Source organism: Ciconia boyciana, chromosome 10 (assembly GCF_034638445.1).
Source record: "Ciconia boyciana chromosome 10, ASM3463844v1, whole genome shotgun sequence".
In the NCBI taxonomy this organism is placed as follows: domain Eukaryota; kingdom Metazoa; phylum Chordata; class Aves; order Ciconiiformes; family Ciconiidae; genus Ciconia; species Ciconia boyciana.
In genome coordinates, this window is record NC_132943.1 from 27739381 (window position 1) to 27883559 (window position 144179).

The 144179-nt window shown below is 41.7% G+C and overlaps 1 protein-coding gene and 1 long non-coding RNA gene across 2 annotated transcripts; one reads left to right on the forward strand and one right to left on the reverse strand.

The window, feature by feature from the left end:
- Nucleotides 1-12878: 12878 nt before the first annotated feature.
- LOC140657560 (uncharacterized) lies at nucleotides 12879-24461 on the reverse strand. Its single transcript, XR_012044388.1, has 5 exons — nucleotides 24118-24461; nucleotides 22761-22821; nucleotides 15407-15564; nucleotides 14027-14141; nucleotides 12879-13679 (listed from the first exon to the last, which is right to left on the reverse strand). It is a non-coding gene; the product is annotated as an uncharacterized lncRNA (long non-coding RNA).
- Nucleotides 24462-24731: 270 nt separating this feature from the next.
- On the forward strand, nucleotides 24732-84557 carry UBE2E3 (ubiquitin conjugating enzyme E2 E3). Its single transcript, XM_072874776.1, has 6 exons — nucleotides 24732-24977; nucleotides 26181-26383; nucleotides 28543-28593; nucleotides 78706-78838; nucleotides 80633-80780; nucleotides 83920-84557. Exons 2-6 carry the CDS (start codon nucleotides 26190-26192, stop codon nucleotides 84015-84017), a joined length of 624 nt encoding a protein of 207 aa, XP_072730877.1. The 5' UTR covers nucleotides 24732-24977; nucleotides 26181-26189; the 3' UTR covers nucleotides 84018-84557.
- Nucleotides 84558-144179: the final 59622 nt, after the last annotated feature.

The following is a 144179-nucleotide window of genomic DNA, read 5'->3' on the forward strand; positions in this document are numbered from 1 at the left end:
TAGCTGTGAGAAATTTCTTTCTGGCTATTCTGTTCATCTTTTCCACAGAAACATTTCTTCAGTGTGAATTGCTTCAGTATGAATTGGAGCAGTTTTGCTGCCATAAGTTTTCATTATTAGACCTAATATAAATAGTGCAAATGTTTTTCCAGAAATAGTCATTCACATTTTTAATGTTTACTAGTTCTGTTTGTGGGCCTGATGGATGGTCTTACCAGCAGTACTAGCATACTATTTCAGAAGGCAGGGAATATTGCCAAATACTGGTAGCAAGTTGTTGGGGTTTTTTTAATCTAAAAAAAATTAGATTTAAAAATCAGATTTTTTTTTTACTTTGTTGGGTAATGTTATCTGCACTAGAATGTTTGTTCTGTGAAACATGCTTATTCAGTCAGGGAAAGTGATTGTGCAAGGAAGTTTCAGCCTCATCAAAACTAACCAACAAAAGTTCACATCAAGCACTGGCAATCATAGGTCATATGGCTGCACCATTTGCAGAATTCAATGCAAAAAAATACTGCCAATAATGAACATACTGAAGACAATTAACAAAGCCTGACATGTTAAAGACGTAGCAAATGTTGTCATCCAGTAAAATTGTTCACTGAAATTCAGTATGACACCCCTGAGAAGGACAGCCTGGAGATCTGGGTTTGTCAGTCCAGTGTTTGTTGTGTAGTTGTATGTTGGATGTTGCAAAGAAGTGTATTTCCCTGCTGTTCTCAGGTTTGCACATCATCACATAACTATTGATGATTACTCTAAATGTTAAACTCATTTTAGATATTCCAAACTCCAGTGTAAATACCATCAGATCTGGGAAAATAACAGCTATGTGATACTGTAAGAATCCATAATAGAAAACCTATGAATTTGCTGCACAGATGAAAAAGTCCACATTCATTTATGAAAAAAGATACAGACAAATACTTTAAAGCTGTTATGAATTACGTGTTGCACATTGAATTAACTTAGATTACACAGGGAGTAGGAAAATTAAAACATAATAAACTACCAAGATAAAAATAGTTTTCTTACTTTAGACTTCTGATACTTAGACAGTAACGTCCCAGTGCAGTGTAAATATCTCATTCATATATAGCTACATGCTTATAAATTTTTATAATATGTTAGTTAGAAATTGGTTATTATTTTTTAAAAACTTGCCAAGAATAGCATTGCCTAATATTTGCTGTGTACTTGTGATCTAGTTGTTCCACCTGCCTCACACTGTTTGTCTGGATTGTCACCTGCTGCATTGCCCCAGACATGTAAATACATGAAAATAAGAAGAATGTGACCTATTAAGCTGCAACTTTGCTACTTTAACTTATCCAGTAATCATCTGGCAGATACGGAATGGTGAAGGTCGTCTGTTCTTCCTTAATCACTTCTAATATTGGAGGGAGCCTAGCCTCCAGGTCTTTCTTCACCTGTTGCCAGACCATTTTGGGGATCTTTGTCTTTTCTATGTGTGTTAAAAGATGGAGGGAGGGGAAGGAAGAAATGTTATTTGTTTGTCACATCTTAAATGGAGACCTATAGTCCTAAACTTCTTTTTGAAAGCCCAAATCACATAGCGAATTGAGTGTTGCTCTGGTCACCTGCCACACAAGGATAATAGTAATTAACTTTTAATTGCTAACCACTTTCTTCAGGTTAGTCAGTCAGAGCTGTGTTCCTACATAAGTACACAGCAGAACTTAATCTAATGGATCCACAGACCTAGTCTCAAACTCAGACCTATCAAACTCCATCTACGGACCAAAAGACACTTGCAGCTAGTGTCTGACTCCTAAAGGTGTGTTTCATTCTGTGGCCTCATCATTTGACTCACCAGCCAATTTTTCCAGCTGGGTAGGGATGAGTCCAGAAGAAGCCAAACAACTAAGTGTAAGGCTAGATTCAGGGACAGTCTAGTTAGATGAAGTTTAAAAGTCACCTAACTGAGCTAGCACCATGGGACACACATTTGGTCCCAAGGCTGGGCTCTAGACAGTGGTTCCAAGGGCACAGTCTCAGTGGACTAGGGTTAATGCACTTAAATATCCTGTCTTTCTATACTCAAATCACAAGATACAAACACATTTAGTAGAAGATGATTATTAGAGGTTAATTTGCTGTAATTTTTTCTGCCAAATTACCAATTAATGCAGCTGGAAAGAAATATTTTACAGATCTATAATCAAGCCCAGAAAGAAACTGGAGCTTCCATTGGAGCCTCTAACTATTAATGTATTAAATTATCCTGATATATCTTCAGCTGATTATATCAAGCACTCCTCCAGAATTTGAGAAAGTAGTAATAAATTAAATGATAAATGACTATTGATTATTTTTAACTTGTTATCATCCTCTAGATTTTGATATGGATATTGCCAACTGATGCTGAGACACGGTGAACACAGGCAGTGGTTTCAAACAAATACTTAACATCTGCATAATAATTGTGTATTAGGGTTGCATTTTTTTCTCTATGCTCTATTACTAGGTAATAAATGCTCTATTGCTAAGTAATGGTGCACTATGACTATTCTTTTTAGTCATATATGTATGCTTATGTACATAATAGCAAGTTCCCTTCAGATGCAGAAAGACTGATAACTGAAATGTTTTTGTTCTTCTGTTAAGGATGTTCAGTGGGAGGTACAGAGGAGAAGGAGTACAAACTCACAGCTTTTCATGTCTCATTGCCACACCATGCCCCTTTTGAGCACCAGACCCTATGCAGCTATTGCCAGAGGAACTCCTTTAATTTTTGAAGATAATTAATGCTTAAATTAAAATTTTCAAAAGGGACCGTTTTTCACCTTCTCTTCTCTCCTTTTTGCCTTCTGACACCCACAGAACAAGTGAGTTCTGTCTCACTTGTCATAAGAGTATGTTCTTTCCCTTAGGTGAGAAGCGCTTGCTTCAAAGCGTACGTAGTTTCTAGGTTTGCCTCTTTCATTTAAAAAAAAAATAAAATCACCCACATAGAATAAACATAGTGTTTGATCAACATACACGTCAAACAGAGCATGCCCGGGTACAGAGTCACATAAGCACCACAAAACAATTGCAAGGACTGTGTTTGTCAACGTTTAAAGATCTGGAAGTCAGAAATGCCATTGCCAACACTTTTTGTAAAGCGTGATTGCAAAAAAGTCCTGAAAATGCTACTATTGGCATACAAGTCATGGTGGTAACATTATCTACACAAAGATATATTGTTCTAATCAGCAATTTTCTAGGTGCCAAGTACTTTTGGTTTCAAAAGCATTTTGTTTATCTATGCAAAACTGCTATCGACAGTAGGTTTTCTTTAATGCAAAAAAAAATTACTAGGATAGATAATAGCTTCTATGATACCTAAAAAGTAATATTCATATTAGTACAGTAATTCTAATAAATATATCATTTCTTATTAATTTGTGGGATAATAAATTCAGTCATTTTATAGCATATAAGAGTGTTTTATTGGTCATTACAAAATTCCATTTCCTTCCAGATAGCTCCCTGCAGTTTTGTCTCCCAATTACAGAAATATCCTTGAATGCGTTTTTAGAGAGTCACAGGCCAAACTACATAAAAAGACAGCTGCAGAGAGCTACCTGATTCAGTTTTCCTTAGCAAATTTGGCCTGGAAATGCAATCACAAATTAAGGTCCCACAGGTTGGTGGAAAAATATCTTCACATCCTACTTGTCCCAGGCTGTCCAAATAATCAACTTTTAATCGGGAGGGAGAAGCAGATGCAGAACATTACCCTCCCTTGAGAGAGATCTGTGAGGGTCCAGGTGGCCACATGGCATCAGAACATTTTTGTGCTGCAGTGGAGAGCAACTACAGTTGTCACACCAACAGCAAACAGGTCCAGAGCCCTCCTACACAGACTTTACGCTATTCCGCTATCCTTGGCGCAGTCCAAGCACACAGTTTTGGCTGCATTAGGTCCTCGCATATGATCAGCTGGGGGACATGTGTGACAACTAGAAATGAAAATGCAGAGGATTCTGAAATAACAGTGAATGACTTAATTATATTAGATAGGAATTACATATACTATGAGTGAAGAACAGGTAGGATGCAGCTGGACAGAGCAGTCATTCAGTTAAAATGGAAACGGTTTATGAAGGTTGAGCTCTAAAATAAAATCCATTTTGCTGTCATTACAGGAAGCTGGAATGTTAAATGTGACAAAAAGGCTAAGCAACATCAACTGAAATTTGGTTTCATGTATATCGGGTCAAATTACATGTTGCAAATAAGATTTACTGTAAGTTTAGTGTTCATGAATCATTTGTGAACAGATTTTCTTTATTTGTAGGCATACACCAAATTTCTTCTATGTAAGCATGCCACAATCTTCTGCATTGTTTGCGAATCGCTCATATTGACTATTCATAGCATGTAACTGATCATGTAGCTCACAAGCCAAAATTTCCATACTTGAAGGACTTAGAATGTCCATATAAAATAGAGATGAAATAACAAAGTAAAATACACTTTTGATACATATGTCTGGATGAATACTTGTATCTTCTGAAATTCATGAAATTTTAGTAAATATTCAGAAACTGTGCAAATATGAAGACTGGACAAAAAAGTGAAAGTGAATACACTAGTGTTCATTGATTAAGTTAATATTTAAGGACTGTTTTTTAGCTCTAATTCTAAAATTTCACATAAAAATCATGTAGAAGTATTAAAATTTCCCCAAAGGAAGGAAAAAATAGCTTTGAATGTAATGAGTAGCCTTTAGACTAAAAAACCCTGAAATATTACTTAATTCCATGGAGAAAACAGCATAATAAAAAAGCTTCATGAAAAAAAAATGGAAATACACAAGGCAGCAGAATACAACTCTGAAAAACTTAGGCAAATCAAGAGAAAATTAACTTCACTGCAAGCTAAAATAATTTAGGCTCCATAGCCTAAATGACATACTTCATAGAAATGAATGTAACCAGCATCTTTCATGAAAAAGGCCAGCCTACTACAGAGAAACTACAGAAATTAGAGAAAGAGGTTGCAGAAAAACAATTGCACAATGATCTAAGAAAACATGAAAGCCATTCCCTGAGCACAAGGAATTTTATCTGAACCAGAATCTACTGATAATCCAGGAATGTTTAGTTTGGAGAAAGCTTTTAAGGCAAATCTAAAGAATAAGTGTCAAAAATTACCATAAAAGAAGTTTAGTTTTTGCCAGACAGAAATCCTTCCTTCTTCCCCCTGTCAGTCCTCAGTGACAAGGATACATCACCTTAATGATCTTAATCATCAATCAAGCTTAATCATCACTTATGATGATTATTTGGAATCTTAACTTGAAAGCCATGAAAATGAAAACAATTATTCTACATACCAGCACTGCTTTTTTTGTAATGTGTGATCATCACCTTCAGAAACCATTTGAAAATGTTCCGGCCAGAAGGGGAAAAATATTAAGCTAGATGACAAACTGTTAAACAAAAACACGGAGAAAAGCAGTGGAGTGATTTTACTACAAAATTAAAAGAATGGCAATGTTTAAGAAGTCTGATCAGTCAGAAGGACATTCCTGAAAAGGTGTCCTACTCTACAGAAGAGATTTAAATATCTTCTGGTTAATGTGTAAAATCTTGCGATACAAAATTAAAGACATTTACCTTATTCAGTACTTGTTAACTCTTTTAAAAATAAGTAGACTCAATGAGCCTATCATCAACACTATATTCTGACTGTTTTCAGTACAGAAAGAGAAAAATGTATTTCCCTTTACCAAAGAGCTTTATGAATTTAGGTAAATCAGTGAGTCATGACATCAACAGTTCTTGTCATTCTTTCCTATTTTTGCTTGTTTGCCTTACTCTCTTACAGGTGAAGCACTGTGTATGAAACAGTGGAAGTAATGAAAATCTTGAAGAAGTAGCCTGGCTCACAAAATATATTCTAATGTCCACAACAGCAAAAATCAAGATTGCAATAGCTCCTATTGCATCATCCTTGTGGATGATGGAGTTAACTCTTTCTAAGGGCTCAGGACAAACTGTTTTTCTGGTCACAGTGATCTTTTCCCTTCCTAAAGGACATGACCTCAAAGCAATGGTAGACATTCAAAAGTTTTTGTGAAGAACATGAAAAATGTATTAACTTCTCATGCAGTGTGACATCTTACCTGCTGTTATTCATTATTATATTCAGTAACAGGAATAGGAAATGCTACAGAAACAAAACCCTGAATAGGTCCTTCAGCCAAAGTTAGTGGAATACTGTTGTGTTCAATGGCTTGGTTCAATTCAATTCCAGGGGTTATATAGCCACTAACACACTGGGAGGGATAAGAATCAAAAGAAGAAAAAAACAGCACACGGCACAGACGTAACAACAGATCATTTTGCAGCTGACATTCTAACAGGGGGATGACATAGCCAGGCACCATTTAAAGCAACAAAACTATTTGGGGAACACCGTTCACAGAAGAGGATGTACAGAGCTGGGAATGTAGCTGGTGCTAAATAGGAACTGAAGATAGAACCAGCCTTTTCTGTTATCTACAAAACTTAGATAACCATTTTGCTTAGATAAAGCAAAACAGTTAGATAAGCCCAGGATGCTCCATCCTGGCTTACGGCAGCCCAAAACAAAGGGGCTAGTGCCTTCAGATTCTTAAGCATGTTACAAACAGTGACGTTAAAAAATTATTGCACAAATTTGCACAGATTTTTTAAGGCATATTTAGGTAGTTGTCTATTAATAAGGCACTATTATAACATTGCTATAGCAACTCTAGAGTTATGGTTGAAAAGACATTTTCTAAGCCTTTCTACCCAGGTGCTTCTAACTTTTAAAGCTTTTGAACATGCTTTAAAATGCTCACCAGTTCAGCTTAAATATTTCAGGTCTGTTGTTAATTTAATAGCAAACACTTTAGAAAAGTTTTTTTGAGGGGAAATGTCATGCTTAACGAATCAGCATGCATAAATATTATACTTCTTGAATTAAGAAGTATGTTTAGAAGATGAGACAGTATTCAATGAAAAGGAAATGAAAGGCAAAAGATGTTGATATGATGAGTATGGCTGTAAGTTTATACAAACCTATGTCAGTAAATTAAAAATTATTATATTCTCAACACCTGTAATGCTGCCCTGAGCAGAGATTAACATACTAAGCAGTGCACACATTAAATGATTAAAGTAAGCAGCATACACAGCAATACAAAGCACTATGTAAGCACAAGTTAAGGTTATTTTGGGAAACAATTTCTCCACTTGTATGTACAAAACCTTATGCTAACATAGGACCAGATTTACTCTTTGGCAGAAATGCAGCAAAGATGAGAAGAAAGCCCATAAGCCTGTCATTGGGAAGTTTTCCCTTCAACAGCTTGTTTCCAATCAAAAGTAACAAGTTTTCACCTACAGACCTATATGCAGGACTCTGGATCAGCTCTGTAGCTCTTCTTGGCCACCAAGTGAAGCAGGTCTGCTTTGGCTCTCTGCCATTCAAGACCTAGACTGCTCCTGGAGGAAGCTAGACGTGTGCGGAGATTTCTTCTATTCCTCCAACTATGAAAGGACCCCCTAGGCAAGATGGAGTACTCTAGGAAGCCCACTATTTTTCTTTTCTGTAAGGGTCACCTGAAGACTGTGGTACAAATCGGACATTCTCACAGCTGACATGTTTTCAGTTCTGGTTAAAAGAGAAAAATCAAATTTTCTCACAGAAGGAAAATGCTTCAGTATTTTCATTTTTTGAGCCAATGCTGAATCATGCTGTTCTGGTCATGATGGACAATCATGACTGGAATCACAGGAATATATCTCCCTACTCCAGAACAGGACTAGCCCATTTCTGATGGATATTTTCCTCTAACACCTTCTCAGAAATCCTCAGTGATTCCACAATCTCACAAGAAAACCTGCCCCATTGTTGTACCACACTTAGGGCTAGGAAGTTTTTCTTCATGTCTAACATAAATCTCTCTTCCTGCAATTATGTTGAATTTATCTCTTGAAGATAAAGTACTACGTTCAGCAGGAGATGATGTGTGAATGATGATGTGGTGACTTGTGAAGCTACATCATCACTCCTCAATGTGCTATTCTTACAGGACAGGTGGTTTATATTTTCACATTTAGTTGAAAAAGACACACTCACCTGGGGGAAACAAAAAAGTCCAAATTCTAATGAAATCTAATTTGTTACTACTAATTTTTTTCAGTTTTACACAGGATACAATATACAATATTTTATACAATACAATACAAATATACAATCTTGTGAAGGGTTTTTTCATGGAATGTTTTCTGTTTGCATATAATATAAATTAGATCTTGAAGGAAAAATTGCAACGGTTTTTATTTTGCATTTAAAAACTTTTTTCCATATGTGCTGAACAGCCTACAGAAAAAGTCCCTTATAAGTAGAAGATACATACTAATAGACATTAAAGACCAGAATATTTTCATACGTCTCTCTGAAAAATTCACATGGCACAGGTTCCTTGATTCCTGCAGAACACACCTAACAAAGACACTGCTTTCATAGCATTTGTTGACAGAAAATGATGATTTCCTATTTTAGGTAAGTTAGTTAGAGATTTTACATTTCCTAAGGTTAAAGGTTCCTAAACACAGCTGTTTCTGGCATAATCAGAGCAGAAATACATATGGAAAAGACACCGACCAAAAGATTATGTTTCTTCCCTGCTAAGTGAGTAGTTTATCAAAATATCTGACTTTTTTTTTCTTTAGGAAGAGATGACCACATTTAATTGGTCAAATGCTTTTTGTACGGCTCTCACTGGCTGTATTTTATATCTTTGACAAACAATGGATGCAAAATGTACAGAAGAATATACAGGCCAGCACTGCTCAGCTGTAGACCAGAAAATATTTCAAACTTAGGGGACAGAAGGGGACTCAGACTAAAGTAAGTTTTTACATCAGAAACAGTGAGTTCAATTTGCACATCAGTCCTCAAAGAAAAGATGTAGGATGAATGTAGGACGCAATGATCACAATCTCATTTTTAATAAGGGTATTGAAGTTGCTGTTGTTGAAGGTCTAAATTCATTCATTGTCTCAGCAGTCCAAAGGGATGATAACAGCATGCAACATTGTTAATATAGTTAAGAAAAATAAAGAAGCTGGAACATCCCAGAAACAGAGCTACATTTCTGCATCGAGGCAATTTAGCGACACCACAAGCTGACAAAGCAGGAGAGACAGCTGACACACACTGCTGCAGAGAACCCTCGTCAGTACAACAGCTCCTGGCAGGGAACCTGTATCCAGATCCAGACCTGCTGCAGTGTAATTGCAACTCCATGGAAATCAACCGTTTAAACTGTGTGTGAATTTAATCTTTTGGGTTTTATACCGGTTTCAAATGAGCCTTCTCATTTTTTCTCACGATAACAACAGTTGGTCTAAGTGCTATCAAGAGCGTGGAAAGATGACAGGTAGTAACAGCCACCTTGGGATTCTTAACAATTCTTCTGTGTTGCTCATGGAGGTGCTGAATTGGTGACAGCATCATCGTTACTTTTGTTTCCTGGATAAAATGAAAAGTGCTACAGATTCAGCTCTCACTGTAGTCTACCAGGAGCTCCATTAAACAGTAATATGCTGTGGGTTAATTTTCCACATGGAACAATTCACACAGCTCTTTCCATAGAAAAGGAATCCTCAAAGAAAAAGCAATCTATTGACTGAAGATGGGGACTGACAATGTGGTGGGTGTGTATAAACAAACTGATTATATTTGTAAACAACTATATTAACCACCTAGTTAACACTGAATCAGAATACATTGTTTTCTCCTCCTCTTAGGATCTAGTCAGGCCTTTTTCCCTGCAAACCTCTCCATGAAATTCTATGGTGTCCAAGAAGTTTTGAAAAGTCAGAGAATACTTAGCAATTAAATTTGATAACTAGTCACTTATTGTGAAGAAGGTTATATAGAAATATGTTTTCTGTCAAAAGTGCTCATTCATCACTTATATGACACCTAGGGGACATAAGTATGCTGAAGCATGAAAACATTGTGCTGGAGTTAAAACATTTTTGTTTCTTCCTTTTCTTCACACCTTCAAGTAAGATATATGACGTTGTTGTTGAAAACCTATTCATACTTGAAACCAACTCAGGTCTGAAACATGTTTAACATATTCTAGGTGGGGGAAAAGATAAGAAGTAAATAAGGAAAGCCATTTATTTACCAAAACCCTGCAGCTACTGTATTATTTATCCCAGTGCAAAATGTTAACAAATAAGAATTGTGACATTCCACACAGGTGTAAATGATTAATTACACACGGACACAGACTGTACAGCAGACTGCCCAGGATGCAAAATTTTTCCCATTTTTACTCATATTAATTTTTAACTGTCACTAAATCCACCTAAGTACAATTTACAATTTTTTCATACCTTTGGTTTTGGTTTCTTTTGTGTGTGTGTGTGAAACTATCTCTCTATACTCATTAGTCTTATATAATTCAGGATAAAATCGGGTGAGCTACATAGGTGCACCACGATTCCTCCAGGAATAATTGCATAAAATTATCTTTATAAAAAACAGATTTTTTAACATGTTTTCTGATGTCTGATTACGTATTTCTGGCCAGGAGGGATTCCCTGCCATTTTTGTAGGACCTGGGCTCACTCACTGCAAGATGTGTTTATTCTACTGTAGACCACAGTCACTTCTCATCGTTATACATTGCACAGCTACTTTACTGTAATTCATCTCTTTTCAAATTATTTAACTATTTTCTGCTTTGATTTCAACTGGGATGCTATTACTTATCTTTGCTCATTATTTCTTACAACATGTTTCACACTTGTAAGTTCTGTATTTCTGAGAAACGCCTGTATTAAGAATTCCATAGTACCAAGTTAAGACTGAAATATTCCAAGCATGTGTTAAGGAAGCTTCAACTTACTACTGTCAAAAAGCAGTGCAACTGAAAGCATGTGTTTTCTTTAATCTTCCTAAAACATACTTAATATATAGAAATTTTTTAAAACTATGGGAACCATTTTTCTAATTATAACCATTACTTACTCTTCCAATACAATATAGTGGTTAAAAAACCAGAGATGATCCTTATCCCAAATACTTACGATCTAAACAATACACAGACAATAGATCAAGAAACAAGTGTCACAAAATAGTAGTTCTGCAAATATCAGAATCCATGAGGTCTTCTTTCCATTGGAGTTGTACATTGTGATTGATTGGTTTTGTTACTGAATAATAATAACGATATACCATGATAATAATACAATAATAACTATATACCATGTCTTTGTTATTGGACAGCAAAGAATACACATAGGAAAGAAATAATTTGAAGGCTGCAACTGTGGGAAAAGCCAAAATCAGAGTTTGCATCTGGAGAGTCCGCAGAGAGAAACCCAGACTGAAGCTGTAACAATATAATCTCTAATAATGTAATACCTAATACAATGAGAGTCTCACAGTCCTCTGCGTGGATTTTCTATTGTCTAGTAAGAATGAGCTCAAACTGCATTCTTTCTTTTCAGAGGAACATGAAATAAACTCCTTTTCTTCTGTGTGGCCACCTTCTTTGATAAAACTTAAAGACACTTTAAATCCCTCTACTCCTCTTCCAAGTTTTGCCAAAGGCTTAATACTTTATTCACAGTAAAGGGTAAATATATGCATTTATATAGTATAATCACAGAAATTTTGTTTCCTCAAGAAACCAGGCCTAAAACCGGAGGAAGGAAGCACTAACAAGGAGCAGTTGTTTTATTATGGTGAGAGGTGACAAGGCTGGACAAGCAGGCATTCAAATGGGAAGAGCTGATCTAGAATGAAAGGTCAAGTGAGGCAGTGAGGTGGGTGGCCAACCTGCCAAATGAGAACTTAAGGGGATGAAAACAGACAAACGCAAGGAGAGACAAAGATGAGAGAGAAAAGGAGAGAGAAAGATGAGAGAGAAAATCAGAGAAGAGAGGGAGGAATAAATGGAGGAGAACAGGAGAATGGATGAGAAGATGGAGAGTAAAATCTGGCTTGTTGGGGAGAAAAGATTGACACTGCTTAACAACTAGTCCCTCTGGAGGACATAGTCTCAAATTATTTGCAAGCACAAATTCATTCATCTTCATGCAAATTATGCAGGGAAAAAGAGGAGGGCATCTCAGAGGAGATGTTATCCACTCAGTCCTTCCACTTCTCTGAGGAAACAGCATCTGCTCAGCCCTTCCAAGGCAAGGAAGTGAAAACTAGCTTTATGTAACAGCTGCAGATGTAGACTGCCAAGAAGTCAAAGTAGTTCATTGCTCCTTCAAGAGTCTAAAAATTCACAGCTCCTATGATCCACTGGAAGCTTGTTCAGGGCTGTAACAAACTGTTTGAAGGACTCTCCTGTGGAGAGTACCAATTGTGGGAGCACAGAGGAATGATGCAAGCAATGGAACCTGCAAAAGGAAAAAATCTATACATTTCAGGTGACATAAGAGATGGCAGTGATCAGAGGCTCTGGATGTCATTGATACTCCCCAAGATGGCACAGAGGGAGCAAAAAAAGAATGTTGCATACTGCAACTGCAAGACTGAGCAGCTGTTCAGCACAGATATTTGAATGATGTTTGAAAATAAACGTCAGTAAAAGAAGACTCATGCTCCAGGATTGCCTTGGGAAAAAGGTCATGGTGAGAGAAGTTACAGAGCTCTGTGACAGCTAATGAGTAACTACTAATGAGTAACTGTATGTAGCCACTGACACTATGACTGGTTTGGAAATGTTATAAAAATGAGAATAATTTTAAAGATTAAAATTAACCTGATCTGAGGATGAAAAGGTCTTTGGTTTTATTTACTAATTTATTGTGGGTTTAATGTTAATTTAAAACCTAGAAATGCAACTGGATTATTTTAATCCTTTCCTGACATTGGCTTAATGAGGGCCAGACCATCTCATCAGCTCTGGTACTCTCCTTGCTAATAGGAGCACTGATGTGGGTAGTGCTGAAGATGATGTAAAAGGCAATCCCCTCCATAACTGCCCATGCCCACCATGCTCTTCAGAACCATGACACTGGCACAAATCACATTCTGCATAACTGTGGAAAGGCAGACATCAAGAGAGGAGCACAAGGGCTACAGTTTTGTTTGCATCACCTACCCCTACAGAGGTGAGACATCTCCACTTCTCTGTTGCACCTTCTCCAGAAAAATAAATGCCATAGTTTGACAGCAGCTGCTGAACAGTCTTCTGTTTTGGTGGTAAGAAAAGTACATGGTATGGAGGGAAGAGGCAAGGTTGGCATCTTATTTTCAGCTCTTGTAAAGAAATTATCTCTTGCCTTCAAAAGAAAACGTCACTTTTTTTTCCAGAGAATGGTCCCAGCCCGAGCAGTCTCCGGGTCTTGGCTGTGCTTGATGAGAATGGGGAGGAGGGGACAAACACCACAGCAGACAGGAGAGCGCATTAGCAGCGCTCCTCTGCTTTAAAATTAGACGTGTTTCACAACAACCCTTCCTTCTTCCCATTTTTAAAGTTGATTATTTTCCAAGAAACTCTGAAATGACAGTACCTGTTTTTTAAATTAATTTGGCTAGAATATAAAGAGATGGAAAAGATAGCCCACAAGACACAGGTTATTCTGTATTTCCAAATGGTGGTCTCAACGAGCCTTAATAATAAGCACTGACGAATGCTTCCGAGGACCCTGAAATGTAAGAAAGAACAATTCTCATTTTACAGATGAGGAAACTCAGACACAGAACAGTTCTGTGACTGCTGGGGTCAGAGTGTAGCAATGCTATCTATCTCATCTGTCAATCTCTGCTGCCCTTTCCCACAGTATATGATCTTCTCTCAAGAATTAATAACCAATATTACAACAGGCCACAAGTCTAAATTCGCTCTTTCCTTTCCCCAGACAGGGTTTATCTAACTTATTTCCTCTTCTCACTCTCCATTCTGACCTTTTCTGCTTTCCTCTTTTCTTCATTGCTGCTTTAAGCTGTGTATGTGGTGGGGATAGCAGGGCTAAAATAACATGTTATACTTTACCCTGAAGGCTGTGAAAGCTGTGATCATTCTTATCTGTTTCAGCAAGGGGTTCGAAAGTCTTCTGTGTCTTCTACTGTCATGAGACTTACCCTTGAGGTTAGGAGAAATGCTGCTCCTAAAGTAAAGCAGATGGCAGGAGAGAACACTGTCTGAAAATAAGCTGCTCTAGGTAGTGACTTGGAAAACAAAGCTTTTAAATTTAATAATGATATTCTGAAACTGACCCAAATTCTGTGGAGGGCCAGCCTACAGAGGGAAGCAAACCTCTTAGATTCCAGGCAGCAGGGTAACTATTAGTGAAGAGGTACACCTGAAGACAGAATAGAAATCTCCCCTTTCTAGTAGTTGGTGGAAAAAGACTATTTCTTTCTTAGTTGGAAGTCCTGTTGTATGTGGAAATACCAGGAAAAGTGGTCGAACTTGAGCACAGTGCTGAACAAAATACAAGTTTGCTTCTTCAGATACGATCTTGACAACCTCGCAGCTCCTTTGCCAGGTGCTGAAGCATTCTGCAGCAAAGGTGGACAGGCATCACCCAAAATCACAAGTAGGCACATCGTACATTTCTAGGGAGTGCCTTTTCCCAGAAACCTGCCAACGTCTTTGTAGGATATTAAGTCCTGTGCCGTCTGCATGATTACTGCCTGCCAAAGAAGGTTGACCTGTTCTGGTAAGTATGCTCACATCTCCTTACAGTACAGTCCTTCCACAGTTCACTGTGTTCAACCCAGTACGAGAAATTAATCCATAGCCTCAAGATACTACAGAAAGCTGAATTTCAGACTGTGGAAACCTCAGTGACAGAGTTTATCTGCAAGTTTATCTGCAAGTATTACAGGACCTGTAAACTATGTCACAAATTGGATTTGCTTTAGTCCTGTTACATCTGACAACACTGTTAAGAAAATGGAGGAAGAGACGGGAAGAAAAGTGAAATATTTTTACAAGCGGTGTTTACCTGCAGGAAGCCCCACATTCTCAGAAAAAAAAAGATTATTTTTTCTTTAATGGATGCTTTAAAGTACCTGAGCTGAAGGATTTTCAGTTTGAGGGCAGACACACCAGGGTAGGTGAGCAACTTTATTTTTCAGGCCACACCTATGTTTGTAATTGAGTTTGTGATGTGACCAACATGTGCCAATGTGGTTACCTGAATGACAATCATGTGACTGATTGGAGAGACCATTTGGGAATGTCCGAGTACAATCTGTGTGAATACCAAAGCTCCTCAGGAAATGAGCTTCACCAGCACGTAAAACCTACAAGCACCAATCTTGGGAACCCTCTCTTGCGGGGAGATCTGAGAGCTGGCTTGTAGGTAGATATATTCAAATGATACTACTACCATTTTAGCATTTGTGGCTGGATAGTATAGCATACCTTCTCTCCCTGCTGCTTTGAACAGCCCAGTGGACTGACTTTGGCTAGCTGGCACCATCTGATCTGCTTTTGTTAATGAAGGTCAGGGCAGAGCTGTAGATCAGCTCTGAGGTCGAAATTCAACAGTTCTGGATCTTGCACTGAAGAGCATGAGTTTTCTGTAAATAAAGTACAAAAAGAAACAGACATAATCAATTCACCTATAATTATTCAAGAGAATGGTGCATTTATTCACCTCCGTAGGGGTTTTTTTTCTATCAGTGTGTAGTAAAGGACAATGCTAATGGAGATCTATATGTATGAATACTGTGCAATGGTAGACAGGTGCTTTCTCCCACTCCTTCCTCATTTTCCTTTTTCTTCTGGGAGCAGAACCACAGTTTATCACTTGTTAGCCCTGAGCCTCAGCACAAAAGCTCCTCCTATTCTGCTGGACATTACTTGTATGAACTAGGCTTTTTGATAGTTCAGAATGAGCCCATCAACTGCTAGGAAACATTGCAAAGAAAAGAAGTTGATTTGCACTTTTAAAACTCTTTTTTCGTGTACACGTCTAATTGTTGGGTAGGATTCTGTGAAAGATACATTTGGGAATGTAAAGGCTGACTTCGCTGCTTCCTTGGTACAAGAAACCAATGACAAATAATGTAATATTAAAAAGATTTTTGTTTGCTTCAAGATTTCACACATTCTGAGTCACTTATTCACGTCACCAAAGTTTAATAGCTATTAATTTGATAAAATGAATCTTAATGTCACTGTATTTCTTCATTGAAAGAGGTATCAAACAAGTGTTTCAGCCACAATTATATTAGCACCATACTATTTCAAAGTTAAGTTTGAGAAAGATAATTCAATAGGAAAAATGTACTCTGGAGGCTTACAATGCACACTGCAAAATGTCCATTATTAAATGGATACGCTTTAACCAATTCCATTTAACAGAACCATTTTGGTTCTACATCTCCTTTATCCTTGGTTTGGTGCTGAGACAGGAAAGTACCACACCAATATGTCAGACATCTATACTGGATATTAGAAGATATCATATGTAAAATATTGATGGGAGTTACTAGCTTTTTTTTAAACAATCTGGCCACCTGTTTATGTGCTGGCATTTAAACTCTTAACTTTAAATACCTGTGTCCCAGTCAACACTAAATTAGATTAATTTGATTCCACTGACCAAGACATTTCCTATCTTAAAATTTCCACTAGTAGGATTAATACAGTCTACTAGCAAGAACATTACTATTTAAAATCATGATCAGCCTGACAGCAAAGGCCAAAAGTTCATTCTCACACACAGTTGAAACAGGGACAAAAATAAGCAGACCTCAGGAATGATGATCTCCATTTAGCAAATTAATTAAAACAACGTAAGGTAACTTAGGAATAAGAATACCCCTGAGAAATTTTTGCATGGCTTTCAAGATCATGGATACAGTACAAAGTAAAGTAATCTTTTGATGTTAGATGAGTGGAAGCAGCTTCGCTGGCATATTTTTTTCTGCTGTTTTGAAGTTAGCACCATGTTCTTATTTGTTCTGGCATAGTACAGTCTCCTCTATTTTTATTTAACCAAAAAGCACTCTTAAAAACATAGTATGTTAATACACACATTAAATATTAGTGAGAACATAGTAAAGCAGTAGTAAAAGATATCTGTTAGAAATTCATGTATGAATAGGCAATGCTATAGTTAGACCAATCCAAGCAGAGCTGGCATGAATCAAGCTTGCATTTCCTAGTCTTCCTCACCAGTGTTGTACAGAACACAGGAGCATCATTTCAGCTTAACTCCAGTTGGAAACACTAAAACACTTTAAACTTGGGCTTTAACTGACGCTTTCATTGTGCTAATTACATTTCAAACTTCCACCTCAAGCTCCTGCCCCTCCACACTGTGCCATCCTCATGAATAGCATATTCAGTGATATACAAGTGCAGTCATACAACTCTCCTACCTGAAGAGATAGAGTAGCTTCATTTACATATTTATTAAACATTGTAAGTAGAAGCACGCACTGCAGTGCCACGTTGCACTATGAAGGAGGGCTTCAGTAGCAGCTGGGATTACTGCACTGGAAAACACACAACAGTCAGTCTGTTGACATACACGTGAATAAAGGTAGGGAAATGACACAATGGGTGTTAAGACAGAAGCAACTTGAGGGATAACTGCACTCGGCAGTGCAGCTGTGCTCTGCAGGGGCATGGAGAACATCCTTGATCTCTCATTCTCTGCTGGGAGTGCAGTAGAGTCAGCACACGTGGCTGGCCAGGAAGGACACTCATCCATCAGCTGCTACCCAGCCAGCCTAGCAGTAATGAGGGACTCCAGAGGGAGCCTGGTTCAGTTCTCACTTGGAAGGAAGATGTTGCTCAAAAGTGTAAAACGGAAATGCTCATTATAAAAAGAATCAACAGCTGAAACAAAAGTTTATTGTTGAAACCATGGGACAAGACTAAAATCAGACGGGTCTCACACCTGCTAATCATAACTTCTTTCCTGTGCAAAGCTTTCTGGATGGTGATACTAAAAGAGCTACTTGAAGATAGTCACATCTTGACATCACACAGATGGGGGTGATAAAAATGACTGTAACACTAAAAGCAGCTCATTTCTAAGTCTGCACCATGACACCACTCAAATACTTCAGAGAAACCTTTCAACATGCTCAATGACAAACATAAACCCTTCACCTACCCTGCAGGATTCAATCCATTCTTGCTCTCGAGTTTTTCCAGTGTATCTCCAGGGCCTGACCTTCCATCTCAGATGGCTTTAGCTACAATTATTTAAGACAGCACCAGCCAGGCTCTCCGCTTGGGTCTGACTGCTCCAGCAGGGGAGGCAACAGGGCAAATATATGGAAGCTCTTCAGCCAGGGCTGTCCTCTTCCCTCAGCCCTCACCACCACCACAGAGATCCACTCCTGACGCACATTTGCTCCTGCTGCGACTGTTATGGGAACAACTCCCACTGACCAGGGCACAAGAGAGACTGCTGGGAGTTGCAACACCTACTCCTATAGCAGAGACTGCCCAGCAAGCTCAGGAGTCCAGGCTGTGAAAGATCAGCCCTGCCCAGATATTTGCAGTGGTGATTTATCATGATCGGGCCCTGACCTGTCTTTCCTGTCCGTTTGTGGGAGGTTAGGGCTCCTACAGCAGGAATGGAGTGAACAAATGCAGACAGTAACGTTCCTAGTCAAAAAGCAAGATGCCACAAAGCTGCTCCACGGGAGTCTTTGGTAATCCTGATCTTTATACGCTAAAAAAGGTATTACTTCTTTATTGTAGAACAGGCGATCAGCCAAGCTGGCCTTTTATCCATTGCAGACATGATAATGGGAAATATGTATGGGCCTTGCCCTATAATTAGGGTGCATTCAGAAGTGTCACAGGCTTTCCAGGCAGGCAAATGTAAAGCACCGTGACTCATCACTAAAGGGTGTGACTGCTCTCAGGGATTTGTAAGATTTTCTTTAAATGCTGATCAGTTCCTTCCTCTTCGATGGGATGTCAGAAACCAGAATTTGGAGAGCCTGTTGGGGGCTGATGGGTCAAACTGCTGATAAGCCAGATAAAGCTGTTTGTACCCATTGTCACCAGCCCTAAAGGTGATGAAGGAAATCTTTTACCCTACTAACCCCAGGGAAATAGGTTAGCCAGACTGAAGCAGTCAGGAGCTGTCCAGGATCCTTTCTTTTTAATAACACCCTCAGGATGGACCAATTTAGTCATGTAAATTTTTAAAAAAAAAAAACATCAAAAAAACAGCTTATGAATAATGCCTGCCCCATGTGTATTTCTCTTTCTGACCTCAACTCAGCCAAGTGAGTTTGACTTTATAATTATCTTGCCTTCTTCTGGCTGGCATGAATGAGGATATTAGCTCTATTACTACCAGCCTATTAACTTTCTGCTTTCACTCAAACTTTGGTCTTTTGTCACCAAAGGTTTTATGGAGCCAAAGGTTTCCAATCTAAGCAGTCTGTAGATAGCACTAAGATATATGCTTGTGCATATACTAACAGATAATTTAATCTGAGATGGTTTAGGGGTGGAATATGTCTATTTGTAAATGAGAAGTTTACTAGGCCTTCAGCATTATTCACTACAACAGCTACTACTTTCACAGCAGAATATCACACGCCGAGAACGACAGCGTTATTTTACTACACCCCGTGTGCAGAAAAGGGGCAGATTCTCACACTGAAAGTTCTCCGAGAATACTGGTCTGCCAGGGCTGTATCTGTAGAGCCAAGTTCTCCCTAAGTTATGATTTACACACTACACTGTCAAATATGCACCACAAAATCGTTTTATGGAGTTTATGAAGTTGCTTATAGACCTATTGTTCTTACACTTTGCTACAGGTAAAAGTCTGCCAGTATTTGCATTTTACTCTACTATAGTCAAACATTCACGATACTGTACTAAAAATTACATCTGTGTTAAAGCAAGCTGAAACTACCCTTCTATATACTTCAAGGTTATTTTTTCAATTCAAATTTCAAGGAAAAAAAATTCTCTTCATGACATTGCTTGCAGATGAATACTCACTGAAATAATGCTTATTTATAGAGGAAAATACCCTTATGAAGTACAAATTACTGTTGTCCAGTAGACAGACCAATCCCACCTGAATTTTCCCTATTTAATTTTTCTCACTTTTCTTACAGCTTTCCAAATAAAATTATAGAGGTTAAAAGCTGGCTAATACAACCTGCTTTCAATGAAAAGTATGGATTTTTTTAAAGCATTGATACACATTTGACATGCACAGACACTGGATTCACATGAATGACTACAGCAACTCCAAAGGGGCCATTATGGTTTTTTCTTGCATCAATAATCCACACACAAGGAAAGAATTTACACAATAGAATACAAGGGCTCCATGGGAACACTGAAATAAAAACAATTCCACATGACTTTGTCCTTCAAAAACACGGATTTACCTGTTATGTTTTTTAAGTGCTTAACGCTAATCTGCCCATTAAAAACTAGTACCCAACTGACCATTTAGTCTTTTAGTGTGCAAAAAACAACTGTCAAATACAGTGTATACCATACAGTAGAACTTACTATCTACTTCATAGGATTACAATGAAGATTAATTAATACCTGTAGTGCTTTAACGTGTGTTAAGTATTTTTCTATGGATTTAGATACAGCAGTGTTCAACACTATAAAGAACCCTGGCTAACTAGCTAACTCCTGTGTTAAAATACAGTTGGTAAAATTCTCCTTTTGGCTTTATTCAAGCACATAAGGATCCAGAGAAAGTAAAGATATCCTGAAAACTCCCCTAAGCACCCCGAGTTCCAGGCCTCGTGACAGCCTGCATTAGAGCAGTCTCAGGACTATAGGTGAGCTATAACAGCCTCCAAAAAGTCATTCTTCAAACAAGAACAACTGAAGCTCAGCAGTGTTCTGGCTCTTGCCTTCACCTCTTCCCCCCACCCCCCTCGCCATCCTTCCTCCACCATATTCCTGTGCCAGGATTTGTAAGGTGGCAATACAAAACCAACAGATGGGCTAAACACCAGCTGACAAAGGGACCGGGAGGTGGTTTCCTAACGGTTGGTTCCTGCCCACTGCCACGCTTACTTTACTTCTTGGTTTGAGGACAAAAAAAAATCTCTGCTTTTCTTGTAAATTCTTGCGGATACAAATTAATTGAAACATAGCAGGAACATTGTTATTTAGGGGCTTATTTTTCATTCATAAACCCAAATGAACCTATAGCATCACAATGTAAAAATAATCCTATTTATGGTAGTGATTTTAAGTTTAAGGCACAACAGGATGAGCTGCAATTACTGACTCTGTAGCAGGCTTCCTGCACTCGCTTCTGTAAATCACTACATCTCTTCCTGGCCCAAGGTTTTTGCCTAATCTACTTTCCTAGCTCTCTCTGTTTAAAATTGTTAATTATCTTGGGAAAAGACACGCTGGATATTTGTACAGAATCTACCTTACAAGGAGCACTAGTTGCTACTAGTTGCTACTATTAATTACTAATAAAAACACAATATAAATTTTACGCCATCTACTTTTAAAAAAAATATTTTGTTAGTTTTGTGGTTCTGCAGTTTGTGCCCATCTAGCTGTGGCATTGTAGTGAGCTCCAGCAGGTGCTTTAACAACACAGCCTGGTATGGGAACACACATAGAACAGAAAGATGCATTGCTAGGTGGAGATATATTTACTGTCAGGAAACAATGATTTTGTGATAAAGAAGATGGAGTATACGACTGTAAACATTAAGTAGTATTTTCAGTTGAGCAGCTCTTAATCATGAAAAACGTATGCTGGCCTTATTTTACCATCTGTACACCCTTAAAATGGTAGGGGCAAGGAGATCAAGCAATGATTTTTCCATCCCTCATAGTTTTCTTGTGAGAAGCAGAAAATGCCTTTCACCCTAGTTCTGGTGCCAGGCATTGAGTTGTTTGCTATCATAGAATTTCATGTCAGATGAAGGATACTGAACTGTGAATTCCTAAACCTAGAAAAATATTTTCAGATGTCTGTGCAGCCCAAAGCAGCTGTTAAACCTCCACATGCTGACAGTAACTTCATACCTGTGCTCTGACAAGAACAGGGATGGAGACATACCCAAAAAGACATTGGGCTTCTGAAAAAACATCAACCGCGTTTGGGAGCGGAGCTTGTTAGAAAAAAAGAAAAAGAAACACAAACAACAAAGGCAACTGATTGGGAAAAAAAATGCAGGCCTCACCCACTCCTGAGTGCCCAGGACTGTTCAGACAAGTCTGAACGGTCCTTAGGAAGGCTCTGCACTTCACAGTAACAGTTGCACTTTCACAGTTCAAGTACCCAATAAACTGGCAGAGAAGAAGCATTCATGATGGGTACATCAGTTAAAATTACACTGATGTCAAATCACAAGGGATATGAAAAGCCAGAGAGCTCGTGATATGTAGCCTTGTAACAATGGCTATTAAAATCGGCATTTCTCCCTCTCCTTCAAACTGTACCGCACCTCTCAGTGCAGCACTTTTTCTGTGGTCGACAACATAACAAACATACCCAAGGAAAATACAGCCTCGTAAGAAGAAAGTGTCATCCTTTGAGACCTGATGTCAAATGAATGAATATTCATTCAAATAAACATCTGTTATAACCACACGTTGCTGTAGTAAATCTGTTTTAATAAGGTACAAAAGGCTGGGAAAAAACAAAATCTAGGCTGGCTTTTCAATTAGTCTCTGTTAAATGGGCTTTCTTTATTTTCACTTTGTATCCTGAAAGCCACAGAAGCCACACAACGCGTAGTGGCTGACGTGGTGTGCAACCCTTGACCAATCTACTTACTTTCATTCTGTAGATGCACGCACTTCTAGTACTTTTTTTTGATGCCTGTGTTAATTTTCACCTGAAATAAAATAAAAATTTAAACACTTAATCCTGACTTTCAAAGCTCCAGCAAGCCTCATCTTGAGCATCAACAGAATGGGGAAAAAAAAAAAACAAAACAAAAAGGCTCTCAGTGCTGACTGATAGATTTTTGATATTGCCATGCTTCCCTTTTACTAATTATGCCCAGATTGCTCATCATGCCAGATACTGTTTATGCTAGGAATTTTCTACAGCATACCTCAGGGGCAAATTGCCTGTAGTGGTGATGTGGGAATTCTCTACAGCCTACTTTAACAAACAAACCTCCAGTATTCCTCCACATCACATCATTCAACTCTCTCACCAGATCTTCAGCATACTTTTCAACTGAGCTAACTTCAGCTACCCAGAGAAGGGTATTCCCTGACACACGGAGTGTTTATTCCCTCTAGAGCACGATATACGCTCTCTGAACCCTCGATCCTGCACAAGCTAAGAGAACACAATAGTTTTAAGTCATTAGGCTGTTGATAATGAAAGCCCTTAAGGTAAAAGCCATCGAGGCGAAAGCCCTTGTGCTGGACAGCAACGTTAGCCTCAGATTTCATGTAAATTGCACAAACGTTTACAGTAATTGTTAATTCCTTCTCTGCTGAAGCCAGTTATGCACAACCTCATCTACTTTTCAGATAGAATAAATCTTCCTTCACAAGTGGATTTTATTGCCAGTATGATCAGGCTCCAAGTTTGGAATATTTACATTATTTCAACTGACGGATTGCTTTTACCACACAGCGTACTCCAGGCGTACGGCGTGAAAAGCTGTTCAAGTACACACCAGAACAGCACATTCACAACGGGCCAGAAAATAAACTAAATCTTCATCCTATACCATCTTCCTGTGACACCTACCACAACTGCTATCGATTATCCCCTTTCCTCTCCAGAATTTGGCACACTGGCTGCTCTCGCAACAACTCCTAGTTCTGTTTTTACTCCTGAATACCCCCACGAGGAGCGGCGAGGCTGCAGGGTGGCAGTCCTGCTGCAGCGGGGGTGCAGCACGGCCGTTACAAGGCAGGCTCCCCCCGCACGTTGGGTCTCCTCAGCCCCACGCAGCGCTTGGCTGGCGGGACAGCCAGGGCCGCCGCTCCGCTGCCTGGGCTCCCGCAGAGATGCTACGCCAGACAGCGGAGTTTCTCCAGTTGCCACGTGTGAAGACGTGCCAAGAGCGGAGATTTTTTGCAGGGGAATACGCGAGGGAGGTAACGGTGGGGTGAGAAACCGCCAACGGTCCCACATTCCTATGTTGGCAGCCAGCGTCTGTCCCTACCCTGACGCCAGGCGCAAGGCATGAGGCGAGGTGTGAGGTGTGAGGCGCGAGGCCGGGGCGGCTGAGGAGGCCGGGGCAGCTGAGGAGGCTGGGGCGGCTGAGGAGGCCTCGCGGCCCCCACCGGGCTGCAGACGTCGGTGGGCACCGGCCTGGCGAAGCCCGAGTGGTGCCCCGCCGGCTCCGGCGGGCTGGCAGGCGGGAGCCCGCCGGGAGCCCGGCTCAGCCGGCGGCTGCGGCGGAGGGAAGCCGCGGGCCGGGCCGGGCCGAGTCGAGTCGAGCCGGGCCGGGCCCAGCGGCCGTCGAGGGCCGCCCCCCCGCGCGCCGCCGCTTTGTCCTTGCCCGGCCCGGAGCACGCGCGCCCTCGGCCGCGGCGGGAGAGCGCCTGCGCGACCCCGGCCCGGAGGGGGGCGCGCTCCGGCGGCCGCCAGGCGGGAGCGAGCGCCCCCTCTCCCCTCCCCCCGCCGGCGGGGGCCCCCGCCGGCGGCGCCGCGGCGGCGGCGGCGGCGGGAGGGAGGGAGGGAGGCCGGGCGGGCGGGAGGCCGGAGGCGGCCGGCGCCCCCTCCCCCGCCCCCGCCGGCGCGCGCCCGCCGCCCCCGCCCCGGCCCCCGGCCCGCCGCGGGAGCCCGCGCCGCAGAGCGGGGCCCGCCAGCGCCACCCGCCGGCCGCGGGGCCGCACCGCGCCTCCCCCCGTCCCCCCCTGCTCCGGCTCTCAATGTTCCACACTGCCCGGCCACAGAGCCGCCGCCGCCGCCGTATAGCCCCCCGGCCGCCTCCGTCCCCTCCTCGGGCGCCGCGGGCCCGGCCCGGCCCCCCGCCATCCCGCCCCTCCGACCCAGCAGCGGGACAGGACGCCGGCGAAGGTAAGGGAGAGGCGGGCGAGGCGGCTGCCGCGGCGGCTGGGCGAGCGCGGTGGGGGGAGGCGGGGAGGAGGCGGGGGGGCTGGTAGAGGAGCTTTGTTCTTGTTTTCGGCGCTCGCTGCCTGGCGGCGGCCGGGGGCGCGGAGCCGGCCCGAGTTCACGCCTCACTTGGTGCACACGCACGGTGCGGTGCGGGGCCGGGCGAGCCGCCGCCGCCGCCGCCCGCCGCGCCGAGCCCAGCCGCGCCGAGCCGCGCCGCGCCGGGCTCTCCCCACAAAGCGCGGCCGGGCGGGCGGGCGGCCGCCTCCAGCCCTGCCGCAGCTCCCCGCCGCGCTCCTCCTCGGCCCCCCCCGGCCGCCGGGGCAGCCCCCTCCTCCCCCCGCCCCCCCCCGGGCGGCGGAAAAATGTCGGTCTGCCTGGTGGAGCTGCGCGGGGAGCGGCGGCGGGGAGAGCCGTGCAGAAGGTGCAGTTTGAATTATGCTTCTTCCCCCTCCGGCAGCTCTGTGCTGGCCAAATGCAGTGCTCGCTGCTGGCCATGTAAATAACCGGGGCTGCTGCTGCCCGAGTTGCTTTAAACGCATCTTGGGGTTTTTCCCTTTTAAAAAAAACAACGACAACAACAAAAAACCCTCGTCGTCCGTCGTCGTCCCCCCCCTCCCTCCCCGGCCCAGCCCTTTAAATGCACAGAGCAAGTGTACGTTTCCATCTGAAATCAACCCAAGTGTTATTGGCAATATATTTTCTTGGAGAGAGGGGGAGAGGGGGGATCTGGCGTTTGGACCCAATAAAATGCGCTGCTCCAGTGTAAATATTTACAGGGCATTAGTGACTTTTCAAAAAACATTTTCAGTGAGGTCTGTTATTTACAATGTGTCATAAGTTATTAATGTTCATTGCCTAAGTACCCTGCTAAATCTGTCTCATGCCTTAGAACCAAGTCGACAATTGGCATATTGTTTAAAGTATGAAAAAAATGCGAGTGGGTTTAAAAATTGGAAATATCTGTATTTTCAGAAGTGTAAATATTGCTTTGTAGCTGTCAAACTGCAGCCCTTGGGGACGAGACAAAGAAGTATATTTTGGTTAATTTCTCACTGAAACGGAGTCGTCACCGATTCAAGTGTTCTCTGGAACGTGGGGAATGGCAAGAGAGAGTCCTGCCTGTTGTATTAACTCTGCCTCTTTTCTTCTCCTTCCCCAAAAAAGTTCCTCACGATGTCCAGTGATAGGCAGAGGTCAGACGATGAAAGTCCAAGTACCAGCAGCGGTAGTTCAGATGCCGATCAGAGGGATCCACCTGCACCTGAACCCGAAGAGCAAGAAGAACGAAAACCCTCTGCCACCCAGCAGAAGAAGAACACCAAACTATCTAGCAAGACTACTGCTAAGCTATCTACTAGTGCTAAAAGGTAAAGGGGACAGTCAAACATTCTGTAGTATTTTTGCACGGTATTTTGAGTCGCAGTACTTGCGTTGCGCTTTTCAAGGCAGAGTGCTTCTTCTTGTAAAGCTATGTGGAAAAGAGTGAAGTACCAACTTTTGTGGTACAGGAGATCTTCTTTCATCCAGGTCTTATTGGGGTGATAATTACACAGACTTGTCATACATCTTTTGAAGGGTTGTTTGAGAACTTGGTAACTTACAGGTTGGCTGGGGGGGCACCTAAATACGTTTCGTATTTGCAAAAATGCACAAGAGAGTGTCAGCTTTGGCTGTCTTTTTCAGAGTTAGGTTTCCATGCCTGATTGGTATAGGGTGGAGTCCTCCTGGTGTGTTTTATTATGGTCTGTAGACTGACGACAAGCGATGCTCTTTAATTAAAGAAGTCACAAAACCCCAGTGGCTTCTGTGGTCCCTATGACTAGCTTTTCATGTCAATGCAGGGGAGAGCCTTAGACACCTTGAAGTAATCAGTTCATTCTGCAGTTCTTTTATGAGAAACTTGGGCGAGTTTTCTCCCTTAGGATCTGCAGATTCAGACCATGGGGTTCTACAGGTAGCCTCTACCTTTAAATACCAAAATCTTCAGAAACCTTGTTTAGTTATATCTGTTGCATTTTTATTTGCATATAAGGTTACTGGCAGTCCAGCTCTTAAGACATGCACTCTGATAATTTTCTGTAAGTTCAGCTGTGTGAAATAAGCAAACTTTAAATCCCTTGATTCCAGTGGTCTTTGGAGATGAAACGTAACTTTCCAGTCCTTTCCCTGGAGTTGCTTTTCTTTACAAACATTTACAAATATCCCGTAGCAAGAAAAGCTGTAGAGTAGCCGTAGTAGCTTCAAGTTTTGCTTATTCAGCATGAATACTGTAGTTCTAACTTTTAGGAACACTTTAGTAATTTTGTATTGGACTTAAATTCAGTAAATACTTTTTGAAATGTGTTAAAATTGCTGCAAGAGTATGACTAGGTGGCTTTGATGACTTTTGAGCTTGTTAAATAAACCCTTTGAAATAGGACTGGCTAAAGAAAGAAAAGTTCTGCAACTACTATGTAGGCTTTGTAACTTGCTATTACTTAACTTTTTTGAAAAGCCCGAGATGCAGGCTTCCAAGACTAAGCTTTCCCCTTTGCCTTTATTTCACTTAATTGTTGCAAGTCTAATTCCGTACACCTCAGGTAGTTGAGTAGTCTGACTGAACTTACTGGTACTAGTGCAAGAGCGTGCAGAACAGTTTCTGTTAGCTCATATTTTAACACTTGCTATTCACATGAAATTTCATGATCTTGCCTGTATGGCTCCTCTTCTGAAGAGAAGGCTTATTTGATATTTTTAGGAGGAATTTACTATGCGTCTTTTGAAATTACACCTCTTATGTACCTGAATAAACTATCAAATTGTCAAAAAGTTTTCGGTATTCCTCTTCTGGATCTGAACACCTTGGGAATGGTTGTAATAGAGTAACGCTAAGCACAGATTATTTCAAGTAATTTTATGACTTTTTATCATGTTAATACAGCTACTGTATAAGGTTGGGGGGGGAAAGGCAGCAGAAGGTGTGGAGAGAAGCAAAGTTGATCCAGAGAGATTACTCCAGTAACAGAGACAGCCTGGCAGACCTGCAAATCAACTTTTTAAACACACTGCAAAGTAGTAGGTAAAATATTGTGAAAAGAGTGTGTCTGCTGCCAGCGCGGTTCACTTCTTCAGCCTCAGTCACAGGTCTGCAGCGCTGGTTTAAAGTCATTGTCAAATCTGCCTGTGCAGCCCCCCCCCCCCCCCTTGCCTCATTTGCATATTAGCTTGAAAAGAAAATCTCTCTGGTAAAAAGTGCTTGGATGTGAAAAAGAGTTACTTTCCTGAATACTTGTGGGAAATTTCTACCCAACTCAGTTGTAAGTGTTCTGTTTACATACAGTGTGGAGCAGGAAAAAAGCTGCAAAGTTTCTCAGCTGTGGGATTTGGGTTATGCCTCTGAGAACAAAGAGGAAGCAGCCATGTTAGCATTACTGAAGGCAAAGCCAATCTTGCATTTAACTGCATGGTGGTAGAGGGCAGTGTAATTCCCTGATTTATTCTATAGACTATCTCAAATGCTTTGTGTCTGTTCTCATTTCACCAACAGAATCCAGAAGGAGCTAGCTGAAATAACCCTTGATCCTCCTCCTAACTGCAGGTATGTAACAGCTTCTTAAATTGTGGACGGTGGTAGGAGATTAATGTGCTCAGGCTAACAAATGGGAAACTTAGTGTTTACGACCGGTGACTGCTAGACAAAAATTGCATACAGCAGATTGAACAAGCACAGGGAACGTTCGATATTGAAGTTTGCTATTTTGTCTGCATGTTGGAGGCGTAGTCATTAGTGATTGTTGTACATAGTAACGTGTATTCAGTTTGTTTTTCGTAGCTGGTCACTGCCTTCGTGAAACATTAATTATGTGAACTTCAAAATATGCTGAAGCTTTTCAACTTAATGTAGTTTGAACTGGCTTTTTGAGTGCCAGGTTTATAGAGTTATCACTTCATTCCGAAGTAAAGGTAAAGAACCATATGTGATTTTTATGTGCTTTCTCTTAGTATGTTGCTTAACAGTTAGATAAGCTGAAGTATTGCCTTTAAATTTATGTGTCTGTTGGTCAAAGTTGTAGTCTCTTGATAGAGAATATTTTTAAGGAAGTTCCCAACTTGGGAGACACTTCTGTTAGGTTTTAGAAAATGAAATTGTAAGCTTGGAAGATTGAGTGTTTTAGTCTTAGATAAAGTGACGGTAACTGGAGCACTTGATCTGTAGGAACATTAAATAGTAGCATAGCTAGCTAATTTCTTTAAATCTTTTGCATGTTTTACTTTTGTTTAAAGGATGCATAAAAATTCTCATTAGCTGTGAGCATCCAGTGTTCAGATTTGCAGTAAAGCTACATTTAAATAATGTTGCTTGATGCATCTCAGTAAGATTTCCGACTGCAGGGTATCTTCAGATTGATAGCTCATGTGTAACAGCGAGCCTTGTACATGTTCAGAAAAACACTGGAAGTGTTTGCTGATTTTATGTTGGAATTGTTTGGCTTTTTGAATAGTTGGAAAGGTTTGGTGCAGGTCTTGCAAATTCAGTAAAATGTGAGTTGTTCTCCTATCTGACTAGTCTGTGAGAGCAGAGACTAACCAGAGCTGTGTTTTATTGAATTTGTGATAAAGGTATCTTACCCTGAGGGCTGTGCTGTAGATTGTGTATGTATCTGTCTGATGTATTTGCATGCAGGGTCAGTGGCTCTCCCTCTTCGATAGAGGCAAGCTCTGTTGAGAGAGCAAATGTCTGTTGGGTTCGGGGTTTGTTTGTTTTTTTTTTTTTTTGGGGGGGGGATGTTTTTGTTTTGTTTTTAAATAACTGTTTTAAATAACTTTTAATAAATTACGGGGATCTGGTTCTGTGTTGGTCATGCACTTTATACTTGGACCCTCAAAGGGGGCGTGGTAGGAGAGCAAGTATTTAAATGAAATAGAATACCAACACTTTGCCTTATAGTTGCCAAAAAGATAATTGTAGCAGTTTCGGGTACAGCAAGTTACAGCTTGGCTTTTAGAAAGAGAAGCCTCCCCCCTCACACTCTCCAATACCATCTGATATTTAGCTCCTTGGGAAAGCATGTTCCTCTCGTATTAGCAAAAGAGTATTGCAGAGAGTTTTTCTCGTGAGCTGGTACTACCAGATGCCCAGGAATGCTGTTGAGAATGATGAAACCCCCCCAGTGCATCTAAAATTATTCAAGTTTCTCTCCTACAGAGCGTAGGGGAAAAGATTATTTTTTTGCCAGTGAGGAAGTCAGTGCTTCTGTTCCCATAAGTATTTTTTAAAGAGGAATTTAACCCTTTTACTCAATAGCAACTGTATGATGAGCACACTTTTACCTTTTGCAAAATAAAAAATATTTACAAGAGATACCAGCTTCTGTAACAGAAAATCTGGGTTTTCAGGATGAATAGTTTGAACAGAGTTTCAGTGCCCGAAGGATTACTGTTCCATTGGAATTGACTTGTTGGAAGGAGCCTTTCTGGTATCAGGAGGTAAATGCAGCTGTATGTGCAGAGCAGGTGAAGCTTCTAACATGCTTTCATATAGGGTGCAGTAGCACAGATTAGGCAACAGGCTGACACAGCAGGCATATGACACCTCTTCATTGCTCGGCATGCACAAGCAGCAGAACGCTACTTATTACATTTCTTGTAAAAGAAAAGAAATTTGTAAAAAAAACATTTAAAAGCCTGTATAACTTGGGCATATTCACATGTGCTTCAAAAATAAAAACCCTTGTGTCATAAGTTCTCCCAAAGAGATTTCTTCATGCAAAGTTGTTTCTCCTCCAGTTCTAGAGCACACCCTTATCATTTGCAGTCCACATGTTGCAGGCTTCACAAGAATGCAACTGCCAACCGATGCTCTTGGATGTTGATAGTCCTTCTGGTTACTCAGTTACATAAGTGATACAAAATTAGCAATTTTAAAAATATGATAATGGCACATATAAAACATTATTACTTTAACAGGATACAGTACGAATACTGAAGAGTATGTTGAACTCTCCGTATCACATTAGACACTGATGGCTGCTGCCACTTCTCACCTGCCAGTGTACCTGCACGTGGAGTCGCTCCGTCGGAGTGATCTGAGGCTGATTTAGCTCCTTTAAAATGACACCGACTGGTTGCACTGTGATTCTCATACAAAAGAGGTGTGGGTTTCCTCAGCAGTTAACTTTCCCACAGTCACATCTCATTGCTATAACAGCTGTTTATAAAAATGCCCCAAGAGAGCCCTGTTCCTGGGTGTGCTGAGCAGGCCTGGGCTGTGCATTAACTTCTGTTTCAGGCACTGGGATAGCAGAATGACAGGCACAGTAAAAATGTCTAAATAGCAGGTTTTTGCTTGCTTGTCTCAACAGTAGAGATTGATTTCTGATTCTGTTAATTGGACAATGAACTGTTAGAAAAATTGTGTTGTCATGCATCACATCGTCATGTTAGTGAACAGTGAATACGAACTGCATCTTGGGGGTACCAAGCATAAAACTTAATATCTTTATGCTGATAGCTTTACTGTTTAACGTACAGTAATACTCTAAATTCCTGTGATTTCAGTGTGATTTCCAAGAAAGATAGAACATCAGAAACAATAAAATTAGATTTGGTCTTAAGCCACTAAAGGTGTTGGAGGGAAATTAAGTACTGCTTTCTCCTCATGTTTTCTCCTGTCCAACAGAAGAGCCTGAAACGAGGCAGTTACTGTCCAACATGCACCGTAGCACTGGGACAGATAGGTAAACTGAGGACACAGGTATCTTGATCCTGTTTTTTCTTGCTTTTGCTGGCTTAACTCAAAGCTGTGCTACTTGGTGCAGTCTGCTGTATTTAATTTCTTTTGTGCTTTTAATAGCATAAAGCAAAGCTAAAAAGGTCTTGGCCCTATTGCTCCTAGGCAGCTCAATTTCAAACCATGGCCAAGTGCTTATACGTACTTCAAGGTATGGAAGTGTGCCAAACCCCACCGTTATACATTCTCAGGAAAATGCTGCAAAGATTTTGCACATAATGTGTGGTAAATCTGGGCTGCAGAGATGCTCTTAAATAGGTTTGACATATCTGGAATAACTATTTTCAGTTCATGGCATACAACTGTTTAGATCAGAGGTCGTCACTCTGTAGTTAAGGTTATATCTGAGGCTGCTGTTCTGACCTGCCCAGCTTGGAGGCTGCAGCTCAGGTGGAGCAGGGCACAGCCGGCTCCGGGGCCGTTGTACTTCCTGCATTTTAGGGCTGGCACAAGTGAGGCCGTTCCCAGGGGTACCGTGATTTATAGCAGCTTCCTTTAGCTGTTCCTGGCTGCCCTCCTGATCCACAATAGCGAAAATATGTACTCCCTTGTCTTCTTTCCTCACTCCTCCTCGTTTCCATTCCAAAATTAATCGTTGTTCATCTTCATGGGAAAGTTTTTGCAGTTCAACCCAGTATTAAGTAAATTTAGTAACACCCATGCCAGCTTGGTTTATACATTAGTTTTACAACAAATCCAGTTTGGTATAAACTTTGTAGGAAATGAAAGCAAACACCAAAATCAGTGTATCCACGCAGAGCTTAATTCATGTGGCTTAAAAAGAGGTGAGTTAAGATAGTGCATCTTTCCCATGCAAGTGGGAGAATTTAAGCATTTTACAGTCTGTTCTGTCAGGTGGCTTTAATCTCTTCTCTTTGTTAAATTCAAGATCAGACATCTGTAAGCAAGTGGTTAATAACAAAAAAAACGAAGAAGGGCCAGACAAAACACGTGCCTTAGAGCACTGGTTAGAGAGACAACTTTCCTCCTTCGTAGCTGCTGGGAAATAGTAATTCTTACCAACGGAGAGCTGCTTGGATTGTCCCAAAGGCTCCCTGCTCTGTCTCATCCTCTAGCTAGTGAGTGCCTGACCCAATAGGTCTGTTGAAAAGATTTTCCTTAATAGGGATTACTATCTCAATTACTATTTATTTTCAGGCCTTGTATGCTAATATATACTAGTGTGATTTCTTGAGCAATACTACAAAAGGTAGCAGTTGATGATTTTGCTGTTTGTAGCCTCTCCTAGGCTTTTCAGTAGGTTGATAATTTATGAGTAGTTCATTTTAAAATAACTTATTTTAAAATAACACTCCAAAGTATGTGTACTGAGCACAATGGAAGCAAGACATGTAGGGGTTTTGTTTTAATACAGGATTCTTCTGCTTCCTGAGGACTGCATTTGTCCCTTTCATTACTGCCACATCTTGGGCTAAATCTACGCTGCAGTGTTGCCAATGCAACCCCATGGTCTGGAGTTTGACACAGAGAAAAATGCCTGCAAAACCCTGGCAGACGAATGCTATTACTGGTTTAGTTATGGACCCATGAATCCAGATGTTTGTAACTGTCTCACTGTGGTTATTACCCCATCAGTGGGGAAGCATTGCAGTATGTATTTAAAGCAATATTGTGAAGGTATTCTTCAGACCAGCAATTTAAGCTATTTCAATTGAGCTGTCTGAAACAATGAGGAGCAATGAACAATTGTGCTGGTGGTGCAGGCTCTTCCACGTGCAGAGGTAGCACTGGATTTGAGCTAACGCAGCCTTGTGTTAGCGAGGAAGGTGCTGCAGCTAAGCTGGTAGAAGCCTTCCTTTTGTTCACACACTCTATCTACAGTAAGGTTATAGACCAATATTTACTCTGCAAACAGTTGTGCCTGTTGAAGATGTTACTGCACAGCTGTGGTTTGCTCCAGTTCTGCCATGGAGGTGACTACTCCAGTCAGTAAGTGAAGCAGATTCATGTGATTACTCCATAGTGCTCCCTAGGGAGGGGGAAAAAAAAAAGAAAAAAAAAAAAAAGTCATCCAAGTTTGCTTAAACAGTTTAAATAGGTGATTCAAACTAACTGCTGGATTTTTCCTCCCTCCCTTCAGAGTAGGCATTGTTCACACAAAGCATTTTGTCAGACACACCAGGATATGAATAAGTCAATCCATTCCTTTGTCTCTCAAATGTAATAAGTTTCCATCTCTCCTTTGTCAAAGCCAGGCGTTAGTTCTGTTGCCTTTTTGAAATCAGTAGGAGGAAGAATATTCTGAATGCAGTCAAATACCAGGCCCCTGTACAGTAGCACAAACGTGTGCCCAAGTATTCACATGTGCTATTTTTTTTTTCCAGTCAAGCTGTTGACTTTTCAGATCAATGGCAGCCCCCCAGTTTTGTGTTTATTCTGTTAATTTCTTATTGGGCAAACGTCTTCATATTGCTAAATATTGAGTCTCACTGAGGGAAAAAGAGATGTCAGTTTTGCTTGTTTTCACCTCTGCAGTGAAAACCCCAACTGTGAATGCTAAATAGTTCCCTACATAAGGAGAAGTTGATTAAGGTATGTAAGAGACAGTAGCTTAGGAGTATGTGCAAAAATGCCTGTGCTGAAGCTGAATGAGCAAAATTTAAAAAACATCACCCAAACTCTACTTGGTAATGTATCTTCTGATAGTTACATTATACTTTTTATTGTCTCTCCCTGCCCAGCACTTTCTCACCACCGAGTGCAATAAATGCACGCTACAAGAAAAGAAAGCTGAAGTTTGCAGAATGGTTCTGAGAACACAAACCCACACGATTATTTCTAACACTTCCTTCCCTATACAGAAGTTTGCCAATGCAGTTACAAAAATACAATGAGGAGGCTCACAATTCCTGTAAGAACATGTTTGAAGTAGCTCTCAAGTGAATATTGAAATACTACTTTTTAGTGTTGTCTAGCTCTGAACATAGGCCTGTGGTTCCTTCTAAAGCAATTCCTTCATTGTTAGTTGCTGAACATAAATCCGTGGCTTGCAGTGATTTAAAGATACCTAGTGATAGCCTTGATTTATCTAGAATTATTTCTACTAAGTGTTTTCTTCCATTCTCTTTCTTCCCTCCCTCTTTCTTACCAGAAGAGTATAGTCTAGGTCAGAGCAGGAAGGAGTGGTATAATTTAGCACAACAATCAGAAGTCTGGCATTTTTGTATTTCTGTCCACTTGTAGTAGCAACCTGATTCTGCCATCTTTATCTGTGCAGAGTGGCTTTTACCTTATTTGCCAGTAGTCAGTGAAAGTGCCTAAGGAGTAGGGATGAAACAAATTTAGAAAGGCATTTCAGTAAAACATTTAAGTGTTAAGAAGAGCTAAAGTGCACTGTTATTTAACATGCTTTTATTAAAAAAATGCAACAGTGGAAGATTGTGTAACTCCTGAATGTTTTGAATTGTGAGAATATTTAAATGACTTGCTTTTCAGTTGAGAGTGGATGACATCCACTAACTCAAAATGCCTCAAGTTTTTTTTCCCTGTGCTAGTATCGACCTCTTTGCAAGCTATAAACCAAGGTTTTTTACCAACCCCCACACAGTGAATTTCTCATGCAAGTAATCTCAGTGGCATAATTAGGACAGGGTTATGCAACACAAATCAACATATCTACTCACAGCAGTAAGTTTTCATGCCTACAGATTTGCAGGTTAGGCACTAGTGTAAGCAGTGTCCACGGTGCTGTTGTACATGCTCTTAAATGTCTGAATGTTAGTCAAAAGGTCCTGTAAATCTTTCACCAGTTTTCATTAGCATTACTGTCAAAATGAAAAAAAAAAATTCATAGCTGTCTATCTACTCTAGAGTTGTAGAAATAGTTCAAACACTTTTCACTCAGCTACTGGTGTTAGAGAACTGACCCTCATTATGTGTAAATTTTATCTGGAAACAATAGAAGAGCCCGAGCCGGACCAGTTTTTTAAACAATTCTTTAAGCATTGTTGTGCAAAAATCTGTAAAAACCACAAAGTAATGTGTCCTTAGACTTAAGGACAAATCTGCTTTTCAGATATCCATTTGTATAACTGTACAAAGGCCCTTCAGGCTCTGTGATAAGACTGATTAAAATATGCCATGTATATATATATATATTTCTTTTTACATTCAAACTGTGCATTGCTTGCCACTGCCAGCCTGTCATATTTAGTTTGTGATAAATGGTATGTATGGCAAGGTCCTAGCACACTGAATGCTTCCCCATCAGACTGATTTGTCTGTGTGTTTCAGTTACTCTGATTTGATTTGATCTGTACTTTTATAGACGTGGGACACCTAATTTTAATTCAAATTAACAAAGTGCAAATATAAGAGAATCAGCTGAACTACATTAAACCCTTTATTTAAAATTAGTTGACTACTTCATATAAAAATGGTGTGTGGAGATTTCCTGAAGCTGGTGTAACTAGGACTTGCATGGATGTGGAACATTTCAAAACAGGTAATACAGACATCATGAAAAATACCTTGAGCATGTTTTCTGAGTTCAGGGCTAAGTAGGCAGGGGCAAGGGTATCCAGCTGCCATCTAGGACAGGAGCATGCATACCATTGAGCTAGCCAGGAACAATGCTGTAACTTTAAATTGATGCCTTACTTCGAGCCAGTAACTGCTAGTGATAAACGAGTCCTAGCCTGCTTGCATTAATTTGGATTAATTTTCCCTGTGCAGAGAGTGCACTATACTGTTATCTAGTTCAGAACTGTGGCTGCAGCAGTTGTTAATTTTAGAGCACTTACTGTAAAACAGACTGGCCAGATCTTTTAGGAACTCAGATACAGATTTAGTTGACAGTGTTGAAACTACTGTTGCAAGCATCACTTTCAGAAACAAATGAGGGGGGAGAGATTGCCTTGCTGAAACACCATGGTGACCTGTAGTTACCAGTGGGTCACTTTCAGCTTGGAAGAATTTGTAGAGAGGGTCTGTAGAGGACCATCCTGCACTCATTAGTAATTGATGTTTTCATTATTGACGTGGATACTGGACTAGAACATATAAATATCGCATTTGCAGGTAACAGCAGGGAGGAGGGGGTTGTAGGCACATTGGAGGACAGGACTAGAATGCAAAGTGACATGGGCAAATATAGGAAGTGACCTTAAAAATAGCATGCAATTTAATAATGAGAACTGCAAGGCACAGCACTTTGGTAAGCATAGTCAGCTGCAAAAATCCATGGGGAAAAAAAGACTGGATGAGGAGCAGTTCTTCAGAAAAGGTGTAGCCACTCTGAGGATCACGTGCTTTCCAGGAATCAACAATACGAGGCCACAGCAAGAGAAGTGAATAGAACAGCGGTCACAATAGGAGGGCGTTTTTAAAAAAAGGAAAAAAAGAAGTGTTGGAGACATGGCATGTAAAGCCATCCCATTCAGTTCAGCACTAGTAAAGGCCAGCTGGAGTACCTTATCCAGTTTTAAGCACAACACTGCAAAGTGACAGAAAGGAAAGAATACAAATTAGAGGAAAGAAAGAAAGAAAGAAAGAATAATCTTTGGATATAGAAGAAAGTTGCTGCAAAGGAAATAAGGCAATTGTTGTAGTCCTGTCTGGTGGTTATGGAGAGCAACTTAAATTGCCGTAACGAAGACCTAATTCAGACGTGAGGAGTACCTAGCTATAAAGACAGTATGCGTAAGGAGGTGGTGGATCTGCATCACCAGAGGTTAAGAACGAAGACAAATGACTGGCAGGAGCAGTTTAGATACAGTTGATTCTATCTTTAAGCAAGAAAGGGACTAAGTGACCTCTTGAGGACAAGTTTGACCAAGCTATCTGTGATACCAGATTTAAATGACAATGTTAAAGGCAAGCTCATCAGGAAGTGATTTTCCCCTCATTTAAAAACTGTATTTTAATCAGGGGTTTGTAGTATAATCATCCTGGAAAATATACAGGCTCTGTGATTTCAAGCCACAACAGTAACAGCAATTATTTAAAAAGTCACTGGAAGCACACAGGTTTTGTCCTGTTGTCAATTAAAAAAAGCAAATGTCTAGGGATTTTTCTGCTGATTTATGGGGTTTTTTCCCCCCATTTTGGCATTTGGGTCCAATCCTACTTTCCTTGCACAAAGTAGTCACGTTCTGCTAACTAGAAATAAGCTAGGCACATGTCATCAATTCTCCAGAGGTATATCGCCTTTGTGAGAAACTAATAGCACCAGTTGTGCAGTAGATCTTGATTTTTGATACTTCATGTGCTCTGTGCTTGGATTCTCTGCTTTTGTTCCACAGGCACGTAAGTACCTCTAACACTGAGATAAACAAAAGCAAGGGACATTTCTTCCCTGCTTCATAGAGGCAGTTTGCAGTAGATATGCAAGCCCTAATGCATCTGTGCACAATGCCCCAAATGGATCCGACCACATCAGAAAACAGTTGTATAGCATACTGCCTCTGACCATGGGTCCCGTCTCTAAGCTCCCTCTGGAGTCAGGGCTCAGAAGATTGTAGTGAAAATGTAAGCAGCCTGGCAGGTTTCCAGCTGATGAGTTAATGCTGCTATAAACTTCAGTAGTTCCTCTCTGAGGCATGCAGAAGGGTGCAGGCGCTGGGAAGGTAGCCAACAAAGGCAAAGAGCAGACAGCAAAGCTAAAGCCAGCCTCAAGGATTCACAACGCGATTGTCTTTGAGGTGGGTTCCTCCCTTGCCAGAAACCCTTCATGTAGCTTCAGTGGCAGGGCTGGAAATCAGTAAGCAAATTAAGGTATGCATTCAGTGTGAAGCCAGCCTGACTTGTGGATGCTTGATTAGTATAGCTTGAGCAAAGGTAGCTATGCCCAGCACTCAGGGCACCCCATGACTGGATTAGCAGTACAGGGTGCTGCAGAGAGACGGGGGTTCTCAGTCATGCCAGGTCAGTTCATTGAGCTTGAAGCTGCAGTGAGGCGGTTTAGGTTTGAACTCAGGTTATCACTTCACTCTGAAGCCTTGACATGGAAGTCACCAAAATACTGAAGACAGGGTAAATCAGTAGAGCATCAGCAGGTCAGATTCCATGGCACAAATGGAAAACAAACGGCAAAGAGAAACATTGGTGTTTTCCTTTCTGTAAGGGAAGGTTAGCAGCAGAAAGCTATTTTTGTTTGCAATTTATGTGAAGCATTTAGACTGTAAATGCTTTGAGCAGAGTGAGTTTGGGGGGAAAAAAAGCATTACAATAGATTAGTAGCTATGCAATAGGAGATATGTTCAGCTGATGGTGATTCTTGCCGTGAAGCCGCAGCTATTGTAGTAGACAATGGACAGCCCGAGTCTTCCCCGCACACGGGCACCTTTTCTAACAAAGGACTTGTCTACTGTGCAGTCACCGCCTGGGGTATGCTCATCCTTTAACTAGCTTTTGTCCTTCCCCCTGCTATCTCAACATCAGAGACCTCATCCAGGCTGGAGCATCCACGGGACAAATGAAGTGGTGCAGGGGTTGTTAGTTGACATTGAGCTCTGCGTTATCGTTGTACATCGGTGCTCGCCCTAACTTGTTCGTAGATACCTAGGGCATATCTGTATCTACTTCATTAATATCGATGGCAGAAGCTGTAGTGGGACATTGCAGCTGTAATGCGACGTTACAGATTTAGCGGCACTTCCCTCAACAGACACCTTAAGGGCCCAGTGAACCAAACCCATTATGTCAAAGCCCAGTTTTGCATTTAGAGTTTTGGACTTTAACATCTTGGGGAAAAAAAATGAGATTTGGTTTAATTTCTAGCCTATAAAGCAAAAGCAAAGGGAGGTCTTAAGAGACTAAAATCAACTTGTAATGAAAGCTGCAACAAACAGTATATTCCCATGGAAGCAAATTTAAGTGATCTAAGTTACACAGCACAACCTACTGCATATTAAGCATAGTCTGAGTGATTAAACAAACTTCTTATGCAAAAGGTAGAAATACTATACAACCTATAATTCTACAAGCGTGATTAAACAGTAATCAAATCTGAGAGGGTGATCTTCACATGATAAACTATTTGAAGCACAGTCTATGGCCACAAAAGTGTTTGCTTGTCTGGATTAGATATTTTGTATGATACCCATACAAATTTTATACAGCCAGGTAGTGCCTAGCTCCATGTTCCTCTTCCTCCACAGAGTGCTGGGATTGCTGGGGTAGTATGAAGAGTTGAAACAGCAACCTGGCTACCTCGTTTTTTGAGTTTGGTTTGCCTTTTTCTTTTTTTTTTTCCCCTTAAGTAACTGAAAGCCAGAATTACAGCTGGTGTACTTATTTATACCAGAGCAAACACACCATAACTCAGTTTTTTTAAAAAAGAAACAAGTTACTAAAGTAAAAGGGACATCACCAAAATGGAGTAGTAAGAGAGCAGTGATGTGTTTGATAATATATGGTACCAAACCTTAAATAGATCAATACATGGAGAAATCAATTACTTTCTAGATTCTCTGAGAACAAATACAGTGGAAGCATTTTTCTTTCAAGTATTTTGGTTGGCTATTTATTTTTCACAGTAATACTGCAGGCTAGCATTATTTTAAGTCTCTGTTTTTTGTTAAGCCTGCTTGGGTTTTTTGTCTTAGGAATAGAAGAAACAAAATAATTTCTTATCAGTTAGAAGGCAAGCTAAGAGTAGCAGTTGTTGATACTAAAACAACTATTGTAGGCTGAGCACTGTGTGGTTCTCCTAGATATAAAGGGCATTCTGGGCAAAGTTCCCATACAATGACAAGTGCGCCTTCCTAGAAATGAATGAAGGGGGGGTCAGGGATGGAGGAAATAGAGATGTGAGCTGTACTAATCAGATAAATGTTTTGTTATCACTTTATTTTCTTTCGTACAGAAAACAAGCTCTGTAAGAATATTCCTTCAGTTAGACTTCGATAATTCTGATCGGGGGAGAAGGAACTGGAAACTGTTACTTCCTGTGAATTGCGCTTGTCTGTTGTGTGATTTTTCTGTGCTTTACTTACAATGTCTAAATAAAGCTAGAAATAATTATTTGCTGAAGGTCTAATAAACTTAATTTGGCCTGGCATTGTGCAATGGTGATCCTTACTCTTCTCTGTAGTGTTTTAATGGAGATGAAAAGGAGGAGCTGGTTCTGCAAGTTGATGCCAAGGTATAGAAGCACTTTTGAGACATTTTGAGCTTTTTCTGTGGAACCATGAGTTTATAGCACTGAAGCTGTAGTTACCAAATATGTAAATCTGTTTTCAGGGGAAAAGGTGGTGATCCTTACTCTTCTCTGTAGTGTTTTAATGGAGATGAAAAGGAGGAGCTGGTTCTGCAAGTTGATGCCAAGGTATAGAAGCACTTTTGAGACATTTTGAGCTTTTTCTGTGGAACCATGAGTTTATAGCACTGAAGCTGTAGTTACCAAATATGTAAATCTGTTAGGGGAAAATTCCCCTAACAAAAATGTTGAGGGGAATAAAACCCAAAGTTTGTTTTTTTTTCCCTTTTTAACAGTTAAAAGGGTTGCTACTTAGGCACTTGCCATTAGGCCATTGTCTGGAAAGATGGAAAGGGTTTCTGCTGCTTTAGCTGACATTCTTCACCTTTAGCCTTCTATCCCTTCAGACACAACCAGTGAGAAATCACATTACTGTTGGCTTGTTAATACAGTTATCAGGTGTTTTCAGATTCTCCTTAAAGTTTCTTTCTGTCCCTTTTCGAAGGGGAGCTGGTGGTCACAACAAACTCTCTCTTTTTTGGGTTGTGGGGGTTTTCTGGCTCAGTGCTTTGTTTCAGGCAGTGGGTGCGGAGAGGCCCTGGGGAGCAGATGGGTGCTGTGCCCTGCAGCAGCCACGTCCCAGTCTCTGTGGCCAGGAGTGTCACTGTGCCCCAGCCTAATTCGAATGCTGGAGAAGCTGATGCAAAATTTCAAATTTTTTGTTAAATCTGCACAGTGGCACCTTCTGCTTTGCATGGAGCAAGGTTAATTTTGTACCTCGTATGCTTGTAACTGCATTGGTGCTCGATGAGGAAAGTTGAAGCATGTGAAAGATTGAGTTAGGCAGTGGGGTTGTGGAATGGGTCAAATGTGTTTTCTGGATGCTTCTGTTAGGTGATCACTAGTGAAACAGTTACATGCTGGCATTTTAACTCTCACTTAGATTTTACTAGAAAATTTCTAATTCCCCAGGTCCTTATCCCATTTAAGCATAGGGGGGGAGTTCTGTAGTCTGAGGCAGACAAAGCTTTGCTAGCCTAGAAATCATAAGCCAAAATTAATCTGTCCTCACAAATACGTAGGCTGTATGTGACACTGGAAAAATAAATCTTTGAACCTGGGACCCAGCTTTCTGGATTTCTTGCCTGCACGGTCGTGTGGCTGCAGGCACATCGCATCATTGAGCTCCCTGGTACGGCACTGCCGACTGAAATAGCCTGAGTCCCGGCAGGGTGGTAGGGCTGTGTGCTGGCAGGTCATTCCCCTCCAATGGGTTCCTGTACCTTCTGCAGCCTGCTTAAGTACAGGATCGTGCCATTCAGTGAATGAATGTGACTCCTCATCCTGCTGGATGCTATTTAGGCCATTTGCATCGCCTCTAACTTGCTCTGTGTGCTGCTCTGTGTTGTTAGCTGAGGAGTGGGCCGTGCTTGATATTTGTGCTGTAAATGACTACTGCCTACTTTTCACTCAGGCAGGACTGTAAGACTCAGCTGTGCTTGCGCTCTCTTTTTGTTTTTAAACATGGGAATAAGGAGACAGGCGTGACAGTGAGCGAACCTCTTCCTATACCTGAGATAAGCTGGGTACCTCCCCTCTAGAATCCTCCATCCAGGCTGGGCAGCTTTCCAGTAAAGATGACATATGCCCATCAATGTGATAGCAGCTGGTTTCAGGAGGTGGGGAGATATGAGTGTGAGTGAAAAATACTGCTGCACCAATAGAAATATCACTTTGGTTTTCTGCTTCTTGAAAGTGCGTGAAGAAAAACAGGTAGTTATGAGAGCCCATATTGCCCCAGGTTTTAGTCCAAATCCATTTATGCCCAGAAGCGTTCCAGGTTTGTTAACTTTGAAAGAGCCATTGACTTTTGAAGCCTGAAGGAAAAAAAAAGGCAACACTAAATCGTGCAGTGAGTGGTCCATGCAGTGCACTGAATTTCTGAGAGTAATTCTATTGGTCTTTTTCTGAAGTCAGCCGCTGATCACAAACCTGAGGGATCAGTTCTAGTCAGCTTTGCAGTAAATGTCATTAGCGATGCATGCTTGACAAGCAGCGTCTGTGAGATGCTGTGCTGCAACTGCTTGTGCTTTCCATATGCAACATCTCTGTTCGGTACAAAGTCAGCTGGCAGAGTGCAAAGCACCGTGAGTCACCCTGGCACTGCTGGAGTGTATAACTACAGTCTCTAAGCTAGGTGCAAGCCAGACCCTGGATTTTAGCCAGTCTGTATGCAGAGCAGGACAGAGAAACACACCTTTGTGCTCTTCTGTCCTAGGGCAGGTGTAAAAACTGCAGTATCTTGGGTGCTGTTTGAAATTGCACCAGCTGCATGTGGTCCCAAGAGGCTGAAACCTCCATTAGGAGCGAACGTGTGTCTGGGGTGCCCCTGCTCTGCTCCAGAGACAGCAGCGCGGCGCCAGCCAAGGGCACCTCTTTCCCCTGGGAAGGAACAGTGTTGGCCCGGTGTGCTAATGGTGTAGCCATGCTCTGCTCATAGCGTGACTCAAAATGACCGCTATCTGTATCGTGCCTCTCAATCTGTTGGTTAGTAGTTTCTCTGATTTTTTTTCTAGCCTCTAAAGTTTTAATGTTGGAGTCTGGATCGCCGCTGGAATAGGAGTTTGGGGAAAAAGATCTTCCTAAGTGAAGTTTGAAAGGCTTTGCTATAAAACCTTTGTGTTCTCATTTTTGGTGTCTGCAGTAAGTTGTTCCCGGTATTATTAATTCTTCTGGCAGGTGGAGTTAATTTATTTGTGTATTAGTCTTCATGCTGCTGGATGAATTATAGATTTAATTATGGTCCAGGTGCTCAGAGCTTTGCTGTTCTTCTAAATGTGAAATATAAAGAAAAAATAAGTCTGAGTAAATTTTTGGCTTGTTGAATGAATGTAAACATCGGGAAACTGTGCCAGAGTATAAATAAAGAGAGGATTTACTTTGCAGAGAATGTTATTATCTACTCCAGGGTATTCTACTTTGTGGGGAGGATTAGTGCTCTGCATTATACTGGGACACACCTTTTCACACCTACTACTCTATGCAGCAGAAGATTAAAAACTTTTACCTATAATTCCTTGTATTTTCAGACAAAGTTTCTTTTGCAATTACAACTGATTACTAGTGGCCAAAGGTTGAATGGAGTTAACATAGTCATAACAAGAAACACTCCCTGATTCCCTGGTAGGTGTAAATAAACTACCTACTACTTGTAGTATTCCTCTTCATCTGTGTTAGTCAGTCTTTCCTTTTCTGCCTGGCACAGTTTTATAAACAGTCCTCGAATGTTCTCATACTGCAAAGCTACTTATTTATGTTTGTTTGTTTCTTGTCCTAAAACAGTTTTCCATCATACTTTCCCTTAATCTGTATGAAAATTTACTTTTTGCATGATATTTAATTCCATGAGAGCTGTTTTCATAACTGGCTGTTCACAGTCAGGCTGGAATACAAAATCTATGAAAAAATCATTTTTTTTAAACCGAGATTTTGTAGGATATTTGGGCAAGGGGCAAGTGTATGAGCTATGTTAATTAACTGGGACTTACTTCTCTTCATTCCTCTTTTGTTTCTACCTTTTTAATTACTGCCTTTCTGCTTTATGGCCCTGAGTCAGAAAAAGCTCACCATACCTTTCTCACCTTTTTCATGAAAACTTGTGTGTGTGTGTGTGTGTGTTTAAATGCTTTTCTGAAGGGAGTATGAATTGGCCCTCTTTCAGCTGCCACTAAACATCACTTGGCAGAGCCTATGGAATAATATGCCTGTGTGTCTGCTGCAGTACTGGGGACAAAAAAAAAATAAAGACTATGCTTCTTTAATATATTTCACTATTATAATATGCCATTTATACATGCAATAGTATGACATTTTCAGATGAAGATCAACTAATTTATTCTTGCAATTGTTCCCTCATGTTCCTTTTAATTTGGGGGTCAGAAAAAATCGTATCATGATTTCATTTTTCTTTTTGGGGCTGCATAACAGCTACCCTCAGGAGTCTGCTGTTCCTCAGACAGAAATAATATATTTGATGCATCTCCTTAGGAAGCAGCCAAAAGTGCATGTTCTGACCTCATCTTTAAGCTTTTTCATTTCCTTTACTGATATTTAATGAAGTTACTATCACAGCCAGTAAAGATTATTTTGTAAAAGTAGATTATGTAATTATTACCGTTTCTTGTTGTACTGTTTTTAGTACAAAGTCAAGTATTGATGCTGATTCTTCATTTTGGCCTAGTATGGCGATGCCAGTTTGCTCTGGTTGTTAGATATGAAGTGTGTGTTGGGCGTTTGAGGTTGAGGTGCGTAAGGAATTTGTTTTGGGGAAATCTGCATGTTTTAGAGCACCTCGATATTTTTATTTGAGATAAGAAATTAGGTGAAATTGAAGGGACCCCTTCTGAATGTCTTTGTATTTTCCCCTTTTTCTTTGATGCTCAGTGGATCATTTCAGGGGATGGATGATGCTCAGGGATCATTTCCAAAAGTTTTGCCAGTATCACTGGACTCGGTTCTGATTCATTGGTGTTGACGTTATGAAGAGCTGTGCAACTGTCTTCTTGATATCACTGGTGCCAGTGGGCCTGAAAGTGGATTCTTACAATTTTTTTTTTTTAAGTTCTCTTGATATACTGCAGCTTTTGGTTAGGGAAGGTACACATGCAATTTCTTTATTTCAATACATCTTTAATGTGGTTAAGTTTAGAATAAGATTAGGAAGTCAACTCTTCATAGGGATTTTCCTATTACAGAGCCTAAATTTAGCTTCGCTTTCATATAAGCCTAATTTTAGATCATGAGGTACCTACACTTTGTGGGAGGTTTGTGAATGAATGGACTGGGGGCTGACAATGTATAGGCTTTCAAGTCCTTTACTCGAGAAAGAAATGCAATTGGAGTCCGCATGTTAATTTGATGGAGTGCATTTATGGGAGGCTTTATATAGGTGTTGGGTGTTAACTTAAACCCGTGTCTTCATTTGGTACATTTGTTTGTTTGTCGTGCCCTTAGGTTATTTAATAAAACATGCAGTGAAACACTAGAAAAGCTCCTGGACTTTGTCTTCCAAACAGCTATTGCTGTCAGTGTTAAGGTTCTTCATGTCTTAAACAAAGCAGTCGTTATTCTTTACAGCAAAAGTGTGATTCCGAAGAGTTATTTACTCTTCATGTATTACTATATTTTTTTATTTTAAAACTGAATTATACAAATTGAGGCTTTTCCTGGTGTTGGAAGTCAAATTGAGTGCACTGTAACTTCTGGAGATAACAATGCTACTGTGTAAAATCCTTATTAATATAAAAAATACATAGAGAAACAATTCAAGATGGTGCCACACACTCCTCAGATTCCTACCATTTCTAATACTGACAGCATTTGTGGGCTTCACACATGTATTTTTGCGTCTGGGTGTATATAACTGCTTACAGTGGTGCAGTGCATGAAACAAGGTTGGCTTTGCACCACTGAGTTGTAATCAGGCTGATCTCATTATTACTCCTAAATCTTGGTTCACTGTAAGCACACTATAGATGCTCCCTGTTCAGTGCTCAGGAACTCTTTCCTTGAAAATTGCGTGCCTTTTTAATGTGTCATGGCTCAATTATCACGTTCGGTTTTGGCTGCCAAAATAGCCATATATATTGTCTAGCAAGTGACAGCCTGGGCCTTTATCTCTTTCTGGCTGTTTGCCAGCTGTTTAATTGAAGCCCTGTGTTTGCTGTGTGTCACATCTTATGGTGGTCTATTATACCCAGCTAAAACAATATTTTGAAAATGTTTCAAATGTAAACTAATTCTGTGAGACTTTACGTCCTGTTATTTACATGATCTGCTGGCGATGTAATGTAGGTCATTTTTTCCCCTACAAATATGAACATTTGTACCTCCAATCATCTCATGAATTTCCAGGGCAGAGGGAAGATGAGATGGGGACACAAAAATGCTATCTCGTCCCCTTGAGAGATGTAATTAAAGCCGTACACTTTTCATGTAATTTTTCATTTGTAGTTTCCAAGGCATTTTTAAAGCCAAATACTCTCTTTGTTCTGCCCTTTAGAAAAGAGCGAGCATACAGAAACTGAGCTGAGCTCTCAACAGGAGTAGCAAAGCCTATGGGCCATATTTCTGCTCAGACAGATACTTCGGGTGAAGACGACATTGGGTTTTGAGTGAATGGTGTCTTAGAGAGGCAGAGAATGATGCAGGCACTGTACGCAGCACGTTCAGTTTGGCAGCCGCCTGCTTTCCCATCACGAAAGACTTAAGGCTTGTGTTACTCATGGCAGAGCTGAACTACTGATTTGTGTCCTACAGCCCCACAGCACCTGGGGGATGGAGCCACGCAGTGTGAAACCAGGATATTAGAGGGCTAAGCACTCCACAGCGCTTAAGTATGCGGGGAATCCTTGGACTAAGTATGAATCCAGTTCTCCCTGCTCCTTGTTGTACAGCTGTTAATCTCTTGCTCACTCTCTCTCTGAAGAGCATATGTCTTGGAGAGTTTCAGCTCCAGGGTGAGATTCCTATCTGGTGCAAACTGCTTTAGCCTTGAAAGCAATGAATGTACATTAGCTAACATTTTTGGCTATGTAGATTTTTTGGCAGAAACTTTGCTTTTCCACTACTTAAAGAGGAAATCAGGATTTGTTCTATTGCTTGTTTAATAAGAAGAATAACTGTTTAACAAGAAAGACATGATAGAAGTCTTGGGAAACAGCTTTGCAATTTTAGGTCAGAGGAACGCAGAGCAGAAGAGAGCTTAAAGATCCCATTTTTGTGCAAAACACTAGATTTGTAATTAAGTAAAGTGTTGGCTTTTAGAAAAGGAATTAAAAAGATAGCCTGTAGGCAGGATTAGATCTACAGGATTTTTTCTTCTTAATTGGAGGGGAAAAGATCCCATCTAGCTAAAGCCATCTAGCATGCTGGAAGAGGTTTGTTATTAAAATGGGCTTTTTTAAAAGGAAGTAAAATTGTTAGAGTGCTCTTAAACCTGCTTTCTGGAAAGTGTAATGTTGTGTGTGAGTAATATACTCAAGCATACGCACACATGTTTTTTCTGGTTAATATGCTAGAAAAGTTCTGGTAAATAACGCCACACGCACCTTTTTCAGCTGACCTGTTTAAGTAGGTTACAAAGTGAATATTAAAAGATATTTAGGAGAGAGTTGTGTATATATGGGGCAGCTGGAGAGTGAGTGGTTGTGGCAGTTCTGCTGTGCTGTCACTGCGTGTCTTTTCAGGAAATGCATCAAAACAGTTGCTAGCATCACTTTGTCGTAGCAGGATCTACATAATTCCAGTTGTTTACAATGTGACCAGTCTATCTAGTGTCAAAAAAGGCTACTTTGCCATGCTTGAGTTTCTGCTTGACTGAACTCTTTCCTGTTCCATTAAGCTTTCGTGTAAGTGCTGTATTTAGTATATTTTGCATGTGAGTTTCTTATATATCTCAAATCACGTTACTTTCTGGTGAGTCTGAAGACATCATCAACTAAGTTTTGTAGTATACAGATAAAGTGGGTGCTGAAAGGTAGCCTGACAGAAATCCTTACTGTGTACGTGCTGCCTGGTTTGATAAGGCAGGTGTGCATGTGTGCCGTTGACATGGAGACTTCAGGCAGCCCCCTGATGTAGATGTTTACATGATTTGTTAAGAAGTGGTTATTTCTGAAGAGTAGTTACAACACCCAGTTATAGATATCATCTCGTTGAAAACGATTGCTTACGTGTTAGACGCGTTCATTGCAAATTAATGGTGGCCTGGGGAAGTGAAGTGTTTCTTTACCATCTGAAGTCTTCGGGTAGCCCTGGGAGTTAGATACAAGGAAGTTAAATCCCAGCAAGACTTACACAAAGCCCAACGCTGGCAAAGCAGTGATGCCACTTACTCATCATGGCTGAACATTCAGTATCTGCTTGACAAAGTTTATATGAAGGAGGACAAGATCAGGGCAGGTCACAAGAACACGCAGCCCATACACCACTCCAGGCTGATGCAGCCCTGAACGTTGAAATAATGAAATATTGATCAAACGCAGAAAACTGAGGGAAAGCAGTGTGTGCAGCAGAGCAGGGTGAGAGCAGGTACCTGTGCCATGGTTGCTGTGGTACTGTTGAAAGGTGCAGCCAAAATGCGGAACTGTCGTGAGCCCATGGTGTTTGGGGTGAATTGTGAACCAGCTGCAGTACTGGTGCTTTAGAGTTTTGCCTGGCTTTCCACGCACCGGGCTCTGCTTCCTCTCGCAAGTCCTGTTTCACGTGCTGCCTTTATTCTCAGTTTCTGACTTTTTGCATCTTATCCCTCCCTCTCCCATTTTCAGAGCTGTGATGTGAAAATAATTGGGGCTGAACACTGGCTTTTTTCAGTGGAATATTTGTTGTATATTTGTAGTTACTTTCTCTGGGGATTCAAAAAAAAGAAAAAATGAGACATCCTCTCCAGCAACATGCAGTGTGTTCAAGGTTAAAGCAGGCCATGAAAAGGGACACTTCCCTTTCTTGTCAAATTGGCTTTGGTTTCTTAGATCCATCACGCTGGAATGCAGCCCTGAAACGCCAATTTTCTTGTAAGGAGGAAGCAGAGCCAATTGATTTAAACTTCTAGTTGCATCTGCTGGCAATTTCCACCAGAAGCTAATTACAGCTAGCAGCTATCGCCAGCGGATGACTGAGTGAGTGGTTCCACCTCTTAAAGAGAGTTTAAACCTGCAAAGGTTTCTTTTCCCTTGAGACTCTAAGGCAGGGGTAAAATTTTTCAAGCAGGTATTTTACACACACCAACAGAGATCTCCAAAAATTAGGTAAATTATTTTATCATACAAATACTATCTGTAGTTATTCCCAAAACTGGAAGGTAATTTATTGGGCTTTGCACTATATCCCTGTATCATTTCAGGACTACATGATGTGCATGTTTAAATTCTGATGTGATCAACCCAGCTCGCTTTCTGTGTTGTCAGTTCTGTAAATTACTTCAGGGTAAATAAAATGGTTCAGACCTTTTTGCTAAATTAATGCTGTAGGTTGAAAAATGCTCATAGGTACTGAAAATTTTGCACCTCTTGAAACTGTAGTTCCACTAACAAGAATTTTGCAAAAGTGAACCTTTTTAATAAAGGATGGAGCATGATTTTTTTCAACTAGCATCACTAGATGGCGTTGCCTAGTAGTCTAACAGTTGTTAGTTTGAAAATAGCTGAAATTAATGTAAATTGATAGAGTAATGTAATTTAAAAATATTTAAATCTTTCAGTGTGTATGTCTTAGGGGGTTTTTTTCTTTTTGAATCATGCTTCTAATTGTTCAAGAGAGGGCGTCTCATTTAAGTGTTACTTCTGCATGTATAGCTCTTAGGCAAGCAGTCTGCTGTAGTTTCTGCTGTGGTTCTACTCTCTTCCTTGGCTTGCTTGAAAACTTCTTGAAGTCACTTGCTATGGGACTGGGGCTCAGCCAGACCCCATGCTGCTGTTCCATGCAAGGTTCTCTCTATACACAATTAGCCTCTTTTAATTGTATGCTGAAATATTAGCGGAAGGAGGATGCTAGATCAGATACACAGCAACAAAAAGCCATGCCAGTATTACTTTACGGAAAGCTCCTGGGATGGCATATTTTTCTAAAGTATGATGTCCGCTGTTATTCCAGGCAATGTGAAAACAACAAAACTGTTGTTTGGGGTTTTTATTCTGTTTGTTTATTTTGTGTTTTAGACACCATGCATTTTTTTTTCTGGCTGGTTTCCTCTGTTTTGTTAGTGGTCAGTCATGCTCCTGGCTGCAGCACTGGCATGACACCACCATGCCTGTGCATGGGGCATGACCGTGCCTGCACACTGTTCTCTGGCGTGCTTTTTCCCAGGCAAGGCAAGAGGAAACCTGCCTTTCATGTCAGTAGCGTATTTAGCTGAAAGCAGAAAGACATCAGGTAGTAGGTGGGGTTTATTCAGGGATGATGGTAAGGAGAAATGATGAACCCAAGCAGCTTTTGTCCAGTGCTTTCAGTTCAACTCCATCATCTGCCTCTTCCAAAATGTAAGTGCGAATTTGGCATAACCTACTCCCTTTTCTTGGTTCACCAGCACTTTTAATTTAAAAGATGTCCTGCTTAAAATTACAGTTATTTTTAAATTCTTTCTTAACCCATTGCGGATGTCTTTATCAGTCTACTAAAAACTGAAGAATTGTTGTTGGCAGGAATTGGTATAACTTGCTTTTTTGGTTTCTTAGTTTAAATAATGGTTCTTGTTAACGTCAATCAATTTGCCTGAAATTCTACATTTAGATGTAGAGAGTGTGCACACCTCTGGTTGCTCTAACACTTGTATTTACAAAAGAGTATTTTTAAAGTTTTTATAGTAGAGTTTTAGTTGTAGGATAATGTTGCTGATTTACATTAACAGCTGGGACACCTATAAAGCAATATCAGATTTCACAAAAGAATGAGAAATAAAAAAGCCAATTTAAAGAAACCAACAAACAGTAAGCATGTACCAGAATGTATTTTGATGACAGCAGGTGACCAAAGCTACTGTTTACTTAAGAGATTAGCAACTAGGTACTAGACCTTATTTGAACAACTTTCTGAACACCACCGCCATGTATTTTTGTAGGTTAATGTAGTTTTTTGTGAAGCCTCACTTTAGAGAAATGGCAAATAAGAATTGGGGGGAGAGCGAAGTTGTTTGAGAACTGCAGCACGATGCTTAACAGCCTCCTCTTGTGTGCTGGGGGAATGGTATAAGAATACCATGACAGAAAACCCCTTAACTTTCTTTTACATGTCCATATGTTTTTAAGTCAGAATGAATGGAAGTAGCTATGAAGTAATCAAATCTAACTGGGGGCTAATTTTTCATCACTTATACAGGGTAATTGATAATAAAGGTACAAAATTTGGTACAAAAGAGCACTGGTGGGAGAGGTCTACATTCATTTAAACACCCCATTCAGTAAAGTACCGAAGCATGTGCTTATCACCCGTTGAAGCTGGTGGGTTTTAAGCACACGCAGAAATGCTTTCCTGAGCTTGGGTCCGAGGGAGGGGAGTCAGTTAAATGGGGCCAAACACAGAAGGAAGAGGGGAAAGCAGTGTGGCCATTGCGAGTTGGAAATAGCTATTGCATTCAGTATTTTACAGGAGAAAGCTCTACCTATAGCTGTGCAATGCACTACTAATATTTTTAACAGATCTCAAAGCCTCATCTTCAAAGATGTCTGTTCCGCTGGTGGCTCTGCATGGGGCTTAGCCCAGTGTCAGGTCAGTGCATTTGGAAAGCGTAGCCTTTGGTGCCCGAGCAGGGTGAAGAGACGGAAAGTGGAGGAAGTAGGACCTGCCTGCTGTCCCCTCGCCTTTGGCAACTTCCTTGTGGCCATTTCAGGAATATGCCATTCAAAGGAATAAAATTTCTGCTACACCTCCATCCCAGTATGCTGTCTACAAGCAGCAAGAGGCGGAAATGTGAGGCCAGTAGTTGTCAGGAGCTGCTCACTACATTGCTGTTAGGAAGGACTCTGTTTCATGAGTATAAAATCAAAGTACACATTCAGTGCCAGTTTTTTCACCTAATTTTTACATGAGGGCTGAATGCTCATCTAATCCTGTTTATTTGGGGGCATTCAGCACATAATACTAAATGTGCTTGATTTTTTTTTTTATTTGCAGGTCACCTTTTAATGGAGCTGTAAAAGTAAGTGTAAACTGCACCTTCTTTTGTCATCAGTAAGTGCTGAAGGGCGTAATTCTCAGGACAGGAGTGTCTCTGGGCTCACATGTGGGAGAAGGGTGGGCAACCCTTAGTGCTACCCAGTAAGTAAGAGGGTTGAAAGGTAACATGGGCTCTTGTTCATTTGCACTGTCTATTTGTACAGGCCTCCTCAACACTGCAAATACCTCCTTTTGTTTTTTTTCTTGGGATGCTTGCCAGGGGACCCTGTTGTGCTAATCCCAACACAAACACGTTCAGAAGGACAGTTTTTGCACTGAAGAGTTTACCCGTTATAGCGAATGGTTCTCCTGCTTGGTTGAAAAAGAGGGCTGGATGGCTTGTCTTTATGACCTCTAGGTCAGACATAATTAGGAAATAGAGCTCAGGCTGTTACCCTGCATAGGGAGGTAGCACTTACCCCTTTCAGAGTGTCTTACAGAGGATCGTGGTCCTTGGTAGAAGTCAATTAAGTGCATTTTCCACACAGTGCAGGCAATTCCTGTGGTCCCTATCTACAGTGAAGAAAGCGTGATCCAGATGCACTTTTCGCATGTGCCAGAAATGCAGATGTAAGCCAGATGAAGCAGTCATAGATCTCAGGCCCCCTTTTCCTCTGCCTGATTTGCAGCTGTTGCAATCGTCAGCAGTGCACAGAAATGGGCAGCGACCCCAGTGGGGGGGAGCAGTACCCTGCGAATGCTTTGGGCTGTAATCTGGGCGGGTGGTGGAATAAAAAGTCAGATCTGGAGTCAGAGTGTCTTTCTGAGCTGTCCTCTTCTGTCTCAAGAACAGCTTATAACCCCTAGCAACTGCTGCTGCAGATCCTCCTCGTTCAGTCCTTTCCTTGGCAGCTCCTGTTTGAATAGGCGATGTCTGCATATCCACGGTGACGGGAGGAGATGAGCCTTAGGGTGCTTCACCCCAGAAGATCGGTCCCTTTCAGGCAGCAGGCAGGAATGGGCAGTGTCCAGAGGTGGCTGCCCAGCTGCCAGTGCTCTGTGTGTCTGTCTGCCCGTCCCTGGCTGAGACGCCTGGCCTGGGTGCTGAGCAGCACTATTCTTCTAGCAGTTGCGTGACTGCTGACATTGGGATTAAGTTCTCATTTTCAAAGGAAACTTTGTGTGTTTATTTTAAGTCACAACTTTTGGGAAAAAAAGAAACAAAACAGTTTCACCATGGCGATTCCAGGAGGGTGGGAAAAATGCCGAATGGAAGCAAATGTAGTTTTTAGTGGTTGTGAGAAGCAGGTTTGAGGATCTGTGTTACAAATGGCTGCCATCGCCGCAGAAGTTGTCTTCCTCTGCGCAGAGCTGAGCTGCCCAGTGTAATGTCAGCATTGCAGGAGATCATCTAAAGCAGATCTGATGTCTTACCTCAGTTCCAGGCATGTGAATTTCTCTGTTTGCTTTGAATCAGTTGCAATAAAAAAAAAACTTCGGCTTGCCCTCAGCACCTGAAACACACCTCTATGAGAGTGCAGGTGATTTCATCCCACTTCTGTTGTTTCAGAGCAAAACAGCTTGGATGACATTTGTTGGGTCTGCTCTGTGAACATGGAGGAAAGTCACGTTAAGTGCTGGAGGCTGGGAGCTCAGAAAGGCTTCAGCTCTCGTGCCGGCAGGGCTGTGGTGAGGGGCACCGTGGTGTCAGTGAGCTCTTACGTGGAGTTGTGTGCGTATTTAAAAAGTGTAGGCCAGGCTTGCGGGCAGCTGCCAGAGGGTCTGTCTCGATTTGCTGTCTCCTCTGGGAGCTGCTCTCCGTGTGACCGGGGTGCTTGGCTGCCAGCAGCAGGAAACGCAGAGCGGGGCTGAGGCGGCGGCGAGCTCCCCTTCCCGTGCTGCTGGGAGGATGGTGAGGAGCGTGAAGCGCAGGTGAGCTGCCAGGCCTGACAATACGTGCTGTAGAGACTGCCAAAAGGCAGAGCTTCACAGAGCCATGAATACTGTAAGGGAAAACCAGCTGGCCTAACCTCGTCTCGAAGGCTGCCTGCTCAGTATGGAAACGTCACTGGATCCTGTGAGGAGCTGTATTCGCACACCGGAGACCAACACAACCGAGGCAAGACAGCCCGTGCCCCTGAGAGAGACCCCCTCCATGTCCTGCACTCGTGTGGAGAAGACAACAGGAGCGGCCTGGGGCGGGAAGACTGGCAGAGCATTTCTCAGGAGAAGCCCTTCCCTTGCCTTGTATCTTCTAGTGCTCCAGGAAAACGGCGATACTGAAGTAAAAAGAAAAACGCCTTTTTTTTTTTTTTTTTGCATAAAAACAAAGTGTTAGAAAAAGCAGAAGGTTGGACTGGAGCTTGCTGGGAGGAAACACTCATGATTCATGCAGGGACTGAGTGGTTGGTGTGGGATGTTTTGTGTGTAGGGCTGCGTAATGAGGCTTGTGTGAGAGGCTCTCCTTGCCTGTCCCCCAGCTCAGAGGCACTGTGGCATAGCTTTATTTTTTTTTAGACACTGCGTGAATCAACTCAGGAGCAGGAGGTTGAAGCAGCAAGACAGCTGTTATCCTCTCCTTGGAGACTGGGAAGTATCAGCATGCCACCAGACCTGCTTATATTACATGTACTAAATACACTCGGTTCCTTTCTTCTGCCTGTTTTTCATCAAAAGGTTAGAGTACAGGCTGAAAGAAGAGGGACTTGGAAGGGCAAGGCCTCCTGCCTAATTATGCATTAGGTACCTTATAATAAACAAATGAGCTGGAGGCTGTCTCCTAAGTGGTCTAATTCCTGTTGTACAAACCCACACAGGAGTAGTGGTGTTCAGTTCCTGCTTTCTCTTGATGTTCACAGGCGCTCTGCTCCCAAGCACCTTCTCTGCCTGGAAGCCTGCTCTCTGGCCAGGGAGACACTCTCACCCTGTTGGCTGTGAGACAAGGAGGGGGAGGATTGCTGTTTCCATGGAAAGTACATCTCCTTGGCAGTGAGCATGTACCTGGGACAGTCGGGAACAAGGTTGGGTGCCTGCCAGTCCATTCCAAAGCTGTGATTTGGCAAATGCAGGGCAGTAGGAGGGAGGGCACCCAGCAGGAGTGTGGAGAAGCACACCTAAAAGACCAGTTTGTCCAGCCGTGTCCCCTGGGAGTACCTTGGGCTAGCTGTGGCCCAAGTGCTTCTTTCTACCTGCTAACCATGCTACGAGAGCAGCAGTCTACTGCAGAAGGGAAGAGCAGATTTGCAGCCTTCTCCCTGTTTCGTCCCTGGCAAGATGTGTGCTTTCATGAGTAAGCTTGGAGAAACGCTTCCTTAGCAGTAGGCTTGACAGCTATTTCAACAGCTGATCAGGACCAAATGAGCATGCTTTCACTTCCAGCTTTGTATGGTGAAAGGCAGCCCACCTCTCCAATAGTCTCATCTTCTACATGTTCTTTCTGACATCTTCCACTGTGGTACCTCTTTGCCTTGAAACGCGTCTTGTGATCCTGCTCTTGGCCAGGCGGTGGTAAAAGCAGGCTAGTGCGGGCGGCATGGCTCTGCTCTGCGGTTAGCTGCTATTGCTGGCCTCATCCGAGAATGGCCCGTTCTTCAGCTCGTTTCCTGACCCATTCTCCAGACAGCTCGCTTTTCTGCATCATCCCAGGGTTTCTGGGGTCTCTCTTAGAACCCCTGGCTTTTAGCTGGAGGCTTCAGGATTATTTTTTCTTTTATAGATTTTCAAATTGTCTAGAGGTACTGCTGGCATTCTTGGCTGGCTTCCAGGTCAGGCATGAAGATGAGCTGAAACCTCCTCCTTTTGCTGCTGGACAGTCAGAGTGTTGCCTGCCTGAAACTCTCGCTTCCCCAGAGAGACCCAGGGGATGCAGGGAAAGGGCTGAGCAAGGACCTCTGTGTAAGTAGAACAGGAGTCAGAAGCGTCTACCCAGCTAATAACAGTGACAAATGTTGTGGGAGAAGCACTGTCTATGTTTGTTTTGAATTAGGAGGACAAGGAGGCGTTTACAGAGAGAGAAAGGAAAGCACAGGTTAAGCATATTTAATGTGTATTTGAGTTTAAAAGCATGTAAATGTTTATAACCAAATAGATAATTCAAATTTACTAAAGTATAGCTTCAACAAGGAAATGTTGCAAGCTAAGGGGTTTGTGATTGCTTTGTTGATGGAGGATGGACTTCGGTGAGGCTATTACAGTATTGACTTGAAGAGGATGGATTTGCTAACAGGGCAGGTGATCCTCTCTGGTCTCAGACAAGGCAAAAACAAAAAAAAAAAAGAGGGAAGTTAAGAAACTAGTGCCAGCTTGTGGCATTGGATGAGTAATCTCAAAGAGCCATACTGATCTTGTAGCTTTAAAGTTATATAAATATATGAGGGTGAAGGGGAAGATTTCATTCAGTAGACAAGATAGTGGCAGCCAAGAGAATTGGTTTACATTTTTATTAGGCATTCTCATTAAGGGAATGGGAGAACAGGATTTATACTCTTCCAGTCTCATAAGGCTTAGATGGGACGTTTCAGTACTGGGATGCTTAAGCATCTCAAACTAATGAAAAGATCATTTCAGGGCTCTTGAACTGCTTTATAGCTTGTGATAACGGAAAAGATGTGTTTATTTCAGGAATGATTGTTTAACTGGGAGAGAAATGCGTGCTTGAGCACTGCTAGAGCAATATGCCAGCGGTTGTCACATGCATATGTAACACAGTAGCTGCATCTGTGGATCTAATCTGTTTACCAAGAAACCCAAATAAGAAGATTGTGGTTTTTGCCTTTGCTGAAAAGAACGGTGAATTAACCTGAATAGATTTTATATCTTATGCTAAGAGATTGTATCTTATTCTAGGAGATTTTGTATCTTATTTGGAGAGATTGTAGAGGTTCTGCGAGAGACTTTTCTATAAAACAGATATTAAATCTGAAGAAATTATAAATCAGTTTTTATCTAAAGCACTGGAGATCCATTTCATTTTCAGTTTTATTGCCTCTTTTTACACTGTTTATTAATTCATTAGGTATACTAATTCATTAGCTATACATTATTAATGTTAATTATTGTTAATTATTAAATGTTAATTATTAATGTTAATTCATTAGCTATGCATGAAAGTATTCTTTATACTTTTACTATACATTTATAGATAAAAGCACAAGTTGCTGTCTTTTTATGAATTTTGAATTAAATAAATTAATTCTTACTAGCATTTCTTAGTGTCTAAAATATGATATTGTGTTGGTGTAAAGCACTCCATTAACTTGAGTGACATTAGTCAAGCCTCAGATGAGACTAATGGAGAACAGAGTTTGGTCAAAGGGACTGAGTACACTAGTTCATTTTAATAATACTCTGCATGGCTAATGCCGGCAAAGTATTTCCTGTACCGACTAAATACACTAACCAGTATATGTCCTGCATATGTCCTGTGAAAAGCTACGGATTAAAATAGCTATGCTGAAGTCTTTTCTACCTTCTCCATTAAATTTGGGGGGAGCATCTATCCAGAAAGCATTTAAATAGAAAAATGTCCTGAGTTTTGGGTCTTCATTGCCTCTCTCTCTCCTGCCCTGTTGCATGTTTCCTGGATTTGCAACTAAAAGCTATTAACAGCTCAAGAGCTAAATCTGCTCATCAGACTGACAAAGGCAGTGGCTAGTTGTGAGAAACCAACTCTTCCCACTAGATCCCCCCCCCCCCCGGTTCCCTGAGAGCTAGTCGAGGTCTCTGGTAAATCTTCAGGAAAAGGGAGAATAGAAAATCCTCCCATAATATGTTCTGCATGGGATGTTTCTAAAATTATTCCAGCCAACATAAACTCTATCTCTTTAGGAACAGAAGGTAATACTGTGTATTATGCTGATCTCATTTATCATTTTAAGGCTCCTTTTAGTTGACCCCTTGCTGCTGACATTTGTAACATTTCCCAGATAATAAAACTGAGCCGCTGTCTGACTCTCCGGAACCACTGGGAAAGTGGTCCTCTCCTCTCCACTCCTCTCCACCAGTTCCCACAGACCCACCGCTGGCAGTTCCTCAGCAGTCATGTGAATTCCCCTGCCGAGTTTGGACCTGAGCACACAGCTTTTGGTTCATTTTTGGACATGCTTTTGAATGCTGCTCTCCTAAGTAAGAATCAAGATTGCATCCAGCTGCTCCAGACTATTTAAATTTTTCTGAATGTGTGTTTGTTCTGGAACAGCCCCACTGAAACGAACAGAGGAGTGGGACGTGCCAAGTGTATCCTTGGCGGCTCTGAACAAATCCCTGCCTGATAACATGTTTCAGTTTGTTGTTCAACAGTGGAGTGAGTTTATTGAAATTTCAATGATCATAATTAGCCTTCAAAAGTTAACGTTGCATCAGCATGCAGAAAAGAAGTTGAATGTTGTCTTGAAGTCAAATTTCAGACTTGGTGTTGCTTGTTGCTGTGTGTGCGGTACTTCTGCCAGAACAGCCATCTGTAACCTCTCCTCCAACAGGTATTCCCATCTAAGACCAGTAACGGGTCTAGTATAGGGCACCTTGTCCGTCCTTTTGGTGCAGCACATATGGGGGCAGGCCCTCAGGGCTGAGGGAATAGTCCCGACCCCTTTCCGGCCAGATTTATCTTCTTTTAAAATCCCATGCGAGCACCTTCATTTGGTTACAATTCCGTGGGATGCAGTGAGTCTGCTGACATAGTCTGGTTTACTTCATTAAACAGGCAAATTACTCCCTACCTCGGCAGTTTATTTTTGGTGTTTCTGAGGAAAGTGTGATTAAAAAAGCCAACCACTTAGAGTTTGGGGGTTTAGTTTTGGGGGGTTGGGTCTTTCTGGTTTGTTGTTGTTGGTTTTTTGTTGTTGCAACACCCACGGGATCCGTTCACGTCTGGAGGTGGTGTTTGACTTTGAAAACTCCTCTCAGTTACGGAGTAGGGCACAGCCCGGGCACTATCCAGCTGGTAGAGACCTGAATCAATACGTGCCATATAGATAGCTTTAACTTCTCCTCAGCATTACCTGTCTTACGCCAGGCGGGGAAGTGGACTGATGCTGCACTTGGACGTGAGCTGGCTTGTTTCCAGACTTCATTCATGGAGTCACCATGGACGAGGCCAGCTCGTGCCTCCCTCAGCCTCTGGAGTGGCATATATTCCCAGAGCAGAGGAGTGTGGTGGCACTGAGGTGAGTTTTGGGAAAAGCAACTTTAATATTTGCCCGTATTATTTATGTGCACCATACACTGGTGCAGTTCTGCTGCTGCTCTTGCTTCTTACTAGTTGCTGGTTTCTACTGCTGGAGCCTGATCGTTCTTGAAGGATTCGGTCATGATTCAGTAGCTGTGCAGAATCCCTGAGAATGTTTTTGTAGGTTTTAACTGGGTTTTGGGTGCTTTTGCCCATGTGTCTTCTGTGGGTGTTTCTGTGCTGCGAGACTGTGATATCCAGCCTCAGGCTGATGAAATTTCTTTGTCCATCAGGTTTTAGGGTTAGACGTGCCACTGCTGGGATCATTTTTTGTCTTCTTCAGTAATACAGATATATCTTGAGTCTGGGTCCTCAGCTAAAGTAAAAATAAAGTGTTTGAGAAAACGAAATCCAAATAAAGTTTCTATTGTTTACGTGTTCCAAATTAAAAAAAGGACGACAGTTTTATTTATTGAGATAGAGGGAAGATGAGATGATTTCTTTACAGATGAAAGTCATTATCACTCTTGGGGGTCTGAGGAATAAATTACTCAATCCTATGTCTTTTTTTGTGGATATTTGAGTATTGACATTTATTGTCTCAAGCTCTGATTTAGCTACAAGTTGCAGAAAAGTAACAGCAGCATCATGTAGCTGAAAGAAGGGAGGAGGCAGGGAAAGTCTTGTGCATGACAAGTGTGTAAAATGTAATGGTCAGGGGACCGAGAGCAAGCAAGCAAGCAAACTCACAGAGTGTTTGGCTGAGAATTTACTGTGAAGAAGTCAGAGGGTTTTTTATGCCTTACCATTTTTTGGCTTTCTTACAAAAAAATGAGGATTCAAAATGCTAGGCTCAGAAGGCATCCAGCTGCTGCTGCTGCTTGGATAACTTTACAAATGCCCAAGTGTAAAACAATTGCAAATCTGAATGTTTATATGTATGCAATTTTTATGTTAAGCAGACTTCTTGCAGTATCTCTAAAATTGTATGTACAACTGTCCTACACTGTACGGTCCATTTAAATTACTGTTTGTTTTTCAAATTGATGGTGCTATTTGCCTATGTTTTCATACACACTTAATACATCCTCTAGTATTTTCTTTCTTGTATATTTGCATCATTCTTATGTTACAACACTGGCATTAGTTTGATGTCTTCTCTAGAAAAAAAACACTATTCTCCAAGACTTTTTCTTTCCCTGTCAAGGTTAATAATCGTATACCATGTAATTCACTTTAGCAGTGGAACTGTCGTCCTCGTAGTTGTTTCAGGGGATATGTTAGCGGTGAACTTGGCTCAGCGTATGAGCCATAGGTGTTCTCTGGTATTTTGGTATTTTTGACTGGCAGGAAGCTGGCTATAGCCAATTCGCTCTATAGGTTATAGATATTTCTCTTACAAAATATTTGTCTTACTAAAAGGTGGTGTCTCTAAAGTTGTGAAAAATTATTTAAGATAGAGTGTATAGTCAGGTAGTTAAAGGAAACTTCAGGAACTTGTGAGAGAGTTTAGAATTAAGGTCGCCATGTGTAACTTCACATTTAGCATTTCCTGGTTTATGAATATTTAGTTAATCTCCTCTAATATTTCCATGTCATTTTCCTTTTCTATTTCTGTTCTTCACTATTGAAATATTTCTAGATTAAAAAGAAAGATTTTAAAGGAGAAATAAATGTTGACAGTAGAAATATAAGCACTGTTAACAAATTGAAGTATTTCAGGTAACTACAGCAGACTTGCATCAATATGGTTGTTTGAGATTAACATGCAAACAGCTAGAGGCAGTGTATAATCCTCTTTAGACTTAGTTTATAGTAAAAACATGATAGATTATTTCTATATTACTATGCAACAGGCATAAACCAATTAAGAAGTATTTTACCATGCACAAAGAGGATCATTGCATTCATTTGACTAGAAATCCAGGAAGAAAAAATACTCTATTTTTCACTAGTTTCTGGTTGTTATGTGGTTATCTCAGGCATGCTCAGAAGAAAAGTTTTATAAACAAAACTTCTCCAGTTTGAATATGAGTCTAAGGTGAATAATTCAATCTGTGTTGGAATCAGCAATGGTGAAGGATACTTAGGTTTTGTTGTCTGTTTATCTGATGAATATTTTCAGTAGATATGAAGCAGATAACTATGCCATTTATAATCAATATTTCTTCCTTGAGTCTGTTAGATTGTCAAGCAAAAGGAATTTTGTCTCCATGAGATGAAGATTGTCTTCATTGTAAGAAGAGTAACAGTTTGAAGGAGTACTAGGGACATATTCAAGGGAAGAGGAAGAAGATCTCTTTGAGAGTGGATGGGAGGCGTTCGGCTGAGCCAGATGGAGGGAGAGAGGTAGAGCAAATGTAGGCACATTCTGGGAGAACCGTGGTCGGTCTCTGCTGGCTGAGATTTTAGCAGAAGACATATACTTTCCTTGCATTTCTGCAGGGAGGTTGAGAAGGACGTGAATGGAGTGGGAAGGTGTAGAGGAGCTTGAAAATTTGAACTATGAGAAGGCTGGAAATGTACAGTCTGCAGAAGTAGTACATTAGTTTTGTGGACCTAACTTGTCAAAATTAATCAAACGGCAAGTAGATAAAGGTTGGGGGAAAGTCTGTTTGAAATTTATTTTTCAACATTTATTTTTCTGTTGGATGCTTTCTGATGCCAAATAGACAGCTATGTTTAGTTTATTTGTGCTTGGCATATTGAGTGTACCATGTTGTTTTAAATGCGGCCCTTATCCATACCTGCCTCACCTTGTGCCTTGACTCTCTGTTACACTGCTTGGAGCTGTGCCTAGAGATTTCAGAAGCTGAAATCCAGCCTGTGCCTGTTTGTTAGGCAGCAATTTGTTGGGAGTGCCAACAAAATTGCCTCCTGGCTTTTAGATGGATTCAAGGTGGAGCTTGACCTTCAGAGCATTAGAGATTTTCAAGACCCAGGTATTTGAGAGATGGCTCCTCTCTGCTCCATACCTGCTGTCTGGGGAGGATGCTCGGGTTTCTGAGGTGCGTCCCAATGGCACCCGCTCCCCAGAGCCCAGTGAGTTCACCCTTTTCTGTGCTCCACAAAGTTCTCCCCCCATCGGACTGCAGGTCTGGTCAGGATCTGTAACTGCAATATAATTGAGCTGAGTGGATTAGTTTATGACTGTGTAGGCAGTTCATGTTTAAGTGACTAATGTAATTCTTGTTTGTAGGAAGGCTTGGCATAGCCACTTAGTTGATCTGAGAAGCACAGAAATGCCAATCTGCAGAGTATATATAAAGCTTTAAAAATGGAAAGAAGAAAGCTAAGAAGCATCGTCAAGAATATATCATCATGATATGCTCCACTTCATATTGCTAATCGCTGTCTTTATACCTTCAGTGGTTTAGTGCCTTGTGTTAAAGGTGGACTGCTGCTTCTTCCATGGCTCAGATGAGTCAGTGGTTAATGAGGTCCTGCCGGGTGCTGGAGATCTCTCCAGGGCAGATCTTTAAAGGGAGGTGCCTGCTCTGAAGTGTTTGAGGCGCGCGTGGAAGTGTTGTAGATTGACTGTTTCAGAGCATGTTAGGAGATTTATCTTTTCACAAAGCCACACTTGTAAAATTGCTGTAATAATGACTGAAATTTGTTAACATTTAAAGAAAAAAAGCATTCGTAAGTGTTTAAGGCATTCAGGATAGCATGGGGAGCCAAGTGCCCTGGAGGAAAACAGTGTAAATCTTTTTTTTGTGTTTAATACACAAAAACTTAGGGTGGGCTCCTTAGAGCTGACAAGAGTGACTGTTCCCATTGAACGCAAGAAAAGCATATGGTAAAAGTCAGATAGAAATTACTGGTGTCATCACTTCAGCATCAACTCTCAGCAGGAGAATAGTACCAGATTTTGCAGTATTTCCCTTCCTAGAATATGTTTTAAACAGCTTATTGCTTTTAGCCTGATTGAAAAAAAACACTGTTGCTGCCTTAGCATTACACTTTTGGCTCCCGTATGGCATACCCACATGGGCCTCAAGTTCATCACGGTCATGTAGTTCAGGAGCGGCGCTGTCTTTCAGGTACTGCAGTTGCACTTCTGTAAATGGGGGCAACTCTTCTACCCTGTTGTCCTGAATTCTTTTGAATGAATGAGACCTCTTGCTTCCTTTCTTCCGAAGGCACGAGGGATGTAACGTGGTAGAAGGGTCCAGGCCTCTCTCACTGAGTTTTGCTGCTTGGGAGCTGTGGCTGTACTGGTGATGGAGGGATCGTGTCATTCTGTGCCTGCCAAAATGGGAGCTTCATGTAACCATAATCCTCCTGGATAGTTGTCCACATGTGAACACAGTCACTAAGTCTATGTTTGCTACTTTTCTTTTTAGCAACAGAGGTTTTGTAGTTAATACTAGTGTTTGCTTGCAACAGCAGCTCAAATGAAAATTGTGATTTAAGTATCACTTGGTTTGGGGCATAGCTGCTCCTTCTATAGTGGCAGTTCCTATAAACTTGATGTTCCTGAATGCTTTTGTGAAAATAATCTGCTGAGAACAGTATTTTAGGTACTTAAGTTAGTATTTTGGAGAGGGGAAAGATCCAACTTGTAGCAGATGATCTTCAGCTACCAAAAAGTACAGTGTATTTTAGGCTTATTATCCAGAATGCATGCATCTAAATACATTTAATACTGAGTGTTAAAAAAGGTTATGTATTTTTACACCACGTAATCTGCAGCATCCACAGGGTAGAATTTACACAAAATAAAAGGAAAGGGACTTCTTCCAGTTTTAGTCATGACAGAGTCTTTCCAGAGGAGGTGGCATCCAGCAGCCTGGGTGTTTTGCCGGAGGTGAAAGTTCTTCCTTTTTTTCTTTTGGCCAAAGAGGTTTAAATAAAGCAACTTTGATGTTATACAGGAGATTCCCGCTATACAACTAGCAAAAAGCTATACGTCACCCCCTCCTCTTGGCCCTGGGCATAGGACATGTTTCCTAGATAGTTCAGTCATCTTTCCTTCCATAGCAGAGTCAGAGCACGGTCAGGCATTCACTTTGCAATCAGCTGCACCTATGGAGATCTTACCAGCCTTCTTCTGCGGTGGTTCAGACCCGTCCCAACTCTGCCAGCTGTAGGATTCATGTGAGTGGGGTTCTATATTCCTGTTTCATACTAAATCCATACGGTTACTTGGTTTGGATCCCACTGAAATAGGTTAGGGAGAACTGACAGCAGTACTGCAGGAGCAGAAATACTCAACCAACTAACTTTTCACTCTTCATCTGTTTCACTATATCTCCCAAGAGGAGGCAATTGAAGATCATTTCCATTCATGTAAATTGTAGACTTGAATGCTCAATGCTCTGCAGAATATCTCTGCATTGCCACTAGCAGTTATTTGAAGTTAAAATTTTGTGGACAGAACAGTTGCATCCAAGCAAACGTCTGACTTGGTCCAGTTCTCTTTTCAGGCTCCTTTAAGATTTTCATTTAAGTTGTCCTCAATAAGTGCAGCATTTGAGTGGCCATATGTTTGGCAGAACACATAAATAATTTACAACCATTGTTTGTATTCATTTTTGTAGTTCTAAAGTTATTTTAAAGCAACAGCCCAAAGCACTTTTTCCAGAATTAATAAATTGTCACATAAATCTGGAAATGCCTGTACTTCTGCTCAGATCTCCAGAAAAGTGCATTTAGTTCATTAGTTTCATGCTGAACTGTTAACATTTTAGGTTGTTTTATTAGGAGAGAACAAAGAACTCCTGGCTTGTTGAAAATTTGTTACACAAAAATAAGGATGAAAAGGTTCCAAAAGAGCTGATGTTAAGCATTGCAAACTGGATGAAGTTGTGCAGATTGGAAAGATTTACAAGACATCTGGTAATTAGCTTCCAGCTCCTATGGAGTCCTGCCCTGTGAAAGCTGCTGCTGCTTGCACTGGAGGGGGAGCAGGAGGGAGGTGAAGCGTAACCCTGAAAAGCTAGATCTTTGTGTTCACAAATTATCAGTGGGCTATTGAAGAGTCTCTGGGTACCTCTTTGGAAAACTACCTCCTACAGAAAAAACGCCCGGCATCTCTCCCTTTGCAGGACCGTCTCCTCTGCTGGCATTTGCTTGGTGCAGCGGGGGAGGGGGACAAGCTATCAAAGAGCTGTTTATGACTTTCCCTGCCTGAGCCAATCTGCCAGTCTACCCCACACCAGCTTGCTGCGCTCCCCCGGGACTGCGCGGCAGCTGGGAATTGCTGGAGTGCGACCGGCTGAAGTTACCTCCCTCTGCCCGGCCCAAAATGCCGGTGATGCTTGGGACTGCTGTTAGAGCTGGGCACCTGGTGAGTAACCTTCTCCAGGGAGGTACAGCAGCATGCTCGGGTGCAAGGGACCCAGAGCCAGGCCACGGAGTTTGATCCTTTCATTATTATTATTATCATTATTGTTGTTATTATTATGATTACTATTACTTCTGTTGCTGTTATTTTCCAGCACTGTTTTTAAAATTTCATTAAGGAAGGTTTAAACAAGAAAGAAGACTTTCCATTTGGATTCATTTTGTAAGTTGTCTCTTGGGAGCGCCTATCCACACCCTGGTTGTAGGACGAGGTGTGTTTGTGTGGTTTCTGAAGTCCAGGCCTATGAACCTTCAAGCATTGAACGGGAATCACTGAGACCTGGTGCTTTGGTTACTTGTCAGAGACTTGGGAGACTTTGCTTCTGTACCCCATTTTGTCCTTTACCTATACAGTCACTTTTAGCAAGTCTTTACCTATACAGTCACTTTTAGCAAGTACATTAACTTTTAGCAAGGTTAATGGTGTTCACTAAATTATAACTGACTGAGAATATGAAGGAAGTAGAGTTATGTATCAATGTATAATATTAGGACATGTTGGAAGAGATTATACTTAATTTGTATATAAACCGATGAATTTTGCAACGGTACTCATTAAACATATTCTTTCCACTGATAAATCATGCTTATAGCCTCAAATAAAAACCATACACAGTCTGAGCCTTTCCTTCTTGAGATTACAGCCATTCTGTGTCCGTGTTGCAGCAGTATCTAATTCCTGAATGCAGTGCAACTGGTACTGCAACCTGATCTATTGGGAAGAAGGATTTAGTGCCCAGGAGGAGGTCGGTGCTGCCCACGTGCTTTTGCTTCGCCCAAGGTCTGAGTTGCTGTATCCTACTGCAGGCAGTAAACTGCCACTTTCCTAACAGCTGCCTTGAATCTGGGCAGTGGGGGAAAACTACATTTCTTTTTAATCATGGTTCTGAACAGACAGATGTGTAAAAAGGTGGAATGAAGTTGCAGCGTATCTTAGTCCACTGGTACCAGTGGTCCAAGCTCTACAGCAAAGCTCTGTGTGGGTCACAAATTTCTTAGCTCATCCTTTAGCGGTGGCAGCTTTCTTAGAGGAGGGGTACAAAGCCTGCTCCCAAGGCTAACCCAAACAGCTTGTGCTCCGTACGCTACAGCTGTCTCCACAGAGAACGTTTGTTTGGAAGAGTTACTCATTAAATTAACATTGTTAGAGGGAGCAATAGTTGGGCTGGAGCTGGCTTTTCAATAAACAGATATTACTGAGTGAGACTTGTTTCACTTAGATGTTTATTGACTTTTTTCCCCTGGAATGATTATTATTTTCACATTTTTCTTTAGTGTAGTACACTTATGTGGAGTAAAATGAACTCATATCAGACATTGATTTCTGTGTATTTGTATACATGATGCTTTCTCCATTCCTTTGAATTGCTATGCTTTTGGAACTAAAGCTGGTATTCACAGGGGTTTTTAATGCTTTTAATACGCAAGCTACATTTATATCTACTCTCTACCAAGTGTTGCTTCAGCTGTCTCCAATTCTGCATTATACAAAACAAATTCCTATCCTGAACTGCTTTTGTTTTGAAACTCTCCAGATATAGGTATTCAGCTAGTGAAATGTACATTGTTGGGCTAATGTTTTAGCACCTGAATCAAGTCTGCCTGATGCTCGGTATAGGACAGTTACTGCTCATAGTGTTGGGTCACTCTACAGCTTATGTACTGAAAGGACAGAGTGGAATGGTGAAGAGACAGAGGGAGGATCCTGAGCCTCTACCTTGATAAATAGGACACTGCAGATCCAGAATTGCCTTCGCAGAGTATAATTCCAGGATGTTTTAAGCCAATTCAGGTTGAGCTGCTGCAGTTCCCCACTTCTGCCCTACTCACCGCTGCAGCTTCCCGCTCCCGTTCTTGCGTTGATGCTGGCATCCGTGCCAGTCTGCAGCCAGCTTCTGCTTCCAGGAGCTCAGGCAGCCTGACAGCAGTCCTTGGTTACTTCTCAACCCGCTCAGCACCACAGAGCAATTCAGTATGTGGTTTCACAAGCACCACTACAGGTGTCAAGGGAGGGGAAGGAGTAAGAGGAGGCACGGGGCTGGTTTTGCTGGGGTTAATTGGTTGTGGGACAGCACCAGTCACCTTGCACTCAGGTCTACTGGAATGTGTTATACCCTGGAGGTTTGATTTATATAGTCAGATTGGCAAAAGCTTATTTGCAGAATTGTTTTGTTAAAAGTACAATGGTAAAAAAATCTAATATCAAATAATAGATTAAATGTATAAAAATTGTTAACAATGATAAAGTTGTTTGCCCTGCACTGAATGTGAAGCTTGTCATTGTTTTGCTTTAAGCAGGGTTTAAAGCCTGGAGCCAGAGGTCTGATGATCATTTCAGACCATGAATCTTGCGAAAAAGTGAATATCTCATTTAATCAATCCTCAACGTAGGAAATTTTTTTAACCAGTGTGGGAACAGGACTAAAGACAGGCCTTCTGAACATGGGGCCGTTGTGTTGAACAGGGTTCTTGTTTTTTGGCTAACCAGATTCATGCCCCTTCAAAACAGCTAACTGCTTTCAGTTCAGATGAAGTAGCTAGTGACAAAAGCCACGTAGTGACGCCAGCCATGTTCGGAAAGGAGCCAGACTTGGGAAGTCATCCTTATTGTGCTGGAGGTGTGGAAGGTCTTTGTGTATGAACTGGGAAAGGTCAGTTTTATTTTTGAGAAATACAGCCTTTTACTAGTTGCAGAGGTTTCCATCAGACTTTTATGGCTTCAAGTTAGGCATCCGACACAGGGAGCTGTGGCATGGCATTTTCTGTTTTGTTAGGCTGAACAGTGTGATGTGGAAGTGGATGGAGGCAAGAGGGAGGAAGTATTTAAAAGTAATAAAATTACATTTGGAAGAAAGTCTATGCTGGAAGGTTGGGAAGACTGAACTGAGAACGGACTTAGATGATGACAATCCAGACTTCGAGGGAAGATATTCAGTGCTTGCTACAGGGCAACATGCAGGAATTTGGTATGAAACACTAAAAGTATGAAACTAATATGCATGTATTAAAGATCATTAAATCCCTAAGTAGGTGCTTCTTATTCAGAGTGTTAATGTGTTTTAATGGAAGCAGGCTATCCAACTGACTGGTTTTCTCTTTTTTCCATCTTTGTGTGGACAAGCAGTAACTTTGTTGCTGAAGTTGAAAGCTGATTTTTTAGAGGGGGCAGGGAAGGCACCTTCTAGCTAGCTTGCTGTGAAGTGGTGGAGAAGCCCAGTCCTGGACGTCCCGGAGGAGGAGGAGGAGGAAGTTCCACTGTGGTAGCACCAGGCACGTTGGGTGTTCATCTTCTTGACAGGTGGATACACCCGCATTTCAGTGAAGGTGACTTCCCAGCAATTCTCTTTCTTGGTCCTTGATGAAGTCCCTGAATAAATCATGTTCACTAAATTGCACTGTCTCCTTTTATAATATTAGAATAAAGTTTTTCCACAACATTAACACCATTCACAGGTTTAATTGTGGAGTCTGCTTTTAGGCTTGAATTATCAGACTGTGTTGATTCTCTAATTCACTAATGTGCTTTCTGTCTTGAAAAGCACTGTTCATAGGTGGAGTTCCTTTCAATGTTTGGCTGAAGATATGTTCCTTAAAAACCAAAACATAATCCACAGAGCAGTGGAAGACTTTTTAATACATCGGTCAGTATTTGAAATTGCCTAATGTTTAGGTATTTTGGGTAGATTGATAGCTGGGGACTTCATTTGAACAGCTCTGGTTGACTTGCAGGCTTAGTTTGTTGAAAATTGCCCAGTTATTGTTCCTAGGCATGAATCTTTGTAAGTTTACTATAGTTTTAAAGCCAGTTGTATTTTTAGATTAATCAGATCCTTTAGTGAAATCAATTGTTTTAACTGTTCTTTCTTCCTCCATTTGGAGTGTGTGCATAAAGGATGTTGGGAATAATAGATTTTCTTCGTTGACATTAAAAGTGTCATTGAAAATATTGCTAGGAAATCCTAAACTGGATTTCTGAGTGTCACTTGGCTTTTTGACATGAAGATTTGGCAGTGAATGATGGAGGTAACTGATGTCTAAAAAGGCGTGGATGCCACAGAACTGTTGAATGAGCTACTAATAGTGTAATCTCAGTCCAGTGGGTAAGGTGATGGCCTGGGATTTGGGAGATTTACATTGCAGTCATAACTCCACAGCACATGTTTCCTGGATGACATTAGGCAAATGATCCTGTGTCTGAGTGCCTCCATTTTGTGTATTTGTGGGCAGACGCCTTAAACTAAGGCTGCACAATTTCTCAGGTACCGTGTGATTCTTTCAGTATGGATTGCTGGCATCACTATGGAGGCTATAACATATTGAAAAATAAAATATACGTATATCCCAAATGAGTTTTGTTTGTGTTAGGGAGTTGAGCAGGATCCTCTCTCATGGAAGAAAAGCAAACTTTGCCATGTTTGCTAAATACAGGTTCATCAGTAATTTTGGGTGGAAGGAAAATGTGAACTGTATGCCTGGTAGAAAAATTTCTTTGACAAAGTGATTTGGCCTTAATACAAATTGGGCTTTATACCAACAGCAAGAAAATAGCACACATTTTGCCACTAGTACTACTAGTGTTCCAACACCGATGACAGGGAGCTTGGTCTTTTATTTTATGCTAAATTATGGCTTTGTTATTATGAACACATGGTGAAGTAGCAGGAAATGTTTCCCTTTACTGACTGTCCTGCTCTGTGTTTTAATAGGGAGTATGGATAATTTCTCTAGTGTGGGCATGTGAGAAGGAATTCTATGCAGATTTCACAATATTTAAAATAAACCACATGTTCAGCACGAGCTTTCTTCATGCCTGCGAGTCCTGTGATTTCTCTGTTTTCAAAAACAACTCATGTTTGGTAATTTTTTTATGTATTGCCTGGGTAGTATATATTTACAACTCCTCTGTCAAGAGCATAGACAGAAACAATCTGATATGTTTTGCTACCTGGTTTAAATTCAGTATTTCTGGTGCAATTTAGCGAACTATGTTCTGGGGTTAGTTATTTTTCAAAAGAAAAATTACAGGAATTCTGCCTCCGTAATTGGCTACGTTTGTTCTGGAAGATGGAGAGAACCTGGGCAGACTTCTAACAGCAGCAAGAAAGGTCCTAGGAACTAGCGGGAATACAAAGAGGAAAGAAAAGTTGAGCTATTGTAGCAGTGAACTAATTTAATGGGGCTTTTGGCAGTGGAAAAACTATCAGCTTTCCAAAATACATTACTTGCGTTATCAACATATTACAGCTTGATGGAATTATCAAATGATTTGTTACTCAGCTTCCTTTAGTAACAACAGTGTATATTCTTCTACTAATGGCAAGTTTAGCGCTGGAGGTTTTAATTGTCTAAAACGCTACAATCTGGCATCTTTCTCTCTAGGGTGATTAATAGCAGATCTGCACTCTGTTAGACTCCCCTGATGGTACAATTTGACGTGAACCAAATACGGCCACATGATTACATTTCTAAGCCGGACCGTGCAATCTAAAGTTTATGCCCTCTTTATGCTGGCTGCAGGAGGACAAATGATACCTGATTAAGCATAAAGCCTGGTGTTACGAAGCTAATCCACTGACGTTTTTGGAACGTATACGCTTTGGCCAAGTTAGTTTACGTTGGATCAGCACTTTGCTTTGAGTAGCCATGCTGCTTTTGATCTGGTAGGAGGAGCTCTCAAGTTGGATTTACTGTTGCATCGAACCATGGCCTCAGGCACAAGTCCTGCAGTGCTTTACAACTAGCTGAATTAGCAGGGGATCCATGAGTTAAAAATAGGCGCTTTTTTCCAGCAGTAATTTCTAGATTTCAGTTTTAAGGGCATGATGGACTTCAAGGACATGACAGAAGCAAAGGTTTGTACAGTGAACTAGACTCCATGTATCCTCAATTACACAGAGCCTCTGTGGATCTGCTAGAAGCAGTAAATAACCTTTTTCAGCAAACAGATGTAGCAGATAGTTCAGTGGTAGGTAAAATAAGAACAGTTGTAGCTATATAAAGAACATAATAGACTGAAACTTTTTCTTTGTAATAAATTGCACATAACCTGGAAACCTTAATAATAGTGAGTAGCTTATCAGAAAGCTTTTTCAACACGGATTTGATATATTCCTGTAGACAACCCACATGTGTCCAACCCTAGAAGAATGCTGTAATGCAAAAAATAAGGCTATACTTGAGGCTCTTGCCAGTGAAACCACTATGCTTTCTGTGTATAGAGGATGTACTATCCAAATTCTGTAAGTAGAGGTGCTTAGGCACTGGTGCTGATAATATGAATGCTGAGAATAAGTACTCCAGAAAGCCCTGTAAACAAGGCATTGAAAAATAAAGAAAATGGAAATTGCTGTCCATGCTTGTTAGTTTTTAAAGGTCACAGGACTCAAAGCCACAAACGTATGTCTTTTAATTAATGTTTGTTTCCTTTCTTGTGCTCTGTAACCAAAAATACAAGAGCACCTCCACCATTGGGAAAAGAGGATTGAGAAAAAGAGGTAATGGGTAAATTTTCTTCAAAATGTTGAAAATACCAAAGCAGGAAAATAATCTGGGCATCTTTCCATTCCCATGTTTAACATTAAAATACAGCTACTGGTAAGTGATTTGTGCTCTCTCCAGGCTTCACAGAGTAACACTGAACTAACTCTCAGACAGCTTGCACCAGACAGAGATCCTTTGGTTCTTTGTGAGATTTTTTTTTTTTTTCCTTGATTACCAGGAGCATGGCAGTGTGTATCTACATCTAGATAAAAAGCTAGTGTGCTACAAGGTAGCATGTGAATACAGAGCTAGACAACCCTTTCTCACTGCACGGAGGGCGAGGAGGATTTTCTAGAGTACTGAGCTTAGAGGCTTGAGTTAGGAGCCAAGCTCCCCATGCAGTCAGTGAAAAGTAAGTGTCACCAGAGGGAGATGGAGAACCTTGGTATTAGGGAGTATTTAGATGCTCCTTGTGCTGCAGAGAGTCACTGATCTCTCTACCCTGATTATCTGGGAAGTGAGGTGCAAACATCAGCATCCACACTAGATACCCTATGTGGTAGATATGAGTCCCCACCTCTGCGGTAACTTGAAGTTACCTGAGCCTGGGGCTTTCTCCTGCCACTGGAGATGAGTTCATCAAGCTCAGAAGCTTAGATGGTGAGGCAGGCAGACTCACCACAGATGGGGTTCTGTGTATTTGCCTGAACTGTATATGCTGGTAGATTCTGTTACAGCCCCGTTAGCCTCTAGTGGCACAGTGCTGAACTAGAACATCATCCAACAGCTTTAGCTGAGACATTGCTGTCCAAAACAAAGCCTTTCGTGCTCGTAACACGCCGAGTGCCTTTCTTACAGCAGGATTTGTAAAACTCAATTTCTGAAGCTGCGTTGTGGATTTTGCAGAACTCACTATGTAGCTTTATGAAATGGCTTTTTCAAGCATGAGGCTGTGGAACATACGTAAGGGCATTCATTCTTCCTTTCCTTAGTACCTTCAGCTGAATTAAGAAAAATCAAAAAAGGTATCTTACTCCTTTCTTAAAGCACTGTCTTCACTTACATGGCTGTAAAAATTATAACGATACCATTGTGACAGAGTCGCTGTGGTTGAGCAGTCTGTGAAGAGCCTCAGGAGTTTTACTGTTGCTCAATCTCATCTTGAGATAAAAGTTTGGGGAGGATGGAGGGGGCTCTTTCCTTACCTCACTGTCACTCCAGGTACCCCATTTGGTTTGCTGCCTTTGTGATACCTGCCTGGCTCTCAGACCTCAGGGTGGGGCCTTTGAAAGGAGAATGTAGGAAAATACTCCACCACTTAAATCTGTGCTATGTAGGCACCCCTGATGGGCATCTTGGGATATAGACCAGTACCTTTAGTTTTATGGTACCAATGACATTTCTCGTAAGACTGTTTTAGAGTCTGACAGACTTCACTGTTGGGAAGCTTCCTCAAAAACATTATTTTTTTTCCCCTTCAGTTGTGTCCTATTACCGACCCAAATTGTTTCTTATAATAAAGCATAACACAGACTTAACATCAAATCTAGGTAAATTACATTTTCCTTCACCCTTTTTCTTCTTAATTATCACAGTCTCAGTACTATGAAGTTGCATTCTGTCACCAAATTTAGAGCCCCGTGTTTCAGAGGAGCGCTGTTAACAGGAGAAGCGCATTTAGCAAGTGCAGAAAGCAGCATGCTACTAGCATCATGTAGATTGGAAATTTCTTGTCCTAGTTTCTCATCCTGCAGCTAGTTCCATATGGGCAGCTTTAATGCATTTTGATTTAGTGAATTGTAACAAATGCTGAATTCTGATTTCTGTAACCACTGCGTCAGGACTCTAACAGACTTCTTGCTGGTGTGAATGCTGCTGCATCCGTGTGAAGGCTCATAACACTGTGTTGGAAAAGCTCTTCTTCATCTTTGTGAAACTTGAGAGCCAGGGTTCAGCAGAGTTAGGTTTAAAGGACCTGGTGTGATCCCATGGGCCCCTAGAGTTTAACCTCACATCTTCTCAAATTCACCACCTGAAGTCACACTTGTAAATTAAATCTGTTCAGCAGACAAGCTTCAATAGAGCGTGGTTATAAATCCTTTGTTTTATCTGGATCAGGTATATATCCCTCAGTGAAGTGGCATAATGAATATTTACTTAGGAAGCAGATGTAGCCAGTTAACTTTATTCTGTCAATTTATCTAATTTATTAAAAAAAAAATATCAGTCCAGCTTTTATGTATGAAGTAAAAACACCTTAATTTTGCAAAGAATATTTTGGCATTTCAATTAATTTGCTTTGTTATTTTGTCTGAGATTTTTTAGCCCATATTTTAAAAAATTAATCAAGTGGTTCTTTTATTGAGAATATACTTGTGGTGCCTTTACTGACTTTCTGATGTTCTGTAAGCTAATTTAGGAGGGCAGCAGGCTGGTAGCAATGAACTGCACATGTACGCTGTGTAGCCAAAACACTGAAGTTGTCATCAGATCCGTTGCTCCATCAAGATTTTGTGTTTTAAAGGACAGAATAGAGGAGGATTTTGTGTCCATATGGATTCCATGGTGGAAGTCGGAAGGAGTCAGGTCTTTCAGTGATGAAAAAAGGAAAGGGAAGAAAACCATGGAAATTCTGCCTAGGGTATTCTGTCCAGTGTGGCAGACAGCGAGAGAGGTTCCTAGGCTGTCACTCACCACAGCTCTCAAGGTTTAAGGTGAGATGCTTGAAGCCTATGCTTGCGATAGGAGAGTGAGTCTCTTGAATAGCAGGAGAATTTCTGGGAATAAAGAACTCGAGTACAGCCTCTAGAAGCACCTCCTGTGTCAGCCTCTCTAGTGCCCAACAGAAGGAGGAGAGTATTTCTTCTGGGTGTATCAATGAAATAGAAAATTGCAGACAGAGTAAAGCTGCTTTATTCCCAGTTTCCAGCCCGGGGTTTTTGCTGTCCTCTGTGGGAAGGGAGAGGTTAGATTTGCACCAGGGAGTGGCAGTTCCCTCCTCGTGGCTTTCTGCAGCACTGGGGCAATGCTCTGCAGTGATGGCGAGTGGAAGGCAGTGACTCCAGCCAGGCTCCGGCACTCGCTTGCAGCTCGGTACGCGACCGAGGTGTTGCCTGAGGCAGGACTGCACTTTCTGCTCTTCTCTGCAGTCGTCCAAGTCGGTGTAACCCCACTGTTCTGGCCTTGTGGCAATCACTGCAGAGGCTGACTGCCGTGAATAGGTCTGGGATGTTCTGCTGAGCCTTAGAGAGTGTGGGTTTGCTTATTCCAAAAAGATTACCTTGGTATGTATACAAAAGACAAAGGAGGGTATGGGTGGCTGAGGATGATCCCCAGTGGTGGTAGAAGCCAAGTGTGGTGTCTTGTCTCTGCTCTTTAATCTTGCGTCTCCTCACACCAATAATGTAGTAATTGTGTGGATTTTCAGGTTGCTAATGAAGCAGGGGTATCTTTTACACCACTGGAAGTGAGACACCACGTCAGCTGTTAAATAGAAATTTCACAAACCTCAATCAGATGTAATGAAATTGTTCAATGTAACAATTTTCTCCTTTATCTGAGTGCAGTTCTTGTTACAGCTTTGTGTTACTTTTGACATTGCAGCAATCTTTTCTCAGCAGTAGGAGGGGTTTCGAACACAGCGTTTTCTTCCTCTTACAAGGTTAGGAGTTCCCCTTCTCACATTGTAGCCTGATCCTTTTATATATTGCTAGCGGTAGCATGGAAGAGGATAGCAGATAGTAATAGGCCGAGAGTTATTGCACTTAGCTTCTGGCTACTGGCTGATAGATGCCCTTGCTCTGACTTGGTGAGTGATTACCAGATAGTTTGGCACTGGACTGGTGCTGCTCTTAATTGTGACTGATTCATTGGGCTGAAATATGTCACTAATTTAATTCAGCTATTTCATTAGTCTGATTGAATTGCATCCAGCTGTTAGAGGTGTATGAAAGAAAGGCACCTGACACACGAGGCAAGAGCACTAACCTCTGCATTAAACTATAAAACAGTCATTAGGACATCTAATGCTGAAATTGAATTGCTCCATAGAAATTTGGTTTCCAAGCACAATACTAATTATCTGTAAGCTTGATGAATGTCAAGAATTAATTAAAACATTTCAGTGGCCTGTGTGGGTTTTAAATATTGTCATTATTGCCCCAATATTTTCAGTTCTTACACTAATTGCTTTTTAGAGAGTATGAATGGAATTATCTTCTGGAGTGACTGAGGGTACGAACGGTTCATTACGTCATCGAAAATGGACCTCCTTGTCTCTGGATTTCCCTTTTTTTCCCTAAAATTTATCTACTGTTTTTCTTCCACTTTTGTGCATGCATTGCAAATAGAAAGGTAAGATCAGTGATTTTAGACCCAAACTTTATTTTGACAGCAGTCTGAGTTTTTCTTTCTTAGCTGTACTCTGGAGGCCAGCACGCTGTTGCTACCTACTTTCATTTTGGCAACAGGAAAATAGCTACAGCTCCATCAACTCATTTTTTGTTTTTAATTAAATAGGATGTCAGCCAAAATCCATTATTATTTTGTCCTGTGAAAGGCCTGCAACAGTTTAAACATTTGGTACATGAAACATCTGCAAGATAAAAAACATGTTGGGAAATTATGAATTGAAAGGAAATTCATAATCAAAATCAGCTTTTGGTTGTTTCTCGAATATGATCTTAATGTAAAAATAGCTACATTTTTGGTGCAGGAATTGCAGATGCATAGTGCAGCTGCTCATATTCCTTGTCTCTGATGAGTGTCTCCATATGTTTGGCTACGTAGTGAGGATGAATGTCCAACATGCCATGTTATAGACTGCAGGCATATGTATGACAAATACATGAGGTGACATGACACAGGAAGAGCCTTAACACTTGGAGGGCTTGCAGGGAGGCTCCTCTGAGTGTCGAGCAATGACAGAAACCACAAATTCCCAGGCTACACCTTGGTGCAATGCCCTGTCGCTTGCTTCATGTGCAATCACATATGACAGTCCTCAGTGCCTGTTCCTTGGGACCACAGGGGGAGAAGGATGGAGACGCTTCACCGTGTGTCTGCGAGATGTAGGTGGTGCCTGGGAGGCTGCCGAGGTGGGGAGAATTGAAAGGATCTTTTACAGTGCCGCGTTATTGACTTGTCTGCGTAGATGGGATGAATCCACCCTGCCTGCATGAGCTCAGCGGTGGTGTTTTCCATAGTGGTCAGTTTGGATCTCAGCGGTTCAGATTCAGGAGCTTTTGTGGAAGGTGAGGTTAGTTTTTACCCTGAGACTTGCTTACAGAAATAAGTTTGTGCTTTGATTTTTTCTTGTGAGGAGATTAGATGGTTACTGTGTGATAATAGCATTAAGTATGATGTCTCAGAAGTCAAGAAAATGCTTGTTCATTATCCCTTCTTTCAAAGCTTTACTTTAATAATTAATTATGCAATAAACCTTCCCCTAGTGAGAAATGCATTCAGTATTGTACTTCTTAAAATAAACTATTTTTGGCTAGTAGTCTCAATGCTGATTGCCTGGAGACATGACACAAATATATCCTGAAGAAAACAGTTATTTGGATTAACAGTGCTGTAAGAAGCTCAGTTCCAGGTTACTTGATTCTGTCTCTCCTATCCCCAGTTTTCCTGCCCAAGGGTGTAATATTTCACTCTAGCCTGTGAAACAAGTGGCAATAAATGTGTATCAATATACGTGTAAGTCACATTTTTTATGAAGGTATGATCTGTTTAATGCCTGGAGAAGATGAACTTGGTCAAGATATACAACTTCTTTTGTGTATGGATAAGATGTCATTGGAAGGGCATGATGTAGAAGCTCAGAGCAACCACATACTCGAGAAAGCAGGTCTGGGGCTATGTTTCAGACAGTGACAGTCTACTAGTTCACGGTTAATCTGTTTCATTGCTGTATCTCCAAAGGGGCAGCGGAGTGCCCAGCTTTCGTGCCTGTTTAAAAACACTGAGCCTACTGAAATCAGTTGGAAATTAGGCAGATGTTAAATATAGGCAAGTGGTTTGTATTAAACAAAATGAATGCAGAAGGAAATCCATAAAATGCCTCTCTCAAAGGTACACCTGACTCTCTCTTTCTCTCCCCTCTTTTTTTACGCAGTGCCGGTCCTAAAGGGGATAACATTTATGAATGGAGATCTACTATACTTGGACCTCCAGGTTCTGTATATGAAGGAGGCGTTTTTTTCCTGGATATCACATTTTCATCTGACTATCCATTCAAGCCACCAAAGGTAAGGGTAAGGTTTTTATTGTGTTTATTATCATTTTTTCACATGTGAGAAGAATGTAACTTGTAGCGAGGGAGTGCTCATCACTTTCTGAATATCACATTTTTTTATGGTCTCTTGAAAACTACAAGGTCCAAAATCTTGGCTTGCAATTTCAGAAAAATCCTGTGTGTAATTTATTTCCTGATTACCACAGTCAATACTGATTTCCAAGCTTTACCAAGCGATAAATGAGAAGATAATTCTGATCAAGAGTTAAGATTCAAGGAATTTTAATTTTAATAGAAGACAACTCAAGACGTTCTTATGCTTCCATCTTCTCATTCCAGCTACTAAGACATATATAAAATAAACTTTTTTCTGTTATGAACCAGATTCTGTATTATATATTTTCACATAATTTTTAGGAAAATAACAGAAAGCTAAAATAAGTTTAGATAGACAAGTAGAGTGTTATATTGTGACTTCAAATTGGGTAAATCACTGTGATGATTTCTATTATCGTAAAATGTCAGTCTATTTACAACTAGCAAGATCAGCAACCTTGTTTGATAATATTTTTAAGCAAAAGCTCTTTTTATTAAATGAAACTAATCTTAACTTAAACTAAAATTTCATTTCCTTGCTCAGAAATAGAATGAACACTTAAGAAATCATAATTTACTGATGGATATCAAAGAAGTTAAAGGTTGTTCCTTTCTCCCCTCCCTTAATGCCAAATTACAGCTCTTGACTAAGTCACCAGAAAGGACGCTGCTGACGTTCGTAAAGACTAAATACATTCTACCACACAACGTTTCTACAACTTATGGCTCTTGTGGGTACAGCATTGTTATTGTAAATCAGATACCTTTTTTCATTCCCAGAAGGATTACAGCGTAAATAATAATATACCCTCTACGTATTTCACACTTCTCTGAAACCCACAAAATTTAATATTCTCTGAGTTAAGATTGTTGTAATGAAGTAATGCAGAGTTTTAGACAACTGCCTCATGAAAATCTTGTGGATGTTTTTTTAAGAGCATGATAATTTTTGAATTTTCAGTAGTTTCAGAAAATATCATGGATTTTCCCCCCCTGCATCGGTATGAAGAAGAAAATTTTCCTCATCTTCTTGTGCTTTATGTAATTAAAGCACTTAAATATTTCTAACTTCTTATTTGTGCAGAATAATGCTTACATGCTCTACCATTATTAGTCTGAAATAATTTAAAAACAAGGATGGTGTTAGTTAGTGTCACAGCATTGTTTTGGATGTATATTATGTCCTGCCTAATGAAGGGTAAGGCAAAGATTTAATTGCCAATTTGAACGATACGTTATTCCAATTTTAAATATTAATTTTCATGGTCTATATTTAGGCTTTTGAAAGAAAGGAAAAGATCAGCTAATACTGCACATGCAGCCAAATTCTGTCTACTTCTTCACCTTCAGAAACCACAGTAAAGTTATTGTGATTAGATCGTTCTTGACAGGCAATGTGTTCATTAAATGGCATACAGTACTGCAAAGTAGGTCCTAGTTCTTGTAGGTACCAGACAGAGGGCCTGTGTGAAAGCAGTTTGTGCACCAAAGATCTCCATGGTCAGTTTCTTAAAGGTAGCCATGACTATAGTAAATACGCACTCTTCTGTTAATTAATTGTGTTTTAGAAAACCAGCAGTGAGGAGCTGCCTCCACAGCAGCTCTGCAGAACTGGGAGTACCCCAGGCGCTGCTGCTGCTCAGAGACAAGGGGCAGCACCCCTGGGCACCACTGAATGACTCTCTTCCTGTCTCTTATGCTGTGATTCTAGGTTACTTTCCGTACCAGAATTTATCACTGCAACATCAACAGTCAGGGAGTCATCTGTCTGGATATCCTGAAAGACAACTGGAGCCCCGCTTTGACTATTTCAAAGGTTCTGCTGTCTATTTGTTCTCTTCTGACAGACTGCAACCCAGGTAAGGAGCTGATAGTTTACTGAGTGTCCACTCTTAGTAATTTGTTTGACTTATTTGCCATGGAATGTAATTTGCATATTTGATTGTATGCAGATTAAATACAAATTAGTATTTTTTAAATTGGGGATGAAACACTCCTGCTTGGATGCAGTCCCACATTTAATGGCACTTTTCACTCCTGTGGCACAACAGAAAGTAAATAGCATTAGGCCCTTTTTTCCCCAAGGTATGGTGAAGAAAATAAGCTAATGTAATTGAAGGTCTGTATTGCAGGAGCTACAGCAAGTGAGTGGTCAATCCAGGAAAGCAACAAAGTTCTCTTGAGTTATAAACTCATAAATCCTGAAGGTGGGAAGAGGCCACAGGAAGTCTCTTGTCTTAAGACAGCAACTGAAACGTTTAATCTTGCAAATGTGAGGGGGACGATGTTCAGAGAGGTTTTTCCCTTTTTCAAAGAGAGTTCCTTGTTCCTTTTGGGAGGGGAGGAACTCCACTGGAAGCAGTACAGTTTCTCAGCAACAACTGTGTGGCCAGTGTCATTAGACAATGAATGCTAATTGCCTGTAGTCAGGGTAGGAACTGAGCAGTAGTGCTAAGATACAGTTAATATTCAAGGATCACCTCCTCCAAGCTAAGGAGCAATGCATCCCAACAAAGACAAAGTCAGGCAAAAATGCCAGGAGGCCTCCATGGGTGAACAAGGAGCTCCTGGACAAACTCAAACACAAAAAGGAAGCCTACAGAGGGTGGAAGCAAGGACAGGTAGTCTGGGAGGAATACAGAGAAATTGTCCGAGCAGCCAGGGATCAGGTTAAGAAAGGTAAAGCCCTGGTAGAATTAAATCTGGCCAAGGACATCAAGGGCAACAAGAAAAGCTTCTATAGGTAAGTTGGTGATAAAACGAAGACTAGGGAAAATGTGGGCCCTCTCCAGAAGGAAACAGGAGACCTGGTTACCCAGGATATGGAGAAGGCTGAGGTGCTCAATTACTTTTTTGCCTCAGTCTTAACCAGCAAGTGCTCAAGTCGCAGAAGGCAAAGGCAGGGACTGGGAGAATGAAGAACCACCCACTGTAGAGAAGATCAGGTTCGAGACCATCTAAGGAACCTGAAGGTGCACAGGTCCATGGGACCTGATATGAGATGCATCTACAGGTCCTGAGGGAACTGGCAGATGAAGTTGCTAAGCCACTATCCATCATATTTGAGAAGTCATGGCAGTCCGGTGAAGTTCCCACTGACTGGAAAAGGGGAAGCATAACCCCCATTTTTAAAAAGGGAAAAAAGGAAGACCCAGGGAACTACAGGCCAGTCAATCTCACCTCTGTGCTTGGTAAGATGATGGAGCAGATACTCCTGGAAACTATGCTGAGGCACATGGAAAATAAGGAAGTGATTGGTGACAGCCAACACGGCTTCACTAACGGCAAATCGTGTCTGACAAATTTGATGGCCTTCTACGACGGGGTTACAGCATTGGTGGATAAGGGAAGAGTAACTGATGTCATCTACCTGGACTTGTGCAAAGCATTTGACACTGTCCCACGTGACATCCTTGTCTCTAAATTGGAGAGACATGGATTTGATGGATGGACCACTCGGTGGATAAGGAATTGGCTGGACTCAAAGAGTTGCAGTCAATGGCTCAACGTCCAAGTGGAGACTAGTGACGAGTGGCGTTTCTCAGGGGTCGGTATTGGGACTGCACTGTTTAACATCTTTGTTGGCAACATGGACAGTGGGATTGAGTGCACCCTCAGCAAGTTTGACACCAAGCTATGTGGTGCAGTCAACACGCTGGAGGGAAGGGATGCCATCCAGGGGGACCTTGACAGGATTGAGAGGTGGGCCTGTGCAAACCTCATGAAGTTCAACAAGGCCAAGTGCAAGGTCCTGCACATGGGTTGGGGCAATCCCAAGCACAAATACAGGCTGGGTGGAGAATGGATTGAGAGCAGCCCTGAGGAGAAAGGACTTGGGGGTGTTGGTTGATGAGAAGCTCAACATGACCCAGCAATGTGCGCTTGCAGCCCAGAAAGCCAACTATGTCCTGGGCTGCATCAAAGGAAGCGTGGCCAGCAGGTCGAGGGAGGTGATTCTCCCCCTCTACTCCGCTCTCATGAGATCCCACCTGGAGTACTGTGTTCAGCTCTGGGGCCCCCAACATAGGAAAGACATGGACCTGTTGGAGCAAGTCCAGAGGAGGGCCATGAAGATGGTCAGAGGGCTGGAGCACCTCTCCTATGAAGACAGGCTGAGAGAGTTGGGGTTGTTCAGCCTGGAGAAGAGAAGGCTCCAGGGAGACCTTACAGCAGCCTTCCAGTACTTAAAGGGGGCCTACAAAAAAGCTGGAGAGGGACTTTTTGCAAGGGCATGTAGGGATAGGACAAGGGGTAATGGCTTTAAACTGAAAGAGGGTAGATTTAGATTAGACGTAAGGAAGAAATTCTTCACTATGAGGGTGGGGAGGCACTGGAACAGGTTGCCCAGAGAAGCTGTGGATGCCCCATCCCTGGAAGTGTTCAAGGCCAGATTGGATGGGGCTTTGAGCAACCTGGTCTAGTGGAAGGTGTCCCTGACCATGGCAGGGGGATTGGAACCAGATGATCTTTAAGGTCCCTTCCAACCCAAACCATTCTGTGACTCTAAGATGACAGTTAATTTACAGAAGACTGGTAATGATCAGCGAGAAATGGATTAGCCTCTTCAATACAAAAGTTTGATGACTCCTGAAGCAAACTGGATCCCCTCAGTGTGTGTCCATAGTCCTGATACCCTAACGTACACTAGTCTTGTCCCAGCACTGTGACAGGAGTGCGCCAGGCTGCTCTCACTGAATGTCCCCTGCACCCATCAGCCCTTCCAAAGGGGTGAGAGCAGGGCACCTGGCTGGGGCAAGATTCATTAATATGCAGATAACCACAACAGATTTTTCTGTTTTCTTTTTCTGTTCATTGTGCCGTGTGTGTTTTCTCTTGGAAATGTCTTGTACGATAAGAGTCCCACTATATCTCACAGCATTTTCTGGCCTAACAAAGACTATATTTTGGAACAGATGCTGTATTTTACTTCATGTGTTGTGGGGGTTTTTTATCGTGGAATGGTTCCTAATGGTTTTCATCTTCTCCTGCCTTTTGCAGCTGACCCTCTGGTTGGAAGCATAGCCACTCAGTACCTGACCAACAGAGCAGAACATGACAGGATAGCCAGACAGTGGACCAAGAGATATGCAACATAAATGACAAACTACTTGTGCAGTGTGAAGGTGCAGAAGGCAACTTTGCAGTGTGCAACAAATCTTTATAGCCTTTACAATACGGACTTCTGTGTATATGTTATACTGATTCTACTCTGCTTTTATCCTTTTGAAGACTGGGATACTGCCCCCAAAAAAGGTAAATGCTATCAAGAGTAGAAATTTGTAGCTGTAGATTAGTTATGTTTAAAATGCCTACTTGCAAGTCTTGCTTCTTTGGGATATCAAAATGTATTTTGTGATGTACTAAGGATACTGTTCCTGAAGTCAACCAAATATTATAGTGCATTTTAGCCTAATTCATTATCTGTATGAAGTTATTAAAGGTAGCTGTAGATTACTAGGAATTATGTCATTTGTATTAAACCCAGATCTATTTCCAATATGTGGTACATGCTGTTGTGAAAACTGTTTTAACTTTTACCTTTGTCAGTTTGTAATGAAAGGATTTCCTTTTTCCCTTTGTAGCTCAGAGAGCACCCAGTGTATCATCTCAAACACAATAAACATGTTCCCCAAGGAGTAGTTTCTTTGTTTTCCTATTTTAAATTAATATTTGAATAAATTTAATTATAGTAACAAGGCAGGGCCAATGTATCACAGATCCCTGTGGATAATCTTTAAATTAATATACATAAGCAAAGGCTTGCTATTAAATGTTTAATGCACACCTGTGGATTGTTTAAGTTTTCCCTGTTTTGTTTTTTACAGAACAACTGTCATTTCTAGAATTTCCTTAAATTTAATACTGTTCAGCTCTTTCTCAAGTTGGAATGAGAGCATCGCGTGTGCTTACTCCAGAAGTTAATGTAGCTGGTTGCCTCAGGGCCAGCCCTGCTCTCATAACAGACTGCCTGAGTCTTGCTACAAATTTTTTTTGCAGGACGAGGGCCAAGTTAGAGATAGTCTGGTGTTTTTGTTTCTGAGTAAAGCAAGTCAGACTTGCTGATCTAGAGAACTACAGTTACCCATTGAAAATGGTCTTCCAAAGCATGATTGAACACTCTATCATCTGTCCAGAAAAGAAAGTAGTAGAATAAATTTAATCAGCTTTTTATGACATAAAAACAGTTGTGGGGGAAATGAACCTTTGTTAGAGAAAATGAAATCTGTAAAACTTTTAGACTGCGTTTCCCCCCTTTCACTTTCTGGCTTGGAAATTTTGTAACATCTGTAAGTAACAAAGATATACAGCTTTATAGTACATACAGTTTAAAAAGTAGAGTCACTAATAGTTTTATAATTTAAGCTTTTATAGGTTGCCAGTCACAATACTGATTATAAAAAAGAGACTTGATCCCTTTAAATGATTTTTAAAATTACACTTAATTTTAAACTTTACAGTCTCCCTTACTACCTGGTGTTTTTGGAGATAATGTAGCACTTCCATCAATAAGATGCTCTGCTCATTTAATATATGAAAACTGAATGTTAAGTTTAAATATTAAAGCAATAGAAAAAAATGTTAAAGATTTAGATCTAAAGTTAGCCATCACTATATAGGTCCCTGTTTTTTGTATCACATGACCTTTGACCATGAATTGTCCACCCTACTTTAAATATTTCTACAGATTCCTGAAGGTGGCTTGAAGAACTGTGTATCCCAAATATCTCAACCTAGAAGCCAGTCTCTCTTGGTAGCTACAAGATAGCTTTAGAGTTCAGGTTATAAAGTGCAAAAGGGAATGAGAAACAGGGGATCTGGCAGGTGAATATGCCTATTTCAGGTAACAGGCTAATGCCAGGAGATGAAGTGCTGGATATCACTGCTGAAGGTGACCAGAGTTTCTCATTATGTCATTGGACGTGTGAGAAATAGCACAGATTGGCAAAGAAACGAGGGGCTATCACATCCAGGCTGGACGTCTAAAGTCTGCTCACTGCTGACCGTTAGTGCACTCGTGGGTGACACGGTGCTCGTACACCACTCCAGAGACTTTCCAGTGAAGAGCAAACTATGTATTTCACACGTTAACTGTGTTGCCTACAGAATTTACAGATATTTATATCATAAAATATTATGGTATAAAAATACAGGTTTTAATCCTAATTTTAATGTATTTTGGTTTTGTATTGTACCTACAACTTCAGATACCTAGGTGTACAAGTGGGATGCCTTGTTAGTGTTGCCCCATCTTGCCTTCCTTGCAATTGGATCCTTTACACTGAATTCCCATCCTTTTTTTTTTTTTTTTGTTGGTTTGTCATGATTCTGTTCTTTTTAATGTAGGTTTTTTGTGTGTAAATTTTATATTTACTGAAGTAAAGGTTGTTTTTGTGTAAACATTTAAACTTTAAAAAAAGAAAAGAAGCTAATTTTGTTTCTCAAGTTCTCTCTGCTAAACCATGCAGTAGAAAGAAATTTGTATTGTTAAATAAATCAATTAGTTGTTAAATGAGAATGTGTGTCTGTTTTCATGGGGAGGGGAGAAATCTCTGCTGGAAATATATCCAGAATACCAGTTGCAAAGAGCATCTGGTGTTTTCAAACTGTTTCCTTCCTGGCTGTGCTGGGGTGAATGCCGGACACTACCAAAGCACAGCACTGATCCCGTTTTACAATTTTAATTTTCAGTTCCATCTTCTTATCATCAATCACTGGGCTCTGTATTTGGGAAAAAGTGAATTGAAATGACATTTTTGTGAAAAGACCAGCTAAAGTTACTGCACATCCCCTCTTCCTCTCCATTTTGGATGGGCTCTTCTTGTTCCGTTGTCTTTGGAATTTGAGTGCGGAACATATGCAGCTGGCTGGGAAGGTGCCTGAACTGGGCTCCATGATCTGCCGGCAGAAGGATTGCTCACGTGGGAACCGTCTGTCCCAGCCTTTGAGCTGTGACGCTCCTGAGGAACAGAGAGGGCCAAACCAAACGGGCAAACACGGTCACACCTCTCTGCTTTTCAGCTGAGGTGGTGGGAACATTCAGAGCAAATATTTCGTCGTATCAAATGAGAAGGGATGGGTGAATATAAACATATTAAATATAAATAAATACAATGGAAAGGCAAATATATATCAGCCTTGTTATTTCTGTACTAACATGTTCTTGGTGAGCTGCTTCATGTTCTGTGATGTCTTAGCAATGTGTGGGGTGCCCTGTGTGGAGATGGTCTCGCTTACTGATCAATGTTGACTAGTGATTGTTCAAAGTCCATAGCCAGAAAGGGAAGGGAAGTCATATGGGGCTAGAAAGCAAGACTGCAGGGGAGCCTGAGCCACGGGCCAGGCTTGCACAGCCTTGTAAGGAAAGCAGGAACCGAACCAGGTCTGGTTTGTGCTCTGCTCTCTCCTTGCCTCTCGGGGGGGGGGAAGGAAACTACCACCCTTTGCTGCACACCGGTTCCTGCTCTGTACCAACTTATTTGTGGCCATGGGTATTGCAGAAAGTGAGACCAAGCTTTTCCCTTTCTTCACCTTCATGTGTGGGAACCAGATTTGTGGCCTTGCAGCAATGACGGGAGAGCTGCAGGGCTTGGGCTGAGTGGCTTCGCGCCAGCTGGGTACAGCTCTCAGCTGCAGGGCAGCCCCTCTGCCGCTGCCGCCGTGGCTTCCCCACTGCCCTGCCCGGGTCACCACAGTGCTGTAGGGGAGGAAGCTGGAGACCGCAGCAGCTTCTACGTTGATCTCGTGGTCTTCTGCCCCTGGGGTTTTGTCTGCGTGGGTGCAGGCAGCCAAGGAAGGACTCCCGACTCCAGGCTGAAGCGTGATTTTCATCTTTCCTCCGTTTTCTTCAGCAAAACTCAGAACTGGATATTTATGTGAAAGAAGGAAGGCATGTGCAGGCATCCTGAACTAAAACAGCTTCAAAGGACAGTGACAGTAGCGTGACTAAAATGAGATTTGATTCAGCCATAAACCAGCATTGTATTTCTGCAGCCCGTGCTATAGCCAGGGAAACAGATGCATTCAAGAGCTCAATGCTGCTCTGTGTACAGTATCCCTTCAACCTCTGCATGGTGGCACCGCTTGCATTTGTGTTGCACGGTAACTTCGAGGCTGAACCGCCGCTCCCTTTCCCTCACTAACCAGCCCGACTGAAAGTGGCTGGAGAGGATCCGAAGACAACAGGAGAGATCGTATAATAGAGCACGTGTTTTAAAGGGAGAAGAAGTGAGACAACAGCGCAGCTGCTTGTACTGCTGACTGACCTTGCTGATATCGATGATAATTAGACACATTCAACTGTAGCTTAGGTGGAAGAGCAGATAATGCGCTTGGAAGATAATTGCTGGAATGTTTGCAGCACATAGGGGCTTTTGCTTTTTTATCCTTAAAGAGGGGAACCTCCTTCAGCTTGTCTTCCCCCACCTCTCTGCGTGCATGGCTCTCTGGAGTGCAGTTATGACTACCTCTGTTGCTGGGTAGAACAGAAAGCATCCAACATACTAGCAATAATTTGGAGGATCCTTAAAAATAAAACCTGCCAGGAATAGATAGAATAAGAGGCATAGCATGAAAGATATACATTATCTCATCCCCTCATGGTGACTACATCTGAGCACAGGCTCTGCATCTATAGGGATGTAAGATGTGGTGGGACCACGTGCATGGATAACAAATGCGTATAGTTGTCTCTCTTTCATTGTTGTTGCTACTGCTCTCCTGCAGGTAACCTGTGGACAGCCCTATCTGTTTATGTAGTGTTTCCAAGTATTGGGAAGCATTTTGTAACTTTGTTGTCCAAGATAAACATCTCTTTGAACCACCCTACATGTTACCATCCACAATCTCCTTTGACAGTGAATGCTACAGTTTAACTACAGACTGTGTGAAAAAATACTTTGTTTGTTTGTGATTATTTCATGTAACCTGCTATGTGAACAGGTCATTTTATGTCTCCTAGTTTTATACTGTGAGGAATAATGAATAATTGCATCTGTTCTCCTCCTTGATCCCATTTATGATTTTATGTACCATCATTATTATCAGCCCCTAGTAACCTCTTTTTCCAGGCTGGAAAGTCCTCATTTATTTAATCTTTCCCTGGATGGAAGACGCTCTGATTATCCTGGTCACCCTTGTCTGTACATTTTGTAATTCTGCTCCAGCTAATTTAAAGGAATGAGAGATGCACGCTGTATGCAAAAGGTGAACTCACAATTCATCTGGAATAATGTTTTCTGGTTTGGTCTGCTTGCCTAGTAATTCGTACTACTCTGCCTTTTCGACCATTGCTTATTGCTTAGCTAATGTCCTCGTTAAGCTGTGTTCAGAGATGCTGGAATCTCTTTTCTGGGCAATAGCTAATTTAACCTTTTATGTAGGTCTAACAAATTTGCCTTTCCCAATATCTGCCGCTTGGTATTTATCATCACCAAATTCATCTGTGATCTTATCTCCCAGTTCTCAGTATCATGAAATCCTTTATGACTCTTGGCAGTCAGTTTTAGTTTAGTCTGCCTTGAATATTGATTCTGTGTGTGCCGCATACGCCAGGGGTGGGAGGTAGCAGCAAAAGTAATAGCAAAGTGCACTGGACAGGTCTGTCTGCCAAGAAGTGATGGGTCCCCGAGGACAAATTATCATCTGGCTTCTGAATGGCACAAATGAAAGCAGCTGCCAACTGTTTTCATCAGTCTGGGCTTTGTCTCCCTCTACAGAACAAATGTCAGGTCATTATTTAAAGAGGAGCTCAGTGTGGGTAAATTTACCAGAGTGCTGAATGAGCTGTCATCCTGGAGATTAGTTTTCTGGGACATCATATAGGTAGACAGGGGTGGATCGCAAATCCTGTGGGAGACCATTCTTCTGCACGTAGCAATTGGATGTACCTCTGAAGGATACGGTTGTGTTAAAAATCTGCAGTCTCGTGTTCGTTCACGGAGCCAGGCAGCAACAGTGGGGCTGGAAATGAAGAGGCGATAAATGGAAGCGGAATGAAGCTGTTAAAGTACAGCGGTGCGTGATGGCATTTCTTACACCGAGGAAGGCAGCTTCTTGCAAGTGTAGAAGGCTATGGTTGTGTTTATGTATTCCAGCATTTTAAATCTGCGTACATTTGTGAAAATTTGAACCAAGCTGGGACTCTCTTAACTACGTGCTAAATAAAGAGGTTACCACTACTTACAGTTCCTAATTTATAGGCAGTGGAATTAAAGTGACAAATTATTTTAAACTTGTTGTCAGTTTCTGAGGGGAAATATTAATATGCTCTATGCTTTTCTGCCATTGCCTGGGCTTCCCCGTTAGCTGTGAAGCTAACGTGCTGTCTTTTCACTGCTGGAATGATTAGTTATTATGTACAAGCAGCGTTTTTCATTCTATTCACTTCTGAGTGTTGCTGTTTCCAGCCAATTTTTTTTTCATAAGTATGGATTTAATGAAGAATTAAAACCATTAAAGTATCATTTAAGCTTCATTCATTGATTTAGTTGATATTTTACTCTAAAAGACCTGAATTATCTTCCTTAAACTAAGAGAGTAAGAATTAAATTACACAGTAGTTCTTCTGGAAGATTATGCTGTTTATTAGCAGGTCTGTTACCTAGTTCAGTACATTATATAGGTAAATCACAGACTTTACTAGAGTTTTCCTTTGCCTACTGCATAATATTTGACCCAAGCATTTATAAACTAGCAGATGGAATAAATGAAAAAGAAGAAGTACTGTGGATTTTTGTTTTAGTGAGGGAGAAGGAAAATAGAAACTGTCATGTATATAAACAACATTAAATGTCTGAACTTTGCATCAAAGAAAAACTAAAGTTAGGACAAATCAGACCAAACGCTGGCCTTTCTGGCTCACCTAATTCCTGCATTTCCCCACAGAAATGCAGGAAATTAAATAAAATAAGTAGCCAAATAAATCCCAAGCCAAGGAAAGAGACAAATTATACATTCTGAGCAGTTTTCACTTGAGCGGGCTTTTTTAAACCCAGCTGTAGCTGCAGGTGCCTGCTAGCTATCCTCCATGCATCGCTATGCTCCATGCATCGCTATCCTCCATGCATTGTTGTCCTCCATGCATCGCTATCCTCCATGCATCGCTATGCTCCATGCATCGCTATCCTCCATGCATCGCTATCCTCCGTGCATCGCTATGCTCCATGCATCGCTATCCTCCATGCATCGTTATCCTCCGTGCATCGCTATGCTCCATGCATCGCTATCCTCCCTGCATCACTATGCTCCATGCATCACTATCCTCTGTGCATCGCTATCCTCCGTGCATCGCTATCCTCCGTGCATCGCTATGCCCCATGCATTGCTAACCTCCGTGCATCGCTATGCTCCATGCATCGCTATCGTACATGCATCGCTGTCCTGCATGCATCGCTATTCTCCGTGCATCGCTATCCTCCATGCATCGCTGTCCTCCATGCATCGCTATCCTCCGTGCATCGCTATGCTCCGTGCATCGCTATGCTCCCTGCATCGCTATGCTCCATGCATCGCTATCCTCCATGCATCGCTGTCCTCCGTGCATCACTATCCTCCGTGCATCACTATTCTCCGTGCATCAATATCCTCCATGCATCGCTATGCTCCATGCATCGCTATCCTCCATGCATCGCTGTCCTCCGAGCATCGCTATCCTCCGTGCATCACTATTCTCCGTGCATCGCTATCCTCCATGCATCAATATCCTCCAGGCATCGCCATCCTCCATGCATCACTATCCTCCATGCATCGCTATGCTCCATGCATCGCTATCCTCCATGCATCACTATCTTCCGTGCATCGCTATGCTCCATGCACCGCTATCCTCCATGCATCGCTATGTTCCGTGCATCGCTATCCTCCATGCATCGCTATCCTCCATGCATCACTATCCTCCATGCATCGCTATGCTCCATGCATCGCTATCCTCCGTGCATCGCTATGCTCCGTGCACCACTATCCTCCGTGCATCGCTATGCTCCGTGCATCGCTATCCTCCGTGCATCGCTATGTTCCATGCATCGCTATGCTCTGTGCATCGCTATCCTCCGTGCATCGCTGTCCTCCATGCACCACTATCCTCCGTGCATCACTATGCTCCGTGCATCGCTATCCTCTGTGCATCGCTATGCTCCATGCATCGCTATGCTCTGTGCATCGCTATGCTCCGTGCACCACTATCCTCCGTGCATCGCTATCCTCCGTGCATCGCTATCCTCCATGCATCGCTATCCTTCGTGCATCGCTATCCTCCGTGCATCGCTATGCTCCATGCATCGCTATCCTCCATGCACCGCTATCCTCCGCGCATCACTATCCTCCATGCATCGCTATCCTCCGTGCATCGCTGTCCTCCATGCATCACTGTCCTGCGTGCATCGCTATTCTCCATGCATCGCTATCCTCCGTGCATCGCTATCCTCCGTGCATCGCTATGTTCCGTGCATCGCTATGCTCCATGCATCGCTATCCTCCATGCATCACTATCCTCCATGCATCGCTCTCCTCCATGCATCGCTATCCTCCGTGCATCACTATCTTCCGTGCATCGCTATGCTCCATGCGCCGCTATCCTCCATGCATTGCTATCCTCCGTGCATCGCTATCCTCCGTGCATCGCTATGCTCCATGCACCACTATCCTCCGTGCATCACTATGCTCCGTGCATCGCTATCCTCCATGCACCACTATCCTCCATTCATCGCTATCCTCCATGCATCACTATCTTCCGTGCATCGCTATGCTCCATGCATCGCTATCCTCCGTGCATCGCTATGCTCCGTGCACCACTATCCTCCGTGCATCGCTATGCTCCGTGCATCGCTATCCTCCGTGCATCGCTATGTTCCATGCATCGCTATGCTCTGTGCATCGCTATCCTCCGTGCATCGCTGTCCTCCATGCACCACTATCCTCCGTGCATCACTATGCTCCGTGCATCGCTATCCTCCGTGCATCGCTATGCTCCATGCATCGCTATGCTCTGTGCATCGCTATGCTCCGTGCACCACTATCCTCCGTGCATCGCTATCCTCCGTGCATCGCTATCCTCCATGCATCGCTATCCTTCGTGCATCGCTATCCTCCGTGCATCGCTATCCTCCATGCATCGCTATCCTCCATGCATCGCTATCCTCCGTGCATCGCTGTCCTCCATGCATCACTGTCCTGCGTGCATCGCTATTCTCCATGCATCGCTATCCTCCGTGCATCGCTATCCTCCGTGCATCGCTATGTTCCGTGCATCGCTATGCTCCATGCATCGCTATCCTCCATGCATCACTATCCTCCATGCATCGCTCTCCTCCATGCATCGCTATCCTCCGTGCATCACTATCTTCCGTGCATCGCTATGCTCCATGCACCGCTATCCTCCATGCATTGCTATCCTCCGTGCATCGCTATCCTCCGTGCATCGCTATGCTCCATGCACCACTATCCTCCGTGCATCACTATGCTCCGTGCATCGCTATCCTCCATGCACCACTATCCTCCATGCATCGCTATCCTCCATGCATCACTATCTTCTGTGCACCACTATCCTCCATGCATTGCTATCCTCCATGCATCACTATCTTCTGTGCATCGCTATGCTCCATGCATCGCTATCCTCCGTGCATCGCTATCCTCCGTGCATCGCTATGCTCCCTGCATCGCTATGCTCCATGCATTGCTATCCTCCGTGCACCGCTCTTCTATGTGCACAGCTATCTGCAGGTGCCTGCTTTTCGGCAGAGCGCAGCACCTCAGGCCGAGCTGCTCTCCAGCTCCTCTAAAGCCTCCCTAGCAGAGCGGGTACGTGGGCCTGCTCCTCCAGCCAGGCGGAGGACCTCGCAGCCCGCTGCCAGCAGCTCTCCCGCGGTGGGGACCCCTGCTCCCGCCACCGTCAGGTCAAGAATGGCCCGGCCCGTTTCTCAGCGGTCGCCTCCGCTGAGCGGGTCCCGGCTTGCGCCGGCAAGCTGCCGGCGGACGCCAGCGGGACCGAGGACGAGCCAGGCCGCCGCGCTGCAGCAGCGCGGCGCCGGGCCCGGGCCGCCGGGCGGTGCCCCGGCCCCTCGGCTGCGGGGCGGGCCGCGCCCCGCTAGGTGTCGCTGCCGCACCGGGTACCGCCGCGGCCGGCCCCGGCGAGGGACGCGCCCGGGGCGGCGGGGGAGCGGACGCGGCGGGGCGGGCGGGCGAGCCGTCGGCTGGGAACGCCCACGGCCTGCGCCGGTCCTCCCGAGGCGGGCGGCTCCAGGCCTGCAAATGCGCCCCCCGGGTGGGGGCTCGGCAGCGCAGCCTGTGCGGGAGCGGGGCGCGGGTGTGCCGGCCCCGGCACCGTCCCCCCAGCCGGCAGAGCAAGGGGGCTGCGGCGAGCGGACGCCGGCCGCCGCGCGGACAGCAGGGCGCGACCCTGCGGCCCGGGGCTTCCCCTGCTCGCGGGGTGCCAGCAGGACGGCTTCCCGCCTCCTCCTACTCAGCAGCCGCTACGCTGCACTCTGGGCCAGACAACTCGCTGGAAAGCATATTTTTACCCCCACGCTGGTAAAAATAAGCAACCGTAACAGATCATCCGAAATTGCTGCTGCCAGCCCAGTACGCGATCTCTCCCAGGTTCGTTACGCTACCTTAAACTCCATAAAATTACATATCGCTTACAGAAGCCCAACAGCCCGAGAGGGACGTGAAGCCTTGGTGTACTGGGCAGTGCCGCTCAGCCTACGCGTTCATCCTCTCTGAGCATCTCTTGTTTTTCTCAGAAAGAGAGACCATATATTTAGAATAGTGGTGCTGCACTTAGATGCCACTGCTTCCAAAGAAGAGGCAGTTAAAGCAAATAAATATGCAAGTTAAGAAGAGAGACTTTTCAACTATCTTTCAAAGTTAAATCTTTGCAGATGGGTAGATTTAGTCCAGATGGACTGAAATATCATGTTCAGTTTCTAATTTCTTTATTAGATTAAATATTAGGCTCCTGGCATCAGAAAGCTCTTTTTCCTCTTCTTATAAGCCATATTCATTCCTAAGTCCCGCTCTGAACACTGGCCTCGCAGACAGCTGGCTGTCTTTCAGCAACAAAGGATTCTGACGGCGCTGCTTCGTTTTCTCCTTTGCCCAGTCTGTTCCGCTGTTCAGGTCTCGGCAGAGGTTATCCAAACCCGGGCAGTTGTGCGGGACCACCGCTCTGTAAGCCAGCAAGACTTCTCCTAGCCCTTGACTTGTATTTTGCCACTTGAAGGGTGACCTCAGCTAAACATTGTAAATCGGGTGAAGCTGACAGAGGTGACTTGTGACTTTCTCAGCCTTTCCGTTTCAGTGACACGCTTGCCTGCTCAGCCACAGTGCGCTAATGCTGCTCCTTTTACCCCTCCAGCAGCGGTTCCCCAGTGTAACAACTGGAGTTGTGCTGGTCTGGCACTGTCTGCTTAAATATGACGTATGGATAAATATTTTAAATTTACCAAATTGCTAATGATTTTCAAAGGCTTTAATTGAGTGATTAAAGCAGCCATTGATTTTTCAGGCCTCAACCTACACTGTAATTCAGACACTCTGCAAAGGAAGTCACACACAATTGGATTAGCCATCTTTCAAAGTGAGGCCTGTGCAATTATCATCGCAAACGTCAGGTATTGTGTTTGCCTTATTAACTAACATTAGGAACCTGTAGTGAAGCTGTGAAATAGCAGTCGTCTTAAGATGTTTCCTGTGGTAGGGTTTTTATTAAAGACATTTACACAGCCATAAACTGCAAAGGGGGACGGTTCATGCAAATTGCTGAGATTTATGCTTTGAATGTGTTGTAGATCTGCAAATGTGCTGGAAATCTACAAAGCTACTGCCAAGTCCCACAGACTGCATTGGGAGGAACCAATACTTCCTGGCTGTGGACTGTTTAAACAGTCAGCAGCGGTGCTTGGAAAACTGGTTGAAAATGACCAGGCTTTTTCCAATCAGGCCAGCATTCAGGTTGGGAGTTTGGCACAGGGCAGCATTGTGGGGAGCTCCTGTGGCACTAAGCCCCCACCCCAGGCACTTCATGACCCATCTACCCCATCCATCACAGGGATGCTCCCTATAGGCAGTTGCTACTTCATGAGCTACTTCATGCTACTTCATGTTCACTCCCTCGGGGTGGTGGACCTTCTAGCTGCTGTTCAGTCCAGTTGGCCTTTGGGAACCTTCAAACTTCCATTTAGAGGGGGAACTACAAAGACAGGAGGTACATTTCGTGACCCAACCCAACTTATTTGTATAACAGCAGTCATCCAGAGCTGAGGAACATTTGCCACACAGTAAAATAAAAACGCTCACAAAACAAGAATTGACCAAGAAGGTTATTTAAGAGCAATCTGAAAGTGTAGCAACAAGCTAGTCCTTGGTATTCAAGCCCCAGCTCCTCAGAAGAAGGGAGTGGATGAGGGCTTTGCAGGGCTCTGAGACTCAAGCACTTGGGAAACATGAAGCTCTGGAGAAGGGAAGGTTTAAAAGTCCCCACGGATACTACCTGCTCCAACCTGCTAGAGCTGACTTTTACTGTGAAGATCTGGCGGTCTCTTGGAATCTAAGGTTTAAGATTTTTTTGTTTTCATTGCAGATAACTGAGGGAGCTGACTTAGCTCTTTTCAGGTCTTGTCCCCATTTTATTTTTCTGCCTTAAGTTTATGGTAGTTCTTGCTTTCCTACTTTTGTTGCTGTACAACTGACCCTGCTGTTCCTGGCCATCATTTAGGGACACATTGGGAAAACAGCTTTGGGAGCTCCTTCTGCTGGTTTAAGAACAACCAAGTTACTGTAGCAAGTGCCAAGCAGGCTGCAAGCATCCGATGAGTATACCTTCCTCATGGTGTTTATACTGTGCACCAGTACAAAAGATTTTTCTCCCAAGACCATCCTTCCAAACCTTGCTACTGCTTTCTTTTCCTTCCACTTTAAGGGTTTTGAAAGAAGAGGTAATTTCCTTCAATTTGTTATTATGAAAAACTGACTAATGTGAATCTAGGGGTTCAGTCTTGAATTAATATAAGGTTAACACTCATGGCAGCTGAGTGATGGGGAAGCAGAAGCGTCTCTGGCTTACGCTGGCTTGCAGAAGGTCCCTGGAGGCCATCACACTGGCAAGAATTATTGCCTGAAGGGCAATTACATTGGCAAGCATCAGCTGGAGCACCGTGCACCCTACTTTCTCACCTCATCATGCCAATTCATGCCGCCAGCTTTGTTCTGACACCCATCCTCTATCACAGGAGCAGGTGGCAAGGAGCCAACTATGCTCAGCGTGCGGTCTCTGCTCCTCAGAGATCCAGTAACTGAGGGCCAGCTCAGCCTGCCACTGTGGCTGCAAAAATCCAACACAATGCAAAGGACAGAAATAAAGCCTGACTGAATAAAACCCACAAGCTTGGACCCATCTAAAGGACTTCTCTGGTAAACAAGAGATGCAAGACAGTGGGAGTGAAGAAAATAAAACTGACATGCTGGAGCTAGGCCTGACTGGTGGCAAATGAACAGATGGACGGCTCTACTCATCCTCCTAGGGAGAGGGATGGTAATTCGACTGTGAGACAAAAGACGTGGACAGGAAGGTGCAGATTTCCCCATCCTGGCTGCCATGCCTGTTGCCTTCTGAGACGGCTGTGATCCCACTGGGCCTTCATTGCTCTTATCCCGTTGGGGTTAGGGATGGGGTTAGGAGACAGACAAAGCCTGGCGCTGCGTTGGAGTGCTGCTGGATGGAGGCCACTGAGGGAGAGGCCATGCTGCCTAAAGACTGGTCCCCAGATGAGTTTATCTTCTGGGCTGTGGCTGGGAGTCCCAGGCTCAGCCTCAGCCCCAGACAAGGACTAGGGTTAGGGATGAAGCTGGTTCTGGAACTGTAGGACTATTGCACTTTCTGTTTAATAAACTAATAAATGATGGGAAGACTGGAAGCCCAAGATTGAGCAGCTACAGAAAGCACCCATAAATGAAAAAGAGAAGCACCGCAGCTCTACTCATTGCAGACAAAATGCTACTTTTGCAGAACTACCCTGTAACAGGGCCCAAAATATCCATACTTGAGCATCCATACTTGAGCTCCAGAAACCAAGACATATTTGGAAAAAGAAAATTAAAAAAGAACTACATGAAAATGTAGAAGCCTCTTAACAGTACACTAGGAGTACATTCAAAGGAGTAAAATCTTTATAAGCAGACTGGAAAGTATCTAAAGAAACCTGTTTCTGTTGAGAAAGCATATAGAGTCTCAGAGCAAAGCTCTTATCAGGAAAGATTTTCAAAAATATGGAAAAAGAAGCTAGCTACAGGATAAGGGAAGCTATTAAAAGCAAGCAAGTAATAGAGGGCTGAATACTAAGGGGACAAAGTTTGCTGCTGATTTATAGTTATTCAAAACGGTTAAGAGGAAAGCCATCTGTGAAGAACTATCAAAATAACTTACAGTGACCAGGATTTAATACAGCCAATAAAAGTCAATATAGTTAAATGTAAAGTGATAAGCAGGAGGAAAAGAGTCTGACTTTATGTACACAACAGGATCTGAGCTGCTGCTTGCCATCCAAGAGTGGTGCCTGGGACTGATTGCTCACTGTCTCTTCCAATGCCAGGATGAAGCAAGGACAGCCCAGTTGCAAAACAAACTAAAGACAATAAATATTCCTCAAGCACTGAGGAAGCACGTTAGGAAGCTCCTTTCCTCAAGAATGTTGTTGGGAATGCTGGAAGTCTACGGTGGATTAGAAAAGGTAAAAGAACTACAACAAATTATTCCCCGAGACCTATCTCTGGTTATGGCAGCTTTGAACCAGAGATGGGGGTTTTTTCAGCAAAAGTATTCATGTGAGCTATGACTACATACCTGACTTTTCCTTGTAATTAAGGCTGGGCAGCTGCCATCAACTGCTGCCATATGCCCCCCAGTTTAACTCAACACAAAACTTACAGGTAGAGCAGTGACAGATTGGACCCAAGACCTGAGATTCAGGTCACTTCGGCTTTTATTGCAAGTCTGGGAATTACAGTTCTTTGTTATTTCTCTGACTTCCTCAAAAGACGCAACAGAGAGAAGGATTTGTAACCCTACTAATTTTCTCCTACCTACTGAGGGTAAGGGTGGGCCTTAGTCTATATGTTAACATCAACAAGAGGGCCTTTGAAATCAAGTCATATGCTGATAATAGATTGACATCATAAACTTTTGGAATATAAATTTGGAAATTTTGGCTTAAATATTCTCCTTCGAATTCTTCCAAGAATCCTGTAGGTGGATTGGTGTTGTTAGGTTATCCTAACCTCAATGTGTACTTCAATCAGTCCCTTATTTTCATCTTCTACAAAGTCATAATTGCATTTAACCCACTTACAAATCTGTGCCAAGGGTCTGGGATACCTCAGGCTATATTGAAACCAGTGCTCCAAGGTACTGATCTGTATATGCTCCACTTCAGTATTTCTCAGCAGTTGCAGTAAAAAGACACTGTGAAGAACAAGAAAGAGATTACATGTTGGGCTGATTTAAAAGGCGGCTCAAGTGTTTCAGGACAGGAGCTGTTGCATAGGTGGGAACAACACTAACAAATAACTCAAGTTAATGGTGTTCCTCAACACCAGAGACTCTCACTGTCCACATAGAGAGCACTCTTGGCTCCCTACAAAATTAGGGACAGCAGTGGGTTACTTCTCCATCTTATGGTGAAACCCAGCTCCTGTCTTTTGCCTGAATTCAGTTACACACTCTTTCTGCTCCTTCTTTCCATGCTGGAGAGCACCCTGCACTGTGACTCAAGTTACACATTGCCATGTGTCAAAAACACGCAACGAAGGCACCCCATCCCTCCTAAGTTGCTAGGTAAGTCCTTGTGCTAATTTGAGCTGCTGGTGATGATTCCAGGAACTACTTACGTCAAGTACTACTTATCCTTTCCTGTTCTACTCTTCTGAGTGCAACAGCTGACAATGGCCACCATGAAAAGCAGAGAAAAGAGTACTTCCTGGGACAAGATCTGCCAGCAGAGAAAAAAGTCTCCTGAAACCTGCAGATTTCCAGAACATGCCTCAAGACTCTTTCTAGTAGCTGAAATTGGGGGGTTGCAATAACAATTAAAAATGAACAAACAACAAGACAATTAGCCAAAGCCATGGAGTCTCAAACCAGCAAAGAAATGCTCCATTTAATGAACACACAATGCATAGTTTCATAGTGAATCTGAAAACTGACAAATACGGCGATATCATTTGGTATTGAAGAGACATGTATTTCTGAAGTTGTATGTGGTACAGGCATAAATCAGAAACATCTGCCACCAGGCAAGAAAAGTAAAGACAATGGCCTCAATAAAGAGCATCTTCCCAAATACCAAGTCAGCATGATCAATGTAAAATCGTGATTCCTGACACCCAGCTCCAGGCAGGCCTGTTTTGCCCTGCCTCTGAAAAGGAAAATTAAAAAAAAAAGAAAAGATGTTTCAGTGGGGGAAGTTGCCAGCAGTTGCAGGCTGATGCAAAGAGTGACTCAGAGGCAGCAGTTGCAGCAAGCAGGCTCTGGTTCCCAAATAAACAAGTTCCCAAGAGACTGAGAGCTGGAAAGTACGTCACGGCTTCAACGGCCCTGTGGGAAACATGAAGAGCAGAGCAGCACGCCACTTAAACATTTCTCCTCTCTGCACAAGAGGGTGCAGACAGCCCCAACCTCACTGCGGCTGCCCCCAGGACCGGCTGGAGCTCACCAGCCCCAGTGCAGGCGCCACATGGCGAGGTGGGCTCGCTCAGAGACGGGTGGGGATGAACAAGCCCTGCCGAGGCACTGACTGCACAAAGCAGAGCTGCTCTGTGGCCCTGGACAGTTTCTCATTGTGCTCTGCAGTCTGGTGGTATCTTTGGCTCAGGTTTCTTTCTTCCTTCCTCCCTTCCTTCCTTCCTTCCTTCCTTCCTTCCTTCCTTCCTTTCTTTCAATTTAATGACCCTGTGTTTTTAAATAACAAAGATATGTGTTTTTCGAGTTTTCCATCCCATCTGTGTTCTCCCCATGGCTGTCATCAAATCATCCCATGCTTTATTTCCCTCTCATCGTCTCTTACTTCTGAACTGCACTTTATCCTTCCAGGCAGGAGTACTTTGCAGTGCCAGTATCAGGCTTCTGTCTGAGGAAAATAGTTATTACAGTACATGACAGGTGAGAAATGTGTCAGGAGACTAATTTTGCACTTTGCTTCTTGACAGAAGAGTGAATGCCACAATTTTAACCACATTTGAAATCCTTTATGTGGGCAAAACTTCTGTCAACATCAGGAGGAGCTCTGCTCAAGTCATACTCCCCAAATAAGGCTTTTTTTAAATGGTGATTTATCAATACCACAGTTTAGTCTGCGTCCCTAAAAGCTGACACACCACTTACTGGCAATTTGCTTACTCTCTACATCTTTTCTAAATGCCTTCAGCATTAAGAAACGAATGCTCTTTTTTTGGAGGAACTCCATCTTTGCTGGAATTCTAGAGGAAAGAAAAAGTGGCAAGAACAGAAAAAGAGAGGGTTTTGATTTTACACATATATAAAGTGAATAGCCCAGATGTCTTCCACGAATGATTCAAACATCACCAGCCTAATTTTTCTGTTGGCCCTACACCAGCTGCAGTGAAACCAAGAGATACTGTACTGGTGCAGATGTGGGGAATCAGACCCTCCACTAAAGAAAAAAACAATCATTCAAAATATGTCACTATGTCAGGAATAGCATTGTTAAATCACTGTAAGAAGCCCCGCCAGCCCCGCTCTGCCCCATACATCCGGATGGCTACTACCGCGTGCTGAGGACTGAGGACTGCACCTACCGGGAGCTGTAATTTCCAGCCCTCTAACAGCTGAGAAATGAACTACAGGCCAACCCAGCTCATTAAACCAGCAGACAAGGAATACAGGGGAAAAAAGATCTAGTTTTGTGCAGCTGCATTACGCTACATCAGCTCAGTTTGGGGCCAAAGAGGTGCCAGAGCTCATGCACAGGCATGGGTGCGACTGCAGAGCTCTGAGCAGGGGCAGAGATGCAGAGACAGGGAGGACGGGAAGACATCTGCCCTTCTCAGTGGCAGCAAAATGAGAGGCCCTCTCCCTGCAAAGTGCTTAGCTACTTGCTTAAATCGGTCCTAAACTGGGGCCTGGAAGCTCTTTGGGATGGAGACTCTATCTTCAGACTTGAAGGTGCTCTACGCTTAATAAATTGCAGGAGACTTCTTTCCCTTTTACATTGCTTTCTAGTGATAGTCAGTTGCATTCAATTACAAATAACCTTGGAAATCTGGCACAAGCAGATCTTCCTGACTAGTTATCAGGAATGTCATATTAAATATTACATTATCTCCACTCCCTTAACAGATAAGTCCATTATCTCCTGTCAGTTGCTGGTCAATTTTCCTCTCTATTGAACGCTTCCGTTTCATGACAGAGCAACAAACACCAGACCGGGCATTTCTAGGGCTTTATTTATTACCTGTCTGCAGTGCTTGAACACTCTCGTCATTTAGACTACGTGACTCATAAATGCACTCAAGATACATACTGAAATAAGCCATTTTTCTCTCCAAATACAAATCCTGTTATATTTCATTATTTCCATATTCATAATGTTTAGTGTTCATTCTTATTCAGACACAGAGTGATGCCAGCAGTGCTTACTACTGACTACAGAAATCGCGTGCATTTTTCTTTCCAGTCTTTAGTGGACTTACATGAAAATACAGCTACATTTTTTCTTTAGGCTGTGAACTGCATATTCTTTGACAGCATCAAACATTACCCTGTGTTATACCTATAGCCTAGAGAATGACTAGCAGCACTGTCTCCCATCTATTTTAACTTCATTTATGTCCAAAAGTGGATTTGAACATGTACCTGCAGTACGTGTACAGGCACGATTTCTCACTCTTGTTGACTTGTGGGTGGAAAGTATTTTCGGTGCCCATTCCCCTCATCTCTTCTAGGTATTGGGTAGCAAGTTCCAGTGGAAAGAGATCACTAGTACCCGCTACAGCTACCTTTGGTTCACTTTTTTTTTCCTGTTTGCCTGGGGACCACAGTGCCAGGCACTCCAGCCTCCAGTGCACACTGCCAGGTACTGTAGTGACATACACAGAGATGCTCAGCACCAGGATATGAGAGAGAAGGTTTCCTCTGAACACGTTATTACGATTTAGTTAGGCTTTTCCCAAAAATTTCACACTCAGGTCCTGTGTGTTCAATTTGGGAACGATAGTGCTGTAGGAGCTGAGGAGATGGGAATGGGAGCACACAGAAATTAGCAGCTGTCAAGGACTGCGCAAATAGACGTTGTTGTGGTTTCAGATTCTGGGAGGACTTGAAGACTTAAGTCACGTGGATAAGAAACGTCAAATAATAAAGTCCCATCTGGGCCCTTGCCTAGGATTTTGAGTACAGGCTTTCCCAAAGTTCACATTAACATGTATTTTTTTCTCAGTTCTGCATAATCTAGCTCCAAACGACCTATCTTATGTGAGGTCCTGCTCCAGCCTATTTTTTCAGGCCCATTCACACCAGCTAATTTGGGGAATAGCCTGGTCGGTTTGGGTTTTTGAAATTAAACCTCTGAAAATCCTCCTGAGCATGTCTTCTACCCCAGAGCCAACTCATTGCTAATTAGCACGAATCACAGGGACATAACCTTTGGAAAATACTGCTGATGCACAGTGCATTTCAAAACAGTATTCAGCATTACAATGTGATTTGTAGAGAACATTGTTATAAATATTCTTTTGCACAAGAGAAGCATGGCTAAGCAGAAAACCTTATTTAATCCTGTTTTATGCCACATGCCATATTAACTGTATCAACTGCTATCATACAGGATCCAGATGTAAACATGCTGTCAGCTTTAACCGTATACTAATTTGATATATAAACACTATGGCTGAAATGTCTTTTCAGTTTTCTCTTCCCCATGCTGGATTAACACATCAAAAGCTGTGAAAGAATGTTTTCAACCATGCCACAGAATCATATTATTAAAAAACTGTCCAGACATAATGTCCAACAGAAGAGAATTTTAAGCCTCGATTGCTCTCTGCCTCTGCTGCACCGATGTGAACAAACAACAGGCTTAACATTTCAGAATTTCCTTTCATCCTAAGACAGAATAAGGAGCTGAAATTTTGAAAGTCGTGGAATGGAAAAAACCATGCACTTTGGGAATACCAAAGGGAATTTATTCAGGCATTACACAGAGATAAGATCAGAGCACTTCATTTTGATGTTACCATTTGCATGTGTGCCTTCCAGAGCACCACTATCAGCATCCGAATGAGCAGCCAGAACAAAGTGGCTTCACCTGACCAAAAATACAGAGGGGATTTCTCAGTAAGTTCCATGAAAGATAATATTGATGAATATCATGTGTTCTTGCAAAATTTTTGATTACATCAAACCTATATTTCCTCAATGAGGAAACAACAATTAAGTTTTATTGAGAAAGATAAGACAGGGATCAGTGCATTGTGCAGGGATGGTTATAGGCAAAAGGTTTTGCAGATCTTGCAAACAATGCAAAACTAGACCCATTAACTCCACTGATTTTTTCAGTAAATATGTATATCACCCTGTAGGGCGTTTCCCTTCACCACTGTTTTGTTCTCACCCACACCTACGTGAAACTAGAGTCACTTCCCCCAAGCTGTTCTGCTTTAGATATTTTCCATTTTCTGTGCGTGAATTTCTGATTTCCTCTCTTTACATTTTGTCTTTATCTACTTCTTTAATCCCATTTATAGAGTACTCCTTTCAGTCCTGCTTCAGTTGCACTGGAGATTTTCACATCCTGCTATTTCAGTGAAAAAGAAAATGCCCTTCCCTTATTCTATTGCACTATTAATGTTGAATTTACAGCTACGCTTTGAAGTAAGATGCTTTTCATGGTTCTTTTTAGCCGAAAGGGAGAATATAGTTTCAAACAGTAAGCAGTGGCAGGCTCTGGTCTGCTGCTCATTTGAGAGCGCGCTAAACTTTTCTGAGGGAAAAAGACCCTTCCCATTTCTACCAAATCAAACATGCAAAAGAGTTTTCTTCTCTTTACAGGCTTTTTATGTCCAACCCACATCTTCACTCATCAGATGAAGGCTCGTGCTGCAGTGACCTGTCAGTCTGCTCTGCTGTTCCTTACTGGGTAGAGCACAGCCCCAGCAAACAGCTCCAGGCCATCTTCTGAGCTCTCCCTGGGGAGATCTGCCAGCACCCCTCACCCTTCAGCTGAGCATTTACCAACATGCTGCAGCCTACAAGGCACTAAGGAGCACATGTAGAGTTAATAGCTGTCTCTTATCTACTTTGTGCTCTTTTGTTGGATCCTCTTTTCATGGTGCAGCTCCAATTTTCCATATAAGCTCTTTCAGCTTTTGGGGACAGCTTTTTGGGAGAGGTGCATTTTTTTTAAACCGTATGTATGAATAAAATCTGACAGCTGCATTCTGGGCCCCGGAGAAGACAGATCCTACAATTATAAGACAATCTCCTCCCTCATCTTTGCTATCTTTGGCTGTCTGAACAAATGTGACTCTGAAACAGTGAAAATGCTGTCACATCTCCCTTCAGATTCAAGTTTTCAGTATCTCTACCTATCCCATTGATGGTGATTCTCAAAGTATCCTATTCCCACTGGATTCCACAGGAAACAGAGGTGCACAGCCCTTTGCAGGTAAGGCCTTGTGCCATTCAGTGACCTACTTCTTTAACTCCCCTCTTTCCATGATGGCAGCACTGTGGCTGTCACGGCTGCTTGTACCTATGCAAAAGTCCTGTCCTAATCTAGAGGAAAAAGGATGCAGCATGCAAAGGCAAACTATTGACAGCAACTTCTCTGAAAATAAAGCCGTTCTTGGCTCTGTGCATAGGTATATATATCACCATTCCTCTCCATTCTAGTAGGCAGATATATTTCTTACCTACTAAATATTTAGGGCTGAGGCACACCGGCACTTATGACAGTCATCAGCGTACCGTCAAGAGAGCCTATGTACCGTCTTAACCAGTGTGGATATATAGACTTTGGTAAACAAACATCCTAAAGTACATGAAGCAAGAGCAGCGCAGTTTGAAGAACAGACTCTAGTCAGAAATTGCCGTCTCTGAATTTGCTGTTTGGACCAGGCTGAAACAAAAAGCACAGAAATGCCCCTCCTGAAGACCTGCCTGGAGAGTTGCTTCCAGGCGACACGACCGGATTTCTCTGTAGCCCTCCAAGCCCTTTTCCCTTGTCACCCATAGGTTCACAACTAGTCCCCCCAAAGGAAAAAGGTAACTCCACTTAGCCACGTGTAGGGTCTCCTCCCTACCCCCACCTCACGCAGCTTCAGTATCACTAGGCCTTTTCAAAGCCAGAAAGAGGGAGAAGCCCCCTCTCCGCCTCTCCCAGCGGCGGCCCGGTGAGAGCCTGGCAGGAAGGCCGCCCCGGTGCCCCTCTCGCCCGTGCCTGCTGCCACCCCGTCCCGGGCAGGGACGCTGCCACGCTGCCACGTCCTGGGCAGCGAGCAGCGAGCTGCGGGCAGGGCCACGCAGCACCCAGGCGGGGGACGGCGCGGAAACGTCCGCTAACGGCTGCGGGCTTGCAGTAGCGCCGGCTGCTGCGGGCCCGCTGAGGCGCTGCGAGCAGGCGCAGGCCGAGCCGGGCGCCCCTGGGCGGGAAGCGGCTGCCGGGGCCCGGGCTGCCCCTCCGCCCGCGCAGCCGGGCCTCAGCCGCGGCGGAGGCAGCGCGCAGGCCTCCGCCAGCGCCGCCCCCGCCCGGCCGCTAGGTGGGGCTGCCGCCACGGCGGGGCGCGCTAGGCCGGGCGGCGGCTGCTCGTCAACGGCCGCGGCGCTGGGGAGGCGGCGGCCCGGGGCGAGGCGGCGGCCCGGCTGGCGGTGGGGGCACGGAGCCCTCGCTCTGGAAGCGGGCAGAGCGCTCGGCGTCCCTGCGGGGAGAGGCACGCGGCTGCAGGCATCCGCCGCCGCTGCGGGGCTCACCTGTGCGCTGGCAGGAATCTCCCCCCTGTCCGTGCTGGTGGGGCTGCTCGGTAGCCGTGTTTTAGTTAGAAATCAGAGAATCGAAAATAATCCTGCCGGTTCGTGTTTAGATATCGCTTGCCTGTATTTACATATTTTCCTGTGTGTTAAAAGTACATCCCCGTCATCAGATAGAGAGCGTGACTTTCTTTTTAAATTGATTTTGGCTTTCTTTTTAAATGGGTTTGTCGGTGGATGGTAACTTTTAGTAGATGGTAATTTGAATAGACTGATAGAAACCCAGAACGGCTGGGGCTGGAAGGGGCCTCCAGAGCTGGTCCGGTCCCAGCCCTGGCCCGAGCTGGGTCAGCTGGAGCCGGCTGCTCACCGCCCACCCGGCCGGCTTCGGGTGTCTCCAGGGATGGCGATGGGCAACCTGTGCCAGCGTCTGACCGCCCTCACAGGGTGAAGGCTGCCTCTCATGCTTAAAGGGAGTTTCTTGTGTTGTATTTCAGGTAACGTTCCTATGTTGTTGCTTTCAAACGTTAGAAGAGTGTCAGACAGAAGAGGACACTCACCCTGAAAAGCACAGTCGTGGTTCACTCGGTGATCCCGAGTGATATATAAAAGCTATACTACTGAGAGCTTTTAAAATTGGATGTGGTACATTCATTCAACAGTTCTTTATGTACCTGGGTCAAATGGAGGGCAGTTTCTTTACTGTGCTTTCTAGCCTTTATACAGTTCTCGATGCTTCCCAGCAGCTCAAAATGATCTTCAGGTGAGATGCTGTTTCTGGCGGTTATCAGGCCATTACTCTGTCATTCTGTCACTCTGGCTACTGAATAACTTCAAGATACCTGGTACAGCGCTGTAAGTACGAAGATAATGTTTCATAACATCAGTGCCAAATCCTGTAAGCTCACGGCTTGCATGACGTTCTGTTTCTTTTTTCCACTAAAGATTTCATAAAATTTTGAGAAAGATAATACATTATTTCCCTCAACCAAACTGGCAGAAGCTACCTGGTCTACCACTAAATAAAAGTAAGTGAACAGCTCTCACTCACTTAGGGACCTAGTTCAAAGTTCCTTAATTTTCCTTTTTGATCCATCTTACACCATTTTATCTCAGGGGCATCTGTTCCTGATTTACACCAACAGCCCAGCAGGAGGATCAGACCCACTAATTCCACAAGAGCGGCTGTGGCATGGCTGTGTCCAGCCACAGCTGCCCTAACGCACAGAGTCAAGTGCATCTGATTTCTTTGTTTTACTGGGCAGGATAATAAAGCTTTCCTGAACAGCAGTATTTAAAACAAGTGAACTATGCGAAATCTCTCCCCTCAACTGCTATTACACAGCTTGCAACCTTTCGTTCAGGAGATTAAGTTTGCATCTCTTTGCGTTATCTCTTTGTAATTGGAAAACTTTTGTTTTGACAGAGACAATGTGGCAGCCTCCCTGAGAGCCTCGCTACAAGCCAGTGCTGCGTGCCATCTGGACAACTGATGCCGAAGTCAAGCAACAACATCCTGTCGTATTTTGTCTGGAACTTTGCGACAGAACGACTAATAACACCTTAAGCTTCATTTGTCTGGCGCTCTCGTGCTCTTGGCAGAGGTCATAACCAGTAGTGGCTTTGCTGATTTGCTGCATCAAAACTAATTAGGTTACAGTGCTCGCTGACAGACCCTCTCATAATGGCATAAAAGCCTCTGGCTTTAACTTTACTCATTATGTCAAAGTGGAGTTTAAAACTCATAAAACTTGCACCTGTATCAGCTTCCCAGCCGTAAACTTTAACATCTATTAATTGTGCTTATTCAGCTTGACGGAGGTATCAGCCCCTTAACTTCATTTTCTCCTTCCTTCTTTAAAAGTGCTGCTGGTGAGAATGGGGCTCATGGCATGGAAACGCGTACCTGACGTTGCAGATGCAGATTTCCATGTCCAGCCTCTTTGCTTTTTGCATTCTTTACAGCAACAAGAATGCCCTGAACTGACTCGGTGCAGTTTGTAAGTGAATGCACTGAAGCTGCCTCCCGCCTGCCTCTGAAGAAAACTGGGCATAGGTGACCTTTTAACCGTGTTTATTGGAAATCTATTCTTTTACCAGACACTTTCGCAGTTTGTCTTACTGAATGAGTCAGTTCTAAAAATCTGAGTAAAATTAAGATAACCGTTGCACAAGGTTAAAATTAGGGCAATACTCGGGGTAAAAGCCAGGGCACATCTTAACGGCTCTTACTTCAAGTGAGAAACCAGCAGGAAAGAAGATTTCTGCCTGCACAGAGGGGAAAAAAAGAAGTAAGGTTTAACAGTTTCCTGCTTAAATATTGTAAAACATGTCAGCAGGGGGCTGTGGCAGTAAGAAGAATTGTGCTTTCTCACAGCAGGAAAGTGGCACTTCACTAGACTGGCTACATTGATTATCAAGATGAGGCTGTCTTAAAGAGCAAGCATAGCACTGAAATGTATTATAATATGTGGAAGAATCATGATTAAAAAAGCACTGTGTATTTGCTCTAAGACTTTCCACCTGCTACTGCTTGCAGGGGCTACAGTAGTGATGAGAGTTCATGCAACTTTCTTTTTTGCTCTTGTCCGATAAAAATATCAGCTGAATCCTAGGGATGGCTGTCAATTTGCACTTCATAGAGAGCCTGGATTTTGCTGGACATTAATGTCAGATCATCTGTGTTTGAGAAAGACATTAGGAGTGTGTGAGAATGAGGGTGAAATAAGTATTTGTTTATTTATTTAATTCTTCCTATGCTTAAAGTGATTACCCTGCTGTTATTTAACATTCTTGCACTTCCTATTTTTTATTTATTCCTTATGCTTTTTGCATAAGGAAAACACCATGAAATTCCAGACCGTCTAGTGCTCTTATTTGAGATAAAGGCTTTGAATTACATTAAATTATAAATTCTGGTTTAGCCCATTGTAAATAACACTGCTCCTTTGGACTTGCCTGATTCCTCTTGATAGATAATGCTCTGCTCTACCAAACCTTCTTACTCTTTCTGTCTTATTTAGTGTATTTTGTGCATTATAAAAAAAGTATGGAAGATTTTTGAGTAATGCACATCCATTCCAGTGTCATAAAATGGAACATATGCTGTTCACCCCCAGGAGCATTTCCACTTGGGAGCTGTATCTTTCTGAACATGGATGTACATCAATGGTTGTGACAAACCATGTGAATGAGTCTTATATGATAATGGACAGATGTGAAGAAATCAGACCTGGAATATTGTGTTCATATTGGGATACTTAATTAACTGAAGAGACTGGATATTTAACAGGGAAAAGTTACTACATGATTAATGATCTGGATGGATTGCTTTTGGAAAGGAGACTAACAGGCAAAATACGTAGGTTGACAATGCAGCGTTTAAGGAGATTATAGCTGTCTGAGTCAACACATATTGGAGCGGGTTCAGATCCCCAATGCACTATGCATGTATACACATTTATTGCTTTACCACCTCCATTTCAGATTCCTTGTGATAACAAAGTTAATCATGTGCATAAATATGTACAGGACTACAGCCTAATGATGGAGAGAAATTAGTTAGCATGTCACACACTACTGCAATTAAGAAGTAGAAATTAAAGAAAAGAAAATTAAGACTGAAAATCAAGAGAGCCCTTGTCACAGAAGATGTCAGGCTATGAATTGTTTTCCATGGCTGATGAGTGAAGTTTCATTGTTTGAATCTTAAAACCAAAACAAAACAACCAAGTTATTAATAAAAACAGAACAGCAACCAACACACCCTAAATGGGTTAGACATTCGCCGAATGTAACCTCTGCATCCACGTGTGTGTCTCCAGACTGACATTTTGCACCGATCAGAACAAAAGCAATATCTTATTATATGTGCTTGATAGGAGCTACAGGTACAGATCATTTAGTCTTTTAGGAATATACACACAGTGTTATGTGGCCACAGGGCAGTACAGCAGCTAGCACTTCTGATTTGGGAACTCAGCATGAGCTAGTAATCCTCACTGTCCCTAGCTTGAAGTATTTTTTTATTATTATTTGATTTAGGAAATTTAAAATTCTGAGACTGCTCTCTTGGGACAGAAAAATGAGCTGAGAGACAGCACCATCAACAAATAAATATACCTTTATTTGCATACATGCAGTAATATCACTGAGGAGTCAGCAAAAAAAAAAAGACTTGGCTGTTGCATACTTATTTTGTGGATTTTTTAAAACAGAGTTTTAAACAGAAATGATGCAACACAAACAAAAACTGTGCATATAGCTCAAATTTTGAAAATATGCTTTCAGAAGATATGTGTATTTCATTTCCTATTTTTCTTACATTGCTCGGCTGAAATACGAGCTTTAAAACTGCTTACCTCAGGGAAAGGGCGTTGCCTAAATTTTCTTACCACATTAGAGGGCTTCGTTGTGACAAAACATAACAGAGGCTGGGTGAGACTACTGCCCATCGCTCACACTTGCTTCCAGTGCAGGAGTACTGTGAGGACCATGTGTTACAGCTGCTTTGTCCTATGAGGTAGCTTAAAGCAGGACATAATCCAGCCATAAATTCACAACAAAGAATCCCCTGCTGTAGAGGAACGCTGCTGGATATAAATGTGCCACAGTCTATCTGCGCAGAGACAGAAAAGCGTGTTGGAAAAGAGAGAGCAGGACTGAGGCACAGTGGGATTACACTACGCCTCGTCTCCACTGGGGTGTGGGCACCAGGGTGCTCCTGCTGCGGGTGCACGTGGGACTGCACCCTAACACATCCCGCCTAGAGCTGCCCTCTGCTCTCCAGCAAGGACAAAAGTGACCGTGTGAGGGAATGGCCTTCTGAAAAACCAAAGGTCTGGAAACAGAGGCTCCTACTCCACCCGCCTTTTCCCTTGAGTTTTTGTCTTACACAGGAACAACTCTTCCCATCATTCATGCAGTATATGCCAACGATATGTGCCAAAACTCGCCTCTTTCAGTAATGTCTTTGTAACTCCCAGGTTTTCAGTAGCATGAACAGGGAAATTGATTTAAGCCCTGTAAATCTGTAGCAAAGCTGAGTTCTTCAGATTGTTGTCCTCCATGGTGGAGGCTTAGATACTGATTCAGTTCTAATGTACATCTTTAGATTAAGAAAAAAAATAAAACATCAAGAAGCTGACAGTGGTCGCAGTTTGGATACCACAAAGCGGATCCAGAGAGTGTAGCTGTTACTGATAGGATAGCACAGGGTGATCAAAATGGAACCGACAAGTGGAGCTGTGATTTAGACTTCAGGGCTTGGGGATGGAGATCATCAGGTTCCCTCTGAGACAGCTGTAGCCACCTTCTGTTTCTTGTTTTGCTAAGTTGCTTCTCCACAGCTGGAGATGGGTGCTGAAGAGACTCCACCAGTACCCAGGCTCTCTGTCAAAAGTGGAACTGTCACCAGTGTTGTGAAAACTTGATTTGACCTCTGAGCATGCTAAATCATGTTTGTTCTACATTGATAATTTTCAGTGTATTTATCTGCTTTCTAAAGTCTGTGTGGATTGCATTTTATTGAGGGATATCTCTGAAAGTGGGAGTGACAGGGAATTACTGGACAATACAGGGTTCAGTGCCGGCCAAGAGAGGCCCTTGTAGTTCCCTCTGAGTTCATGGCATGCTCGTACGAGCTAGATTAATATTGGAGTTTCATGCTTCTTACAGGACTTAGCTCTGACTGCAGTGCATTTTCTAAGCCCACTCAGCTGACACCATCATACACTGAAGAACATATTAATAATCCATTTAAATGCAACATGTTTTGTTTGCAAATGTATTTGTTCCATAGTCTGTTGACACGGTTTAGCATCTTGTCAGCAGTGTTCAAAGTTCAATATTTTCCCATGCTCAGTGAGCACAAGCTTTTCTTTTAGCTAGCGTGTTGCAGAGGTATGCTCTGTTAAAAAAAGGACAATGCTCCCACAGCCTGAGTAAGGAGAGGCAGTTCAGATTGCTAACAGTGCCAGAAATATAGAGATATATCTGCTGCATACCTTCTCCTGTAGGATTTTAAAGAGATCTGAAACAAGCATCAGCTAAGCCAGCTTATCTCTGTTGCTTTGAGGGAATGTGATGTCTCCATCTGTTTTTATATTCCAAACAGAGAGGGCTGCAGCCCATAAGACTTATCTGACTCAGGTCCTGTGGCTTAAATAGGACACCCAGGCACTTGGTGAAGGGAGGCACTTTTTAGCTCCTGGCATTTCTAATAAAGACTCAGTTTTTTCAAAACCTCTTGCAGAGGTTTTGTCTTTGGAGGAGAATTTTTCTTTACCTCTGCTGTAGATTAGCTGCCAGACAGCTTCTAGACCTGTGAAGAGGCAGAGGTCAGTTGGGCTGTTCATAATATGGAGTATAAAAGTCATTGGCAAGGTAGTGGCACCGAGGATCCCGTTGGGAGCTGGAGCACAGCACCCCTCTCTGCCCATGTAACCAACCGTCACTCTTATCAGGTGCAAGCATTAGTTCCTATATTTTGCAATACGCTACATTTGCAAAGGCCTTCCTCTGAGCAGCTGGAGGGAGAAGGAAAGGACTTTTTATCTTTGTTTCTGCCTCCTGATTAATTTAAAAAGTCACTTGCATCCTTTTTTAACCTTCAGTTCCTTTTAGCTGCTCTCCCTCTCTGGAATGAGTCGACAAGTCCTAGAAGTAAAGACCACTGTGAATTTTGCTGGTGTTTTTTTTGCCTGCAAGAGAGGAAGCAGGAGAGAGAGGCAGGTCTGAAGTTTTCACTGTTTCTCTTTTAATTTTCTCTTGCACTGAGGAAGAAGATTCAGAAGACTAAACTGAATGAATCTGTCTTAGGGCTACACTGAGGAATTATATCATAGGTAAATGCATGCTAGACCCACTTAAATGCCATTTATGTTGAGAAATAAAGTTGCAGCCTGCTGCTTAAAGCTTTATCTGTGATTGCCTTCATTCCCCTGTGTGTCCCTCTAACACAAGAGCATGCTGACAAAAATATGGAAGGAAGCCACATATCTTGCCTTCAAAAGGCAAGTGTAAATGTTGTCATAGCAACACAGGAAAGCAGAATGCTACTTTATAAAGGTGCTGGTGGGGAAATGAGGGAGGGAGAATTAGGGGTTTACAGAACACGCAAAAAATGGTAGTTCTAGGATGAGTAAATGAACAGAAATTTGCCTTGTGACGTCTTCAGCTAGTTGCAGGAAAGTTTGTTAGTGTCTGAAACACAAGCAATTCCAGTGAACTAGATAACATATCTAAGCAAATCAGAATCTTTTCATCTCCAGTGTCTTATATGACACAAAACCTGATAAATCAGGGTCAGACAGATCCTGAGCTTACCCAGGTCTATTATTGGACAAAGAGACTGATGGCTCACAGTATCTTTCATTTTTATAAGCAGTTTGTGGCACCCCACAGCACTGTCAAGATTTGAAAGATTCCACTGAAACTGATAGATTTTAGATATTATAAAGAGAGAGGGATGGGGGGCAGATGTTAGCATATCTATCTCACACTAGACCCTTTGGTTGTGAAGCCTTTTCTTTTGCTTGTGTCTTCTCTGGCGATGTAAAAGATGGCCCATTCTGGTGTCCCAAAGGCTGAGTTTTTAGTAGTTTCATCAGGGAACTGAATAAAAATGGTTTCAGTAAGAAAAATGAAAACCAAGAAGGAACAATTAAATAAATACACTTGTAACGACATTAAAAATATTCCTCAACAATTTTGTTCTCATCCAGTAAGAAAAAGCTGTGTTTATTTCCAAAACACAGTTCAAATGATCTTACTGCTTTAAATGTTTTGTGTACATCTGTTTGTGTAGGTGGTGCATCAGGGTGCTGTGGACTTGAGAAGCTGCTGTCGACAAACCCAAGGAAACAAGAAAGAGCCCACGGCCCTTTGGTGATTGACAGATTCAGTCACTTAAATGCTAAGCCCAAAGCTGAAGCCTGAGCAGGGTCTGCTTAACAGAACTGTATGAATGCCATCGGAAACTTTTTTCATTTTAGCTTTTCGTTTAAAAATATCTACCATCTGAGGACGATTCATTCCCAGGACTTTATATAACACGCAAAGCACTGTGAAGGGAGTATTTTTAATGTATCTGCAGTTTGCTTTAGTATCATAGAGTGAGAAGGATGTCTTAATTAGCTTGCTTTCCACCATTCCTGTAGCCTGTACTACAGATACAGATAATACTATTCAAGAGGGAACAGAAGGTTGCATTTTCATTTGGAGTTGGCAAGTGGCGCATCATTTCCAGATTTATGAAGGTGAAAAGCTGTATAAAAATAGAAAAATTTCTATCTGCCGTATTTACAAGAATAAAATGCTGTTGCTAAATGCCTTGAAAACAAAGAGAAAGAAATGTCTATTAAAAAATCTTTCAGGCAGCTTTTGTCTCTGCCTGTATTTCTGTCTTTCTGATGGATTTCTGCAGCTCATAGATCCTTTTAAAACAAGAGTTGTAAAAGGATCTGAAAGATGCACAAAAATCTCTCTAGATCCTCCTCTTCTTGTCCTCTACAAAGGCTGGTCTCCCCCTAAGTAACAGGTAGTCATAAAAGTAGGGAAACAAAGTTGCCAGCAGCCAGGGTACTGCAGGTGTTCTGGCTGGAACAACTCGCCATTTCCTCTCTCACTGGTTGCAAGTATTGGCTTAAGATGATGATGGCTGGAGATCAAAAAAGCAGTACCGAAGCAAAACTAACACAATGAAAGTCAAGTGCGAAAAGTAATAGCACAGCAGTCTTCTCAGTCCCTTTCATAAACATGATGATGGTTGTAAAACTATGCATTCTTTAAGAAGTCTGGAGCTCTCTTCACCTAGCAGGAAGGAATCATTACCATGTTCCCTAGAAAGTCAAGAATTTACTGTCTCCCCTTTTTTTCCTGTATAAACAAATCCATTTTTCACTAGCAGTAAAATAGATTAAGGGAATTAATTTTTACTTAATTATTGTCTAATGTGGCCAGATGCCAGTTTGCAATCCTGTCCTGGATCATAAACACAAAATAGGCATTAGTATCACATTTACCCGCCATAAGTCTAGCCACAGCACCCTTCAGAGTGCCTTATTTCCCACGTTCAGTGGTACTGGATGCACACAAGCTGTTGCTTCCTGGGGAGCATGCAGGCCTAGTGATGGGACAGGCACTGCAGCTCTAAGCCAGTCTTTATAGCAGAGTACAGTCCCAGAAAGCCTTTCTCTCTTAAGTCACCCTATCACAACAATGTTGGTGGGTGTCCAGGTCGATCCTAATCGAATTCCTGTACACATAAATAAGCTGTAACCAGTGCCCTCTCCCTCACCAGGACATTCCTGGTTCTGAACTCCTGATCTGTAGTTCTTTCTAACAAGAAACCTTGCTCGCATTTTAAACCCTTGCCAGCGCCTTTGGGTAAGTGCAGATCTGGAGCATCTTGAGTTGGTCCCTGCACAGGGAAATGAGAAATGATGCCTCATGGCCACGGGGGGAGGCTTTCTGACACTTTCACAGGTAGAAAAAACAAAAAAACAAAACAAGGAGAAGTGAAAAACAAAACAACCCTGTGCTGCTCCCTCTGCTCTAGCCTCAGTTTGTCCCACAGTTTTCATTTAAATATTGAGCAAGGCTGTGGGTAAGTTGTTTAATATGAACTATTTAGTTCCCCAGATTTTACAGTTTTGAACTTTGCAATCATAAATTTCAACCAGGGTTTGTATCATTTTATTCTTAATTCTGAATCTTGTGCAGGGAAGTTGATTATTTTAAAAGCTCTTTAAAACAAAGAAGGGGTTTCTTTTAAGAGCGCTGGAAGTGAAATCACAACAATCTAAGGGTTTTTTTAAGAACGTCACCTTGGGTTCCCAACCTACAGCCACACGCAGAGGGGTCTCTGTGGCAGGTAGGTAAGGGTTGCTATCAGAAGTCATAGCTGTATGCGTGTGTCTTTACAACTTTGGAAACATGATCACGTCGAGGGAATGTGTCTTTTCAAGAAACTCCGTTTAAAAATGTTTCTAAAATTGCTAAGAAAACTAGTCTTAGAACCAAAATTGCGAGGCTGAAGCAGAGAAAGAAAGGCAAGATTGTTATATACAGCCGCCTATGGAGGGGGAAATTCCCAGCCAATGTAAAGCAAACACATTTTAATGCTGCTCGTTGCTTGTGGCAAACGAGTGCTCTGGCCACTCAAGCAGACTGTGCTGTCTGTACTCCGGTACTCCTAGTTGCCATGTGGTCCCACAGTCCATCTGGAGTACCAGCGCAGCACAGAGCTGCACAAAACCATTGAGAGCCTTGTATGAAGCGGGGGGACAGAGCACTGGAAGAACTACAGCAGTGTTTGCAGCTCAGCAGCTCCTGCACCCCCCAGCCAGCCTCACTGGGCAGAAGGAGCGAGAGAAAAATCCACTTCTGCCCCATTAGCTACATGAGTCTTAATTGCTTTCTCTTGTAGAGATACCAAATGTCTTTGTAAACAGCGTGTTCAGTTTGTTACATGCAAACGTACATTTGATACCTTTATGAAATATGCAAAATATGATGCGCTGGGCTATGATCTGATCTGCATGTGTATTTGAAAGCCTTTTCCATGCTTTGGTTTGGGTACTGAACATTTCTGACAGTTTGTTTGAGGTAAACAGAGCCAATCTGTCAGCATGATTCACTACCAGCATGTCTGATAAGTATGACTTAACTTGCAGCAGGCTTGTATGTTTTTAAAGCACTTGCCTGCTTTGCAGTTAGCAAATTACTGCGGGGCAAAGCAAACACAAAAGGAGATAACAAAAGGAATGATGGATTTGATCACATTACAGAGGAAGCGGGATGATGAAGAGATTGCTTTACCTAGCTCAGACACCTGGAAAGCAGAGCGTGTGTCTCAGCTGCATCGGAAGAAGTGTGATCCAGAAGCCCCATGCTGTGCACAGGCACTGTAACAAGAGGCTGTCATCACATACTGTCCTACATTCCCTTTTATATGGATTTCCCTGATTAAGTTTCTGTTTTGACAGCTTTTGAACAGTAACACCTTTCTCTTTTTGCCTCTGAATTTCCTCCCTCGAAAGGTGCAAATTACGGTTTTACTGTGGCCTGTTAGAGGTGCAAATAAGCACAACATAGCCAAACTGGGACAGTCTCGAAGTAGTAAAATATCGGGGCTGAATCCTGTTGAAAGGTAATATGTATATATTGATGAGCTGGGGCTAAATGGTGGGAAATATATGTGTGAATTTTTTCGGGTAGTGTGAAGTTCTGCATTTGTACAGCCTGGGAACTTGGTAATGCCAAGGATGGGGAAGGCATGAGCAATCTAAGGTTAAATTCTGGGAATGAAACAGTTTTTTGTGGCAATTGCTACAAGCAAATAATGTTCGTGTCCTTGCTTCACTCAGCTAGGGCCAAGTAAATGCCTTGCAGTGTAAAAGGTGTAACTCTCGTTACTTGAGTCTGAACTTACTTTGACTTCTCATTCTTAATATTACAGAAATTCTGTGTCTGATTCAAGCAGCACCACTTGTACGTGTTGTTATATGGAACAGAAAACCACTTCCTTGACCACAATTTATCGCTAGCTGTTTATCACAAGCACACATAAAACTATCATTACTGTATTGCAACTCCTTGGTGCTAAAGGCAGAAAAAGAGAAGCACAACCACATTTTCTTCTGTATTTTCTTTAAAGACTATCATGGAAATAGGCGAAAAGAAATTTATGAGTTTGTGCGGTTTTGTTTCTATATCTTCACATTATCAAAACTAAATCAATACTGGTTAGAATTTAATAAGAACCCATATATTCTGATCTGCACTACTTTGGAGACAAACGGTTCAACACAACACATTCAGTTACATGCTATACATGCTATTTTCACTTGCGTGGAGACAGAAGAAAAATCACCTTTCAGGGTAAAACTCTGGATGTTTAGCTGCAAGTGAAAGGGAACATTTGTATTGGACTGAAAGGAACACCTTCTCTTCCATTTCCACAGCAAGAACAGCGAGAGTTTCTTTTGTTACAGAGTTAAAAAGGGCTGTTTCACCCGCACCTTGAAAAAGTAGAGCCTTTCTGTAATGTGGCTGCTGACAGAGCTGAAAGGAGCCTGGTTGAAAAGGAAAGTTAATCAACTGATTTTTTTACGTTTTTCAAATCCCTGGAGTATGCGCTTTACCTTGATTTTTATTGGAAAGTTTAACATCTTATTAGAACACCTGAAAGAATTGTAAAAACCATATGAAAATGGACAAAATTGCAGGCACATAAACCCTTCTTTAGGTTCATGCTTGTGTGTTTGAACACAGGTCTGTTTTCACTGCTATTTTCGGTTGGTCTAACAAAAGATACTGGCTCTGCCTGCAAAAAAATCCTGCTTCTCCTGAATTAGCAGACTATCATGGCTGATTGTAACCCCATTACTACTACAGGAGTTTTATTACAGGGCCATGAAGTCCCTCCTGTGGCACTGGGGTGTCCTTTTTCCCTACTCAGGGTGGGAAGCCCACAGGGCTGAGGCTGAGCCCATTTATGTTTATATCCCACTTGTATGCAGGAGCCTGTTAAGTTACCAGTGTAACCACACAGGAGAGTCTTCGCAAGCAAAAGCTGCTGCTTGAAGGTTAGCAAAATAAAGCTGTGAGTGGAGAAAAAAAATCCACATCAGGTATTTTAAGAGTTCCTTCCCATTTCTAGTATATATATGATATACAAGATATATTAGGTTTTCTTTTAAAAGAAGGGTGTGTTTTTACCATTTACAGTCACAATATAACCCAACCACAATATATTACTATCATTTACTTCAGTCATTTAGTTCAGCCTTTTGCAACAGTTCTGGGTACTCCCATATCCTGTTATTTCAGTGAGATACGAGTTCCAGCGATTAACTGGGATCCTTCAGATATTTTTAAGATTCACACTTCTTTTTCTCTTCAGAATGCTGAATGGAAAAACAAGCACCAGGCTATGTTTAAAATTCAAGTTTTAAAATCCAAATAATGTAAAGTAAATGAAATTTAAAGTTAACATTTTAACACTGTATATTTGATTGTATCAATTTAACATTACTGTAGCAGAAGTGAAGTACAAAAGAATAACTTCCTCTGCAGAAACATGCATTCATACATGTGCGATGCAGCCAAATGAACAGTTTGCAGTAGACAGCCTCACCTCAAATAGCCCAAATCTTTTGAATTAACAAAAGATTACTTCTGGTTGATTGTTTTTCTTTTCCCTCTCTTGCTTAATAAACTTCAGCTCATCACTTTGTAGAGATTAGATACAAGTGCTGGGTCCCCTGGCTTGGAAACTATTATTTAATTTTTCTCTTTTGTTCATTTTACTTCTGTCTTGACTAAGCTACTTCTGCAGCCTGACACACGCTTTCAGTGCCACCAGGTTGCAGACCATCATGTGACATAATACATTTTGACACATCCAGATGTAATGCGATGCACATGTCACAAGAAATAAAGCAAAGTAGAGGCATTTAATTTTTGTTCTCCTCAATGGACTTGTAAATATCCACAGGTGGTTGAATCTTTCCTCATATATGCCCCCATTCCTGCTAAGGGAATAGAGTAGCTGAGGGTAGCCATGAGCAACAGCAGGCTGTAGGACATCCTGTGTGACTGCTGTGTTTTTACAGTAATAACTTTTGTACAGCCCAGCAAGCCCTGTCACATGTATTTAACTGGGTGCCACACAGCTGTATGCATTGCATTACACTGAGGTTGCATCTGATGAGTTTTCCTCTGTGTTCCTGACACAGAAGTCAGACAGGACACGTCCAGGCTGATTTTAAGCTCCCCTCTGTAGTCAGCTGTGACTGCAGTTAAGGCCAAGCAGGCATTGCTATAGCCGGCACCCGGCAGACAAGTTGCCGGTGCCCTTGCTGGATGCAGCAAGGCCTTTGGGCATGTCTGTGGCTCCATCAGAGGTGTTCTGGGGGTTGCTGGGATGGGAGGAGGAAGGGAGGCATGGGGCAGGCACGGCTTAGTTGCTCTCTGGTCTATGCTATTTGAAAGCAATAAAGATGTAGTCTCAGCCCTCTGCGTTGCTTCCTGCCATGTAACAAAGTCAACAGGAGAATGTTAAGATGGAAAAACCTCTAAGCATTTTTTTTTGTCAGGTATGAAGCGTTACTCAAAGCTGAGAGCCAGAGATGAGAACTGCCAGATAGGTGCACTGCAGTATTATTCTCTTTAGTAGAAAAAGGGAGGCAAAATAAACCTTTGTCAGCATTTGAAACTGATTACTGACTTTACAAGTGCTGGCAATATAAAAAAAATCATGCTGTAAAGGGTGAATTTGCTGTATTTGTTGCTTACTGAACGCACTGACATTTTGCGGGGAGGGAGGAGCTTTTTCTTCAGCTCTGAAGGCAGATAGCACAGCTAACACCATGACCAGTAGCCAAATGATTTACTCCACTTTCCTTTCCCCGTCTGGGTACTGAGATACAAAGTTGAATTTATCAGCAAGTGAAGCTGACAATTTTTGTTCTTAGTCAGACAGCTGCACTGAAGCAGAACACAGTGGGAAAGCGGTCCCTGCCACAGCTCTGTGCCTCCCCCAGTCCTCTCCAGTAATTTCAGTAGTCCCCTTCCATGCAAACCGACAATTGTCACACTTTCAACTTAAATATGTATAGGTGCAATAAGAAAGACTGTCAGTTTTTCAGACTGCAGGTTTGCCTGCTAGTGCTACCTGAGCAATGCCATCCTACAGCTTCCTGCTGCTGGTGCAAGCAGGCAGTAGTGCTGCGTGGACAGACACCAAGACAGTTTCATTCATGAGATTGATACCATGCCTGAATCATATGGAAATTATTTTTTTTAGGTGGTGGTTTTGTTGTTTGCTTTGTTTTAAAGGCAGAAAAAGGCAAACATACTAATTGCTATACAATGAATGGCATTTGCTCAACTGTGCAGATGTAAGGGGGATTTTTTTATTGCAATAAGTGATACTTCAGCAGTGTATCCCAGATCCATTGGTTATTAAATTTTACAGTTTATCCTTCAGCAATAAGTCAATCACTTAAACTGGAGAGAAAGGGTAAGATTTTCACTGGGATTGAAATTCTGAGTTGTTGTGATTCCAGGCTGAGAGCTGAGGGTTGTAAGTTATTTCATGTCAAAGAGCTTAGGGATTTTGAAAGTTTTTTTGAAGAGTCTTTTCTTCTGTCTTTTATTCCACATAGACAAAGGACATTGTCCTGAGGTTAATGGACTCTGAGTCCTTCCCTCAGATGTTATCAGCTCCACTGCGGTATTTGAGTTGCAGAGAAGAGATGTGATGCTCTTCTCTTGAGAGCTCAGATAGATAGCAGATTTGCTTGCTCACCACTCCTGCTGGTTTGTGGTGCCAAGCTTATCTGTACATGTAAACTCGTCTGTGTGGGCACAGGGAGGCTATGAAACAGACACTTTTGAATTTCTTGGTGTTGGCAGGTTTGCATACACACATATGTATGTGCTCACAAAATAAGCCCTAATGTGGTTAGGATAACCTTTAGTGAGAGGCATAGGGAATCTTCGTCAGTCATTTCTGTATTCTCCTGCCTCTAGTCTGCTGTTGATTCGAGCTAGGTAAACAGTTTTATTCTACATGATTAAACGTTTCAATGATACTGCAGGGGAAGGAATTAAAAAATTATATGCTTTGAAGATAATTTTCGTAATAAATTCAAACCAGCCCAACTAATTCCACTGAAGAAAGAAAACTAGTCAATAGAAATGCCATAATCAGTATGAAAGCCTGGTGAATGACCTGTAGGCACAGGAAAACTTACCCAACTAAATATAAAACTTTGGAAACAAAGTTTTGGAAACACCCAGGATAAGGACAATTCCTGTAGAATGGATTTTCTTTTTACACAGGAAGTAACATTAGCCTGTAAATCTCTGCTCTGCTCTCAGAGATATTTCCCATTGGATCCAAAGACACTTTAATTTCCCTATGCCCTGAGTTAATTCCTCAGCCTCTGATCCTGCAGCAATCCAGGATATCAGATACAACACAGCCAAATGTTAGATGGGATGTTCATACATTTCTGTCTTGTGAAATGCTTCAAGGGAACTTTTATCTAACAATTCCAATGTATTCCTTTGCTCCTAATGCATTTCCATTTAATTTAGCATACCAACTTCTTTCTGGATTAAAGTATTTTCTACATTACTCAATGAAACATTCCAAAGCTTATAAATGAAATTTTATGAAACTTGTGCTTTCAAAAGTATATCAACCTTTGGGGTTTTGGCAGAAAATTTATTAGCTTAAATAATCTTACAACATTTTTGTAGAAAACTATGCTTTGAATGATGAAACATGAACACCAATGCTACAACTTTCAGTCATAAGGAAGATGATCGTCACAAGATTTTAAAATAAATCAATGCCTGTCAAAATTCACTATGCTTGATCTATAGATCTAATATGAATTGGTAAATTATTTTGAATGAACCTGCAAAAATGCTCATGAAAAAAATGTGAACATAAAAAGATGTGCAGTTGCAGTTCATAAAATGAAAAAGGCATTCTCTTCTTTCAAAAAGATGTTCTGGGCTGATATCAGATTTGCTAATTTGGTAACAGATCTGAGCTATGTGTTTTATATTTTGATGAAGAGTGTCACAGCTATTGAGATAAAAAAATAAAAATCTTCCAGACCTAGCTTTGGCAGTTTGTACAATGCGAATCAGAAAGATGGGATGGAGGTCAAACAATCTTAGGACATGTGCCATCATCATAATCTGAGACCTCTTGATAGCCATATGAGAGAATGAGTTAGTAGAGGATACTGGGGAAAAGGTGGCATTTAAACAAATCACAATTGCTGTCATGATACTTTCCCATTAGGCAGCTGTAGAAGTCTAGTGGCCAGCACATGGTGTAAAAAGATGAATTTGGATTTTGAACATCCAAAATCAAAGCAAACTCAAAGATAAGAATTAACATTAGACAGCTATACAGCATAGGTGTTTTTCAATAATGAAATCTGGAGCAAGCTCTTACTTTCACCAGAGCTTCTTTCAAGAATGTAAGAATCATCCTCATGCAATGAGACATTCACACCCATAAAGAAATCAGCACAACACCTAATAATTAAATGGACATAATTCATACATTGAAACCAAACGGTGATAAAATTCTCCACTAACCAAGGAGTGACCTTCTCGCCAATCTGTGCTCTTTTAGAAGGAATCAGAGCATGTCCAAATGTTTCCTGGAACCTTTTCCTGCTTCATATGCTGCTTTGTAGTTTGAGAGGAGCCTGTCATCTCCATTGCCTTTTTATTTATCTAGTCACTGAGAAAATGAGAGCAGTAACTCCAAAACAATAATTTCATTTTTCAGTCATTGATCCATTTATTCATTTATTTTCTGCTCTTGAACTTGAGATGTCTTTTAATAACATGTGTTTTTTTAAAGGAAGGATGCTGTGGGTATGTTGGCCTCAGTGCAGATTCCTCTCCAAGCACAGAGAAGCCTCAGGGGCATAAATGGCAAAAACTTTTCCTGTGTATAGAAGCATCTGTTTTCTCCACAGATTCCTGAGGCAGTTCCGTTTGTGGCCTTGGAGGTGCCCTTGGGCCTGTTGTGTGATTAAGGCACAGATGGTTGTCTGGGCTCCTTTAGCCTCCCAGTTACAATTTCTGTTAGTCTATCCTGGATTCTGAGGAATTTAAACACTTTGGAAAAGAAGATATAGTTCAATTTGCTTTCAAGATATTTATTTTGTTAAAATAAATAAATAAACTAAAGGCTGCAGGTATATTCTTCTTAACAGGATTTTAGGAGCTGACCCACCAAAGGAGGTACAGCTACATTTAGCACATGGAAGAAACGACATCAACAGGGAAAGTTAAGCCATGTTCATGTTCAAGTTCTGTGTGTTTCTCTTTGGGTCAGATTGTGATACGTTCTGTCCAAGCTGTGCTATGCAGAAGAGTTAGGGTACTTCTGGGTTACGCATAGTAGCTAGTTGTACCTCTGCCGTTCTAGAGTCTTAGTCTTCATCAAGACTGTGGTAAAGGCTGAAGAAAAGGAGCAGTTCAACTTGATAAAAGACAGCTGGACTTTTTCAAAACCTCAGGAAACGTTTGTTTGAGTTTTTTGTCATGCTTCAAATTGCAGCACTAGGGTGGCTGTTCAAAAAGAAGCTCGACACATTCATTATACCATTGTGCACTCTGCTGATGACTATGCAGAGAAATGCTATCTGTTTAATCTGTGTGGACATTCAAACCTGTGTAATACTTGGTAGAAATAAGTGGGCTGAATAAAGATTAATTATTTGTACTGCAGGAAAATAAAGCAATTCTCACAGCAGCTGTTGTAATCTTGGTAGTAATAGCAGGAGAGTTTGTGCAGATGCTCCAGTCTTAGGAGCCATAGAGGCAGATGTATCAGAGGAAATACCAATACATGGTTTTGCATATTTACTTCTCACTAATCACAGCTGCAGCAGCACCTAAGTTTCTGTCTATCACCCTTTTCTTTCACCACTGTTTCTTGTAGTGCATCAACACCACCCAGCTTCTCCCTTCTTTTAGCTGGCTACACTGTACAGTAATGTAGCAGTGCTGACATACATCCACATCTTTCCAAAAAGTGAACTTTGCTAATGCATCTTTCTTCCTGTGAATAGGACACCAGCAGTTCCACTATCTTCTGTACTGGGTTCATATCTCAGCTAAAGAAATAGGTTGGGGGTGCTTGTGGTTTGCCAGGGCAAGCAGGACAGAAGCCGCTTGTTCTTGCTGAAACAGAAAGAAAAGAAATCTCCTCTGAATTACATAATTGCATTTGTTTCAAAGGTCTGAGCAGAGGTATCAATATCAAGAACCTCCAAATGCTGGCGTGTGTTGGTCTGGAAATGTATGTATGAATGACTATTAATTTCTTTAACACAGGAAGTTAATAGGTGTATTATTATCTTCCTGTAAGCAGACGGGGGCAATTAAATAATCAGCAAAATATAATTCCCTACTGGAACAAGACTCAATTAATTCTTCTTTTCTTATCTACATTAACTGATAACTCATGAAAATTATCTATCGTCAGACATATTCTGCCCTTTTATGCTGATACAACTTCTCAGGATTTCCCATTTGAAAGCATCTCAGAAAAAGTGTATTTCAAGAGAAGATATTTGAAGATGATGATGTAAGTTAACTCCGATCTCCAGGAGAGCAAGGAATTGTAAAAACAAGAAGCATATGGAAGAATTCACAACAAGAGAACAGTAGGAGAATAGGAATTGGGGTAGGAAGAGCAGAAGGAGGAAGATTACGAGGAGAGAGGACAGCTGATCCTTGCCAGTGCATAGAAATGATTGCCACACTCTCATCTTGCTCCAAGTTCCCATTTCACTCCTGTGATGACTTCTCACACACTCTGTGTTTTATTTGCATGTTTTGTAAATAGAAACTGCGTTTAACTCACTTATGGGAAAACGTTAAAGAAAAAATGTCTGATCCCCATTTTCTTTTTTGGGGTGAATTTTCAAAACAGATTATACAAGTTTTAACACCAATGCCTGCCACCACAGTATATAGAAAAGTTAGAGTAAGTAGTGTACTAAGTAACATGACTAATATCTACCACATGCTGTTCATTTTTTTCATCCTCTCCCTAACGGAAAAAATGACTACTTGGTAGTTTTCTTTTTCTTTTTTTCTTTTTAAATAAAACAGGTCTGTCCTACTGCATCTGTATGAGAGGAGACAGGCCACAGAGCTGCACATTTCAGTTGAGAGGAAGGCAGGGATGCCTGCAGGGTCTGTTCTGCTTGGCACAGATTTGTTCTCTAATTTGAGATTACTCCAGTGCAGCCCTGTCTTCTGCATAGGTGAACTTTTGCCCTATGGTAGGGATTTCTGCTGTCAGCCTCAAACCTCTTCCTGAGTTTTACAGAGAGGAAGGGAAGGTGGAGAGAGGGTGAAGGGCTCACTGGGAGATGAGTGGCTAGGGAACCACACTCCTCTGCTCTTTATCAATGTTTCCTAAAGACTCATAGTTTCATGACCAGATGTGCTGTTGTTCTCCATGCAGCTAGAGAAGACATGTAGTTTTGGGCCCTTCACTACAAGAAAGACATTGAGGTGCTGGAGCGTGTCCAAAGAAGAGCAACGAAGCTGGTGAAGGGTCTAGAGCACAAGTCTCATGAGGAGCAGCTGAGGGAACTGGGGTTGTTTAGCCTGGAGAAAAGGAGGCTGAGGGGAGACCTTATTGCTCTCTACAACTACCTGAAAGGAGGTTGTAGAGAGGTGGGGGTTGGTCTCTTCTCCCAGGTAACAAGTGATAGGACGAGAGCAAATGGCCTCAACTTGCACCAGGGGAGGTTTAGACTGGATATTGACATTTTACTTCACTGAAAGGGTTATCAAGCATTGGAACAGGCTGCCCAGGGAAATGGTTGAGTCACCATCCCTGGAGGTATTTAAAAGACGTTTGGATGAGGTGCTTAGGGACATGGTATAGAGGTGGTCTTGGTAGTGTTAGGTTTACGGTTGGACATGATGATCTTAAAGGTCTTTTCCAACCTATACAATTCTGTGATTCTGTATCCAAGATGAGGCCACTATCAGTCAGAAACAGCAGAAAGTTTTACTTGAATGACTTCTACAATGATGGATTTAACCACTTACTCATACATGTGTACCATTAAAACAAGAGGACTGCACCACATCTGCAAATTCTTCAAGTATTTCCTTCACAGATCAGCATGCTCTCTCTTTCTGAGGTTCATTTTCAAGCAGTCATTTTTTGTTCATCATCTGATCTTGTCCAAACACTGAGACTGACTGGGATTGTTGGTATATGAGTATATGATATCTTTTTGTCAGATTGTGTTTAGAGGAATATTGCCAGTGCTTGCTGTCATGGCACCTCATGAGCTGTCTTAGGGACTGCTTGAAGATGTTGATTCGGACTGGAGAGCACGCTGATCATTGTAAAACTTTGTAAAAATAGTCATCCCACTAGAGTTAGTGGTGGGTGAGCAGTATACTGAACAAAGCAACACCTAAGTCACCTGCAATCACCTAAAATTAGTCTGTTTATTGCCTAGATTTAGTTAAAGGATGATTGAGAGTGAAATGGAGCATAGAACATAGCCTTGGAAAACTATTAACTGTGAAGTATTTTGGAAACTTGAATACTACTAAGTCAAAGGCAGTTACATTTCTGAAAATGTAATTTTGGTTTTCCTTGTAATCTAAGGATCAGCTATGTCAATGGGTTTGAAAATCGAATTAATGAAAAACAATTTTTAGTTAATTCAGATTTTAACACTTTTGCATGTTGATCCATGTTGACTCCAAGATGCTACTGAGACAGTCTGTAGTGTTGACAGTTGCTGTCTTTCAAGCAAGATGAGCATTAGTCTCCCTTCGTTAGTTTGCAAAAATTGCATTTTTGCTGTGGTGTCCTGGATAGTTGTTGCTTACTCTCTGCCTAAATTAGAGGCACCATAGGGCTCTCAGCAAAGATTCAGCTGGCACCCTCTTCTAGCCTAGCACCTTTCACTGATGAGTCTTCACGTTGTGGGTTGTAGAAACACACAGATGTCTTCATGTTTGTCATTTAGCCAAATTGCTTCTCTTTACTTAGTAAAGGGTTGAGGTGATAACTAGGAAGTGGGAGAATTCTGAGGGCTCTTCCATATCTTTGACATGCCTCCTCACATGGTTTTGGTGAGTGGGGAGATTTTCTCAGCAAAAAGAGGGAGGCTTCGCTTGAAAACCAGTGAGACCTATGACATTCTGTGCAGAAGACCCTTATGGTCACTCAGAGTCAGGCTGCCACAGTCAGATTAGCCCAGAGAAAGACTCTAGAAATCATCTCTATTTGAAAGTTTTTACAGGAAAGTTAAATTCTAGGCTGATTTAAGCTTGCTCAAAATTTTCTGCTGGTTTCATGGGGAAAATAATTTCGTTCTCCTTGATCCCACTCCTGGATCATACCCTTTTCACTTGGGAGATCCCCAGAACTCCCCTACAGGGAAGCAGTAATGCAGCAGAGGTGGATGGGTTGGACAGCACTCTTCCCATGTGTGTCTCCACTGGATAAACCTGCCCAATACCATCATTTCTTCATAAGAATGCATGAACCTCCTCTATTCACCATGTTGAAATTAGCTCTCAAACAAAATTACTCATAATAAGCAATTCCTAGATATTTTTTCGTATATATTATTGTACTGCTCAGTGCTAAATCTATAGGAGAGAGCACAGGCCACACCTGAACTGCTATATCATTACATGAAATGACCTCCAGAAATCAGTGCTTCCAGGAAAAAGATTAATCAGCGTGCCAGTTTTTCAGCTGTTTGGATCCATGTGTGTTGTCTGTGATGTGTTGGCTAGTCAACGATTGAAGAGTAGTACTACAAAAACTACATGCGTTTCTAAGATAGCCCATTAAAAAGGCATTTTAATTTATCAGAAAAGATTGTGCTTTTTCTTCTGTTCTTTTCAAGTGCTTTCTTAAATAAGGATCCTGTAATTAGGTAAGTTAATGTAATGCAATGTAGTGGAATAAAAAGCCTTAAATGATGGTCTCAGGCTCACAGCCAAAGTCTAAAGTCATAGACTATATCTATTTTTATTTCAGAAATGACTAACAGCTCAGTTCATGTCTTTCCCAGCTGTAGTTGTGCAGCTGAATGGGGAAAAAACAGATGTTCACAATATGAAAACTTCCTCTGATAGTTCATGAACTCACAAATGTGTATGGTAGGAGAGTAGCCTGCTTCTATCACAAATGGGAAATACAGCTGTCAAATACAGCTTGAGATCCAGGCCAGAAATTGTTTTACTGCAGAACAGTTCTAGGGGCACCTCCCAGGACACAGACAAATCCCAAGATATAGGATATTTTCATTGACATTGAAGCTGGTATGATTTTGGTTTACAAAAATGTATGTGTAATGCCAGTTTCTCATACATGCATCACTAAAATGCCCGTGACAGTTTTTTTTGAAAACTCAGTTGGATTATACATTTATTATCGTTGTTATTATTATTATGGTTCAGGTGCAGAAAAGGAAGTTGTAATTAAAGTGACTTCCCTGTCAAATCTTTATATACACTGCCTCTTGGATACTGTGGTCACTTGTGTGTAAGTACACAGTGTGAACAGAAGCACAGCTGCCCTGCTTTTGCCGGGGTGGAGATGTTCCCCAAGACCCTGCACCCTCTTCAGGGCATGCCAGTCTCTAGGTCACACAGTTATTCCCCTGCCAGACTCTCTGGACAAGCCCCGTGCTACTTTAGGTTTCATGCCACAGATACCAGACCCTAAACCAGAGTATCCTACACTCGAGTTGTCCCTTTCCACTTTCTGTGGGTATGGCCTTGCTTTCCTGTTTCCTTTAACACATTTACCTTGGTTCCGATTTTGAGTCACTTCTTCCTTCAGTTCCCCTGTTATTACAGCCCAATTGATTATTTTCCCCCTATATGATACTTATAATGTACCTAAATGTTTCCCCACACTAAGAGGGTCTGATTTTATTTCCAACTTTCCAACTTTCCTGTCCTGAAGGCTTTACTGTGGGTTACAATCACATGATACTAGTGACTGCATGTCCAACAAATCCTTGACTGAAGAGAGACTGAAGAATATAGACACAGTTAAGCTCCCATTGAACCTGAAAGATGTTTCACATTCTTCCTGTACTTCTCCTGTGAGTTTAGTTTTTCAGGAAAGTTGAGGGAAACTTGTTGGCTTTCTTTTTTACTGTAATATTTTTTTCAGATTTGTTCTAAGTGGTTTGGAATCTCTTCACTTTTGCAGAAATTACCTCAAGTTACTTCAACCTCAAAACTTTGTATATGATGGAGGAGGTCCATGTGTTTAAGGCACTGGGCCAGGGTCTATCCAGTTCTCCAGTCTCCCCTCACCTGTCTATTGCTTCTTGTCACGGGAAAGGCAGGGCAGAATTGCTCAAAGTATGCCCAACCTCCTGGATGTTTTTCAATCAAGCATATGAAACTTCCTGCTCATTTGTGTCTCTTCAATTACTATTCACCACACCTGCCATCCTCACCTGTTTCAGTATTATCAACACTTTAATGATCTCTCTCTAACAGAGAATGTTCTTAAAACAGTAAGACTGATATTTTTATAGCTTTAGATTGTATAACATGGAAACATGTATAACATGGAAAAAAAGATCAATGTGTTAATAACATTCTTGCAAACTCAGTTCAAGAACCACCTTCTGGGAAGATTACTCCGACCTCACACAGCAATAAGTCATCTCCAAAGTCTGGATACATTTCCATTCCTCCAAATGAGTTGATTATAAGTGGCATTTCACAATGGCATCAACTAGTAAGACAGATTTATGTTAGTGTAAAACTAGAATGAACTTAAAAATAAATGGACAAAATAAGAAAACAATTTTTGATCCAAACTAACATCTGTTACTGTTTAATATTATTAAAGGAAACTGAGATAGCCGGGTTTTAAACTTATGTTTTGCACATGCACAAAGCACTGCTTTTAGATAAATTTTGATTAGGAACATCATGAGTTCTGGTTCTATAATTGCATGGCTGACCAGACTTGTGGTCTATTTTATACTTAATATTGGTCTCCAAAATTTTTCTAATCAGGTAATTGCTAGTTTATCATGTAGACAATGTAGCCTTAAAAGGACTGTAATTACATCATTATCATCCACAGTGGTCTATAAAAGAGCTACTACGGAATGAATAGCCAGTGTTTCAACCCAAGTATGTATGGATGCTCCTTTACTGACAGAGAAAAAACAGAAAAACCAGAAGTTTTAATGTTTATTTGCTCTCTGGCAGCTTAAAGAAAATTTAAGTGGGTGTCAGTTTAAAAGAACCCCAGGAAATAGGGCATTGGTTTCCTTATATGGATGTCTTTTAATCCCTATAGTTTTTCTGTGGGAATTGGAGAAACAGGGTCTTGTTGTCCACCCACATGGAATTAGTAATTGTCAGAATAAGAAATTTTGCAAATTAAAGTAACAAAAGCCTAAACCAAAACAAAACTCCAACAAAAGCTTAGTAAATCACACAATGAAACCTTCCAAATTATGAGGCATGGATTTTATGTCCACTTATAAAATCATTCCCTGTCTAATGTCACAATGAATGCCCCTTCATCTCCTTCTTAAATTGAAAGTCCAAAGGTTGGAACTTTAATACAGAGAATAACCTTGGGAAATTCCTAGTTAGAGAGAGTAATATTGGTTGACTTGGTATACAGCTATTTGGGCTTACCTTATTTGTACACTGCAAACATGGTTTCTAGTACAGAGTAAAAACCCAACACTGATTTAAATATTAGGGATTATATAGGAGGCAATACTACTTGATTTCTGTTAAATAAATACTCTCTTTAAAAGGTTTTATTATTTGATCAGTTTAGGAAGTTATTATATCTTAATTCAAATGTGAATGTTTATGAGGATTATCTATTTATTTTAAAATATATTTTAATGTCACTCTGATACTATTTGTGGCTAGAACTGAAATTTTCAGAAGAATGTGTGAACAAATGATCATGTTTTGATTCCTGCATATCCTGAGCCAAGGTACATTGAGATCTATGCGCACTTGTTTATATACTGTCTTACATCTGAGGAAAATGAGGAAACGGAGAAATATTTATTCCAAGAAAAAGAAAAGACAGCATTTGTTTTATTGGGAGAATTAAAATACATTAAAAAAGAGGCAATTTAAAAAAATATTTATGGAGTATGAAAACATGATATAAGAAGCTAGAAAACTAGCAAGCTGGAAAATGTTAAAAGTAGCAGAAACAAGAATAATCTTAGGAGCTCTCTTGCAACATTACTCAAAGCAGGCAGGAAAACCTAGTAACTGCTTCAGGAAAGGCAGAGCTTGACAAATCATTTTGTTCTATATTAGGAAACAGGCAGGTAGGTATAGCCCTTCTATAGCTAAAGGAAATCTTAGACACAAACATTTTGAAACCAGCTAGTCTAAATAACCTCTGGGAAAGAGGTTTTTCCAAGCAGGTGTTTAGCTGCCCACATCTCTGAGGTGGCTGGTGGGCAGGAGCTGCATTGCTCATTCTGGCTCTGGAGGACTCAGGAGTGCAGCCCGAGAGGGTGCGGTACCTCTGATACCCAGTGGCTATTGAGGGAGGTCCCACTCCTGCTCTTCCTACCCTGCTGCTCTCCTCCTCTGCCTCTGCTCCCGCCTCTCAGCTCTGCACAGACCCTGACACTCACATCCTTCTATAAGCCACTTCCAACAGTACAGCAGAAAACTGTCCGCTTTGTCTTTTTGCAAGTTTAGTTTTGTGCCGCATTAGTGAGCTGCTGCATCTCATGGCAGTTCAGAAGAATATCATAGCTGGCACCATGTAAATAATGAATGTAAGCAGACAGGATTGTGCAGGAAAAGGGTTCGGAGGGGGGAGACTGAGACTACTGTCTTTCAGCAGCGGTGGCCAGTTGAATGCAGTGACCCTCCCTCTCCTCCTCATGCAGCTTCATCCTTGTTGAGAAGCACCTCAAACATATGCTGGGCTACCGAAGAGACACTGCTGCAGGGAACAGACTGCTGTACGTGGGCTGTGTGTGGCTCACATGGCTTGCAGACACTGGTTTCCAAAAACTGCTTAGCCAGCATCACTAGAGGAATAAACTGAACAATTAATCAAGATGAAGCTCCACAGACAAGGATCCCAGACACAGTGCTCATATAGGTCTGCACTTGGTCATAGACTGTGCCTTTCAGGCATTGCTTTCACTGAAAGGGAGTCAGACACTGCAGCTAGAAGAGAGGGGACTTGGGTGAGTGAAACTGTTTGCAGACCTGTATTGTGCTTCCCATTCTTTTTGCTCATTATATTTAACCAAGGCTTATTGTTTAAATCCACTCAAACAGACATTTACCGATGCTGATTAAACGCAGTAAGTGTTAGCAAACATGCGAGTCAGTCATGCTGTCTCCTACTGAAGGATGCTCAGTTCTTCCTTTTCTCTCCTGCCTTCTCTGATCTGATAGCTAACCTTTGCAGATGGCTTTTTGTCATGATTTATACAGGGAATCTTTTTGGTTACAGTGACCCACTAATTTCATAGCAGCTTTAAGAGTGAAATGTTGGAATCACATAGCCAGGAGCAGGAAGGAGCATTACAATACTCATAGGCAGAGACTCAAAGAAAAAAGGAGCCCTCTTCAGCTTCTGGAAATTTTCCATATTGTCCCATTAATTCAAGAGCCTGATTTCAGTCCCTGAAAAACTTTAAAATGTGGTTGGTAAAAGTAACTACATAAATGTAATAAGCTTCAGTCAGACATTTGGCATGCTGTTCCTATTGACAGCTATGTGTTCAGATTTGTCTAATAAAACCACCTAGTATGTGATTTATTGATACATTGTAGCATTAACTTTTCAGTTGGGACTTAAGTAGGAGGTTTTACACAGGGTTTACAAAGATTTGACACCATTCCTACCAGTACTGAATACTCACATCAACGAACTGGAAAGTACTCATAAAATCATGGTGAATAAAATTTACAGATGACCCAAAGATGGGCAGAGTGGTGAATCTCAACAAAGACAGGCTGGGCTAGTTGAAGCAAAGTGTATTCAGATAGAGCTAAATGCAAAGTACATCTAGGGACAATGAATGCAAACCACATGCCCAGCATAAGGGACTATCTCTTGGAAAGCAGTGACTTTCAAGAAGAATTAGGGTCGAAGTGGGCAACTAAAGAAACCCTTATGCTGTCACTAAAAACATACACGTAGGGTGAAAATGAGAGAGAAACAATTTTAACTCCAAATCTCTTGTTGACAAGGATGATATGGAAACAATTCATTCCATTCCAGTATCCACATTTTAAAGGGGTATTGAAAGTGCAAAAAAAGCCACACAAGTAGATGCAAAAAAAAAAAAAGGTTTTGAATGAGAGAGGCAAAGAATTCAGTCTTACTGAAATGAGGTGATTTGACTACCTTGCACAAATAGCTGCCACATAAAAAGAAGAAATACATATTGCAGATTCTTTAACCTAGTGGAAAAAGCCATAACAAGAACCAGTGCCTGGAAGCTGAAGCCAGACAAATTTAAATGAGGCATGCTAGATGAACCTCAGATGAACATTAGATGTTATTAGATGAACCGCTAGAATGAGTTGCTTTTGGAGGTCATGTACATATAGTCACACATTTCTTTCAAATAAAGGATCGATGATCTTCAGTAGGATAGGCTCTAATTAAATGCAAGTCACATATTAGTAATTTCCAAAACATCAGGTTAACAGGTGTTTAGCAAGTCATGAGACAGCAGTATCTGATGGTCCTTTCTGCTTTAAACTCCATGAATACATGCACAAAGTTGAATGCAGAGGCTTGCTTTTTTAAGTCTACTTTCTAATAATTTTTACCTGCTTCATTTTAAAGTATTTTCCCCAGAGTGTCTGAGCTGGCCTGGCCAAATATCTTTGAAAGTGATACCATAGTATGCAGAATATATAACAAATGTGTAAATGCAGAAAAAAGTCTTGCATGTGTCAGGATCCAGACTTCGTTACAAGATCTTTACAGAAGGAGTGATACAGGAAGCGTGACTTTGTAGTCATTAATTCTGCATTTTTCTGGCTTGCCACACATACAGTAACACCTCTGGAAGGTAAGGAAATCTCGCAGATTCATTCTAGACTCTTCCTCAAGTTGCAACCCTTGTCTGTATTTACATATTACCTCTGAAAGGAAAAAAATATGGACTTGTGGATTTTAATAAAATATTGCATTCAACATTTCAGGTGCTGTAATACTTGTTCTTACAAAATGGCATGATTTATGTGTGCACTTCCTTGTGAGGAATAGCAGAAGTGGGACAGGGGCAATGCTGCAGCCTCTCTCCAGCACCAGAAAAATTGCTCGTTTCCTTCCCTCCAGGTAGTGCTGCCCACTCGGGCTCCCAGTGGCAACCTCACCTGTTCCCACTTTGTCCAAAATATCCACAAACATTCGCAGGCTCCCCTTTCATGTGAGTTTTGAATTCCTGATCAGAGGGTCACTGTTCTTTCCTAAACTATCCTGTCTGCATTTCGATACAGGCTGACTCACTCTCCTATTTGGAATCAGTGTTCTTCCATGACCATCTGCTTCGATATTACTTTCTTCTGCTTCAAAAATATGAAAGAGAAAAAATAACTCCAAAAATAACTGTAAATGCAAAAGGAGAGATTAGTCTATAGGATTGATCATGACATATTTACTTAAAGTAGAAATTTAGGGCCACTCCAATTTACTATATCCAACCAACCACTTTCAGGACAGTGCCTTAACATAACTGGCAACAGAATATGAACTGACTTATATTAATCCGTATTAGCAATTGATTCAAATATATTTTAAGATGCAGCTTACTGCCTTGCTATGCTATACTGTCTATACTTTGTCTATACTGTCTTGATAAATATAGGCTTTCTGTTCCCTGGATGCACATTAATGTTAACATGGTTAGCAGCATACTTGCATTACAAACATGTCTCAGGGGGATGTATCTATTTGGGGTCATTGATTTCCTCAGGGCCAGGATCTCACTCAGTGTTAATGAGAGCTTCACATCTGTCATTACTGTTGAACATGGTTGCTGGTGTGGAGGTTTCCCTGTCCCCTCATTTCTGGACAGGCAGCCTGGGGAAGCGCTCTGGTGCCAGCAGCCAGGAATCTCACAGGCAGTTTTCAGGCAGTACTAAACATTGCTCAACTGAAGAACAAATCTGTGGCCACGGAGTTGTGATACACGTGCAGTTTGTGAACACAGATTTGAATTTCATGGGTTGCCGTTCCTTGTCACTTCAAAATTAGAACAGCAAGGTAATAAATAAAACAGCTAGTTAATAAATAAAATAGGTGATAGTGTCATTCATAAGCCACACACACACTCATGTGATAATTTATACACAAGGCTCTCAGGGAACTTGAATTCAAATCTATTACTCCCAAACTTACTTGCAAAATGACACTGTTGTTGATGGTAGGAAATAGAAGAGCTTTAGCTTAATTTTTATTTATTCCTTACATTTGAGTACTGTTCTTCCCTGAGATATCTTTCACGCTGTTTTTAGCACTATTAGTGAAAATCTGTATTTATTGGGAATTTCCCTCTGATTTCAATGGATCAGAACTTTATTTCCTATTGTGCAAAGAAATATTTGTAAAGGATCATTTTGCAAGAGAGTCTCAGTATATGCAGTACAGAAAAACAAATTCATCTTTACTGAATGCCTAAATTTAGCAAACCCAAAAGAGTCAGAAACATCCATTTAGATATGCTGCCATGAAAATAGTTGTTGTCTGTAACTGTGTAAATTTAACATTACAGGCGGAATAGAATAGTCAGGGTTCTGTGCACAGGAGTCCAGCTCTATCGGTTTCACACATCATTCGCATGTAGTCCTGTTCCTACAAATAACATTGATTTTATTTATCCCACACACCCTCTAAAAGAGAGATTTATTGTCTTCATGAGCACTGGGGAAATTGTCACTAGACGATTCCTAATCATGTAGGAGAATCAGATTTTCTAATTATAAAAAAGGAAAGCATTTGAGGATGCTCATATTACTGATTTCCAGGAGGCCCTGCAAGTATTTCTGTTCGGGAAGGGAAAAGATTGAATTGCCATTTGCATGACTGATGTTAAACCTTCTATCTTGTAGTCTTGTAAATGAATTGCTGCCTCACAGGCACTTCATGTTATGAAAACATTTTACATTCAACTGGAATAATTGCACATTTAACTTCAAAGTTACAACCTGCCTCGGGTATTAATTTGTCAGGTCCACACTGGAACTGTAGAAATGTCAAAAGAATTGGCTCAGGATAGAGCTGTCACGCACTGCAAACTATTCCATCTTCTCTGCAGTCTCTATTGCAGGTATTGAATCAAAATTTCTTGTAGTTCAGGTACACTCAAATACCTGACAATCATTGAAGAATGTTTAGTCTGCTTGAGTGAGACTTCTGGGTAGTATTATAAAATGAGGAGCTATTATATTGTACCACTGCCAGCTTGCTCTATTGCTTTTAAATTGGTTTTGTATGCACAAATAGCTATGGAGCTAGGATATGTTCCTCATACAGATAGTTATTTAATCTCTTTTAAATTAAAAGAAGGCTGTGAAGTTTGTTTTATTTTTGAATCACTCAGTAATGAATGCTTGCAAAGAAATAACGGCCCTGGTAATAAAGCATGAGTAATGCCCAAGTGATTTTATTCACTGACTGTACAATATTCCTGCTGGTTATGGAACCATTTGGCATTAAGATTGTCATTGCTTTATAGGATCTGCTGACAAATGCAATAAAACACCTTAGAATTTATGCCAGTTTCAGATGTTTGTGATTCAAAATCAGTGAGAAAGATTTCACTATTTTCCACTTTTTATTTTTAACACCAATGATCAAAATCTGATGATGATGTGTGGGGCAGGTTAAACAAAGCAAACTGAGATAAACCTAACAAAGTTACATGGCACCTGGGGACAATCTGCTTGTAATTGCTGAAGGATTCACCGTTCACGAGGTTAAAATAGTTATTTCTTTATGTGGCAGGAACTATTTCACGAAGACAAAGCCTTTACAAATAAAACTCATCAACTCGAGGAATGCATTGGTTTATACATTAATGAGTCCTTTGATCATGACAGAAACTTGATTCTGTGTAATATCTTTTGCTACTGAAATAATTTGCCTGAATAAAATACATGCAGAGAACGGATATGAAAATCAATCGCGAAGTAGTAGTTTATTCTCAATACTTACTGAAAAGCTTTCTTCTTGGAATTTGGTAACTTATCACTTCAAATATGTCTTTACCTTAAAAATTATAATGACATGGGAGCTGCAGGTAACTTTACATCATATGCAATCTCTTAAGGGTGTTATTCTGTTTATTATGTTTATTTATAACACCATTGCTTCAAATTTATTTAAATTGTTCAATCTTTGCATTTTCCAATTTATGTTTAACATTCAATAAAATGAACCCATTTTTAACTTTCCCAACCTAGATTCAAAGGGGAAAAAGATGTATTTGTAATTCAAATCTGGTATTTCTGATTATTTCTATATAGCTCCTCCATAACAACTTGATATTATGCTTGAGATAGCTCTGAAATATTTGTGGGCTAAATATCTCTGAAAACATATATTAAACAGGAAACTGGTGCTATCACCATTATTGGAGTAAAATGTTCTTGTTAAATCTTTCCAATAAATCAGTCAATGAGGCGGTTATTTCATTTCTATGATCTAATGTCTTCTGCTACTTTTAATTAAAAATGTATCTAATCATGTAAACATTATTATGAGCAAACCATTTTCTACTTATGAGTGTTTAAGTGTCAGCAAACACATCTGGAACTTTGCTTAATAGATAATATAAGAAGTGTCCAATTTTGCCAAGAACAAAAATATAGACAGCAAATTTCAGGAGAAGGATGGAGTCTTGTGTTTATTTGAGGCAGTCTGTAGAGGTGATAGATAACATAACGAAGGCTTCATTTAACCCCCGCCAGTAGACCATTAATTTAACAAGGTAAGTGCTTTCAGAGAAGACAAGACATGCTGAAATTTCAAGTGACCTGATTTCTATGTTTTTAGCACCTTCTATAAAAAAGTGCATGACAAAACCTGCAATATATGATCGTATGTAATGAGTCCATTTGCAGAGAATTGAGCAGCTGTCACTCAGTCCATCAAGTGACACAAAGTCAGAGGACAACACTGACTTCCCACAAGGTTGACTAACCACTGTAGCTTCTGTTCAGGGATGTGGATGTACTGAAATGTGTTTATTTGGGAGCATGTTCCAGTGGGACATTAAAAATTCAAACGATGGGAAAGAAACGTTTTTTGCCACAACTGGTGTGTATCAGAGCCTCGGCTCCCTGCTGTTCCCAGAGCCATGGCAGCAGCTGGGTAAGGGCTGGGGTTGGTTCAAGGTGGGGGACTGAAGCAAGATATTATATCTACACCGAGCAATTCACTGTGGTATGGAGATACCTCAGCTAGCAGGAAAACTGGGCTGTAGAGTTGGGTGAAATGATGACTTGGTGAAGCCAGTGGTCAGTAGTCACTAATTTCCATGGGGCTGCATTTCTTTTTCTATGTTGTAGTCTTTGAGGTATTACAAAAGTTGTATTTGCTGCTGAAAGGAAAACTGGATCTTGTCGCATGCTGCCATTAACCTGCCTGCTGGGCCCACTGGGGTCAGTGGGGACTTTGCCAAGGTTTCTTTTTCTTTGCTGTAGGGATGAACACTGTGAAGTTGAGAGGGAAGGCAGAGGCTGCCTGTTGTCAGGAAGCAGCAGCACAGTTACATCAAAATGATCTTTCATCTGGCTGTGCTTTGCCTGGAAGGCCCACCTCACCATGAATGGAGGCATGGATCAATCCCACTCAGCATCTGGCTTTTACAGGAAGTACTTAAATTAGGATTTGAGTTGCTCTAGGCTCTCTGTATAGCTAATAGATGAGAGGCATGTGCAGAGTGTGATTTAGCTAATCCATCAAATTAGCTAATCCAAATCCAAGAAACTCTTACGTTCAGCAAAGTTGCACTCATGTAGGTCACAAAGAAGCCAGGATGTAAGAAACAGATATGTAAAATCAGGTTCCTAAACATCTTTTCAAGTTTTTCCCCTGTTCTTTTTACAAAGTCTCATTGAAGTTAGTGTTTTATATGTGGTATCTTTTATCAGCTAAGGATAACAGCTTTGACTCCACTGAAAATTTGCCATAAGAGGGCTCAGTTAAGGTCTATTAATAATTTGAGAATTATTTTGAATGGACTATGCAACAGATGATTATTCCATTATTATATTCCCTGTCAGTCATTCCTTCACTCTCCTGCACAGAAAACCTTATGTTGTTAGCTAATGTTCGCTATGTAAAATTGCTGGATTCTTGGTCCACAAATTAGAGGGGAATAGTAAGAATAATAATGAGATACAACTAGCAGAAATGATAGAATTTTCATTTAGATATTATTTAGACTGCTTCGCGACTGACTGCACAATAGTGGCACTGTGCAAATGATGTTTAATGTTTAACTAGATTATTAACTGTTATGAAATCTCAATTTTGGATCATAAAACTCAGTGTTTGAGAGCATTTTCTAAAACACCATTTGATAACCTGCTATTTTATTCCTAAATTAATAATGTATATCAGCACTGTTTTCTGGTGAAAAAAAGAGCTTTGTTCAAAGTGCTGATAAGCAGCAAGGTATCATCAATGTTGTCAGACTTAAAGCATGCAACTTTATCAAACAGAAAGTAAAACCATGTTGTTACTGCTCTGTACAGGAATGTCACAATGGGAACCTCTGTTTAGAGAAAGGCATCTCAAGGGCACCAAAAGCTCTTTATTCACCAGCATCAAAGTGAAGCTGCGTTTAATTTAGAGGCTTGTTTGGTTTTCTAGAACAGCTGCTAATCTGTTTCTATGGGATTCTTTCCTGATACACTGCAGAGTGCTTTCGGCCTGCACTAGCATATTAGTTACATTTGTGTTCACTGTAAGGATTGCAGGGAAAGGATTAGGAAGTCTTGGGTTTTGCAGGCAGACAATGAAATGAATTCTTGGGTTCATATACATGAACGCAATATTCAATACATTCATATTCATTAACATAAAATTTCAGCTTCTCTGCAGTTCCTGAGGAGTGCTCTTTTGACTGAGTGATGACAGTTCTGGTCCTCGTGCCTGTCTGTAACAGGAGCCACCAAGGTGTTCTGGCCAAGTAATTCCTGTGGTGCCATGAAGGGAGTCAACAGCTCAGCTCCCACATGGCATTGGTTTATGCTTTAGATGATTCGTGCTTGTGGGTGCACACTTGAGCTGTGGACCTCACTGTTGGCATCTTCTTTGGCTTTCAGGTCTCCCTAGTTCAAATGCACTGGCTTCAAAATTGGCATCATTTGCCCTAGACACTCTAGTGTGTCCCTGTGAGTTGCATGAAATTCGAATATTTTTAATATTTCACAGTTTATTTTTTTCTGGGGCGCAGTCCTTCCTGTAATGAACCAGAATGCAGCCTCATATCTACCTGTAATAAACCAGAATGCAGCCTCATATCTAGTGTGATTAGTTTTCAGTGAAAGTGCACAGAAATCATGCACACACTGTTGTTTGCTGAAATGAAGTTTCATTTCAGCAGGGAGTTAAAGAAGGCTATGAACAATACACTCCAAAATAATCCTGAAGGCTGACAGGTATGTACATAAAAAGCTCTTATACTAGAGAATGGTAAACTTTACTTGAAAATCTATGGACAAAGTATCACATTGTCCATTGTGGATAGGGGTTACTGAGGGAAGAGAGGACCTGAGCAACCAAAAATCTCCTTAAGTTACTCCTAGTGCTTCCATGTAGAATCAGTGCAAAATTAAAGGATGATGCCAAATTAAATCTGCTTCAACAACAACAAAAAGACCTCAGAAATACAGATAGCACTGGATTCCTTATGAGTTCAAATATAAGTACTACAATATTTATAAGTTTATACTTGTGTAATTATACTCACAGCTACTGACTACTAATGATATATACAACTATTTTTACCTGTTGGCTTCATGAAAATAAAAGAGAACTGTGTGTACTGATAAGTAGCCATTATGATGAGGAGAAAGAGAACATCATAGTTTTTATTTTTGTGTCATGCTACAAGTGCTCTCCTTGAAGTTAGCTTATAAGCATCTGACTATATGTATTCTTAATTGGTAATTGTGCCTTCAGTGCTTTCAGCTGATAATATATGGATTTTCTAGGAACTTTTACTTGAGTAAATTGCCATATTTAGCACTTTTATCCTCTCAGATCCTTTACCAAGCCATGGGAATTATTTCTTGCTGTGCTAAGGCAGCAGGACTTTCTCTCTTAATTCTTATCATTCCATTAAGTAAACCTACTGAGCAAATAGCCATTATTATAATAGTGTAGATTTTCCTCTGCTTCATTAGAGTGAAAATAAGGTTGATAATTGACCAATATCTTTTAGCATTTATCCAGTGTCTTAATTTAATGCAATCCCTACTCAGGTGTTCTGTTTGTTGCTTATAAATACCAAAAGAGTGATCAAGTCTGTATCAGTTGGAAATTCTGGTGAAGCAGGAATGGGCTGTGACTTACTAGTCAGCACAGAACAACTGTCCTCCAAAGGAGAGTCCAACTCTTACTCTCAGTGTTTCAGTTTGTTGGATACATCTCTACTCTGTTTTATTTCTTTTATATATTCTTACATTGCTGATCACTCCATGAGTTTAAGACAGGGTTTTCAAAGGAGTCAGGCAAATGCATGCACCCAAATCCAACTGACTTTGCACTATATGAGTGAAGTTTTTCATGCACTAGAATTTTCCTTGCTTCTCCTTAAGTCATCAGGAAATGCTGACTTCTTGGAGTAAGAGCTAGCTAGAATAAACCTGTCTTTTTTCACCTCAATATCCAGACACCCCAGAAGAAAGAGGAGGAAATCCAACTTATTCTGAATATAGTGGAATAGACACCATGGTCTTCCACTGCAGAGTCACTGCAGTGCAGAATAAAATTCCCTGTCAGCATTCCTTACCTAAGAGTAGGCTGTGTAAGAGATGCTGCTACCACAAGGGCTGTTTCCCTATATAAATTCAGCTGCTAGGAAGGATTAACATTTTTAATGGCAGCATTTGCACCATCTTTTCAATACGAGGCCATAGATATCAATCCCTTTCCTGAAGAGTTGTCAAGGCAAACTTCTGCAATGATCATCTTTCAAAGTCTCGTCTTCATTCAGATAGCATCTTGTAAAAAGGAGAAGGCTGCTCTCCTTTGACTCAGAGCTCCCTTTGTGATGGGCCCTTTAGAAATTCAAAGATTATCATCATGGTGGAAAAGGCATGCACTTTAGAGGACAAGAGAAAGTTAAAACAAAAAGCAAGCCCTTAGAATTATTTAAATCCTCATGAACTTTATTAAAGGCTTTGGGTTTAGATGCCTGAAGTATAATGTTTTGGTTTTATATCTAAAGGGATAGGAGAGGAACAAAAAAGCAGAACTGTAAGAATTCGACATTAAGAAATGGACGGCATTTCAAAGTAAGGGTAAAAAATTGAGCTAATTTCAGAACAAAACACAAGCAACCCCCAGAAATGCAAGGGCTATTACTTTCACATTGCATACACAGAGGACATGGAAAATTTTAGCTAATGGTCACTTCCTAAAAGTATTCAACATTTCAGTTTTCACATCACAGCTTCACTCAATCTGAGAACAGATTGAGCTCACCTAGCTGCTATG

Excerpts from the sequence above, each read along its gene's own strand:
- UBE2E3 (XM_072874776.1), top strand. The coding sequence starts at position 26,190 with ATGTCCAGTGATAGGCAGAGGTCAGACGATGAAAGTCCAAGTACCAGC. Across the intron at positions 28,594-78,705 it reads GATCCTCCTCCTAACTGCAG|TGCCGGTCCTAAAGGGGATA; the intron begins GTATGTAACAGC and ends TTTTTTACGCAG. Across the intron at positions 78,839-80,632 it reads ATCCATTCAAGCCACCAAAG|GTTACTTTCCGTACCAGAAT; the intron begins GTAAGGGTAAGG and ends CTGTGATTCTAG.